The following is a 133,848-nucleotide window of genomic DNA, read 5'->3' as shown; positions in this document are numbered from 1 at the left end:
AGCCCAGACTCATCCAGAGCGCCATCTAACCTGCGTGCTGCAGGTGTCCTGTGGAAAATAAATCTGTGACCACATAATTAAAGGCTCAACCGTAATTCATATGCATGAGGACATTGAAGGGCAGTTGTGCAGCCAGCCTTGGTGCTGCCATTTCTCAGTGTTGAGAAATGTGTGCTCCGATATAACAGATAGCAGCAGCGATCTGTTGTCCTCAGTGAGGAGCAGAGCCAGTGAGACGTGAGACGCACTGTTGGGTGGCACTTGGGGTAGCAGCACAGGAGCAGGAGGACTTGGGAAGAAAACTTGGGAGAAGACTCTTGTTCGGGCACTCTAGAAATTTGTGGTCTCAGAAACACAAGCTGATATGGCTGTCCTCCCTGTTCCCTTTCTCCCCTCCAAGCTTTCCCACTTTGGGCTTCCCTTCTTCAGTCTTGTCAGAGAGCCCTGGGCTCGAGGCATGGACATTGCCCCCTCCCAGGTCCACCTCACCTGGCCTTGCCTGTCTCTTCCCCAACGCACCCATGGGCCCGGTCTCCTGCCCAGACAGTACCAGTCCAGCACAGCTATGTGTCCTTGACCAGTCAGTCCCAGCCTTCCCACCACATGCTGTCGCCCTCCACCCAAGCTGCTCCCCGTCACCAGTCCAAGCCTTCCTGGGCGGTCGGTTGGTGACAACTCCCCTCCATCCCCAGGGAATGTCACCCCCACTCCACAGGCAAATGGTCGGAGTGCTTCTATCCGCCCTGCCCACCTGTCCTCTGCTCTTCCTGTGAGAAATAAGTTCTGGTCCGAATGAAATAGGCTCAGGCAGAATCCTCTGTGAAGCACATTTTTATTCACGTTCTTGCAAGAGTGGGTGACCTAGCTAGTAGGCACACTTTCAGTTCTTGAAACACAACTTTTTATTTCCTAATCCCGGCCGAATTTTTCCCTCCCCTGTTTCCCATTGGTTAGGTACTCCAGAGTTCACAGTCTGTCTGAGGTGCCTAAAATTCTTCCTGGATGTCTTGCCTCTGTTTACTTCTCTTTATGCTACACCTAAAGGGATTATCTAACAGTTTATTTCTTTCCTTTTTGGTAAAAAATTGCTCAGTGTCATTAGCCCTGGTTAAATGTTTGACTACCCTTCTAGACACTAATCCAGTATGAATCAGTTTGTCCTTTTGTCTGTGTGATAAGAGATGTTCTACAAGCCTTTGCTGGAGCCCCTTTGTCTTAGTCATTCCCTTATCATGTCACCTCTGATGGAAACAGCTTTTCTCCTCTGCAAAAGCAATACCCGCCTTTCTTACATTCCCATTCCCCATCTCTAATCACCGTGCCTCTACTCTTCCTATTCCCCCTGTCACTGCGCCGGCCAGCCCTGCTTTCTGCTCCCCCCTTTTCCCTCCGCAGCCAGCCCAAGTCACTCCAGCAGCTCCCGGCCAATAGCCCCTTGCCCAACCAGCCCTGGCATCTCCCTGCAGCTCTCAGTCTCATCTGCCTCCCAGTCACATTTGCTTTTCCCCAGATTTTGGTCCTTTCCCTTTGAGTTTCATTCCTTCTCTGTTCAAATCAGGGGCTTTCCTCCACTGGGCTTCCCAGAAGCCAAAAGAGAGGTGACTGGGAGCACAGGGCAGAGGGAAGCACAGAGGGATTCAGCCCAGTGTATGATGCAGAGCAGCAGGGTGCTGCCCTGGAAGGGAAAGCCCTCCTGGTTTCCTTCAGCCCTGCTCCTCTGTGGGGAAGCCCGTATGCCGTCACAGCAGCCTCAGAAGCTGGGTTGGGCAGGTTAGCAGAGGCTGAGGTCTTTGTAGCTGTGAAGCTGTGACAAATCTTCCTCCCATGTTTAACAAAACCGTGTAATTTGTCCATGCCGGTGGGGGAGAGCAGCGGTGTTTCATGGAGCAGGCAAAACACAGCCTCCATGACAGAAAAACTGACGTCCCGCCCAAGGCCAAGCCCTTGCCTGAAAGCCCAGAAGATCCACAGCTTTCATCCCCTGGGCCATCTATATACTTCTTCCAGCCCGGGAAACCTAGGGTGGGCCAACATTTTCAAAAAGAACTAAATAAAAGTGCCCGACTCAAGCTGAGACAATCACTTTCTATGGAAAATTTCTTCTCCCGTGGTGAAACTTTGACAAAGTTATAAGCAAGTGAAAACAGGGTCTTAAAAGGGGAAGTGCTGGCAACCTTAATAATAGAAGCTGCTCCTGGCCACACCTGTAATTAAGGGCCTTTATTGCTTTTTTCCATACACCTCGCCTTTTTTATCCTTGTGGTACTCCCAGCTTCTGTCAGTTTGCAACTGACTCTCCTTATTACACCCACGCTGGCTTTCTTTGGTAAAAAAAAGAAGACCTAATGGAAAAAAAAACAAACAGGAATATGCAGGTGAATCCTCAGAGCTCTGTCAGGCCAGGGCAGACATAGCAGAGGACCACAGGACAGGGACAAGGTTCCTTGGGAGGAGCTAGACTCAAGGTTGAATCAGCAGGATCTCGCTTGTAACTTGGCCCTCCTTGGCTGCATGCTGAGTGCAACCTGGGCACCAAGGCATCTGAGTGCCTAGGTGATGGTGGAAGAACCTGGCCCAGCAGCCTGGGCAAGATGCAGGGAGGCACCACCTCTGCCTTGACAAGTCTTGTGGATTCCTCCTCACCTTGAAAGCAGCACGTCTCCCTCAAAGAAACTCCAATCCTCGTATTTTTTGGAGAAAAGGAGCTGAACTGGTCACTGTCTCTGTTTGGGCTTTTGCCCCATGGCCATGACCTGTGGCAGAGCCATCAGCTGGGACAGCCCCATCCCAGTTTCCTGGACGGGTGGGATCAGGCTGCTCTGCTCCCCCCTCCCTTTCTGCATGGCACCGGGGTTGGCTTTTGGCAGCAGTGTGAACTTCTTAAAACCTCCAGTGAGAGGAGGTGCAGCCCAAGGAGAAGAGAAACAAGCCTGGGGCTCAGAGGCGCAGCCCTCTCTCTGTCTTAGGAACAGCGGGAGCAAAGCAACGGAGAATGGAGAAGCCACATTTGCCCCTGTAGGAAGATTTGCAGGTCAGACCGAATGAAGTATAGGACTGGTCAGGCAATGCAGCTGTGAAATGAGTTGTGTTTGGGAGGCTAATGGAAGAAGAAGCTGGATACAGTACAGATCAGAGGAGGTCTCCTGTGACTGGAGAAAGGCAAATACTGCATTCTTCTTCAAAAAAGGCTAAAAGGTCGATCCTGGCAACTACAGGCTGGTCAGATTCCTTTGGGCCCTGGAGTGTGTCCTCTTGGAACACACTTCTGAGCGTGTGAAAGAGAAGAAGGTGACTTGCGACTGTCAGTGTGGATTTACCAAGGGTAAATCATGCCTGAATAACCTGATTGCCACCTTTGATAAAATGACTGTATTTGTGGGTGAGGGGAGAGTAGGGGAAGTTGTTTATCTGAAATTGGACTCTGATCTGCAAGGTCCCTTCCAACCTAGACAGTTCTATGATTCTATGATTCTAAATTCGGCCAGGCTTTCAACACCGTCTCCCACAATGTTCTGATATCCAAGTAAAGGTGTTGTGGTCTCAGTAGTTGGACAAGCAGATGGGTAAATAACTGGTCGGGCTCGGGGAGCAGTTGTTAATGGGTTGTACTCTACCTAGAAGCTGGTACCAAGCAGGGTGCCTCAGGGGGCTGTGCTGGGACTTGTCCTGTTTAGCATGGTTATTGGTGACCTGGAGGAGGTGATGAGATACACTTCCACCAAGCTTGCCAGTGACACCTAGTTGGAGGGGGAACAAGTCAACATGCCTAAGGGCAGGGCTGCCATCAGAGGGCCATAAGCAGACTGGAGGGTTGGGTCTGCAGGAACACTGCAAGTTCACCCAAGGGCAAATGCACAGCCCTACAGCCATGAAGGAAGAGGCCCTGGCCACAATACGGGCTGGGAACCTGCCAGATGGAGAACAGCTCTGGGGGAAAGGACCTGGGAGTCTTGGTAAAAGTCAGAGACAAGATCTTCACAGTGGTGCATGGTGGGAGGATGAGAGACAAAGAGTTTAAGTTGAAACAAGAGAGGTCCAGTTTGAATGCAAGGAAGATCTTTCTGTCCCCAAAGACAGTCAAGCGTGGGAAAAGGTTGCCCAGAGAGTCTGTGCAGTCTCCATCCTTAGAGGTTTACAAGACCAGATAAAGCTCTGAGCGACCTCATTTGACCTCTTTACTGACCCTGCTTTGAGCAGGAGGCAGGACAAGAGCTGTCCTGAGGCCTCTCAACCTGAATTATCCTACGATCCTATGATGCGCAGTGCCCCATTTGTGTACGGCGTGTGTATGGCGTGTGTTTGGTGTGTGCCAGGTACGTATGTGCCACACAAGTGTGTCCGTGGCAAGGGTGAGCTGCAAGCCTGTGGTACGAGTCCCACGTGAAGGGTGCAGCTGAAGGAGGATGAGGTGTCACACCTCGGGCGGTGGGTGAGGAGCACACCGTGGCAGGGGAGCAGCTGGGGCAGTAGCCCTGAACTCCTGTGACAAGCGTGCCGGTTTCACACGTACCGGTGAGCTCGCCGAGCATTACACGCGTGCCAGGCGGGCTTGCAGGGAGCTTGCAATGTAAGCGTGCGGTGGGAGCATGTGTGCGTGCGTGCCAGGGGAGTGAACATGTGGCCATAGCAGCGAAATGCGTGCGCAGTGTGCCGATACTGCGCGCGTGGAGCGGGGGGAGAGCGGCGTTTGTGTGGGCTTGTTATTCACAGCAGCGCAAACCGGTGGTAGCTAAAAAGCCTCCCATGTACAAGCATCTCCCATGCGGACTCGGGGGGTGGGGGGACTCAACGTAGCGCAGGCGGTTATGAAACCAGCTTGCCCAGTCAGGATAATTCACGTACTGCTGTGGGAGGGACGGGAGAGATAAACAACGCGCAGGGAGACGGGAGGGCAGGGAGAATGGCTTAAAATGCAGCTTCCCGGCATGCCCTGGTGGATTAGTTCAGCATCTCAGCCCAGCTCCTCTTTAATTCTTATGCAAGGGGTTTCTCTGGAAGGGACAGCCTGTCCTCGGCAGCTGAACACCAGGCGCAGGGCACCGATTAACAAAAGGCCATCTCACCACCCGTCCCACGCAGCGAAGGGCGAGAGGCAGCTGGGGACTTGTTCTCTGCAAGAACTGAGGTTGTGGATTTTCATTTCTGCTTTGCATCATGCTGTTGCTCACCAGGGACCTCTGGATGTGCTCGTCTGAGCCTGCCGTGGCCTCCTGTTCACTTCTGTGTGTGACTGGAAAGCGCTGATTTGTACCTGTAAGGCCAAATATAGGCTATTTTGGGGGAAGCACTGTGGTCTGACAGTTCCCAGTTCCTACACCTGGATGTCTGGAGGCCGAGGGTGTCCGAGTTGGGAATATGCACTGCACTTGGAGTTGTAGGCAGTGGTAAGAAGGTGATGGGCGTTATGTACATACCTAGAGAGGTGCAACATCCTGGCCACGGCTCCACTGCAGCTGTGGATGCAGGACAGGCAGAGCGCTATTCTGGGAACCACTCCTGGTTCATTTATCACTCACAAAGTCCCCAGCTGTGCAGAGAGGTGACAGGTTAAACCCTCAGTAGCAGGTTAAATTCCTCCTCGTGCTACTGACTGCTTTGTGGTGTTGGGCGAGTCGCTTTGCCTTGCTGTCAGCCACTTCTGTCCCCCTTCCCTTTCTTTGTGGCCAAGAACAGGAGCTGCCCTTTCTCTTGTGACTGCAGGAGCAAGCACAACAGGGCCATTGAGGACCTGAGGGCTCTGGAGGCTTCTCCGTGGACAAATTATCAAATAATTACAGTAGCTCAGAAAATCCCATGTTTTTCACAAATTGCTCTTGCATTTTAACAGCTGACAGTGCGTTCCAAGCTCATGAGACCATCTGACTGCTGCATGAGAGATGTGTCTCAAACAGAGCAGCTGGGAGCATGCAGCTTCATCCAGCCAGTACAACTCCACCAACGCACCTTGCACCTCCTCTGCAGCAACCGCTGCCAGCTGCTCTCACCCTGACTTCCCTCCTCCGCTGACCTCAGACTGCTCTGTCCCACTGGTCCCTACCATCTCACTGAGCACTGCTGGCTCCTTGACCATTCCAGGGCTCCCAATTACTTAACCCTGGCACCCTGGGTGCAGCCAGTCACCCTGTGCCTGCAGCTCTCCTCTCCAGAGCTGGTTTTTGTCACAGCTCTTCCCCGCTTCCCCCACAGCCTCATGCAGCACTGGATGGGTCACATAAGTTTCTCTATTCAAGGCAGCCTGGTTGCTAATGAGCACAAAACTGTCCTGGAGAGCAAAAGGCACATGGTGTAACCCAGCAGCCCGGAGCTAAATGATGGCTCCACTTTGCTTACATTTAATCAGCTACTTCTGTGTCGTACCAAGTGTTCTGCTATAGGTCTGCATCACCTGTCATGTGCTCGCACCCACTCTCCAACTGATTCATTATTTTATCCCTGAGAGAAGCACGTGCAGGCTGCAGGTCATGTTATATATATCTTCAAAGTCTTCTCTGGAGTTCCTGCGTCAGCTCATCCTCTTCTGTTCCATACCCCAGGAATGGTGCGCAGGCCTGTGTCGGGTCCCCGGCAGACAGGCAGAGTCTGTTGCTGGGTGAGCATCTAATCACCTGTCAGGAGCAATTTCAAGCTCCTTATCCTCAGGCCGCACGTCTTCTGTAGCGAGGCTTTGTATTGTACAGGCCTTCAGCCCACGCTTCCAGTGACTGTAGTGCTGGGACATTCAAACAACTCTATCAATGCACTAGAGCCAGGCACCCAAATATTACCAGGTCCCAGGTTTCAAGACGTGCTATTTCAAATCTAGGGCCAGCACCAAAATAATCCTGCTAACTTCAGAGGCCAAAAAAAACTTTTAAAGCTCAAATATCCAGTGCTTCACAGACTATTTCAGGATGGCGTTTGTGTCCATCCCGAACTTCTTTTGAGGGCAGTGAAATCGCATCATTCTGCTTAGCAACACGCGTTTGCTCTTTCCACGCTGACCTGACGTTGGCAGCCAGTCTCTTGGGGTCTCCTGGGGAGCAGAGACATTGCCTCCACTAGATGCTTCCTTCTGGAGGGGATGTGGTCGAAGGTAAACAAATACACTAATGGCCCACTGACAGCCCTGCTGGTATTGCTTTCCCCAGGAACCGGAAGAAGCCCAGGAGCCGAGACTCTGTACAGTTTGCAAGGCAGGCTGTCATTATCTATTGTCCTGAGGGGGTATGAAAGGCTGGTTGTCAGAAGACCTTTCAGGGCATTGCAAACCCTCTATCTGAGAGGCCTCACGCTGGCGAGGACAGGTTTGAGCAGGGCATTTCTCCACGTCCATGCATTTTCACTGCCCCCCGATGCCATGGGAGCATGCTGGCCAGCCACCTGTGGCGGCGAACAGGCAGCAGCACCCTGCTACAGCCGTTAAGTTGTGTGTATCACATCAAGGGACCGAATAATAAGAAAAAGGGAGCGAATCTCACACGCTGAGCACGTGCAACCAGGCAGGGACGTGAGGCAGCAGCAGGGCAGGCAGGCAGCAAAGCGGTAACTAGAAGGACCTGACTCCAAACCCAGATTGTCTCTGCCTAACTTCCCAGGGCTGGAGCGGCTTTGCAGGCTTCTCCCCAAGAAGAAATCAAAGCGCTAGCAGATAACTGAACTGCTCCCAGAGCCAGTGGCCTCCCTGTGAAAGCCCCATCCTGGCTGTCAGGGGGGGCTGACCTTTACTGCAGCGTATGGGTGCAGCGTTGGCGGTGGATGCTGCTCCTCTCGGACCCTGCCTTCCCTCAGGATCAAACACTTCTACCCCCAACCCCCAGCTCTGACCCAGGGCACTGCCCGGGGAGCCAGCCCCAAGCCAGCCCCGCGGTGCCACGCCAGCGCCGGGCCAGCCCGGAGGGCCGGGACCTGTGGGCACGCCGGGATTTACAGGGATGCCGGGACCCGCGGGGATGCCGGAACCCGCAGGGATGCCGGGACCCGCGGGGATGCCAGCCTTGCTTTCATCTCTAGATGGTGCTCTGAGGCCGGGCAACGGCCGGGCTGCTGCTGTTCGTGCCGCGCCACTCGGCGCCCCTGCGCTGCGTCCTGCCGGCGGGAGCACACCCGGGTTGGGGAGGGCAAGACTCCCACCCTGCTGACCACGGCAGGAGGAGAAGCCAGTGTAACCCCTCCAAAAATCTGCCACCGTCTTATCTCCTTCTGCTGTGGCATCCTCCGGCCGTGGGATACCGTGCCACAGGCAACTACATGGACAGACTGCCTCCCCTGCCTCTCCTGCCTCCCCATCCCTCTGCTGTCCCCCTTTACCTGCCCCAGCGGGGCCGCCACGGCTGGCCCTACGCTGCCCCACGCTTGCAGCATCCCAGTAGGCTGCCTTCCCTCCTCTCCCCCTCCTGTGCAGCCGGCAATAGTCCGTCCCGGCTTTGCGGATTTAGCACAGGGCCGATGCCTCCGGGGTTTTCCAATAGTGCCACTCCATTAGGGCCCAGCTCTGCTCTTACCACCGGCAATGGCAAAAGTCCCATTGACTTCACAGGGGCAAGTGCAAGCCCTTAATGGCCTGGGAAGGTAAGGCTTTTTTTTTTTTTCTGTTGTTTTTTGTTTGTTTGTGGTTTTTTTTTCTGTGACATTTAAAACCATGGTCACTCCGGATTGCCTGTCCAAAAGCTGGGAGAGACCTCAGGCCCTCCTGCAAAGGCAAGGAAAGGCTGTTAAAGCTCAAAGCGAGCAGAGGGGGCATTTTGCCACGCAGAGGTCACAAGGTGCAGCTGCTGGGGTAGCGCCGTGTGCCCTGCTCTGCTCCTGGGCAAAACCTGGTTGAAACCGAGCTGGTTGAAAAGGAACGCATTTGTTCAGCAGCACGGACATTTTCAACACCATTTCCTGATCACAGAAATCCAAACCCATTTTCTCCCCATTTGAGATTATTGCTGTGTTTCTTGAAAATATTTTTAGTCGCAGTGTGTATCAAAATGTTTTGCTGAGCAAGTTATGGGTGAGTTGAAAGGTGCCAATAATGGTTTCTTTCCAAAAGAGTTATCCAAAAGTGTCACAAAAATAAAACATGAACCAAGTTTCTCAAGTGTCATTTAAAACAACAGCAACATTCATCTGAAAGTTGGCAAGACTGACAGCGGCATAGTTACTTGTCATGGGGTGGAGGATCTGAACCAGTGCCTGGATCTTATTCACAGGGAAAAAGTCCTTCCTCTCCCCATTATCTTTCTGGTATTTGAATAGCTTTCAATAACAAGCCAAGGAAATCATTTAGAATTAAGACAGGAGAGAAATATAGGTTGTGGGCAGATAAACAAAGCAGCAGTGTCTTCCTCCTGAAAAGCAAGCTGCCAGCCCTTCGGGATTAGTGGCAGGTCTTGGGGAAGCAGTCCCTCCATCAGATCCTGGACGAGGGAGGGAGTCTGGGGACGTCATGCCCTGCTGTGCAATAGAGATGTCTTCTCTGGAGAGCACAAGACAACAAAGTGTCACCTACCTGAAAGGCGATGCTACACATATTGTATGCTACAGCCAAAATAAAAGGTGTGTTTACAGTTGTGAGTGGCTTGAAGAGCTGATTTGCAGACTCCTTAAAAATGGCCAGTCTTCTTTATAGCAAACAGCCTTCTGAGGTGGATTCTCATGGTGGCCTTTCTTGGGCTGCGTAAAGGAGTCTCCAGCCTACAGCTGGAGAGGCGCTTGTTGAGATGGATGCTGCTGTCGCATGGCACTTTGTGTGTACATCCTTGGGCGTTTATGGAATGAAATTGTGGTATAGGACGGGTTATGCCCCCATGAGTGGCATACGCGTGTAAGTACGTGCAGTGTGTACTTGGGCACAAGTATCCTGTGATTCGACTGTGCAGGAACAGAAGTACCCATGCAGAAGGATGTACATACCACTGTGTATCAGCAAAGCCTGTGGGCGTGTGTGCAGCTTGCAGAGCCAGAAGAGCACTTTTTACTGTGAGGAGTGACCTCACCGTGCCGTCAGATGGGCTACGTGTGCCCAGGGAACGTGCCGTTTGGCCAACACAAACACAGCTGCGGGAGGTGCAACTGACGGGCAGAGGTTTACCCATCCCCTCTGTTCTGCTGCTCTCCGGCTGTTCCTCGCCATCCCTCTGCCCCCTCCCCTCAGCCCCCTTTTCTCCCTTGGCTCCTCCTAGGCTGTCTCCCCTCTCTAACAATGTGACAGTGTTGCCAGCTTTCTCCCAATTCTATTGCGAACAGCAGGCATTTAGCTGGGTTTTCCTCAACGCCTCAGCGTCTTTTCCACCACGGTGCCAAACACGACATGAAAAGGACCAGCAGGTTCAAAAGTACGGAGCGGGCTGGGATCCCAGCATGGCTGCGTGATGCTTGTTCCTCAGCATTATTGCAACCTTTTCCCATTTTTTCCCCCAAGAGTCACATCGTCTCAAGCGAGGGGTGGCAGTGCTGGTCTGTGTGCTGCCTCCACTGCCCTGCCTGTCCATCCCCGTGGCCCTTGTGCAGCTCAGCTGTCCTATCCTTGCTGGGGCTCCCTGGGCCCTTGCTCCTTGGAGATGAGCCTCCCAAGAGCTAACAGGCTGTGGGCACTTCATCCCCACCATGCGCTGCCATCTGCCCCTGAAGGATGCTGTACCTCAGGGGGAAAGTGACCAGACATGGGGGTTCCCCCCCTCCTGGAGGCCACCACCTCAGTCTGTGTCCTGGATGCCCCGTGTCCTCTCACACAGAGTTGTTCTCTCTCGGTCCATTAGGTTGTTTCCACTGCCATGGCCAGTGGCAGGCACCCAGCTCTGAAAGCTGTATTAAAAGCCAGGTCAATACCAGGCCCTGCTTATTCCCTCTGGGGAAAATAAATAAATAATAAAAGGAGGGAGGGAAGGACTTTGTTAATTAGCAATAGGGAGGAGAGGTGGGACAGGGACCCACATGGAAAAATGAGGCTACGTATCAAGCCGTACATGGGAAAAGGCAGGATCCACAAGCTGCTGTTCCCACTCTGTGCACAACGGCAGGAGAGGGAGGCATCAGGAATGAAGCCTTTCCTTCACCCTCACTTCTCCTGGTGCTCGGTTGTCACCTGTTTGCTCTTCACTCATCCTCCCGCCAGCTCTTATTCCCTTCTTGGCGAGGCTTCCCAAAGGTGTCAGCTCACTGCTTGGGTGCAGAGCAAACCCGTGCAGGGCAGCTGTGTCCCCCGCAGAACCTGCGCACCAGGACGAGAAATGGCCATGTCTAGGTCTAGACCCATCTTGTTAGCCTACTCAGCTCTTTCTCCAGTGCACTCCCATATTACCTCACTTTCTCTTCTTCTTTTTCCCTTCCTCCTCCTCCTCCTCCTCCAGCCTGCCTCCTGTGCCTGCTCCTTCCTCTCACTCCTGCTATTTCCTTTCTTCCCATTCTGCTTTTTCCCCCCGTCCTCTTGCTTCTTGAATGAATTCCAAATTGGTGTCTAGATGCTATTTTTCTGCTTTGTGCATCAGAGATTGGGTGGGACATCATTTCTTCGGTCATTCCCCCCATAGCACAACTGTTGGTGCCCAGAGCAGCTTCCTGAGCTACCGATTTGTCTTTCTGTCCTCATATCATCTACAGTTTCGAAGGAGTGATTCTGCTGCTCCTAAAGGAAAAGGCTCGCTAGGTTTTCGCATCTTTTGTGAAATGACAGCAAAGTGATGTTACAGGTCTAGCTCTGGTTGATGCCTTCCCTCATTTCCTCTAGTTCTTACTTGCCTCTAGCAAAACCAGAGGGCTTGGGTTCTTGTTTTTTGGGTTTGGGGGTTTTTTGAGCATTACATCTGCAGCAGCATCTCGCACGTCTCTGCCTCTTCATCAAGCATATCTATAACCCTTCCCGGGGCAAAACTCTCTCTATCTCCAAAGCAGGCAGGATTGTTTGACCTATCCTACTGCTAATTTTAGTGCAAATGCTTCCCTCCATACATACATTTTGTATGATCTTCTCCCCAGGGAAATTCTCTGAGCCTCTTATTGTAGGTCTTTACCAGCGAGGCCCAGAACAAGGGAGCCTTTGTGGTGGAACTTCCAGGCATCAATGCCATCCAAACAGCAAACACCAGCACTAATAACTCTCATCAGTCTCTATAGGGGGCTGCAGCCCTGGGGTCTCTCCTTTGCTTCCAAACCTCCCCCTGGGATATTAGACTTTATTAAAAATAAATAGTTACAAATTCAGTTTTACAGCTGATGGCAGCAGGGAGAACAGAGGAGGTGAAAGGAGCAAGTCGAGGGTCTGCTGTCCAGTCAGGTCATTTGTCTGTCATCCCGGCCACACTGTGCCAGGGAACAGTCTGAGTGTGCAAGCACAGGGCCCTGCCTCCTCTGCCAGGCATCTCAGGAGAGGAGCAGGATGTGTTTTCCAAGAGGACTGGGAGAACTGGGTCTGAGTCCATGGAGCCGAGCTGCTTCTGGAGGTGACAGATGCCAAAAGCCAAGGAGAGTGCAGAGTAGACACGTAGAGCGTCCTTATCTCCTAGCTTGGCATTTAGAGTGGAAGAATATGGATTTCAGTTCTCGTTCTGTTTTATATACAAAGAAAGAGTCATGTGCAACAAGCAAGAAACATGCAAGTAAACCGCTCCCTTGAGATCCTTCCCCACTCCCTCCAAGAGTCCTTAACTCTCCCGTCCATCCTCATATCAGTGCTTAGGTATCACTCCTCTCCTAGTGTTGGTCATGACTCTTCACAGCCACGGGGCCTACCCACGCCAAGAGGGAACAGAAAGTTTGTTGTTGCCTCAGCAGCAGAAACACTTGCTGTGGGTCCTGGTCTGTCCCTTGAGGGCACGGACTCCTGTCTCCTCTCCAGAGATGAGAAACCAGGCATGCTGCTCTCCTGTCTCTGGGCAGGAAAGGGATCCTGGCACAAGCTGCACACACTGGAAGAGTAGTGTATCCTCGCTCCTCTCCCAGGCAATATGACTTCACGGGAAAGAGAATATATCAGAGCAGCTCCAGGCCTTGATGTACTCAGGGACTGAGAGGCAGTCACGGGAGGCATTTTTTGGTGGGCAAGGGACTTATCCAGCTATGTACGGGTGCAGAACGGAGGAGGAGACGGTAGATGACGGGTGTTAAACGGGGAGGCTGGAGGAGTTAGATGGCCGACTCCCTGCGGTATGAGATTGTATCTAGGGGCAGAGTTGCCTGGAGCCGCTCGAGGTCCAGGTGGCTTCCAAAATCCATCATCTGGATGACTCCTCCCTCTTCTTTAGTGTTGCCCCCTAACACCACGCCCACTTCATCATCATCTTCATCTTCATCTTGACTGACAAGAGCCAGCTCGTTCTCATAGCAGAAGGCACTGGGAGGTGGGGGAGAAGGTAGGATAGTCATCTTGCTTTCTTGCAGCTCCCGGGCTGAGCAGCAAGGTGTGCCGGCTACCTCATAGGTCTTGTGAAAACGCGAATAATCCACTTTATAGTGATTCTTCTCCTCAAACACAACTGGTTCAAAACGGTGACCCCAAAGGATTTCACTAGCGAGGTAAGAACTTCGTGCCTGTGTGGTCATGGCTGTAGCTTCCACCATGCCCTCTAGGATAACAACAATCTCAAAGTTCTCCGTCTCCAGCTCCTCCTTGCCAATCCCATAAAGTGGGCTCTCCTCATCGATCTCATGAACAATAATAATGGGTGAGACCAAAAATATACGGTCAAGGCCCACATCATAGCCCACATTGAGGTCCCGCTGGTCCAGGGGGAGGTATTCCCCTTCCTCTGTCATATAGGGTTTGATGAGCTGGGCTCGGACATGGGCCTCCACAATGTGGCTCCTCCTCAGGTTGCCCACCCGCCACATGAGGCACAGTTTGCCATCCCGCACAGAGATGACCGCATGGTGACTGAAGAGGAGGGTCTGGGCCCGCTTCTTGGGCCTTGCCATCTTGGCCATGATGGTGCCAATCATGAAGGAGTCAATAACGCAGCCCACGATGGACTGGACTACAACTGCCATGATAGCCAGCGGGCACTCCTCAGTCACGCAGCGGAAGCCGTACCCAATGGTTGTTTGTGTCTCCACTGAGAAAAGAAAAGCCCCTAGGAAGCTGTTCACATGCATGATGCAGGGCTTGAGAAGGGAGGGACCACCTCCCACCGCCGGTGCATTGAGGTCACCATGGAAGAAAGCGATGCACCAGAAAAGGAAGCCAAAAAAGAGCCAGGAGACCAGGAAGGCGGCGGAGAAGATCATAAGCATGTACCGCCAGCGTGTGTCCACACAGGTGGTGAAGATGTCTGCCATGTAGCGCTGAGACTTGTTGCTGAGGTTGGCAAAGTAGACATTGCACTGGCCGTTCTTCTTCACAAAGCGGTTGCGGTGCTTCCGCCGGGGGGCATGTCCCTTCCCGTTCCGGCTGTGCCCGTTCACGCTGCCCAGCGAGGAAACCTTGTGCCCATCCTCTTCGGTTGAGACGATGCTGTACCTGGAAGAAAAGAAACATGCATTTCCAGGAAAATATGCATGAAGAATAACAGCAACCACCACGAGAAGCGAGGGCAGGAGACACGTAGGTGGTTCACAGGGCTACGATACCAAGCGCATATTTCTCTGGTTATTGCACTGTGGTGCCACCCTGACCAAATAGGTGGAGCTCGGCTGCAATATTTGCCGAGTCTTGCTGCCATGAGGTTGTATCTAGCAAAGTCCTGACAGGCCAGCAAAGCAGGAGAAGCTTGTAGCGTTGTGCTTCCTTCCAGCCTTTGTGGTGAAGAGGGACTCAAGGCTTCAAAACCTGGGACAGCTGGTCAGCCTGGGAGCAAGCACCCATGGTCTGGCCACATTTTGGTACTGACATTATATAAGGCCATGAGTTTCTATTTTCTCCTCCACTCTCCTCACTGATTTCATGGTGCGTCGGTGACAGTGTTTATACACTTCCTGCGCTCAGGACAATTCTGTTGCCACAGCAACGTGCGTAGCTCCCAGCATCCCACATCGGAAGCCAAAGGTGTAATTTGGAGATCAACAGCCAAAGTACTGGCAGATTTCCCTGGGAGAAGCTCCCCACACACTTTCTGGGAGACGTTTGCCCCTCCAGCTCCCCTCCCTCGCAGGTGGCACCACTGCTGCCCCTTATGTGTGCTGCTGGGTCTACGTTTGCAGATACCCCTTAAAGATGTGGCAGATCCTCTGACCACAAAGGAAATCAAGGGAGTGCACTGACCCACCAAGACCACTCTGCCCTCGTGACTCCTGAGCCCTGGCTTCCCAGGACCTGTCAGGCTGGCAGTGCCTCCCTCCCACCCCATGGAGTTGACAAGTCAGCTGGAGCCCTCCAGCATGGGCTCCATGACCATCCTCTTCCTCTCGTGGGAAGAGGCTGGAATTGGGACTCCTGGGGACTCCTGGGGACAGGGGGCTTCTGCAGCACTGCTTGCACCTATAATTGTGGGTCCGGAACCACACAGAGCTTTGCTTCTCTGTAGCACTCCACCTCTGAGCACTGCCCCCATGTATGGCGTGTCTCGCCTTGGAGAAGGAACGAGGAGCCATACCTTGGAGCAGGAAAGTCCCTGGCAGATAATTTGAGAAGAATACACCAAAAGGCAGGCTGAAGGTAGGGCCTGAGGGGACAGATGAGGAGGACCAGGCCACCCTGGGCAGCAGCAGTCCTTGAGAAGGGGGTTACTCACCGGTTGACTCGGACGCTGCCCATGGCTCGCTGTATCATCGGGTGTCAGGGGGCGGCGGGAGCTGGGAGGGCACGGGATCTCATGCAGCAGAACTCACATGGGACCAGGTGGCTCTGGGTTTCACCTCTGGCAAGCTGGGACCTGCGCTGCCATCGTGATTGCTCCTGGGCATGCGCCTTGCGGAAAAGGACAAAGCAAAACCCAGTCAGAGCCTTCCCTGACAGCACCCATCCCAGTCCTAGGGCGGAGGGGGACACAGGGCTCCCAGCCTTTTGCTCAGGAGGGGTCTGGAGGTGTCCAAGGGGCACTGTGCCGCAGCCTGGCTCCAGCAGGTGAGGAGCTGATGGATGCAGACCAGGTTGCAGGGCCCGCAGCCCCCGCTCTCCATGGCATCTACCAAGGGGAGCGGTGCAGGGCTGGCCGGTCACTGCTCCTCAGATCAAGGGCACAACGACTGAGCAGCTTGCAGGGCCCTTGCCCTGAGCCATTATATTAATATCATAGCTTACAGTAGGACGAGAGCTCAGACAGGCTAAATACCTCACGCACAAGGACTAATGGAGCACAGACATGCACGGCAGCCCCCAGGGATCCCCATCAGCCCAGCCTGACCCACAGGGGATTTATCTCCAGGGAGGGGCAAATCATCCCCCCCCTCCCTGTTTCAAAGAGGAGAAGAAAAGCGATGGTTAGAGCCGAAAGGGAGAACCGATGGAAAGGAAGGGCTTAGGGGTAGCCAAGGAGAAGCCGGTTAGAGCCAACAGACCTTGCGACGTGCCCTGTGTACAGCATCCAAGGAGCGGCTCAGCAGCAGAGCCCTGGGAAGGATGTCCAGCAGATGTCACGTCCCAACTTGGTCCTCCCTGAACTGAAGAACGGGGAAACTGAAGACTCAAGAGCCGACCTATCCCGCCTGCCCAGAACTGCTGGGAAGTGAAATGCAGTGAGGGGGTAATGACTCACAGATTAGGAAGGGCTTTGTAGACCCATGCTAATCCTGCACTGTAACCTTTGGATTACAGCAGCCAGTGCAGAGCGCCGGACGCAGATACAGCCAGCTAGTTCACTTCCTCCCAGCCTCACCGGCAAGCAGCCAGTGGTGGCCATATCTGGGACAAATCCAAGGATTTCTGGGTCAAATCCAAGGTTTAGAGCTGCTTGCAAGTGATCATGCACAGACAGGAGAGAAGAACAGCAAGAGATGTTGTCAGGGGCAGAAAAGCTGGTGAGAACCACCCTTGTCTCATCATCAGTGTTGCAGAACGGGGCTTCCTGTGGCTAAGGGTGACCACCAGCTTTCCCCAGTTAGGAGCACAGACTAGAAAGCAGCAAGTAAGGATCTCCAGGCATCACCTCTGCTTTGCAAGCACTGTCGTCATCATGTCTGGCATGAAGATTAACCAGCAGTCTCTCCTCCAGAGGCCAAGGATACTGAGGCATTTTAAGCCCTATGGCAACACAAACGTCGTTGTACAGACTAAGGATATTATGGGACTGGGAGAAGACAGCAACCTTGTAGTCCACAACTCACCATATAGAGGTAAAAGTGAACAGTTGCCCGAAAATTCCCATCAGCAAAAAGCACTTTGGCACTGAACTCTGCCAGCACCCACTCCCTCACCTCCCCTACAGCATTCAAGTCTTTAAAGAGGGTCAATTTGGCCAGGTACAGGAAATTTTGTTGTGCAGTTAGGTAAACCTACAGAGAAACTGGGGTCGGTAACCTAAATTCATTCAAATTGTTGAGGGATGATCACTTGATGAGGAAAGGTCACTTCATGCCCATAGGTGGTCCCGGTAGGATAAAGCTAAGACTTATCTTCAGAGATTACATGGTGAGTTTGGATTGCAGGGTCCCACAGGTCTTTAGGAGGTGGCAAAGGTGGGCAAATTAGGTATAACCCTCTATGCCGGCTCCAGCCAGGAAAGGAAGGGCCTCCTCTGCAACCTGCCTTCCTTAGCCAGCCTGGGTAGGCCAAGCTCATCCTGAGCCAGCACTGACACTGGTGCTGGACGAAAGGCACTGCCCCAGCTCACGTATGGATGCTTCACAACTTCCTAAAGGTTTCTGACCACCACCTCCCTCCCTTTCCCCAGCTGCAGGAGTGGGCATACGACTTCTGGAGACTTCAGATTTTTGGCCCAGGTGGTGGCCGCCTGCAAAAGAAGAGGAAGGAGGACCTAAGGAGCTTCTGCCCACTGAAATTATGTGCAGCAGCACCCAGATCTCTGCTCCTAACCTTCCCCACCTCACCAAGAAGGGGCAAAGGAAGCAGATGAAATGCAAGTACTGCAAGGGCTGTGTTCATCTCTAGCCGGCACAGCTAAGGGGAGGGATGGACACAGTGAGCTGCAACTTGCGCTGCTGTGCTTCCTCCTGGCTCCCACATGGGAGCTCAAGTCAGCCGGAGCTGTGGCATGGCCTCTTGTGCAGAACCCACCATGGATGGATCTTGCAGCTCAGAGCCTGGGAAACGTTTGCTCCTGGCTCCGCAGTGCCAGACCAGAGCGTCAGCAGCTAAAACTACATCTCTACCTGCAATTTGTACTTGATCACAAGAAAAGTATTTCCATGAGGAATAAAGGCTACAAATTTGAACGTACACATTTGAGCACATGAGAACAAATGGTTTTAGTATAGCCTTTAGTGGGAGACCTGTGGTCTTGGTCCATACATGCATCTGTAGGACCCACACAGAATTGAGTTCATAGCTCTTTTTCTGCTTCAACTTCAGAAATTTTGCCAGTAGATTCGAGGACCTCAGCAACAAAATGCAACGACTCCACTCCCAAGGTAAGCTGTCTGATGGACCAATTTGCACCCGTTATTATCTTGTGGAGGTTCTGCAAGGCGAAGTCTATGTTGTGCTTCACTGCCCCCAGGTCAGTTGTTTGGCCTGCTTTCAGGTTTTCATTCTCCACCTTGGAGCTTTCCAGCTCTCCCTGGAGAATAGAGATCTCCTGCTTCAGCTTCTCCACGTTGCTTTCTGCCTCCAGAGCCCGCTGGGTCATTAGCTGGAGACTCCACTTAGTCTGCTGGACAAAGGATTGTAGCTCTCGGGCTTCCCTCTCGTCTTTGGCCAGCTGCCTCTCCAGCCTCTGCACCATGCACACCTGGCTCTCCAAGGAGCTCTTCATGTTGCTGACCACCCTCCTGAGCATGGTGTTCTCCTCCTTGAGCATGTCGTAGGTCATCTGTGGGGAAGCGAACTCTCTGTCCCCGATGGCCTCCTCATGCAGCATGGGGGGCTCTGCTCCCCTGGTGCGCTCTGAGTTCCCCAGGTAAGGGTCACTGGCATGGGCCCATGGGGCACAGGCATCCACCCCCAAGTGCTTGCCCACACTATATTGGAAAGAGTCGTAGGCGCCGCACGGTGCCATACTGGCAGTTCGGAGAACACATGACCTTTGATGGACAGGAAGGTGATAGGTCCATCTGTGGTCCTCACCTTCGGACAAGCTGCCAGGCATTTCTGTGCCTTTGTAAAATGGTTTCTGAAACTCCTGAGCTTCCTCCTCAAGCTCCAGTGCATGTTTGGGCAACCTCTTGGCATATGTCCTATTTTTCAATCCTTTGTCTTTTAACATGTAAGAGTGCCTGGGATTTAGGGAAAACGGGATGGATTCTCCCAGATCCTCACCCTGACTGTCACCTGAGCTGTCAGAGCTCTTGCACCGGAGTGGAGGACGTGTGGAGTGGCAAAAGTAGCTGAATTCATCATCCTTGTCATCATCATCATCTTCCAAGCCTTGAGATTCTGGGCAGGCCCTTTCCATTGTCCCAGAGCTGCCAAGCAGACATGACATTTTTCAGGATGCTTTGGGCTGCAGCAAGCAGGAGGATCCAAATTATCCCAGGTCACGCAGGCAGGTGACACTAACAAGGAGTGTGCCAACTGCTGCAGCCTCAGCAACACTGGTAGGGGAAGAGGCAGTTACCGAATTCCCTCCATTTAAAATCACCAGGTTGTTCGGGAGGGACTGGAGAGGAGCACTAGGTGTCTCTGTGTCTTTGCTATGGGGAGAACAGGAATCCCCAAGGGCTGTGATGTCATCGTGTGACTTCACTGCCTGTTGTGAGGTCATGACCGGGGGCAGAGGAACCGATCAACTGCAAAAATGCCTTTTTGGCAGCAGGAGGATAAGCTTCTTCGTGGCTGCAGAGCTGACCCCAGCTCGGGGATGCTGCCAGTGGGCAGAGAGGAGCTCATGAAGCCACCTGAGACCTCCAGCATGCACGGGGGACAGGGACCGGCCGTCCCCAGTCAGGCAGCATGGCATAGAGGGGACAACCCTGCTCCACAGGCTACTGAGACAACTCCAGCAGCAAGATCAAGCTGCTGGCATTTTGGTGCCATGGCTCACCCTGGGCAGAGGCAGGAGACATCACCAGCGCTTTGGCCAGAGTCATTGCCCCAAGGCAGCCGGCCGGCAAGGGGTCCACGCCGTGGTGCTGCCGATCTGATTCATCCCCTGCTGCCAGCTGGCGCAGGGAAGCGTTAGTAATACCAGGCGCCACAAGCTTGGAGCGGCACGAGCCAGGAGACGAACGAAAATAAACCCACTTACCACTTCCACCCCAACACACCCCCACAGCGCGCGGTGCCGCCATGGGAAAGACAGACAGGCAGGTGAAAAGCCCTGGGCTGGGGACTGCCATCGCATTCGGCTGGCATTCACATTGGGCCCCCAGAGATGCCTCACCAGGAGGTGATGTAGCCACCATCTCTCCTCAGCAGCTGGTGGCCCAGGGCCACCACTGACATCCCTGCCTGCAAAATGGATGCCACCAGCTTGGCAAGGCCAGGGGCCATACTAGGAGCCCGAACCCTATGCAAACATGGTTCAAACAGTATGAAACAGTCTCATTGCTCCTTGGAAACCTGAAACACTAATGGGATGAAGGGGGAAGGGTCAGAGATGCCTCCAGCAAAAGGGGATGACATTCATGTCCCGAACAGGCACTTGCCTGTCCCATCAACAAGGGGGAGGAAAGGCTGGCCAAGGACAGAAATGTGAATCCCTAATCCCAAGGACCTTTCTTGGAGCTTGCTCTGCCTCTTAGAACCCACATGTGGAGAGGAAAACCAGGGGGTCAGTGGCAACTCCTGGGGGGTGGGATGAAACCCCACCAGTGGGTGCAGCATGGGACACCCTGGGAGATACTAGGCAGGAGGCTGCGGTCTGGAGAGATGCCTCTCCACCCCTCTGCTGCCCTGTCCCCATCTTACATGAACACCCACGTATTTCATGGCCTGAGGAAGCCCCCCAGCACTTCGGGAAGCCTCTGCAGCATGGGCATCGCAGCTGCTGTCTTGCAGCATTGAAGCTGTCAGCCAGGTGGGTCTCCAGGGGCCGACAGCCACCTCCAGCCCTTCAGCCTGGGCTGCCCTTCCCTCCTTCCCAAACACTTTCCCCCTCCTGCGCCCTGGATTGAGCGATGCTGAGGACATCAGCGCCATGCTGCAGTCATCTCCGCCATCCCAGGTGACACCGCTCTCCAGCGGCACAAGCCATTGCACCAGCCCACGCTGCCACCCCGGCGCTGCTCTGACCCTGAGCAGACATGTGGGGCCAGGCTGCTGCCATCGCTTTCCGAGGGACCTGCAGGATAATAATAACATCAGGGCGCGTGGTGCTGATGCCATGCCTCCATCGCTCCATCCCAGTACGCGGTGCAGTGCCTCGCACATCCCAGGCTTTCTCCAGCCCCTGCCAGAGCGGATCATATTTGACAATCCTTCCTTAAATTTGCAGTGGAAGAGTCTCATGAAACAGAACAGAAAAGTCCACGCCGAAGCACTCCCCCACTTCTCTTTTTATAACAACCATATCTGGTGCTCTGGGATGTACACCGTGAACGACGACGATGGAAAAATCCCAGGGTATTTTTACACTCTTAGTCTTTGCTTTATCTGGAGTCGTCTGGCAAATGCTTCCCTCCTGTCTGTGGTCAATACCACAGCCGCTGGTTGTGCCACGCTTCGTGCCTTTATTCGTCTTACCGAAGGGGTAGCACCCTCTGGTTTTGAGGTCGGCATCTGCAGACCCATCCTGACAACTCGGGCATGGTGACATGACGGACATCTTCTCGCCCAGTGGGGGGTCAGGGCGGAAACACCCGCAGCAGAGAGGGGACCCCTGTGGCTTTTTGCAGAGCCCCGCAGACCCACGGCATTCGGTTTGTCCTCTCCGTCCTCTTTGTCGCTCCATCTCGTATATCCTCTTCCTCACAAATAATCCCGGGGCTCAGAGGGCGGCTCAGTGCCGTGGGGTTGCCCCACTGTGAGAGGCAGCGGCCAAGCTCTCGCTCCTGCGTGGCGGCAGGGCTGGGTGCTAGGCGCTGTACGAACACGCGCCATGGCACAAGTCACCGCGCGGGAGAGTTTTACCATATTAAAAAGGCAAGTGACATATGGAAGGTGAGGGGAGGAAGCTGTAATCAACTCTATACCATTTTTATATACACACTTCTGCTTTTTCGTTCAATAATTATAAATAGATCGAGTAAGTGCCAACAGTCCCCATCTGCCCCGCAAGGCACGATCCGCTGACCAGTTTCTCTCTCCAAAAGAGGATTTTATCAACGTGCCTCTGCCCCGTTTATATTTTGGGGTGGAGTGAGAGCGGGGGGATTTTTTTCTCCCCCTGTGAAGCCCTGGAGCCTGAGGATGGGTAATATGAAAACAAAACAAAATGATTTGAAGTTAAACCATCTCAGTGTGTGACTCAGAGCTATTCATAGCTCCCTGAAGCCAGCTGCAGCAACGGAGCCAGAAGGATTCTGCCCGTATTATTATTCCAATTACCATCTGAATTAAAAGTTTGAGCAGTGATCAGCCCACATACTGACGGGAGGGGGAGAGAAGAAAGCAAGAGAGAAGGAGAGAAAGAGAGAGAAGGAGAAAACACAGATAAAAATGGGATCCACACAAAGGTCTCCGGGATGACAAAGTCGGGAAGAGGCACGGAAAGGTGACAGCATCACCTCCTGCCTGCTCCCACACCGCCCCGGCGATCCCTGCTCCGGCTGCACCAGCTGGGCAACGGCGCTGCCAGAGGGGCCACCCGCTCCTCGGGATCCCGGCTGGGAGCAGGGGGACCCCACAGCAGGACTGGTGGCACTGGCACGGGCAGTCACCCGCTCTCCTCTGACCGAAATGGGGCTGGGGGGACAAGAGGCAGGGGCTGGGGGGTGGCCAAGCAGGAGGGTAAGGAGAGTATGCTGGTGGGGCAGGGGCTGGGGAAAAGTGCCCACTTTTTCTTGCCGAGTGAGGTAGGTGGGTGTTATTATTTGTGGATGGCATCGCAGGGAAAATTAAATGCTCAGAAGGCCCCTGGCCTTCCCTGGTTGGTGTTCTTGGACGAACAGGAGCTGGGCTTTTGCGGCAGCCAGGGCGCAGACCGTGTCCCATCTGCTCACGAGGAAGTGCTGGGGCTGACGTCCGCCCCGGCAGCCGTCCTGCCAAAACCATGGACTAGACCCTGAAGGGTCGGTGCAAAACCCGCAAGAGCTGAAAAAACAAAGGCGCTGGGGTATTCCCGAGGTCCCCAGTTCCTGGGTGGCTGTGGTGTGCTCAGGTCACCTCCTCCAGCTTCCCAGCACGACTGCACCAGTGAAAAGGGCATCTCCCCTGACTCCCCCACCCCAGGAGGTCCCTTCGCTGAGCATCCTGCCCTGCAGGACCCTTGCCAAAAGGCTGTCCCCAGCAGTGTCGCTGCACCTCGGCATCTCTCCAGCGCAGAGCCCCTCCTGAGCCCGTGCCGGCCTGGCCAGGAGGACTGCCCACGAATGGTCTCTAGATGGCTTTTGGCTAGTCAGGGACAAGGATCGTTATCGGTGCTCAGGAAAAGGGGGGTAAGAGTGGCCAACGTCACCTGCCTGCTGCCATTGCACTCCTGACAGGGCAGGGACTGTCTTGCCGGTGCCTCTGCAAAACTCCCGGCAAGGCAGGCGCCTGCGAATGGGTTCTGAACGATGGTAACAACAGCAACAACAGCAAAGGGCGAGCAATAGCCGGGGCAAAGCCTGCTCTGCACCGAGCCCCCCACCGAGAGAGGCTGCAGCCGCTGCTCCGCACCTGGCTGCCGCAGGAGGGCTGAGCTCCCAGCCTGGCCCGGCTGCTCAGCGCTAACCCATCAGTCATAGGGGAAAAAAAATAAGTTACCCCCCAAATCCCTTGTCACCGCTCTAACAAGGAGGCCAGCGGAGCCACCAGCCTCCCGAAGTGGTCTCAGCTTCTCCCCTTTCAGTCCTGCCCGCTGGGCTTCAGAGACAGAGCTGAGGGAGCACCCCAGGTGAGCCGCAAAACTGCGCTCCCGCAGGGAGAGGATCCACTGTTCCCCTACAAGCCTGCTGGCCGCAGCTTGCTCAGACCAGTTTAACAAAAGCGCCCAAAAGACATCAAGCCCAAGTGCTGCCGGACGCCCGCGGTACGGCGGACAGTCCCCCCCAACTCCTGCCTGCCCCCCGGCTCCCCGACGCGGTGGGGGGTCAGGCTCGGGCACAAAGCGGGACAGGGCAGCCGCGTTCGAAGGCTGCTCCGCCTGCGATATTCCCCCCGCCATCGCTACGGGTTCCTGCCGCATCCCTGCTCCCCCGAGCTGCGATGCTGGCTCCCATGGGTGCCCTGCCTGCTCACCTGCCTCTCGCCTGCCGGCACTCGGTGCTGCCCACAGCTTCTGCCTGGTCACCTCCACCCAGACAGGAGTCTCTTGGTTGGGAAAGGGGCAAGGACGGGAGAGGAGAGGACTTCTGGGGCAGCTGGGTCCAGTCCCGTGGCAGGCACCGCCTCTTCGTAATGCCATCGAGCTTTTCGGAGGGATGAAGCGCCTGCCTGTCCAGCCTCTGGGATCCCCCGTGCCCTTCAGCCCCCGCGCTCACCGTGCTGCTGGCGGGGACAATCTATACAGCTCTCATCGGGCCATAGGGCTGCTTTACCCTCCTCTATAGTGGAGTCACTTTTGATGTCCTCTTTCTAGAAGTCTCTTTTCAGCCGGCCCCTCTGCGCAGGCTGCTGGCAAATGCTGTGGCCTGGCACAGACAGGGAGCAGGCGAGAGGAGAGGGGAGGGCAAAGACGAAGGCAGGGGAAGGGGGAACAGGCAGCGGAGAGGCAGACCGGACGAGGCCGGCAGCTCATTGCATCAGTGCTGGCACCGCTCGCTGGGGAGGGAGGAAGGGAAGGAGGTAGAGGAGGGATGCAGGAGAGGTGTCGGGGTCTTTCCTCCAAGGCTTTCGCAGGGGACAGATTGGGGGACGCTGCCTCCCTCGTTTTCACACAGCACAAGGCTCCCTCTGAAGTGTTTCAGGAGAAATGTTGCCATAGAAATAAAACAGCCGTCCAGATTGTGAGGGGCAGGCCTGCCACCGTGGTGGCAGGGGCTGGTGCAGGCACAGGCAGGGTGGTGGCAGGAGTCCCCGGCCGGTGGCATGGGGCAGTGCCAGGCTGGAGGATACCTTGTCCCCCATCCTCTGCTCCCTCACCTCTGGTGAGAGCAGCAGTGGTGCTAACGTGCCAGTGTGGCCGGTGCCAGCCCCAGGTGGCATCTCCTCCCTAAATTCACCAGTGGGTCAATGCTGAAGCCACCCCTGCAGGCAGGCTGCCTGCCACCAGGCTCCCCAGAGGATGGGCATGGAGGTGCATAGGTCTCGGGGGCTCTTGGGACAGGGCTGCCCTGCAGACGGCTCTCATCGGGCGTCTACCCAGGCCACGGCATCACCTTTACTGCTGGAGAACAAGCTTGAGAGGTCCAAAGCCGAGAACCAGCTCTAAGGCGGCCCCTGCTCTTCCTGAGCCTCCACTACCAGATCAGCGTCTCTCCTGAGAAGGGGCTTCAAGACCAACGACCCCCAGTCAAGCCACTTTGTCTGAGGAGGGAAACCAGTGCCAGTGCCTCTGGGGACTCCACACGAGGCCCCTCCAGCACCGTTGAGGAAGACGAATGTTTCCCGACATGGTTTCGCAGCGCTGCAAGGGGAGCGCAGGCGGATTCACTTGGTCCTCACCATTCACAGAAAAGCGAGCGCCAGCGGGAGGCTGGGGAGCCGCGCGTGTGTGAGTAAGGGATCGATCGCTAAGACGCCAGCATCCATCTATTGATCCCCGGCTGCGCTGTCGGGTTGAGCCAGCCCAGCGCAATAACGAGACAGGACAGTGGGAACTTGCTGAGGGCAGATTGCCATTAACTGCTCCGCTCTGCGTCTGCACTGATGTCAGTGCACGGCGGGCGCAGGTATCCATCACCATGTCTTCCTCCCCCTTGTTTGGCACCCTCCCACCAGGGATACCACCCCAAGAAAACGGCTGCTCCCATGGTGGTGGCCGGTCGCCGAGCTCAGGGTGGCCAAGCAGCCGGAGGGGCCAGTGGGGACCTGTCCTGTGGGCTAATTCCCCAGCCACGTCCTTGCTTCCCAGCCTTCCTTGCAAACCATGGTAGGGGCCTGTGAGGGGCAAGGACTACTGCCAACCCCCTGCCAGCAGCACACATCATGCACTTGGTTTTGGCACCCAAGGAGGGGGAGAGATGGAGGAGGAGAAAGGTGGAGGAGAGGGAGCCCCACTTCTCTCTGGAATAGCCCTCTCCAGCTCATCCCCTCCATGGCCATCCTCACCATTCCTCCTCTTCCCTGCCACCCCCTGTCCCCACCAGGCTCACGTTTTCCTCCTAAGGCACATATTCCCCCTGAAGTTATTATTATTGTCAGTGGCTACAAACAGGGGTGGCCACATGCCGGGCTGACTCAGGCATCTGTGGGCGCCACTTCCGATGGCGAATGGAGAGGGGGCACGACCCCATGTCTTTGGCGAGACATGCTCCCTGTGCACCCCCCCATCCCCTCCCAAGCACTGGGTGACCCCGAGCCCCAGGTCCCTCTCCACACCTCCCACCTCCTGTGGATGCCTCCTCCTGAGAAGCCAAGGAGGGCAAGGAGTGGGGGTTGGGGGTAGTCTTGGAGCCATGTCACCTCTACCACGCGTCCCCCGCATGTGCTGTCACCGTCTGCCCTTCGCAGCACACACCCCGGCAGGCACGAAGGGAAGAAGGGCAGAAGGGAGAGGTCCCGGACCCGCCATTCACTTCGCCATGGGTGGATCCGGGGATGGGAGGTGGGGATGGGAGACTCCAGGCTCTTGGCAGAGGTACTTGGTTGTCTCCAGGCAATTTGTCCATGAGGGAAGGTATTGAGGACTGAAGGTGGCACCAGGGATATCCAAGGTGACCTGCCTGCACCATGCAAACCTGCCCGCCCGCTCCTGTCCTGACAAGGATGTCAGCCTTGCCAACTGGGAGCAAAGGCAGAGTTTCTCTGTCATTTTGCTCATGGCTTCCTCCTGAGCTCCTTCACCCAAACCCAGTATCCAGAAGACACTTTGCACCAGGCCTGTCTGGGGGATGTTGGACCACCACCAGCAGAATCAGCCATGCTGGGGCTAGAAGAGCTGGAAGGCGAGGGAGAGGGAGGGATAGGTCTGGAGCCCAAAAAGCTCCAAAGGCAGTGGGAGAGCCAATGTGGCCACTTCAGCCCTGGTTGCACCCAAGCGCTTGGAGAACAGGTGCCCAGCTCCATTCTTCTCCGGGCTGCCTTAGGGAACCGGCCGGGACCATCGCCCGCACAGAGCAGGAGAAACAAACAGCGAGAGAGATCCAGCCCTGGGCGAGAAGGTGTTCAGGGAACATGGGGAGCCGAAAAAATGAAGACGTTACCTGCAAAGCGACCGATGTCGAGGCGGCAAGGGGAGGGGAGGGAAGTTGGGGAGGTTTGCAGGCAGGTACCCACCCCGGCCCCTCGGCCCGCGGCCACCCCGGCAGCCGTGTGTGCATACGCCGTGCACACAGGCAACTTTATTATTCACTGGCACGCTCACATGAAGCCACGCATCTCTCCCTGAGTTATATTTATAGCTGCTCCTCAGAGCGAGCGCAGATGAAACAATACATTATTTTCCTAAGGGAAAAAAAAAAAAAAACAAAAAAATCCCAACAAACCAACCCTTTCCCGGTCTCATGCCGGTGAGGGGAGCAGCGCACCCCGGCACCGCCTCTTACCCGGGTCCTGCCGAGGGCTGCCGCCTGCTCCAGCCGTGCCGAGCCAACATCAGAGGACGGGGAAAGCGGCCGGTTTCTCCATCTCACCATGAAACGTCTCAGCCGGACCGGAGGAATTGGGGACGTCTGTCTGCAGCCCTTGCTTGCCTCTGGCTTGGTTTATTTCCCACCCCCCCTGCAATGAGGAGCTACTTCTCCGCTGCGACCTGCTCCTCTCCTAACTCTGCCCTGCCCACGCCAGCGCTCTCCTCCTGCCTCTGCCTCTCCTCAGCATGTTTTGCTCCCGGGAGTGTCCATCCCACGGAGATCTGATGTGCCTTGGCGGCTCGGCGATGGGTTCAGGTCTCCCCTCGCTGCCTGTCTCCCTTGTCCCCTGGCGTTGCTCACCCGCGCCCCTTGCTAACACCCTGCTCTGGTCCCCAAATCCTCCCTTCTCCCTTCCACTCTTCCTCCCTTTGCGCTCCGCTCCCTTTCCCTGGCTGCCTCTCCCCCTCGCTGATTGCTATGCAATCTGTAGCTGAGAAGTCAGTAACTCCGTGGTAGGATCCAACAGCTTTCCGCTACTTTAGCCCATCCTCGCGTGTGAGCTCAGAGCCGCGGAGGCACCGCTGCGGAGCTGCCATGGGGGAGACCAGAGCGCAACCATCGGCAGTGGGAAGGGGACGGCGGGGACGCCAGGTGCCCCCGGGGAGGCGAATCCTCCCGCCGGGCTGGCGCAAGGGGTTGAAATATCCACTCTCAGGGTGGGTTTTTTTTTCCCACCTGGATTTGGGGTGCTGGGCTGACACCTCGCCCTGAGGAAGGACCCGGCTCTCCCGGCTGGTGCAGATAGTTTGCTGCGGGGCATCACCTCCCCGCATCCACGGCCCGGCCTCCCCACCCTGCAGTGCTGGGGCTGGCTTGCTGGGATAAGTGACGCTGGGGACAGGAGCACAGGCAAGGAGGGACCAGCCCTTGGGGCTCCAGGATGGTGCAGAGACACCCCACCGGCAAATCCAACCTGGAAACCTCCCCTGGGTCTCCGTAGCTGGCAGCATCTCAGGGGCTTTGAGGAGGTCACTTCTTGGTGGCAAGGGGAGGGGACCCCATGGTAGCGAAGCTGCCTCTTCTGTGCAGGAGGGAAGCTGGAGGCTGAAGACAGCCCTGACCCCACAGGCAGCGGCCTTAGGCACAAGCTCCAGGGACAGCCCTGCATCAGGCCAGCGGGGTCCATGGGCACAGTTTCCATCTCAGTGTCTCCTCTGCCGTCTCCAACATTAAGGCCTCTGCTGGAAAGTCAAAAAAGATCAAAAAGCCAGTTTTTGAGTGCCCTCTGGGTCCCAATCCTGCAACAATCGTGACCCTCTGTCCCCAGATCATCCCAAGATCTGCTGGCACATGGAGGCCCCCTGGCACAACGCGCTGCAGGGACCGCCGTCCCCTGCCAGCACCAGTGAGCACCGCCACGGCGAGGGCAGCCCGTTCTCACCCGGCAAAGCCACCCCAGGGGGAGCAGAGGGGATTTTTAGCGGCTCTCCATGCAGATGAGCGGCTGAAAACGGGGAGCACGGCAGCCTCCTGCACTGGCCAGCTCGCCCTGGCCCAACCACAGCTGCTCCCCACCGCTTGAACCGGGGCTCCCAGGGAGCCATGATGCCCAGATGGAGCAGGACCAGCCTGCTCCCTCCATCCCCTCTGCAGCCCTCTCTGCGGGGACTTGTTCAGGTTCAGGGAGGGAATTGCTTTCGCAAAAGACCCATCTCCAGGGCCCATGGATCTGCATCCCAAGAGCTGCTGCCTGGGTGCTGCATGGGTGCCCACCAGGGAGGGTACCGGCCCTCTGGCACCACAACATCCCTGTGCAAAGGGATGACGATGCTGCTGAAACATCTTGCTCTTTCCCTGGGCAGGCAAAGACGTCAGGCACCCGCACACCCCTGCAGCCCCCTTGGCTTCAGGCTGGGTTTCGCCCTCTCTGCCTTTCGCTCCTCATCGCTGGCTCCCCCCGCGACCTCGCCGTGTTTCCCTCCACCTGGGCAGCAAGAGGATAAATAGCTCTACCTTGTGCATGGCGCGGCACCCTGGCATGGCCCAGATGCAGCCGGCACAGCCGGTGTCATCAGGAGATACTTGGGGATGTTACATCAAGGATACCACCAGCCCCTCGCTGTCCTTGTGCCCCTGGGGTGCCATGCCCCAGCCGCCCCCCAGGCTCGCCGGCCCCGGGAGCAGGGTGGCTCACACTCGCCACCCCCGCCCGTCTCCACCGGCACCGTCTTTAATAAGAAGCGTGGAATATTTTAGCACCTATGGAAAAGCCACCACAGACGGTGGTGGCAGCCGTTGCCAGGGAGACGCTCCCAAAAATAGCCCCACTCCGCCAACCTTTCCCGATGCTGCTGTGGGGATGGGGGAGGCAGAGGGACGGAGGGATGGAAGGGTGGGGGTATGGATGGAGGGATGGAGGAAAGGAGGAAAAGAGGGGTGGAGGGATGGATGGAGAATGTTTGGAGGGATGGATGGAGAGGTAGAGGGGTGGATGGAAGGATAGATGGATGGAAGGATGGATAGAGGGATGGAAGGGTGGATGGAGGGATGGATGGAGAGGGGTGAAGGATGGAGGGGGAAGCAGGAGCTCCTGGAGAGGTGAGCAAGCACTGCTTGACGCTTCTCCCGTCAGGGAAAATCACAGAATGGCAGGGGTTGGAAGGGACCTCTGGAGATCATCTAGTCTAACCCCCCTGCCAGAGCAGGGTCACCTAGAGCAGGTTGCACAGGAACGCGTCCAGGTAGATTTTGAATGTCTCCAGAGACGGAGACTCCACCACCTCTCTGGGCAGCCTGTTCCAGTGCTCTGCCACCCTCAAAGTAAAGAAGTTCCTCCTCATGTTTAGATGGAACTTCCTATGAAGACAAGTGCAACCTCCCTGCCAGCAGCCCCTGTGTGGGCACATATGGTCCCGCTTTCCTGCAACACCAGCTAAGCCAGCACGAGCCCTCAAGCCCTCTCTGCCCTGGGCACGTCTGACTTTGAGGGTTTAAACAGACAATTGGGTTTTAGACTCCTTAGCACCTGCCAGGCTCCTTCTGCCATCCTCCTCCGACTGTCCCATCTCTGTCCCCAGTGCTCCAGGACTGCCCTGACCGAGCTGTTCCGGTCACGGAGGCAGAGATGGTGAGAGACGGAGGTGGCCCACAGTGCTCAACCCCACCATGTTCCTCAGACCCTCTGGGAATGCTGAATCACTTCCCTCTCCAGGCCTGCTCTGGGATGAATCCTGGGGTCTGCCCACCCTCTGGATGTGTCCTGAGCCACAGCCTGCGGCAGACATGGAGGGGGACTCCCAGCCAACAACCTCCGGGGGCGAAAGCACAGAAACCTTCCTGGTGGCAGGAAAGTAATGCTTCAGTGAGAAGGAAATCCCCTTCTCCCATCTTTTCACGCCATTATGCAGGACAGGCAGAGGTGGGGAAGGGCCCTCAGCAGAGCTGCTGCCACTGCCTGGCCCAGGGGCTCTGCAGGAGAAGGAGCCTCCCAGACCAGCGAAGGCAGAGAGGGAAACCCAAAAATAGAACTAAAGACAGAAAAAAAAAAAAAAAAGAAAAAAGAAAAAGAAACCAAACAACCCCAAATTCCTGGTTTTAATGCCAAATCCCAGCTCGCTCGCCTCCCTGTCACCCTGGCGACATTCCTTGCGGTCGCCATGGAAACGGGAGGCATGGAGAGAGCATCACCGTGTGGGGCGGTGGCAGCGCCCGGCATGATTTTGGGAGGCAGGGAGACACCCGGTGCAAGGCACTTCATGTTGTGGCAAGGAGGGAAGGTTTATTTTCACTTGCTCCCACTTTGTGTGCCAGTTTTTCCTTCTCTAAGTGTCCAGGCGCCCCTCACCCTCCCGGTAGCCTTCCCACAGGCCTCCCGCATGCCGCACAGGGGTGCTCCCTGCATGAGGAGACCCCAGCCCCACTGCCACATCACGGCTGGATGAACTCAGCTGGGCTGCTTCCACGAAGTCCCTCTGATGGTCACCTCACATGGCGGTTCCTGGCATCACAGCAGGAGATAACACCGTGGCTTGGGGCTGATCAGCTCTTCTTGGGAAGGGGCAAGATGAAAAGAATAAACTTTTGCCAGCCACGACAGTCCTATCCTTCCTCAGGAAGCTTCATCCCCTGGGTGGGACAAGAAGCTGTGAAAAGAAGCGGAGGGACTGGAGGATGATGAAGGCTCTCAGACATTAAGTCCCAGGGGTTTGGAAGGGGATCCGTCAGCATAGAGGACCCTAGAAGAAGAACCTAGGAAGAAATTCTTTACTGTGAGGGTGGTGAGGCACTGGAACAGGTTGCCCAGAGAGGCTGCGGATGCCCCATCCCTGGAAGTGTTCAAGGCCAGGCTGGATGGGCCTTTGAGCAGCCTGGTCTAGTGGGAGGTGTCCCTGCCCATGGCAGGGGGGTTGGAACTAGATGATCTTTAAGGTCCCTTCCAACCCAAACCATTCCATGATTCTATGAAATATGTTCCTCCAAAATCTCCCATCCCGGCTCCATGGCTCAAACCTCTCTCTGCCCACCTGCAAAAGGACCTGGGATGCCAGGGACCCGCTGGGCCACCAGCTCTGGGGCTTGGACTTCACCAGCACCTACATGGCCTTGCAGAGCCCTGCTGAAACCGCAGGCAGCTCTGCTCTGACGGCTGGAAATCCAATTTCAGCCGGTCCCTATCCTGTCGCTCCTTTGCCGACGCTCTCCTTTGGTCTCACCTGCTCTTCTCCCACCACACCGACCTCTGCCTCCGTGCCCTGGCTGGGGAGGCCGGCAGGGTCCTCCCCCAGTTTTAGGGGTGTTTTCCAACCCAGCCTGGGAATGCGGCTGGAAAAGCCTGGTGTGGCAGGTGCTGGAGCAGCAGAGAGGGAAAACACGGCAGCCAGCCTAATGGGCAGAGAGGAAATGTATGCAAATGTATTCAGAAAGGAAGCCGGTGATGCTAATAGACTTGTTAGTCCTCTCCGTAAGCACCAGGAATAATATTTTTACGCTTTAATCATTAAGGATTTTACTCCAAGCGAGCCCACCAGGACGTGCCGATGGGAGGGAGCCACAGAGGAGATGGCCGCGGGTGATGGCTGGGGACAGGGAGGGTGGCAGCCAGAGCTGGCCCCGGGGCAAGAGCAGGCAGGGTCGCACAACCCTTCGGTAACCAAATTAGACCCACGGCCAGATGCGATTTGTGTGGGGATGAGGTGACAAATTAAAACATCCATTTGGTTGTATTAAACCAGCTTTACGTTAGCGATTAGATAATGAATACCTAATGGTCCTGTCTGGATGTGGAGGTCCCCTCGCGCTGCCCCGACACCTCCCTGCGTAACAGCAGCTGCAAGGACAAGGTTTGTCCCAACCAGGCTGGTCACCTGCGGCTGCCTCTGAATATATTAAAACTTTATTATCAATCGCTACTAAGCCAATTTCTGTTAAATCTATAAAAATGGCAGTACCTATGTTCTTCTTTCACACAGCACATGTATTACGCTGTTTAAAATCCACTTGCAGGAATCCAGGAGTAATATTTTCAGCAAAATTTATTTCAAACCAGCCCTTGGGAAGATCTTTTTTTTTTCCTCCAGGGCTGGGCTCTGGGATCCCCATCGCTCCATACAGGACACCTGAAGGTGGGGGTGGCTGGTGGGGGGCACGGGAGGGAGGGGATCCGGGTGGGATGTGACATACACCAGCAGCGGCCCGATAATTCAGATCTCTCCCCGCTTCTTCTTTTGCTCCAGGAGACGAGGTGAAGCACCAAGGAGAAGGCGCTGGAGGCAGGACGGGGCTGGGAAGGGCAGAGGGCAGGAGGCTGCCGGCTGGGAGCAGGACAGAGGTTAATGCACCCGCTGGGAATGTCCCTGGAAAGCCCGGCCCTCACCGGAGGCTGCGTCCCCAAGGCCAGAGGATGGGGATCCCTTTCTCTCTGCCTTTTCCCCTTAAACGACACTTCCGCGTGTAACTCGAGACAAGTTAGGGAAGAAAAAAAGAGGAAGGGAAAAAAAAAAAAAAGGGAAAAATAGCGCAGTTATTCCCGCCTCCGCCGCCTCCTCCTCCTCCCTCTCCTCCCTGGCCAGCCAGGAGCCACGTCACCGTCACCCAGCGCTGGCTTCGGGGCTGCTCAGCAGGCTCGGCCGGGGGCTCTCCAAGGGACAAACCCCAACTTTCTGCCTGGAGCAGGGAGAGGAAGGCCCTGGGCAGGGGGAAGAGAGAAAATCCACCTTGAGGGGAAAAGTAAGCAAGGGAGACGTCCAGCTTGGGCGCCTGGCAGCGGAAAGGCGCTCGTGGCCAGAAGAGAGAGGAGCCTGAACTTTTCTCCGCCAGAAGAGAGGGCTCCGTACTGAGGGAAAAAGGAAAGTTGAGCCGGAGGAGAGCGTTTGCTCGGCTGAAGCTTGGGGGGAAAAAGCCTCCCTGCCTTCGCCCACCCCGCCTGCAGAAAGTGCTCCACTCCCTTCACCTCGGAGGAGCCCCCCCCGGCGCCATGAACATCTTCCGCATCCTGGGGGACATCTCCCACTTGCTGGCCATCATCATCCTCCTGGTGAAGATCCACAAGTCCAAGTCCTGCGCCGGTGAGTGCTCCCATGCCCCGAGGAAGGAGGGGGATCCTTCTTGGAGGGCGGCTCAGTGAGGGGTGTGAGGAGAACGGGTACCAAAAAGGCTAGCGATAGCCCATGCAAGCTGGCAGCCCTCCCTGGTGGACTCTTTGAGGGAAGTCAACCCTCTCTGGGAGGTGTCCCTGCCAGAAGGAGAAGGCTGCATTGGAAGGATGTGATGTGGCAAGGCGCAGGGCCTCAGGCAGGTGTTAGTGTCTGGGTGGTGAAGCGAAGGGGAGGGCAGAAAGGCAGGAAGGAGGTCGAAAATGAGTACGAAAAGTTGTGGCGGCACCAAAACAGATGACCTCAAGAGAAAGCTGCTTTAGGTCAGAGGACCTACCTGCGGGCAGGCGGGTACCAGAGGCTGCCCCATCCCTGGGCAAGGAAGTCAGGGCAGCAGCTTCCCGCAGGAGGATTTTGCTCGGAGTTCATGGTTCCCTCCTCAGGAGACTTTGGGGCTGGGCTGCAGCACTGCGGCCATCATCACAGGTAGAGAAATGGGGAGGGTCTCTCTCTCTCTCTCCCCGCCAGCGGTGATTAAGCTCCACCAGCATCCCTGGGCTGGTCCCTGATCCCGCAGCTCTTCCCTGGTGCGGCAGATGTCACATCACACAACCCCCCGGCGAGGTGGGCAGGCGAAGAGGGCGAGGGAGGGAAGAGAAAGGCATTTTGATGACAGTAAGGACTGAGTTGGACAAAGCAGTGAACGTGCCCGGTCCCTGTGACCCAAGGCAGGGCTCAGGGGCATCAGCAGGATCCTGCCCTGTCACTTGGGAGGCTCCAGCCAGTCCTGGGATAGATCTAGAGCTACCACAGCACCTCCATGCCAGACCAGGCTCGCAAAGCGACACGCATCTATACAACCCCTTCCAAAAAGTTATAAGGGGAAACCACCATTAAGGGTCCTTCCTCTCATCCGCCTTACCTTCCTTTCTTCTCCCTACCATGCAGGTATCTCTGGGAAGAGTCAGATTCTTTTCGCCCTCGTCTTCACAACCCGCTATCTGGACCTGTTCACCACCTTCATCTCTGCCTATAACACCGTGATGAAGGTAAGGAGGGCGCAGTGCAAAAGCAGAGGTTCCCCTCACCTCACCACAGGTTGTCAGGGAAGCGAGCGTGCACGGTCAATAAGGTTTTCAGACAGAGGGAAGAAGGGGCAATTCCATCTTCTTCACTTGTCACCAATGCTACAGGGGGTTATACACAGGATAAAGATGCTTCCTTTGGTGTCACTGGCCCTCCATTGACCAAAAAACCCACCACCACAGTCAGTGAGTGAGCTGAGCCTGACACATTTAGTACCACCAAAACCAGAACGAGAGATCATGAATCAAGCCTGGGTGCCCTTGCACAGCAGGAGCATTAAGAGACGGCTGCCACCAAGCCAACCCCTTCACACAGAGCCCTAGAGGGCTCAAGCAAGTGTGATCCTCATGGTGGGGCCATCTTTAGTTGACCGCTGGAGTATCTCCAGCAGAAGGCAATCCAGAAGCCAGCGCAGAAAAAGTGATTACCACTATCTCGCCCTGGCACAGCCCTACTAGAACCGGGTCAAAAGATCTTGACTTTGGCAAAGCCATCCTCTCTTCAAGCACAGAAGGTGTAATCACAGATAAGGTCTTGCCGTTTCCCTTCCCTCCCCCAGGTCATTTTTTTGATATGTGCCTACGTCACCGTGTACATGATCTACGTGAAATTCCGGAAAACCTTTGACAGCGAGAATGACTCCTTTCGCCTCGAGTTCCTGCTGGTCCCCGTCACAGGGCTGTCGTTTCTGGAGAACCACAGCTTCACCCCCTTGGAGGTAAGGAAAACCTGAGGCAGGAAAGGGGAGGGGAAGCAGCTGCCTGACACCAGGCAGCAGAGTTCGCAGCACATCGAATAGCTGAGATTTTTAACAGCAAAAGCTGGCACGAAAGGCAAGGTTGGCAGGCCTTGAAGACCCTACCATCTATAGGGCAGCTCAGTGCTGTGTCCTCTCAGTCCCAGCAGAGCAGGCTCATTTTCTCCAACTCCAGCAGCACTATCCACCCCCCACTCTCGCATATCAATGCTCCGCAAAATTAAAGCTTTGGCTCTTAACGCGTATAAATCAGCACCAAGACTCTCCACTGCCTTCGTTTCGCATCTCACAGATACTCTGGACCTTCTCCATCTACCTGGAGTCCGTGGCTATCCTTCCTCAGCTTTTCATGATCAGCAAGACGGGGGAAGCGGAGACCATCACGACCCACTACCTTTTCTTCCTGGGCCTCTACCGCGCCCTCTACATTGCCAACTGGGTCTGGCGCTACTACACCGAGAACTTCTACGACCAGATCGCTGTAGTTTCCGGGGTGGTACAAACCATCTTCTACTGCGACTTCTTCTATCTCTACGTTACCAAAGGTAGGTAAAGGGGTTGGTATAAATCCGAATCGTTCATTCGGCACTCATCCAACGTACGGTGGAGCTGCAGCTTGCCTTGTGTTAATCCTTAACATGACTTTATTCTTTGCTGTATCTGCGATGCACACTGTCCACCTAAAACCCAGTTTAAAAAAAGGTATCTCTGGAACGCAAGTGGGCATCTCTGCTCACAAGGCTCTAGATGTGCAAGTGAAACAAAGCAGAAGTTAAACCAGAGCTAAGCCTGGCCTAACCCCACCTCGCAAACTTAACAATTGAGGTATATTCAATTCTACATACATTTTGAAAGATTATGAATCACGCAAAAAAATTCTGAGGGGGGGGGAAATAGCTGTAGGCAGACAATGCACCTGAGAAGCAACATATGGAAAGATTATTAAGCCTACTTTTTCTTTTGATGGAAAAGACGTAACGTTCCCAAGAACTGATTCCATAGGAAGACAGGCATCTGCGCGGACAAGACATCCCTTTCTGTTCCCCAAAATCAGATGCTCCTTCCACTTCAGGGCCGTGCTTTTGGTAAACAGCTGTGAACCAGAGCCAACAAGTGCATCAAGGGCATAAAATCTGGTAGAACTTGCTACGGTTTGATGATGATCTAAAACAGTTTTCTGTCGGGAGGATGGAATTTGGTGAAATCTAGCTGAGGGAACAGATATTTTCTTCCTCCTTCACATTCCCAAAGCAGTCTGCCGAAAGCAGGAGCGACGGCCCGGCATTTGATGTTTCAAGGGCTGGATCTCTGGTAGCTCCATGCAATATACCTGCTGATAGAGAGGTGACAGGAGCACTGAGCGGGTGGCTGGCCTGGGCAGATTAAGATTTCCTTCTGTCATTAAAACATTTTTGGAGCCAGAAAAGTACTTTGTAAAACGGCCATCAAGGTGCTCCACGTCAATTGCTTTTTTTTTTTTTTTTTTTTAAACTAATTCCCATTTTAGCTTCACTCAATTCATGCATCCCGTGTCCTTCTCTATTTTGTGAGAAATCCGTACCCTTTGTGTTTGCGGATGGTGGAACAAAAAGGGGGGAAAAAAAAAACAACTGCTGGCTTTCAGTCTCACATTGCTAGTGATAAAACTGCAAAATTTAGACGATACAGGAGGCAGAAGAAAAAACGTTTGTCCCTGGGACATCACAGCAGGAAGAGAATTGCCTTTTTTTTTTTTCTTTTGCACAAATGTTCTGAAAAGGTGACCGAAGATATGCAAATGCTTTGCAGTCATTTATGAAAACCAGCAATATTATAGCAGGTCGCATCTCTCTCACGCTCTCGCAAAAAAAAAAAAACCCCATCTTTTCAAAATATTTCTAACACAGAAGAGCTCAGACAAAAGGGCAGCCATGCTGAAAAAAAAAAAGCAAAAAAAAAAGCGAAGAGGTGTTATATAAAGAAATGTATTTAATAACACTTCAGAGCCTACACCGGAGCATCGCAAAGGGATTTTTATAGAATGCAACTTCTCTTTATCTTGTTTTCAAAACTAGACGAGCTCCTTTCTCTTTAACACAAGGACCTGAAAGACATTCCGCGGAAGCTTTCAGCTCCCAAAAGCTTGCATTTCACAGAAGGGCTGAGGTTGGGAGTAACTGGGGGGGGACAAAATCATCTAATCCTGCTCCCAGCAGGGTCACCTAGAGCAGGTTGTTCGAGGTCCTGTCCAGTCAGGTTTCGAGTATCTCCAGGATGGAGGCACCACAGCCTCGCTGAGCAACCTGGGCTGGTGTCCGACCACCCTCAGTAAAAAATTGTGATTTTTGTTTTTTTCTTATTTATTTCCCATTGCCCCTTGCCCCGTCACTGGGCACCACTGAGCAGAGTCTGGCTCTGCCTCCTTTACCCCCCACATCGGGCATTTATACACACGGAGAAGATCCCCCCCAGCCTTCTCCAGGCTGAGCAGTCTCAGATCTCAGCCTGTGCTCTTACATCAGATGTCCCAGTTCCTTCATCATCCTCATGGTCTTTCTGGGATTGCTCCAGTATGTCCCCATCTCTTGGAGTGGGGAGCCCAGAGCTGGACCCATCACTCCAGCTGTGGCCTCACCAGGGCCAAGAAGAGAGGAAGGACCACCTCCCTCCCAGCTCAGGAGGCTGTTTGCATTCTTTGCCACAAGGGCACAGTGGTGGCTCATGGTCAACTCCGTGTCCACCAGCACACCCAGGGCCTTTTCTGCCAAGCCGCTTCCCAGCTGGGCAGCCCCCAGCACATACTGGTACATGGCAGCACTCCGCTCCAGGAGCAGGACGTAGCATTTCCCTTTGCTGACTTTCATGAGGTCCCTGTCAAGCCCTTTTCTCTGGCCTGTCACGGTCCCTCTGACCCCATCTGGTGTTATCAGCCACTCCCCTTTGTTGCGCATCATCAGCAAATCACTGAGGGCATGTTCTGCCCTTTCCTCAGACACCAAACAAAGACCTTGAGCAGTACTGGCCCCAGTTCCCACCTCGAGGGTAAACATCATAGAATAGCATCATAGAATCTTCATGGTTGGAAAGGACCTTTGAGATCACCAACTACAACCACACACACACAAAAAACCACCTACAATCTCAGCCACTAGAGCATACCCTGAAGTGCCACATCTAGACGTTTCTTAAACACCTCTAGGGATGGTGACTCAACCACCTCCCTGGGCAGGCTGTTCCAGTGCCTGACCACTCTTTCAGTAAAGTAATTCTTCCTAATATCTAATCTAAACCTCCCCTGTCGCAACTTCAGACCATTTCCTCTGGTCCTGTCATTATTCACTTGGGAGAAGAGGTCAACACCCCCCTCTCTCCAACCTCCTTTCAGGTAGTTGTAGAGGGCAATGAGGTCTCCCCTCAGCCTCCTCTTCTCCAAGCTAAACATGCCCAGCTCCCTCAGCCTCTCCTCATATGCCCTGGTCTCCAGAGCCCTCCCCAGCCTGGTAGCTCTCCTCTGGACACGCTCCAGTGCTTCAATGTCCCTCTTGTACAGAGGGGCCCAGAACTGAACACAGCACTCAAGGTGGGGCCTCACCAGTGCCAAGTACAGAGGGACGATCACTTCCCTACTGCTGCTGGTCACGCTCTTCCTGATACAAGCCAGAATGCTGTTGGCCTTCTTGGCCACCTGGGCACACTGCTGGCTCATGTTAAGCTGGGCGTCCACCAGCACCCCCAGGTCCTTTTCTGCTGGGCAGCTTTCCAGCCACTCTTCCCCAAGCCTGTAGCGTTGCTTTGGGTTGTTGTGACCGAAATGCAGGACCCGGCACTTGGCCTTATTAAATCTCATACAGCTGGCCTTGGCCCATCGATCCAGCCTGTCCAGGTCCCTCTGTAGAGCCTTCCTACCCTCAAGCAGATCAACACTCCCACCTACTTTGGTGTCATCTGCAAACTTACTGAGGGTGCACTCAATCCCCTCATCCAGATCATTGATAAAGATATTAAACAAAACTGGCCCCAAAACTGAGCCCTGAGGGACACCACTGGTGACTGGCCCCCAAGAGGATTTCACCCCATTAATCGCAACTCTCTGGGCATGGCCATCCAGTTTTTAACCCAGCGAAGAGTACACTTGTCTATGCCACAATTCGCCAGCTTCTCCAGGAGAATGCTATGGGGGACGGTGTCAAAGGCCTTACCAAAGTCCAGACAGACAACGTCCACAGCCTTACCCCGCATGCAGAAGGTGGGTCACGTGGTCATAGAAAGAGATCAGGTTGGTTAAGCAGGACCTCCCTTTCCTAAACCCACGCTGGCTGGCCCTGATCCCTTGGCTGCCCTGCGCTTGCCGTGAGAGCTCACTCAAGATGATCCTCTCCATGATCTTTCCTGGTATCGAGGTCAGGCTGACAGGCCTGTAGTTCCCCGGATCCTCCTTCCAACCCTTCTTGTAGATGGGCGTCACATTAGCCACCCTCCAGTCATCTGGTACCTCCCCTGTTGACCAAGATCGTTGATAAATGATGGAGGGAGGCTTGGTGAGCTCTCCCAGCAGCTCCCTGAGTACTCTTGGGTGAATCCCATCCGGCCCCATAGACTTACGTGCGTCTAGGTGCAGAAGCAGATCATTGACTACTTCCTCCTGGATTATGAGTGGGTTGTTCTGCTTTCCATCCTTATCTTCCAGCTCAGGAGGCTGAACACCCTGGGGATAGCTGGTCTGACTATTGAAGACAGAGGCAAAGAAGGCATTCAGTATCTCAGCCTCCTCTTCGTCCTTGGTTGCAACTTGCCCCCCCGCATCCAGTAAGGGATGGAGATTCTCCCTGGCTCTCTTTTTGTTGATGTATTTATAAAAGCTTTTTTTGTTGTCCTTAATGTTAGTGGCCAAGTTGAGCTCCAGCTGGGCTTTTGCCTTCCTAATTTTCTCTCTGTATAACCTAACGAGACCTCTGTACTCCTCCTGAGTTGCCTGTCCCTTCTTCCAAAGGTAGTAAACCCACCTTTTATTCTTAAGTCCCATCAGAAGTTCCTTATTCATCCAGACTGGCCATTTTCCCCGCCCTTTAGACTTGCGACACTTGGGGACAGCCTGCTCCTGGGCCTTTAAGATTTCCTTCTTGAAGAGCATCCAGCCTTCCTGGACCCCTTTGCCTTCCGGACTATCTCCCAAGGGACTCTCTCAACCAGTGTTCTGAACAAGCCAAAGTCCGCCCTCCGGAAGTCCAAGGCGGAGGTTTTGCTAACCCCTCTCCTTACATTACTATGAATTGAAAACTTGACCATTTCGTGACCACTAAACCCAAGACGACCTTCGACCACCACATCTCCCACTACTCCTTCACTGTTTGTGAACCACCAGTACCAGGCCACCAGCTGGACTCCACACCGCTGACCACCACACAGACAGGGCACACACTTCTCCATCCACCTCATCTAAACCTGTGGGCCCCTGGCATATCCAAGAGGCCTCCCATCCCAGCTTCCAGATCAGATAAGGTGGGCCAGTGGTCACAGACCTCTCATTGAGGTCACGTTCTTTATTAAAAGATGCGGAGGTGTGGGGGTGTGTGTAAAGCACTGGAGGGTCCACACATTAGAAAGAGTAACCACCAAAGAGAAAACAAGAACCTTTTCCTTCAGCGTAAAGGCGAATAAATAGATTTTGGGCATTTCTCCCCTTCAAAGCCAATTTTGTAGTGGTTGCCTCCCATCAATGATCACATAAATTCTTCCCTTTTCTCTGGGTTACCTGAAGCCAGCACGGCTCTATTCCTACTAGCCTACAGTCGCACATAGAGGATGCCCAAGGTGACCCATTGGGCTGCCAGATTTGCAAATGGCAATGAAATTACGGCTATCTATCTAGCTCCCTGAATAGCAAGTTCAGAAAAATATTTGTTGAAACAATGGCACAGTTTAAATTCCCCCTAAGTTCCTTCATTACCTTCTCTTTCTCTTTGCACAGTCCTAAAAGGAAAGAAGCTAAGTCTTCCCATGCCTGTTTGAAGACATTTCCACAGACAACGCAAGAAATTCTGAAGATGAAGCTCTTAAGATCACAGCTTTCCTTTCCTGGCCCTTTTTGACCAACGGATGGCTCAGACGAGTTTCATTCCTGTGCCAGGAAGACAGTGAGGCCCGGGAAGCTGGTGCGCCTTTCATCTGTACAAGACCTTCCCTCTTTTTATTTTTTTTTTTTTGTTTCTTCTTACTTGAATTTGGTGCTAGTAAGTAGTGCTGGCCAATACTGAAGTAGTGCAAAATATTTTCTCCCAGCTCTTCCCAGCATCTACCTCCAAAACACACCTCCTCCACCTTGACCCTAAGATAGCACAAGGAGTGTAAGGGAAACTGTCACTACCTTTAGTCCTTCGGTCCTTTAACGAGTGCCGGTGGTTAAGGGAACATGGGACTATTAAGTCTGGTAACACACACAAAGGCCACTGACCCATTTCACACACGGCCACATCTGGCACAGCAGACGCTACAAATTATTACTTTAACTCTGTATAAACTAATATCCTCCTGAAAGTTAACTCTGCCTGACTCCCATTCTATTCAAGTCCCATAACACTTGGGAAAAATACATTCCCTTCCAATGACATGAATCTTCCAATTCCACAGGTATTCAAACATCCTTCCCCCCCTACTTTCAGTGACAGCAGTTCCTCCTACTCTACAAAGGGGATAATTTCAATTAAAATTCAGTGGGTTGCCAACAGGTGTTTCCAACTCCTTGAATTTGACTTTTTTTTTTTTTTAAGAACTGGGAAGAACGGGGGCAAAGACGGTTTTACACTCCAAAAATAAAGACAAAGTTCATAATTTATTGACAACAGTGTTTTTATTTATACCTACAAAAGAAAACAAGATGGTATCAAAAGGACAATTTACAAACTAAGAATAGTAACATAGCTTTTAGTATCCTGTGTCTGAACACCACAGATCTATGAATCTCTCAATTCAAGTCTTCGTTAATACAACAGGAATGTGTTCAGAGACCAGCAGGCGTGTGAAACAAGCCACTGATCCCACACAAAGCCACTAACCCTTCCATCGTTCAGAGAAGTCCAAACTGCTTCGGGAAGTGGGAGGGGAGGAGACACCCAACTCATTCGACACCTCCCACAAACTTTTACAGATTGAAAACAACGTGAACAATACTAGATGCTAATGCTTGTATCAACAAGGGCCCTCCGGCTGGTACATGGAACAGAGCGCAGCGAGCACCAGGTGGGACAGGGGCAGCACATGCCACGGTGCATTTAGGCGTTCAACAGCCTGGTTAACACTCCGAACTGAACCGAGACCCTGGACTTCAGCTGACCTCCACGGCAATAAAGCACTGAAAGACCTGGCACAGATGTTTACGCGTGCACAAGTCCTCCCCAAAAGAAGTGAAAAGCTATAGCAGACTATAAGGCAGCTTTGGCGGCCCAGAGACCCTTTTTAAAGTCAGTCAGTGAGATGTCCTACTCCTACACCCTTTAAACACATTTCTGCATTGAACTCGCAATTTAAAAAAAAAAAAAAAAAGAAAAAAAAAAAGAAAAAAGCTCTGCATTTGCTTGCGAGGGAGGCCAAAGACAAATCAGAAGTGCCTGGATAAACGAAATGTTTCTGGCTTTCACTTAACACAAGCAAAGGAACTTCCTGCCCAAGCACTGGAATTAGAAGATGGGACAAGAGAACCAAAGTTCTGGAACATCTCTCCCTTCTCCCTCTGTGTCAGCAACCTACCTGTGTACTGCACACAAAAAAATGCGCATCCATGCCTCAAAATTTTACTCTGGGAAGAAATCAAATTAAAAAAGAAATCACTTCTGTATAAGCAAGCTTTTCCTGGGCTATAAGAAGTTCCACTCTGCTACAAGAGAAGCGGGCTGCCTTGTTCATCCATACGCGAGAACGCCAACAGAAAAAAAAACCCAAAACCCTGCACTCTCATAACGCAAAGATTATGCCTCAGAAACCAGATGTATCCATTGTCATATTATGAAACCAAGAGCAGCCAACTCCTGTTATCATCTACTGTCTCTGAACCGTCTGGTATTAGAAATAACAAGTCAACAACATGCTTTACTAAAGAGAAAACCCCCCTCACACCCACCTTAGCCTGTAAAATAAACAAGTTTTATTTACGTATTTACTAAAAATTTCACTCTTCTCTAACATTTTCTAAAATGCTACCTACCTGCGAGAGCTCAGCTCAAAGGGACCAATGGAGCAGGGAAATGCACTCAAAAGCCAGGAAAAGCAAGTCAGAGCAAGGTACAAAAGAAATAAAGCTTCAGAATCAAGATGCACTAACCAGCTCACCGCTTACCTCATGAAAAGGAGATTCCAGGCAATCTCCTCCTCCACCCCTCCTCCCCTTGCCCTCCCCCCAGCCCACCCTATTCACACCTCTTAAATTTTAGTGTGGAAAACTCTGTCACATTTTATTCAGCGTAGCGGCCTTCAGAACCTTCCCCATGGCAAAAGGTAGCTTGTAGGTGAAGGACAGACAAACGAGATACGCTGCTCATCATCTAGGTTCTGTTTAGTTTCTGGGCTCTCAAATAAGACTTCTCTCAATAAATTCAACAATAGGAATTTGAAAGCAGAAACTAATTTAAGGATACTCCACGCTTTTGCGATGCTGCAATTTAACAATCGTAGGGAAAGAACTTACTTGGCTAAACGTTACAGCAGCGGTACCTACAGCAACTATCTGGTTTTCAGGTATCGAATCCAAGGCAGGTTTGATTTCTGATCCTGGGGCTTTAATCCCAGCTTCCCTACTGCAGGCTGCTACAGGTACCAGAAGATGGAGCAGCTGCTTCCAGAGCTGCAGAAAACATCAACACTTTACCTGGGGCATTACTCTGAACACCGCCCAGCTCAGACAAATGACCAGAGTTTTCCTATAGAATGTCACCTATGATAGATTACAAGCAGTAATAGTGAGCTATTTAAAAAAAATAATAATAATTAAGATTAGGAGAAGTGAGCATTGCTCCCTTGCATTTATCATTTTAAATGAAGTGCTTTTTGGCTCCCCAAAGTTTCCCACCTCTCTTGATACTTCCTGAAATTAAGTTAACATGTTACAGAATAGAAACTTCCTCCCCTCAAAAGCGAATTTTCACACAAACCTTAGACACCAAGATGATCGAGCTGGGACCTATCTGCCTTATACCCATTTCTTTTAGAGAAAATAAAATTTCCGATTTCCTCAACATGCAAGACAAAAAAAATAATAAGTTTTCCAGTCAACTATATATATCTCTTAAAAAAAAAAAAAAAGAAAAAAAGAGGACAGGGTCAGTAATGTGGACTGGGGGTCATTTTTGCTGGGCTCAAGGGATTCGAATGGTGAATTCTAAGTCTAACCTGCATGAGAGAGACATCACAATGGGAAAGAAGAGAAAGAAAAGGTTCCTTTAAATGCAAGAGGTCTACACTGGTCACCAGCGGGTGAATGGTCTCATTTGCGTGAGGGGGGAGGGGGCGGGGGAGGGGGCGGATACTGGTAGGTGGCAGTCTGTCCCATATAGCCCATCACGTTAGTGGCAGGGGGCTGCGGAAACTGTTGTGACATGAGCGGCTGTGGCTGCTGGCCCGAGCGCCCCACCATCCCTGCATACTGCTGTTGGGTAGTGCTCTGTGAGGTTCTCCCAGCGGTGGCAGCTGTGGTGCTGGCACCATAGCCACTAGCACTGTACTCTGCAGTGCCATAGCCACTCGTGCCATAGGCAGCTGCTCCATAGCTCCCTTGAGTGTAACCATACTGGCTCTGTGCTGCCCCAAAAGCAGAATTTGGGCTCCCGTAGGCACTGCCATAGGTCTTGTTGGCTCCGTTGGCATAACTGTCACCACGCTCACGGTCTCTGAAGCCACCCGAGTCTCTCCGGCCCTCTTTCACTCCCCGGAGCCTCCTGTCACACTCTTCCTGGTACATCAGGTTAGGGTTGTTTACTGAACTGCTCGTTCGGTAACGAGAACGACCTCCTGGCGATGAATATATTAAGATTTAGTACCGTGAACAAGCCTTAAACAATGAACTCTGGTACAATTATGCCACCCTTTCTCCCCCTTCTACATCCACTATTTTGCCCACAAGGAGCAAGTTCTCTTGACTAACTTCCCTGCATAGCTCTGCATGCATCTCTTCATTTTGTTCAAGGTGTAAATACAAAGTTCAAAAGGGGTTCTTAATGCATGTATTTGGAGTCTAAAGAAACTGAAGAAATTCAGGACCAACTTGGAAATGTAACGAAACTTACTATTCCTTCAGGGAATGAGAGAAAAAATAGTTTCAAGCCCCTGAAGGTAAAGTCAGTGTATCCCCTTCAGTGATTTCAATTTTGCATGTGTATGCACACACACCCTGTTACCTGTGCTCAGGTAGGAACTGCAAGGAATTCATTAATTTAAGCAAAATTAGCTCTGTGAGGACTTTATCAGGAGAAAAAAAAAAATTAATAGCTAAGGTAAAACAGTCAACTCCTCTTTTTCGGACAGGAATACTACAGCTACATAATGTACTGATATCTCAGCTATGAAACAGCTTTATTACCAGTCTACTGTTTGCTATCTTACTACTTCCTGCCCTCTTCCCTCCCTCAAAGTAGGGAACCTATTTCCTGTGTAGCCCTTTTCCCATGTGCCTTTACCTCCACCACCACCTCCTCCTCCTCTGTGGTCCACAAGCTGCATCAGCTTTGGATTGATGGCTTGATTGGCTTCTTCCAACACTTTGATAAGCTCCCTGGCTTGTTTCAGGTTTCCTGGTGTGAAGAAGGTGTAGGCAGTACCTTTGTTGGTACTACGTGCGGTACGGCCAATACGGTGGACATAATCTTCAGAGCTGTTCGGATAGTCGTAGTTTATCACAAATTTAACATCTTCCACATCTTGTGAAGTGCCCAGGTGCGAAGCACAGTGAAGGGGTGGGGTTGAGGAAAGGGGAGAAGAAGAGAGGACGTGCCAACGAAAGGTGGGGAGCACGAATGCAGGTGACAGTAATAAGAAAAAAAAATACAAAGTTAGTAATTGCACGGAATAAATACAAGACAGACTCATCCCAAAAGAGTAGAAGACTCACATTAAAGATTATCAGGAACAAAGATCGCTGTCCTGAAAAGCTGGTAATTTTAAAGCAGTTTTGCCCTGCACTCAAATTCACCCTCCCCGGAATGATTTCTCTGTCTTTATGTGTCAAAGACACTGATGTTTGTGAATGAGCTAACTGAATTTCATCTTTTTTTAAAAAAACAAAACCAAAAACAAAAAACCACCACAAACTGGGAAGTGAAAATGTTGTTATCAGACAGAGCAAACTAGGGTGGAGGAAGGGCAGAACTGCCACAGTAAAGCTTTTACTCTGTTGGGAGAAGTCTAACAAATAGTAACGGTAATGAGATCACTTACCTTCCACTTGGTAACATGAAATAAAAGGCAATCTTAAAAATATTTACTTTTACAGTCCTAATAAAATAGAGCAAACTACTTTCCCTAGCCTAAAGCTTAATATACTCCAGTTACATTAGTATTATTCAGCCAACTTATTAAAAATTACTCAGACCTAGAATATCTTAACTCAGCTTCGTAGTTATCACCAGAATGCATTGCACTAACATTTCACCATGCTGTTCCGTCCAGTTCTGTCAAGCTTTTGTAATTTGGACAATCCTGAAATCCATTAACAATTCCCCACTTCCAGTGTCAGATGGAAATGATCAAAATTGCTTTGTATACAAAATAATATTAAAACTTAGGATATCAGAACTGCATGCCTTACAGGAACTCAAGACTTCATAAACTTATGGGACAGAAACTAAAGTAAATGTTAGTGTAATACTTCAGTGAAAGCACCTCAAGTACCAAAAGCACCTATTTGCTACAGTATACAGTATTTTAAAAAAGCATGGTATTACAATAAGTACCCTAACAGCTCATAAAAAAAATTAAAAATCTGCATTTTAAGAAGAATATTCTGAAAATATCCCAAATAAAACACAGATTTTTGTGATTTCCTTTCCTCTTTTTTTTTTTTTTTTTGTTTTAAAGAGAGAAACATTCTCTGTTTGTTACCAGACCGATGCACACTCCCTCCTCCTGTGGGAAACCGCTGCAGCCGATCCCGTCTCTTTGCCTTTTATTTTTGGCGGCCTCCTTTCGAAAACTCCGCCCTCTGACACGGGACCACTGGAGCGCGGGGAGCATGCATCAAGGGTCCATGGCAGCGAGAAGTCCCCACACACGCTCGCTCTGTGAACTGGCTTAGATGCTTCTCTGTAGCCCCATTTGGTTGTGAAGCGCCGGAGAACCTGGGTTCAGGTAAAAGTTTCAGGTCCTCCAACGCTTTTTGTCCCCTATTCGGGGTTCTTAGGGGCAATTGTCAAAAAAATGAAGATACAAAAATTACATCCAAAGGGTCAGACTGCATCTATTGCCCAGACTGCATCAATTTCAAGGGGGTTGTAGGAAAAATAAAAACAAGAGGGATGTAGTGACAAGAGGGGGACTTTATGTCTGTTTCTTATTACAGCAAAGGGGGGGGCTCCTCAGTCTTTGCTGACTCCAAAGTCCTGAATCACACCAAAAAAAGGGAGTGAGAAGGCAGGTTTCACAGGGGGCTGCGCGAGTCTCCAGCTAGGGTCCTTGATGCAACAGGTTTTTTTTAAAAAGGGGAAAGTGAAGTAAAGAGAGGAGTACGTATGACAGATTGCATCTTCACAGCCAGGGTGTAACTAGTCTGTCAAGCTGCAGGCTACGTGATCCTCAGTCAGTCCCGTTTTGCGCATCCATCAGTAGCAAAGCGACTTGGAATTACCACAGAGGATACAAGGACGTGCTTTCCCAGCAGAAAGCACAGGGAATTGTAGCTACCGATGTAGGCGGAACTGACTTCACTGGGGAGGAGCGGGAAGAATGGGAAGGCAGGAAGAGGAAAATGCAAGGGTGTTTTCCAGACTAGAAAGTGGTCCTGGTAGAGCACACAAGCTTGCTGAAGAGAGACCAGAGCAAGTACAAGACTCTGCTTCTCCAGTCTAGCATGCTCCAAAGCGTTTGCGCACACTCGCAATCTTCCTGCGCTTTTAGAAGATAACGTAGCAGGATCAAGAACTGAAACTGTAATTCATTTTTGACAGCTACCTGGGAAACATTCCCTTTGTGAGACCATCAGAATGGCACAGTCTCCGATTATTAATCGGGAGAGATACAAACTAGCAAACATGCTAGTCTAGAGAGCTGTTGAGACCATCAATGTAGATGTGCCCCCACCCCTGCACTGAGAATGATCTGCAGCTGATATCAAAGCTTCTGTTAAAGAAAACAAAACAAAACAAATTCAATGTTTTTAGTTTAATAGACTGAACAAAAAAATAAAGTAAAAAAAAAATTAAAAATCAGTGCAGAGAGAGGACCTCACTCCAGGGAATTATCACAAAGAAGTCATTATGGGACTCAGAACTTACCTGGAAGAAGCTTTTTTGAAACCAATGTTCCATTAGGAAGAGGGAAAGCCCTGGTGACTCAGCCAAAAGGCGCGCGCCCCTGTTTTATGTTATTTAGGTAGAAGCCTTCACTTGCCAGGATCTTGGAGGAAGTCGTCCAGAAGTTTGCCAGTTAAGTGACTTATTTTAAGAAGCAGCAAACTCAGGGCCCCAAAATAAGCAGAGATGTTGTTCAGTAACAAGAAACAGACTCTGGTACCTTTCCCCCTTAGCTCAGGTGAAGTGGAGGACGGGAAGTGGGGAGACTGTTTTCTGAAGTGTTATCCAATTGAGTAGTTTTCGGGGGGGAGTGTTTTTTTGAGGGGGGTGAGGTTGTTTTAAATGTCTAGGCAAGATGCACAAAGAAGCTACCAGCACATAGCAAGCCTGTTTAAAAAATGCTGCTAGAGAAAGCAGCTCTCTTTCATACAAACTAGTTTCAGGCCTCAGTCCCTTCTCCCAACAGGCCCAAGTTCTAACTGCACAGGTCCAGACATGACCCTAGAGGGCAGAGACTGAAGTCCATATAATCACCTCTCTGAGGAAGTGTTGGACATTTTTTGAGGGGGGGAGGGGAAGGAGGGGTGAAGGTTGTGTGAACAAAGGCTGCCAAGTCTAGTAATGGTCTGCCTGTATTAAAGTGACCATGTGATGCACAGCACAGCCACCCTTTCAGCATACGAAAAGAGCTCAGACAACTGAGATTTTTTAACAGCTGGAGATTTTTCTGAGCTTCTTTGTAGTGACTTGCAATCATTTTGTCTAAATTTTACTACAATGAGACATGGACCCCCAAGTAGTTTGTCCTCTACCAAACTCAGGGAGGGTGCAATATTCAACGTTCTTTATTAAACTCAGAGCACTTCAGAAGTCATCCTCCTCTTCTAGAGTGGACAGATGTGTAAGAACTGTGCTCAGCACAAAGTGTTTCACTATACAAATACGCTTATTAAAAAAGGGGGCACAACTGATGCATCCAGACAGATCATTTTCATACCGCTAGAATAGAGCTGTGCAATTTTGATTCAATTACACATTTGGGTAACATGATGTTAAAGGCCATATATAATCTCAGTGGTCCTGCCTAGAAGGAACACAGAGGAGGGAAGGTTACATGTCAAGACCAAAGATCCGGAGCAGTGCTTTCTCAGATGCGAATACATCTGTGGGGTAAACATGCGTGTACACTGGGGTTGGTATGTTCGAATCTGTGGTGTGTCATACGGGGAGAATATTAGCTATTCGCTGTTGAAATGCTCTCCCACAGCTTCCTACTTGAACTTTATCTGACACGCTCTGAACTGAGAGCAATCCATCCCTATCACCCAGCAACAAAAGCTGGATTTGGGGGAAGAAGTGAGTGTGGTGGAAGGGTTGGGTTGCATAATTGGACGTCTCTTCTCCCTCTTGGCGATCGATTGGTCATGCCTAGGCCTTGCTGCAGACCAAAGCCTGTTCATTAGGAGCAGGAAGAGACTTTGAATATGAAAGAAAAAAAAAAGATTAATGTTAAAAAACGTATTTCACATGTGGGGGAAAATCACGCTTTGAATTTTTTTTTTTTTTAAAAGAAAACATATTTCAGTCCAAAGAAGAAAAATATGCAGCAGTAGGCAAGAGTGGTCTATGTGTACAAACCTAGCCCACGAGATGCAACGTCGGTAGCAATGAGGATAGGAGCCTTTCCAGAACGAAACTCTGTAAAACAAAGCATGCTATGAAGTAAGATTTTTCAAAAAGATAAAGTTACCTGAACTTGATTTACACTAAATGCTCATTTTCCAGAATCTAGGTAAGAGGGGTCAGTCAATTTCAGAAACCCCAGCAAGTCAGGATATAACGTGTCAAGTATTTTTCAAATTCCAGCTCTTTGGTTTAAGCAATTTTCCCCACTGTGTTCTTGTCATCCCGTCCCCCCCCCAAAAAAAAAAAAAAAACAAAGCCAAGGCACATACAAGCACTGAAATTAACAGTGCAAAGGCAGTTCTTTTGAAATGTATCTATCAGGCAGAGAGAGAAAAAGAAAAAAAAAAAAGACAACTGGACAAAAGCACGTTTTGGTAAATTACATACAGCAGCCCGAGTTAGTCTCCCCTCAGCAATGGACTCACCATTAAGCACCCAATCTCTTTCTGGCTGACTCTTGTCTCCATGGATACACATAGCTGGCCAACTGCCAAACAGAGATGCACATTAGTATAGACAGAAAGTACACATATTAAAGGCAACAGGAAGCTTTATTGGCATTTCAGTAAAAAGGAAAAAAAAAAAAAAAAAGACTTGAGAAATATTTTATTTCCTGTCCTCCTATGACCTGAATTTACCTAGCATGTATACTGGTTTGTTTCTTGCATGTTAAACCCACTACCTACATCAACAACCATCTAAGCCAAATCACATTTGCTATATTGACACAATCCCAATCAGCAGATCAGTACTCCGATACACTAAAAGCTGCCAAGCTTACAAATATTCTCTCTCTCCTGCACTAATGCTTTGATGGACTGAAACCTTCTGGGAAACTAAGACTGAATTCAGCCAAGAAACAAATGGATGAGTTGTTCCCAACAACAGCATCATGAACATTTAAACCTTACTGCTTCTGATTACAATTTCTGTTTCCCACTAGAAACAAGGGGAGGGAGGGAGAAGCTAATCACCCATCTCTGCGCATCCTTCGAGTGAGATCATCACATCTCCTCTTTGTCTCCACAAAGATGATAGTCTTGTTCTCCTTCTCTGCCATGATTTCTTCCATCAGTTGTATCAGTCTAAAATAGACACAAGAGCCAAGATGTATATCCACATATACAAGAATATAGGAGCATTTACATTAAGAACATACACAATATGCCTCCCCATAAATAAGTCACTGTCACTCACAAAGAATTCATCTATGTGTTGTACGACAGTATGGCTAGAATATATGCAATAGACTAGTTAATTACAGGACTTATTTTGTACTATTCAAGGGTTAAATAATACGGCAAGTAACTTCACATATTTGGCTTTCAAAGCAATGTAGATTTTTTAAGCACAACAAAAAAATGAAATGGTAGGAAAATCAACTTACTTGTGGTCTTTCTCGCTTTCCATGCATACATCCACTATCTGCAGGATATTGTGGTTGGCACTCAGCTCTAAGTTTCCCACATTGATCTGAACATAGTCCTGCAGGAAGTCCTCGGCAAGCTGGCGCACTTCTTTTGGCCAGGTGGCACTCCACATCAGAGTCTGTCTGTCAGGCTAAGAAAAAAGGAAAACAGATTTATTTGAGGCACAGGACTTTGAATAGGAAACCGAAGGAGGCTGTCCTTTTAAGAGGTTCACGCACCCTTATCTGGTCCACAATTTTACGAATTTGGGGTTCAAATCCCATGTCCAACATCCTGTCTGCTTCATCCAGCACCAGGTACGTACACCGTCGAAGGTTGGTTTTTCCTGCCTCGAGGAAGTCAATCAAGCGACCTGGTGTAGCAATGCAGATCTCCACACCTTCAAAACAGAATGAGGAAAAAGAGTAAGGCTCTTCATTTGAATGTCAATTGGTATTTTTAGTCAGAATGAATCACCTTCTAGAGCAAAATTGTTAAAAAAAAAAAAAGCACCACCCTCATTCGTACCCAAGATTGAGTCACTTCAGTAGAAGCCCTAGTTTCAATATTTTTTTTCCATTCTGAAATTACTGTTACAGTGCCATTAGAATAATAAATGCAGTATAGAATCTAAAAGCTTACTGTGAGAAAACACCAGCAAAGACCTGTCCAAAAATCAGAAGTAAAATAAGCTTCTACTCAAGCCTGACCCACCTACATCCAGAATTATGCAGTCCAAAGAGCTCTGCAGAAAAGTAAAAGCAAACTCCAGCTAAACTCCCCATGTTAAGCAAACATTAAGTGCTCCTCTTGCTATACAGGTCAAATTACTTCCACTTACACCGTTTTTTTCAAATACGTACCAATAGTGACAGACAACCATCCTGCCCATATTTACTAGCGTAAAAACAGAATTCAAGTATTCATAAACTAGTATCAGTTATGATGCTTTATACATTCCTTAAAAAGAGGAATTGGTTTCCACCGATTCACAAACCTTACCGATTCACAAATCTTACAGACAAGTCCTTCAGTGTCACTGAAATGTCCACAGAAGCAAAGTTTAGGTAAGCAGTAAGGTGAAAGAGAGCAAAACCCCAACAGCTTTCTTGATACTGCACTAATAGATGCAGACTATTTCATGGCAACCCTGACCTTTTTGTCTGTATCAACCTGGACTCCTCAGAGCTGTCAAAGCTGGGCATTCTTTTACTTTCTATAAAGCTCATGCAAGAATTAGATTTCTAATGGAGCCATTAGTCTGCGAGGAAGACTGAAGAAACTGCAATTTCTGTTGTCAAGAATGTACTCCTCCATAGTAAATTCACTAAATATACTGAAAAAAAAAAATCACAATTGAGAAGAAAAAACCCACATTTTCTGGACTTTAGCTATTTAACAATCTTTGCTGCAGAAAATACTAAGCAATCATCCAAAGACAGTAACACCTGAAAGGACTGAAAGCACTGAACCCGCTCACATGCTCTAACCAAATGGTTTTCTTCCTAAGCCAGAGAAAACCTGTTTTACAGCACTCCAGAAAGGTGTGAAAAAACCCACCAAGCTCATCCTCCCAAGGTCTCTTCATGTAACCTTTGACTCTTCCATTGAAGATGCTACTTTTGAATTGGAATGCACTACCATTTTCTTGAAGACAGCTATCCCACAGCCTTCTACCATGCATACCTTTATTCCGTTACCGCAGTTTTCAATAATGACTCTGCAAACTGCAGTGCTAAGTAAAATTTTCAGGTTTCTTGAGTTGATTTGTGTGTGTGTGTATATATACATATATATATATATATGTGTGTGTGTATATATATATATATATATAAAAAAAAGCTTACCTTGAAAATACTTCTTTCATCTTTTCACATAATTCTATTACATTTTTTTAATCTAGTAAAGATGAAAGCCATCAGCACATTCCCGCATTCGAAATTGTACATAACTAGCCCTTGACACGAAAGTTAGGTCACCTGAGCACTACCGTGTTACAGTGCTTGCTGTAGAACCAGGGTTCCTCATCATTCCCCACTCCAGCTCCTTGCTATGTACAGAAAGGCAGTTACAGAACATTATGGGGTTCATGAACAGAAATAGAGCTTAGTGCTTAAGAACAATAAAAAAAAAAACACAAGAAAACCCACTGCATAAAGAAGTTTCTATACATTCAGAAATCCAGTTTGATTATTTGAACATGCCTGTGGAGAAAACTTGCGATCTAGCTTACGAAAAATCCTTCAATACGCTTGCTACTACTGCATTTCCTCAAAATAACCTCTTCTCAAACTGCCAACAGCAATTTTAAAATTACCTCTTTCTAGATCTCTGATCTGGGGACCTTTGGGTGCTCCTCCATATATGCAGGTACTCTTCAGTCTTGAACATTTGCCATAATCATCAGCCACCTGCTGCACTTGCTGGGCCAACTCTCTCGTAGGTGCTAGAACCAGACACTGCAAAAGGAATCGATTCAGGATAGCCAAGCTGCATGTACATCCCTAACTTAAGGGCTCCACATGGATACCATAAGCAAAGCTGGACCATCTGCTCTTTATTAGCTAAAACATTTAAGTATCTTTAGACTATGTCAGCAATTGCACAGCATTTTGACTAATGAGTGGGATGTTCACATTGTGATAGTAAACATTTCTCTACTTACTATTCAGATATACCAATTAAATAAAGTACACATCTCATTAACAACTCCATGCCGCACACACAAAAAGCAACAGAACTGACAAGCACTTACAATTGGGCCATCTCCTCTCTCCAAATATGGCTGGTGGTTGATGTGAACAATTGCAGGCAACAAGTACTAAAAGAGAAGAACTTCAAGTCAAGACAGAGGACTTCAATATTCAGTGCCAATGATCATCTGCCGTGACAACTGGACCACGACAAAAGCCCCCTTAGCCTAACATCCCTTCAAGAAGCCAAAACCTCATGTGAAAGACAGCGAGAAACCTTGGCTATATAGTGATCAGGATTATGCAAAATCAGATACTTGTTATCCAACAGAACATAAGATTTTCAGAGCTGCTGACGAGCCATACCTGCTTTGACATGAGCACAAAACACAGTTGCTCAGCACCTCTGAAAGAAAGGCTCATTTAAATTTGGAATCCAAGTTAGTGGAATTCAGCAATCTTGTCTCTAACCAATGCTTCTCATAAAGGATAAAATTCCTTCTTAACCACTGCAGATAAAATTAATCTATACCTTGAAGACTCAACCTTTACTTATTCTTTACTTTAACTTGCACAGTTAATAAAACAAATATGCTAAAGAGCACATGCTGGTTTTTAAACCACAGTGTAAGCACAGACCAAAGAGAAGCGACTAAGCAACCAAAAAGAAAGGTATGCCTGTGAATACAAAATACATGCCTATGAATAAGATAGGCTAGTTGAGACTTAAGTCTCAGCCATGATGCAATAAAGCATGCTTTAAAAACATGTAATCATCTCACTTTATGTTTGCAGTACTGACAAGCCCCAAAATTACTAACACGTAGCCAAGGGTAATTTCTGCAAAGCAACGAGGAAAAGTAACCAAATAAATAAAAGGGAAGAATACATACTGCTAGTGTCTTCCCAGAGCCGGTCTGTGCAATGCCCACCATATCACGACCACTGAGGGCTAGTGGAAAGCCTTGGCACTGAATTGGAGTGGGTTCTGTGAAGTTCTGGTCCATCAAGGCATCCATCACATACTCTAACAATTTAAGAAAAGAAAAAATTTCTTAAAGGATAACTGAGGCTTCAGAAGACCTTTTAGAAAACAGAACAGGCCTAAACAGTTATTGAGTAATCCTCATTATCTTCAATAATGGCAGAATACTTACGCGGAAAGCTACACTGGTGGAAGGCAAACACAGGCTTGGGGCAGCCCTCCATTCCTCGAATTGTTATCTCTTTCTTTCTTCGCAACTCTTCAACTTCATACTATTTATGTGGCAAAAAATAAAATAATGCAAAGAAAAACGTCAAATGTCAGTACGGACTTAAACTGCGCGCTTCTAACTATTAACTCCTCACCTCTACATAAGAGCTTCGTTAGAGAACTAAAATGAAACAGAGATCTAATAAGGACTGCTTTCTTAAGGATTTTATCTCGAAATTGAGCTATCACATAGCTTCTGCAATATTCAGAGGTATGAGCTCTCTTCTATAGTCTAGAAGGACTAATATCACTCTCTTCTTCCAACCAGCCCTTTTTAATGAAAAGTGTACCAATATAGTATTTTTAAGAATTTCACTCTTCTTCCAGAGGCCAGAAATGATCAACAGCTTCAAAAGTGATTAGAAACGGAGAATCAGATAAGAAACGTGTTTTATGTGGCAGTGCTAAGAACTAAACAAAATAAATGGGCCCTAATGCACTATGAACAAGCAGAAGGCAGGGCTGTCTCCCTCCTTCAATTAACGCATTCCAGAAGTGGTTAAATACAGAGCTCTTGCTGGACAACTTGCAACTCAGAAATGTTGCTTGGAATCTTTTCAGAACCAGATTTTTTTTTCTGCATGGAAGAAGCCCAGGCAATGTCATAATGATACCCAAAGACCTCACAATTTTTTTTAATAATGGAACTTCCTAAAATATTTCTGAAATGTGTAGATATAAGCTTAATTTTAGGATTAGAAAAAGTGTTTTATTTTTGTCTAGGTTATCTTGCAAATCCAACTGCACTTTGCGACATGCTTCCACAATTCATGACCTTATTCTAACGCTCATTAAAAATCAACAGGAAAACACACAACACCAAACATGCACTTTATCTAAAGCAATAAATGTAATAATTATGGGAACCTCTTGAGCTTGAATGAAAAGGTAAAAAAAAAAGAAAAACTCCTGGGAAAAACGTGAAAATCCTTGTGGTTGGTTAAGGCAAAGACAGCCACAGCAGTTATCGCTAACTGTGGTTCAGTAGTTCCAAGCTGTTGTCTCTTTAAAACGCCAGTGCCTCCTTCAACTCCTTTATGCCTTATAAATAGCTTATGAATATTTCACATGAAGATTTGTAAGTCTATGTAATTGGATAAGAACGTTTTGTTTGTTTGTTTCCTCGTGTTAAGAATGAAATTTCTTAGTTTCTAAATATAAAAAGACATTAAAGAGGGAAAAAATACTTTGGACTCAAGAGGGGTAGGAAGGGGAGATTACTCTATCTACAGAGCAAATACAAAGTGTTCTGCCCAGTTTTGAGCCCCCAATATAAGGAGGACACTGTTTTAACAGGGCATGTCCAATTATGGGGGGAAAGCTAGAGGCTGGAGCACAGGCGGTACAAAGAAAGACTGGGAGCACTAGATTTGTTTAGCTTGGAAAAGAGAAGACTAACAGGGGAATTTAACTGCTACCTTCAACTTCACAATGGGTTGTTAAAGAGAACATGTTGCAAATAATTATTAGGAGGGGAAAAATACCATGAGAAACATTAAGCCCTGGGAGAGACCCCCAGAGAGGATATAAACTCTCTCCACCACTGGGATATTCAAACTCAAAAGGACACGGCACTAAGCAACCTCCTCTGGTTTTGTAGTTAGCCCCGCTCTGAGCAGAGGATTAGACCACATGGCCTCCTTCAGCCTGAATTATTATTACCATAAAATATTCTTTCAAATGCTTCTCTCATAAAAATAGCCTTTCAAATGTTTCTCTCATATTTCTGCCACTTAGTTCGTTATTTTAGGTTCTTTCAGGGCCTCCCCAGTACTGCAACTGTCAAGCCCTGTACGTTTTATCTGCACTGATGAACAGCTAGACCAGACAAGCATTATGATGAAGAATTACAAATGACCAAATGTAAAATATCTCATATAGAAACAGCTAAGAGCGGAAGCACCACCTTTGCTAATGTTAAATACCAAAGGCAAACAGAACCGGTATCCCGTAGGGTACACACATACCAAACAAGCTTAATGAAAATACAGTTCTGTTGCACTGTCCCAGACTTCCTAGGACGAGTCTTTCCACTTGTGACATTTTCTGTTGTAGACAAAATGGAACAGACAGGGTCCAAACACTTACCGGAGTAAGCCTGGCCACTTCCGGATGTTCCACGTAAAAATTCTTCTCAAACTTGGGCAGTTCATTTAAATCCCATTTTTTCTTACGTAAACGTTCCCCCGGATTACCGAATTTCTTTGGAGGAAGAGGACCTCCACGACTTGCTCCAAACCTGGGAACGTCAACATTCGTTACGAACAAGAGTATTTAATTGCTCTGTAATCTGCAGGTTTCTTAAGCATTTTCCACTCTTTTTTTTTCTCCCCAAGTTCACATGAACACAACATTCTAGAAAAAGTCACTCCTCCTCTCCATCCCCCAATCACTATGATGGCGTACAACTTCTTGAGATAACATAAACCTGTTCTAAGTCAGTTCTAAACCCAACACCATCTTAAAGTTTCCTTCTAGTACAACCATTTTTAAGTCACTGCCTTAAAGCCCCTCTCTCCAGGTTTCTACCTCAAGGTTCCCTCCCTCAGGACAAAGCTGCAGGTATACCTATAGCGCTTATCTGTTCTTGAAACATACAGTACACTTAAAACACGTTAGATGAAAGGGAGAAGAAAAATCTCTAACTTTTAAGTTCCTTCTATCTCTCTCAAGGTTAGTTTTACACAAAAATAGCTACTTCACTGTCTCCCCCTCTATGTCTTCTCTCTTATCAAGCGGTATGCCTCGAATGAAAAACAGAAGAACAGAAAGTAAGCAAGTCCAGCCAAGCCTGCAAGTCCATCTGTAATTCTGGAATCAAAGAAATAAAAAAAAACTAGAAAAATCTTTTTAAACCAGAGTCTACCCAGGGGAAAGTACCTGGGAAAAATCACATCTCCTCTCTTAAACGCTTTTGAAGAAAACTCAAGAGAGTAAGAAGCTGATGTTTATTCTGCTAAAAAAATTCCTAACTAGCAGAACTACTAAGAAGTTACTCTTCTTTCTCTTGTAAGTTTTCTTCACCCAGTTAATTTAATACACTTGAGAACGTTAAGAACTAACTGTAATGACCAACTGATGCATTAGACACCACACGAGCTTCTAGCAATGATCTGTAAGAGTAACTGAAAACTGAGTGGCATAAAATGATTATTTACTGTAAGTATTATAAATTACATATTTTAAAATGCCACAAAAGAAGTCATAGCTCTTTCATTAGTATCATACAAACACAGCAGAGGGTACTTTTCCAAATGCCATCAGGTCAAATTTTGTCCTAATTCAGATTTTGGTCAATAAAGCTACAGCTTTTTGCAAGGCACGAACTCATGAGAAATGCTCGTTTAAAACAAGACTTTTATTTAGACAGAAAATCCAAAGCGTCTGCACCTTACCCAGGCAGTCCACTAGTAAATAAAAAACTGTTAATGCAACAAACCAAAAGCAACAAAAATCCCAACGCAACCTCCTTAGACTAGTAACTGGGGCAGAGAGTTGCTAAAAAATAAAGATCTGAAATAAATTTCTCAGTTCTCTTCAGTACAAGACTATCTGTTCAGTCACTAACTACTTCTGTTCTTTAAATCACTTTCCAATGGAAACTACAAATTACAGTGATTAAGAGACCAAAAATACAGAACTCAAAATCAACACATTAACAGGAAGAAGGGGTTATACTGTTGGAAAAGCTAAGTATAGTAGATATAATTTAACTTAAAACCTGCTAAATAAGTTTTAAAATGTTTGCTTTCTTGCAACGGTTTCATTAAGTCTTTTCCCTCTGCTATAAATACCCCTTATTTTCTCACCAGTATGTCCATCAGATCCCCCAGATGACCTGCATAATTATCAATTTTTGTCATATGAAAAGACTGTGAAACACACCTCCAAAAAATTTATTTTAGCACTAAATTTTCTTTCATGATGAAGTAAAAAAAAAGTAGTACAGATTTTCATTTACAGGAACATTCACCTTTATTGACTATGTCTGCTACTGATCATGCTAATTTGAGGTCAAAACAACAACTATTTCTGTATCCGAGTAGTTCCAACAAACCCCATAGTCTTGCTGAAGCAGCCAGAGGTTCAAAGGGTCAATGAGTTTCCTTATGAAAGGAAACATACAGAAGAACTGATTGCAAGACTGGAGACTGAAACAGCTCAGTACTGTGAATATTTGCTCCCCAGCTATCCAAAGAGAAGAGTCAATACATAATACATCTTACATCGAAGTCTCGCAGTTTAAGTTCTCCATTCACATACACAACATAGCTCTATGCTGTTCTGAAGGAAGCGAGCCCTACAGCAGTCCTTAACACTGCCTCTGCTGAAGTTTATCTGCTAAACTGGCAGTAACTCACACTTTACATTGCGATTACAAGTAAAACGAGTTTCCAATTCCAGTTAAACAGATTTAAACCCAAGATTATACCACTGATTTGCCAACAGTTCTTTTTTCAAGTGTAAATTCAGACTGACCCAAAACATTCCTCTCCAACACTACTGGTGCCATCATTTCTGCGATAGAACCACATGAATTTGTTAAATTCCAGAGCAAAAAAGTACAACTTTGCGTTATAAGTCACCTATAACTCATTCCTGACAGGAGGAAAACAGAAAGCCTGTATTTGTTTAGCTTATGAAAGAATCAGCACCAAGAAGGTGATAAGCTTTCAAATGGCACTTAACCAGCATCCTGAGTGGTCCAAAATTTTACAGAGGTTGTTTGTGAAGTATGATGGGTGTCAGTGGTTGCAAATATTTTCACACCTTAAATAGACATGTGTAACAAACTGAATCCTGATGCATTAAAGCTTCCAGGACAATATGCCAAGAAAACGATTTTCCATGCAAATGTCCAAAAACTTCACAAAGAAGCATGTAGGCTCTCCTTTTACTTATGTAAAACCCCTGATCTAAGAGAGAAGCATCCGTCTACAACCAAAGTTTTTACACAAAATGAAATTACACAAATTCTAAGGCATGTCAAGTGTCATGACAATGCTTTGCACAGTGTTCTTTTCAGTAACTATAAATCTGCATACTCAAACTCACTCACTAAACTCCAAAAACAGCTGGGGTCTGAACTATCTCAGGCTTGCCAAAGCATTTACTCCAATATCCTTGTGTTAAACTGAGCTGGAAATCTCATAGTGAAAAAACACCAGAACCCTCCTGCCTGTCAAAAAAATGAAAGTATCTTTTAATTTCAGAGTGTGAAGTGTGTGTGTAAGATAAAGCAAGGATACAACTATCTCCCTCCACAGCTGACCAGAAGCTAAATATTAAGATGCGTTGCAACACATAAACAAAATATTCCTAAATCTCCCGGGGGAGGACAGAAAACAAGGAGAAAAGGAAGGGGGGAGAGAAGATTCCTTAACTGAGATCTAGTCTACCATATTAAGAAGAACAGGATCCCACATGATATGTTTCTTGTTAATCCTTGAGAGTAGAGGCCTAACTACTTGTGATCTAAAGTACAGAAAATGCCACTCTCCTAAATTAGTTCTAACTTTCTATTTAAAAAGGCCTGGGATGAACATCTTATTACTTTCAACCCTTGAAAATATCCAAGTCTCAAACTAGTTATATACTATAATGCCATTGTATTTATTGCTGCCATCCTCGGAAGAAAAAAAAGAAAAAAAAAAATCAAACCCGCAAAAACCTTTTCCAAGCCAACCTTCCTTGAAATAGCAGAATGAAGAGTATCAAGCCCTAGGCCTCTGCAGTGCCACACAGACAACTCCTGTTTGACTGCTACGTAAGCTTGGTCATGGTCATTAAGTGTGATCCAGGGCCATGTTTACCGAGATCACCCTCCCGAGTATGCAAGTCCCCTGCACGGCAGCAGTTTTCAATCTCATTTCCTCTCACGATAAGCCTGGGAGTGCAACTGAGAAAGATCTTTCACCAACTGCCATCTTTCTAAGGAAGTCCAGAAGGAGCAATGACAACCAGAAGGGCAGACGGTCCAACCACCCTTACCAGGACCAAGACCTTCGTGGCTTGCGGGGAGGGGACGATGCGGGGGAAGTAGGGTCAAGGATATGAGGGATAGCAGAAAATAAATTAAGGGCAGAGGAGAAACTGCAAGCAAGACACACACGGTTACATATGAACGACGGAAAAGCTAAGTAAAATAAAATAAACAAACCACAACCCTTTGCTTTCAGAACCGTACTAATAAAGACTCCAGCTCCCCCCCCCACCCTACCCCCCCAACGAGAATTTTTGGGGAAAAGATCTCCCCCCAACCACAAGCTGAACGCGCCCCCCTTGTCCCCACTCCCCTCCCCGACCTTCCTCCCACCAACGCGGGGGACACGGCTCCCTCCACCGCCCCCCATGCCGTGTCGACCCACCGCCACCCGCGCGCCCCCTCCGCCCGGCCCGGCCTGCCCTTCCCCCCCCACCCTTACCCGCCGCGGTCTCGGTCGCGGCCCCGGTCCCCGAAGCCCCTCATCGCCCCCGGAGGGGTGGGAGAAAGGCAACGGAACGCCGGCCGTGGGGACGGCGAGGGACTGGGGGTACGGGGAGAGGGTCCAGCCAGGGGCGGCTGTGTCTCGGAGGAATCGCTTTGCGCCACCTCGCTTCTTTGGTGGGATACAAAAGGAGAAGAAGTGGTCAGTGGGTCAGAGACCCGCTGGACGTCGGCGGACGGAACGGCGGGGCTCTCGGTCGGCTCCAGGGCCCGTGAAGTGTGGAGACACCAGCGTCTTCTTCCTCCGGGCTCCCGGCACAAAATGGCTGCCGCCACCCCAACCCGCTTCAGTTACGTTACGGGCGGTCCGGCGCTGCGCAAATTGCGGCCCTCGAAAATACCTACTCCTATTCTCGCAAGCCAACTACGCCCCGAACTCGCTTAGCGAAACAGTGCTCCGCGCGGCAGGCAGGGTACGAAAGGTACGTAGCGTCCTTTACTTGAGCCAGCCCTCCGCGCGAGGAAGAGAGGGAGGAGAGTAACGCTCTCTCTATTCCTCAAAGTCTGCTACGCACGGAGTCAACCCCTTAACGCGTTCTAGACGGTAGGGAAAACCCAGGCCGAGGCGTACGTTACGTAAGTACACGGCGTACGCAAGCTGCGTAATGCAGGCCGGCGTAGGGCCGGAAGAGCCCATGTGTTTGGCGTAAAATTCTTCCGCGGGTTGTGCAGGCAGGCTTGGAGGAGGGTTAGAGGATTTACGTTGATTCTGTCGCGTAGCCAGGTTTAGAGAATACGGCCTTTCGTCTACTCGCCCGCGGGCCCCGTGGCGGTTGGCAACGGCGTTGAGGAGACAATAACGGCAGCCGCGGCGGTCCGCCCCGGCGGGGGACGAAGTGGCCCCCGGGTCTTCCCGGCGGCGGGTTGGGGTCTTTCCTTGCGGTTTTTTTATGGGGTTTTTTTGTAAGTTTTTTTTTTTTCCCTGGCAGATTAGTAGGGGGACGTCGGCGCAGCGCTGGGGCAGGTGCGGGAGTGACAGCAGCCATGATGCTTGCCTTTGCCTGAGCGCCAGGAGAAAATGGCATCGGCGGCCCCCCTGGTCACACACCACTCTCGGCGGCGACAGGAGGTTCAGGGCAACCTCTCCAGAAAGTAAACTGGTAAACTAAGTCACCGGGTGCTTTCTGGTCTGTCAGATGGTCAAAAATCAGATTGCCAGAAGAGAAAGTCTCGACTTTCAGACCCTTGAAACAAATAACCAGGATGGAGACACAAATCGTTTTCCATTTTAGTTTTACTTGCTGGATGGATGGCATATGTGAGAAAGCAAAAAGCAATCTGGGTGCTTAAAATGGTGGAAGAAATTTGGGCCTGTCTGAGTGGGTGGGAGTCAGGTGACAGCGGTACTTGTGGTACCAGTGGCTGGTGTGGTAACAACTGGCACATGCGAAAAATGAGATACTACCTGAAATAACAGTGGCTGATCCATTACTGCTGCCTCAGATCAGCCAACCTTCATTGCCTTTGTCTCTCTAGGGTTCTCTCCACCATAAAAAAAAGTGCTTTACCTCAGGAAAAGCAGCAGAGGTCTGTTAAGAAACAACTCAAGGAAGGCATCTAGAGCTCTGTCACAAGGCTACGGAGGATGAATTTATGGTCATCGCTGCCCTTCATGTTATCTTCATGTTATCTTATATGCATTAGTTAATAGAAACAAAAAAAAAAATCTTAGGTGGTGCAGACAAGCCCTCTAACCGGACACCAAAGTTAGACCCATTCTAATTAGCATTTTTATACAAGAGGACAAAGTAAGGCCTTCCCTTAAAGCATCTAATATATAAATGGTTGAGTTCATTTTAAAACAAGCAATTCCATGAGCATTGGAGGTGAGGCAAACTGAATTGGTACCTCAATCCCCCATTTCACTCTTTACTCACGGCTTCTTCGTTTGCCCCCTGTTAGAAACATCCCTGGCTAGTTTGGAGCGCTGGCTCCCAATATTTAATAACAAAATAAATAATTATTATTTAATAATAATCTTTAGTATTCTTACTTATATTAGTGGACTGACAAGGCAGTTATATAAAGCTTGTTTCTTTACAGAGCTAGACAAAAGGTTTTGAAGTGTTTTGGTTGCTCCAAGTTTATTTCGCTCATGACAGATCAGTGATAGAATATTGAGAGCAAGCTTTGATTCAAAGCACCCAAACATAAGCAGAGTGCTGTTCTAATTCATAGTCTTTATTTTTAACTTTATTAAGAACAGTTTTAAAATATTCTCTCCTGAAAGTAGAAAACGCTAAATAAAAATACAAAAATTATCTAGTCAAGATAAAAATGCCTAAAAATATATTTTTAAAGTAACTTGCTCCTCTACGGTACATGAGAGTCCACCGAGTTCTTGGGCTGCTACTGCCTTTTCCATCTATTTATGTCAATTTTATAACTGAGTTTATTCCAATTCTGTTCCATTTCACACTATTAAATTCCACCGCATAGACACTCTCTTTGAAAGAAACTAAAAAAAGAGTATATTAATCTCATGTGAAAGGACAGCTTTGATTTTCAGAAAATATAGGAAAAGGATTCTTTGAACAATTCACATGCTTATTTCTTAAATCTTGGTCTGCTGAAAGTTTAGTTGAAAAATGAAGATCCCGAATGAACCAAATTCTATTAAGATCAATAAAACCGAACTGTACAGAGTTCATCGCAGTGTTCTCCCAGAATATCTCAAAAAGTTCCCAAAAGATAGAAATGCAGCCAGGCAGTCGGTGACCTTGCACAAATCTTCTGAACTGCCCAGGTGTTTTTGAGCTGTGCATTTACATTGGTTTTCTGCCTATTCTTTGGCATCCCCAATCCCTCCAGTGGTTATTGCAAATGTGGCTTCGTTTTCAGGCATCTCAGGGCTGGGGGGAAAAAAACCAACACAGAAACAAGGAACTTGTGGTTTTCCCCATGTTAAATGCAGTTGTGAAACAGTCCCCAAAACGTTCTAAGTGTAAGCAACCTGGAATACTTCCACGTCTTTATACTTATATGCAAACCGTAGAACATGATCAACATTCTCAAGATCAGAAAATGTGAAATCCACCTCTTGGAAGATAACAAACACAAGGGAGGGGAATGGAGAAGGTGCAGGAGAAGGAGAGATTCTGTGTGTGCAAACTCTCATTTCAGTTTCTTAGTTCCTGACCAGAAACACTGGTCTCTCCATGCAGTTCCACCAGTACGATTTTTAATGACTTGCGTCTACCACAGCTTACCTGGTAAAGTGATACTAATTGTGTCAGCAAAATTTAGTAATTTAACAGCTCTGGAATTTGCCTGCCAAGGGACCACCAGTCTTAACAAACCATTTTATAGTCTTTAAGAGATGAGCATCTAGTAGGATTTATGACAAAAGATCATGTAATTTAATGGATGCGATATGAAAGATAACTTTAAGTCTGTTAATTAGCTTGTCCTTTCAGATTTTCTCTCAATTTACCATCCAGAAACGTAGTTAGTTTGGAACCAATACTCAGCTGTCAAGCTATTAAGTTTCAGTACCATGAACTTTATCACGGTTGCTTGTAACGCAGCTTCCTTCCTGTGAAGGAAAGGTGATTTACCTGTCGTATATCTTTGCAATACGCAGCTCCCCTCTCCCTTTCCTCAGACTAATCCTGGTAGTCGAAGCATGAGCAAGGATGTGGCCCCCAATGGGCTTTTTTGGGTCCGCCTGAAAGCTAAATTAGCAAGAAAACTGTGATGATTCACTGTGCAAATTCCATGAGCTAATACTGTGATTAACTGTCAGACGAGGCACATTGAACTCAGTAATGAATAATAAATAGGTAAATATATCAAAAAAGGACTTTAACACACTTGCCTCAAGATAGGATGTTCAGATGTTCAAATGTTCAATGCCTGCATAATTTTCCACTCATTAAATTCAAGAGGCTCAAGAAATACATACCTTAAACTTCATATATAAGCTGCTCCAAAAGAAAATGGGGTGATTTTTCAATACTTTTTATGGCTTGTTCTTTGTTCAAGTCACAGTGAAAGGAGCCATCACACCAGGCAGTAGATAAACATTAAAAAAACTCATTACAAAAGTGAGAGAAACCTATAGGTGTCATCCATGAATGATTCATCATACTGGAGGGACCAACGACCAATCTGGACCTGCATTTTGGTGCCTCTTGCTCCATACAATCTCATCTCTGTTAAATACGTAATATAAAAGAGAAGACATTTTTTAAAAAAGAGACAGAAAAAATATCTTACGTCATAGTTGCTCCTGGATCAGCAGTCATCTGGTTGGTCACAAACACGGCCACATTATATTCTGCAACAGAAAACAATGCAAAGAAGGTGGACTATATCCAGTAAGAATTCCAAAATATTCTCCCACCCATGACAAAAACAAGGGTGCTGCTGAAGCACTTCAAATTTCAAGTGAAAGAGAAGCAAATATTCTTTATGTCTGATGGCTGGAGTTAATTGGGAGACAGCCTAAATTTGCTCCTGTGTGACTTCAGCTGTAATACTTACGCCAAAAATTATCACTTTTCAGAATTCCACAGAACAAGTCCTCCTCAGTTCCCATCTTCCCTGTTGGCTCCCTGCCCTCAGCCCCCTTGTCACTTTGCCTTTTCTTTTTTTTAAATTTACTGTATGAAAAAAAACATTTACTCATTCCTCATCAACATTTCTGAGACATTCCAAGGAGGAGGAACCCTATTCATCCTGTCATCATCCCTCAGAGCATTGCAAAGTAGTGGCAATGGGCACAGCTTTTTTTCTCTCTCTCTGCCTTCATCCTTTTTTCTATCCTTCACATTTCTCCTGTACTTAGACTGTCGAAATTTGGGGAAGACAATTTTTCTTACTGGATATTTGTCCAGTTCTACAACCTATTCTCTCATTTAGGTCTTCTCTTATCAGTATTTCTAAGGAAACTCTAAATGTTGAATAGTTCCACAGACTCCTTAGTCTGTCATCTTGAAATTTTATATATATATATATATAAAAAATTATTATTTTTTTTGGTAACTGACAGAGGTGTAAAGTGAGGAAAGAGTCCTGGGCCAATGCCTGATTGACAATACACTTAGACTACTAGGTGGTCGTGCTACCAACAGCTACTGTTCCAGTAACTCCAGTCCATGTTTTCCAAATTTTGCAATGTTTCCCTTACCTTCTGATATTTTTTGGAGCCTTGACAGCATCTGAGCTAGTTTCTGTTGTCGTTCAGCCAACTCTCCACGACCACTGAAATCCACACGGAAAAGTGCCATTATGGAGTCAATGATCTGCATTGTAATTATGCTAGATAAGTAAGTATTGTGAAAGAAAATAGGAAAACATATTCTGAAAGCAGTAAGCATACAAAAAAAATTAGTCTTGTACCAATAGCTTGAAGATACCAGCTTCCTCATGGAACTTGGCTGCTACATAGTCAAGCAATTCCATCTGATGCTCACCTGGTGGGAAGTACAGTTGCCAAGTGAAATTAGGACCAGAAAGAGCTCTGAAGGAACAAAAGCCTGAATTTTAAAATTCCCTTTAAATGTCTGCACTGTATATTTTCAGTGCCAGGAGTTTTAAATCCAGTGCCCAATAACTTCTTCTGTGGGTTCCAGTTTCCACTTGCCCAGCTAACAAAACTTCTTTGTGAAAAGCTTCACAACAAAACTATGCATGAAGACAACTTCATTGATTGGAAAAGCAGTATCAACATTTGAATATAGTGTTGAATTAAATGACACACAGAAATTGAATTAATCATATTACTCATGTTCATATTGTATTCTCAAAATTCCCATTTAAAACTTCCTTGAAGTTTTAATGCAATGTCTCATTACAGAGTGTTGGAGATGTCCCTATCAAGTTCCATTCACAAGATCATAGGGAATTTCTCAACAGCATTAGCTTACATTCAGGCAATTGTAGTTACATTAACTGGTGCTTCATTTGCTAAGGTGCTACACTGACACTCATCATATACACGGCAGAGTTCACTTAATGTAGCAAACTGCAAAATTTTATTGTTCATGTAGCGCAATGAGCTGGAATACTTAGACTGAACAAGCCTGCTCCGTGTACAACACCAGAAACAGAAAATGGAAGCAAGCTTACAGCTTCTTTTGTTAGCAGCAAACATTCTTTATGAGCCTCCGTGGGAAATCTCAGTTAATAAACTGAGAACTATTAAAATGGAAGCCTTAGAGAAAAAACACAGATATCACGCCAGTTGCAACAGTGGTCTTACTGGTATATGCACGTGCGTACAGCACGTTGTCAAGTACTGCATCGTGGTCAACATTGAAGCGATCAGCAATGTCACGAAGACGGTCTGGTCGGCTGATGTTAGTCAAAGTTAAGGATTTCTCTCTGTACAAACCATGCTCTGAAAATAATAAAACTGCATTCCAAAAATAAAACTGTGGGGAAAGAAAGAAGAGTATTTATTTTGATCCTAGAGAAGACTGACTTTTTCTCTTCACACTGTCCTACATACCCTAAAGATAGTTTGGGGCTCATGATGATAAATGTTTCATGTTTAGGGTTTGAGGTGAGGGGAGCTGACATATGGATATGTGTGCTTTAGGAATTTAGCCGTGAGCAAAACCTATTTATACACATCTACCACAGATAAGAAGTGTCAAAAATAGTGTTTAGTACTTAGATGAATTTCTCTTGAAGTAAACAGAAAAGCTTCTATCACCTGTAGAAGGCATATTATATCTCAAAAAAAAAAACCACGCCAAAAAAACGAAAAAACAACAATTACTGTAAAATCTGTATCCTAACTGTAATTTTTCCAGGTTGGATTCCATCAAATGAGAGAGAAAAAAGTCACTGCCTTCTGGGCCATTGCACACTGTGCTCTCCAGGCTTTCTGTGTCAGTCATAAATACTTTACATGTACGAAGCCGTCTGGAGCCTCCTACTTGCTTCTAACAAAATTAACTGTCTTTCCAGTTCGTTGTACCTGTAGCTTTTAACAGTACAAAAGATACAAAGTGTTTTCAGTATCAATGAAGATAATCTTTCCACCTGTGTAGCCATTTGGTCCAGGAAGCTGAGCTGTCACTGCAATGAATCATAGAAAATCAAAATCAAAAAGCAGGAAAAATATTTTCTTGCTCCCTCTATTATTATTTTTTAATAAAATATCACAAAGAACCACTAGTTTGAATCAATGTGGAAATCAGGAGTATCTCAAGTCTTGCTGCCATCTTAAGAAGAAACCCAAGCCACTTTTCTTGATTTAAGATCAGATGAGATTTAATTAATGGTCTCAAAATTGTGTTTTACTCAGTACCATTACTAAATCTGTGTATTTTATATTGAAAATAGCTAAGAATATTATTAATAAGTTCTTATGCACAAAGCATCCTTTTAATCCTCTGCCCAAATTAATGGTATTCATTTAGTAGGGTTTTTTTTTCCAGCTGTAACTCACATGATCACAAATTCTTTGGATATGAATTTTTTCTGATATGCGAATAGTTACTGATTGTGAGTTTAGTCTCTTTGGAGTGGATAAGCTAAAATACTCAATTCAGTTGTAATCATTCATGCAAAAGGGTATGACTGCTAACTGTTAGGCTGTACTAAACAGAAGAGGCCTTATTTTTCCAGAAGGTGCCATAATTCCCTTTATAATATAGGGTTTATTTAAGGGAACATTTGCCGATCCAGTGTCTGATACCTATATTCCAGCAGCATTAATAGTTACATTAGTTGGTATTTACTACTATTTACACATTAAGAGAATATCGCTGGCAAATCAGAGTCCGGCTATATTTGGCACTGCCCGAATACGGTGACTGCCAAAGTTTTTGTTTACCCAGTTACTGTCAGCCAGTAGTATCCTTTCAGTGCCCTTTCAGAATGTCATATTCAGCAGAACCTCTTGAAACCAGGAAATTAAAAGAGTTGCTGAGAAGAATCTTGCCTTTGCCCTTGTCCCCTTGTAACCCATATTTGTGCTCTGCTTTTCTAAGTTGGTCTGTTTCACTGGTTTCTCTAAGACAGTCTATTATCTTCTCTCTCCTTATGGCAAAACTTGTATTGATGTGAGCAGTATTATTAAAATGTAATCATTTATATATGAGTTCTCAAGCACAATTAATGGAGGTAAGAATCACCAAGGTCTGTTTCACTGTGTTTCTAGAGATAAAAGATTCTGACTAGCCTTGATGTGTTTAATTTCGATACAGTTCGATACAGTAAAGAATGGATTTACTGAGAAGAAACATCTCTCTCTTTTAAGGTATTACACCTACCACAAAGGGTGTGAGATAGCTGTGTTTTGCCTGTCCGGAACTCTGTTAAATAAAGAAAAAGAAAACAAATGGTCAGGGTTTCTTTTTCTGAGTTTGCCAGATTCAGGAGTTACTGCAGGTTGAAACACTTTTACTTAACAAAATTCATCTCTATCTCTACCTTTTTAAATCATTTAACCCCAACTTATAAATCATATTCTGTGCAGTAGAAATGTGTTACATGAAAAGTAAAATCATGCTTGATTGCTAAGGTCATTTATTCTTTTCTGTGTAGAAGTTAAAACCATATGGCACCTGCGCAAAAGTGTTGGGGAGGGGGGAAATGGTTGATTTCACTCACCTGGCCCAGTTTCACTTTCAGTAAAATGATCAAGGAGAAGCTTATGAGTTTACTAATCTCATTATATCAAATCATGTTAGTCTCCAGTTTGTCTTTTCTAAAGGGAAGAGTGTTGTTTTATGAACTCTTACTGTTCTTGAAGTGTTAACCACTAACTGATCAAATTTACTATAATAGTAACTTAATTGTAGTTTCAAAATCTTACATGAAATGCAATATATCCTAAGTATGCATGAATAAAATATCATTTGTGCCAGTTTTGTTACTGGAAAGGAGCAGAGGTTGCATCAGGGAAATCTTTCCTATATGACATGTTAGTAATAGTATTACTAATGCTGTGTTGTATTGAATCAGCATGCCCCAAGTTTAATGATTACTCAGATCAAACTTAGTCTGCAAGCAAATTAAGAGGAAAATTGGGAAAACACTAAGAGAAGTGGATTCTTTCTTCTTACGCTCATGCAGGCACTCATCTTTATGGCTACAATATGATAAGTTTGATAGAAGTAATCCAGCTTGATTTAAAATCTAAACTAAGCTGCAGTTTGTTCAGTAATACTCATTTAATGTGGTTTTCTCACCTCCAAAGGCCTCAGTGATTGCCATGCTTTCAATCCCACCACCCAGAAGTTTACTGGAGAAAGGGAGAGGATTATGAGATAGTTAAACCCGCACAATCACAAGAGGAAAGTAAAAAAGAGAAATTTTTGCTATGTCAAGAAAAGTTATTTTTGCCCTAAAGCCCCTCACTTGATGCATTAAGTGTAGGGCACTAAATGATCACTGATTCATAAAGAATTAACTCTGTCTCAACCTTTCTTTCTGTGTGTGAGAGAAAGATCTATACAAACTATTACTGGAAAGAAAGAAGAGAGAAAATACCTTTGAAAAGATAACATTTCATAAAAATATCTCAAGGGAGAGATTTATTTGACCTGAGACCTGCAGCTTGTTTTGACTACATGAAAAAATGATGATAAGTTCAGGATTTCTGGATGCAAACTCTGTTTATTTACAAAGACTGCAGAAAACCAGCTGGTTTTGTTGCTTACTGATGCAGACATCTTTGAGCCAGCACTAGCTCCAAATGCAAGGTAACTTAGGTGTCCTAGCTGAATATTTGTACCTTTATATTTTTGTCTCTCATTAAAGACAGTAAATATGATTATTGGAACAATTTGGACTAAGGAAGGATTTAAGTAGAGATAAGCTTACTCAAATTCCTGGCTGCCAGTAGTAATATGAAATACCATCTTACGTTTTTCACTGTACTCAAAGGCGGTGAGGAAGCCTGGTTCCTAAAGAAGACCAAAGAGAACACGAGAGGTTTATTTTAGCTTTAAGCTGAAGGTAAAGTGCAATATCCCACCTAAACATCTTCTCTCCACCCTAGCCTCATTTACGCAGGTTGGGTATGAAAAGCACCACAGCATTTGTCAGTTGTTGTAAAGCATTATCCCTTTAAAGTAATGAGCAGAATAATTATCAAAGTTTTCTTGATGATGTGGTGAAAAAATCTGTTAAGAGAAATGTTGCACAGCATTTTGGAGAGGCCAGCATAAATTCAAACTATCAGGAAAGCGATTGCCTTACAATGAGCTTGTTTGCTGCTTCTTTAATCTTGTCCACTTTGGCTTCTGAAAGCCCTTTTACATTGCACAGTGCCCGTCTTGTGGTCATCTGGATTCCCTTGATAGTGCAGATCCCAACTGACTTCAGTTTTTTAATATCTGCTACGTTCTGTGAAGAAAGTTCCCTTCTGTGAGCACTAATCACAGTTAACTACAAGGCAAAGTAAACCTTTGAAACACATTTTTTTATACATTCATATGCATGTGTATTTTCACCAAGAAACAGATTCACAGTAAACTTTTCATTATGTAGTTTATGACATCAACCACAGAAAATTTTGAGTAACATTTGTGTGAGGGATCATGGTGCAGAGACCAGATCCTGGTACTTTTGAGAGAAAGGTGTCTTGGGTCCAGTTGTATTTAGTTGTCCCTGTTTAATGTCAGTCTTTCTAGATCCAAGCTGGTAGTAAGGCAACAGTAGGGATTATTTCAGATAGTATGGACACGAACTTAGTAAACGCTATAGCCCTCAAACTGTCCTTGGTCCCTTCGCACAGATCATCTGTAAACCTGATAATCTGATCATGGATAATTGGGAGCTGACTCGCATGGATGGTCAGAAGCTGACTCTAACTGCTGTGCTGTTTCTGCATGTTGAAAGTATATCCAGTTTAAAACAAACGTGTCCCCCAGATCTAACCGACACTTTGGGCTGGAATGAGTTTTCATAAATTGGGTACAGCGTGACTTCAGTCAGTGCCCTGCTGACACATTTTGCCTCCTCTCACCTCTTTTTATGATTCTGACATCACTGGAAACTTAAAGGCAAGCAACAGATTACTCACAAGAAAACATACTATGTAAAAGGTCTGGGGTACTTTGATTTACCATTTCCAGCCAAGATTTTTCTTTGGAAAAAAAGTATGAACTGAATCTATTTATCTAGAGCATGTGGGTGCATAGGATGTAAACGGAGCAGGGCTATGTTAGAAATTAGTCATGTTCATTTGGAAGCTTATTTCTCATCCTGTGATGTGTTTTTTGATTATTACATTCATAGAGATGGATGAGGTAAGATCAGTCACGAATAAAAATGACTCTTCCACCTAAAAGAATGTCATAACCAGAAATATAAAAAGGATTGAGCTGTTTTATTGTTTTTTTTTTTTCTATTAAGACAACAGACTACTGCTGCAAGGATTATTTTTTTTTCTAGACCAAAACCTTAAATGCATTACCCTGCTTCTGCATTTCTTCAGTAGCTTTGTCTTTCTGGTCACATCAAACTTAAGACTGTTCTGCATTACAAGTCTCTGTGTGGTAGACCTGTCTTGTTCTCTCCCACCCAGATAGACCTTTCACCAACATCTTGTACCAACCAAGGTCCTCGGTTGTGCTCCTTGGACTGTGGTTCAATACTACAGAGTGTTGAGCAGTGCTCCTGGCTTAACCTTCTGACACGCCTGTCCCCTTGCACCAGGACCTTGCACCTTGTCCTGATCCTCTACCTTACAGTGCAGCCCTGTCCCAGTTGTGTGCCTCTGAGGTGGAAACGGGAGCAGATGAAGAACTTACAAATAAAAAAAACTAAACCACATTTTTAATTGTGATGATTTTTTGGACTCATTGGCTCACAAATCCAGTTCACAGGGTGGCTAGAAAAGCGGATGTGCCAGAAGGGATAGCATGCTCTAGGAGCAGGAACACTCAGCAAAGGCTGCAGGGTCACAGCACCTTAATTCCTATCAAACACTTCTGAACATCAAACCACAGCCTAGGTTGTGCTAATCGGATTCTCATTGTGGCCACAGACAGATCTAGTAAGTATTTCTCCCTCTCTCCTCCTAGGAAAAAAATTCTAAACCTACAAAAACTATTTCTTTAAGCCAATGAATTTAACAGATATGGGTTACCATATGTTCACACAAAGATTTTAACTGGCACAGCTGAGAACAAAAACTTCCCCTGGGGTGCGGGAATAACCACTTGGAAAGAAAAAAAAAAAAAAAAGAAAAGGAGCAGGAAACTCTTATTAAGCCGGAAAGACAGCCTAAGTCATTATTCTTTATTTTCAAGATCTTTCATACCTTAGAATCATTCTCTGCATACCATGCCTCATTTAATATTGACAGGGTAGGACCTTCCAGCTCGTGCGGTCAGCCTCTTTGGTCAACTTGACACATTTTTAACACAAGAATTTGTGTATTTTTCCTATGTTGCCCCATGGTTACAGCTCCCAACCTCATGATCCTTCTTCAAAACTCTCTCTAAAACTGTCAATGAATCGCCAATAAAAAAAGTTGACAACAATTACACTGTTGACATGCTGAGCCCAGTAATTACACTGCTGACTAATGCTGTCTCGTGTCTGTCCTCCCTGTCTGTATCCATTTGTAGTCATTTATCTGAGAGTGAAATTTTACATTTATCATGCAAACTCAACTTTTTATTCTGCTTCTATAACACTCAACGTAATAGGGTTCTGATCCATGAGCCAGTCACCTGGATAAACATATAATAATAGTAATTCAAATAAATAGGTGGTGTTTATGTAATAATGATGATGATGGTGATAACTATTATAGGAATTCATATTTGATGAAGAAAACTAACCACTTTTTTCTCTAGCTAATAATATTTTCCTCACTCCCACTCTACCCCCTTCACCAGCACGCTCAAAATAGTAGAGCAACAATTGTCACAGTGTAATTTCACAGGCACCAAAAATGCAGGAGTAATTACAAAGATTGGCAGGAACAGGAAGTAATCTATCACACAGTTTTCAAATAAATTAGCAAGTAGTTGGTTTTTCAAGAGTGCTGGGTGCTAAATGCTTTGAATATCTTGCCACTTTATTTAGGAATCTGATGGGAATGAGATTTTCTGAAAACCTGTCTTACCACCAAAGGAAAAAATTGTCTTCACATGAATGACTTAGAATTTATTGCAAGGAGGAATTTCAGTTATTTGTATCAATGTGTGTATACGGTTTTGGAAATAACTTTACAATAGCTTTACATAGACGATTCTATGCAGTAAAGTCATTGCTAATACTTACAATTCCGTGCTTCTGTAGCAGGTCAATGTCCTGAAAAAAGGATTCCTAAAAAAATAGCAAAAAGAAAAAAGGTTTTCCTTTTTCTTGTAACTACATCTATCTCACTATGCGTCTGTTTCAAATTTGTAAACATTTAAATGATTTTCCATAATAATACATATCTTGTTGGACTACCCAAATAAGCAAAGCCACCATGAGCCAAGAAGGACTACACATTTCCTATCACCTTCTTTATACAGTGTATCTTCACAGGAAAGCAATCTTCTGCTCGGCTAATAAAACTTGTATTATGATCATCATCCTGATTTTTTCCATCACAGTTTCTCAGCTTTTCAGACTGATGACCATTCCTTGGAAGCATAAAATTAACTGATAGCCCCCTTGCATTTAATATAGAAGTGCAAAATATAAAGAAATAATGATAATCCCATTAAAAAACGTGCCTAACTTTTGAAAAGTTAATAAAGAGTGTTTGAAGAGCAAGGCTGTGCAGGGACTAGGAGAATGAGATTTTCTTGGTATTAGACTGGAACAAAATTTTAAATGCTTCGAACTCCCTAATGGTCTTTGGGAACTTCCTGTCTCTTTGTGGATTTCATAACACTATCAAAATACCTTCAAACAACATTTGCCACACATATTTTTCAATCAACTGTAAATTTACCTCATCATCCTGGTATCCTGGTTCTTCTTGGACTACTTGATCCTCCATGGCCTTCATCATGAAATAGCAGGCAATAAAGTATTGATTACTACTGGGAAATGCAAACAAAGATATTATTTGGGTGCCAATAAATGAATAAATGACTATAAAAGGACTTTTAAAAAGTACCTGAACGACAGAACCTTCTCAGTGTGCCATCACATACAGATTTGAACTCGGATTCTGCTTCCAACTCTTTGTTACCAGACAAGAAAATCTACTGCGTTACTCTCAGATGAACCAGTTTGGTTTGAAAGGATTTATCAGGTATTAGGAAAAGAGATCTCATTCCCTTGTGAGAATCTTGGGTAAGAGATGAGTTTTTAATTATTTACCATTACTGGAATTTATTCTGGTAAGAAAGTTAGAGGCAGCCTACACTTTCATAGCAAAAGTCAGCAGAGTTGCAGACAGAATGGGTAATGGAAAGGCTAAGCAACATCTCAGCTTCCCCATCTTTAGGTGACAGAAAGCCCACAAAACAGTGCTATTGAGAAGGCTACAACTCTGCAGTCATGTATCTTGAGACTATAAAGCTGCATTTGTTTTCAAGTTCTTGCTGGAGTTCAGAATACCTAATTAATACTGAAGACATGGAAGTAATGCGTTTAAGTAGTATGCTTGCATGAAGAGAATAAAAGAAGGGTAATAAAAATCTGAGGCTTTTATTATGCAAAAGCATACACAGAGAGCTTATTTCATCATTTTTCATGGTTAACTTGCCCCGTCTGTACTCCACCACAGCTTCACTGCCCTCTTTATGTGACTTCCTATAAGCAACGCCTAAAGCCAGAGGAGGCACTTATTGATAGCATGGTCAAATAGAAAGCAAAATATTATCCCCTTAAATTTTACAACAAAATTAATACAAAGTAGTTCTTTAGAAATACGGTCTTTTAACCTGCTGTATCATTTTTGTGGTTTTGCAAATGGATATGTTGCTGCTGTTTTGTGAGACGTATATATGTTTGCTTGCTCATCCTTGTTAATAAAATCATGAAAGCTAAGACAGGTTTATCATGAAACTACAAGATAGGTTACACCTAACAGAGGATGGGATAATTTAGACTAAATATCTGCAAATAGTTTTTTTCAGCTTCTAAATGGATACTTAAGGTCTGCCTAATTTGCTTGCAAGAATCTTGTGTACAGAGGCTGGGAGAACTAAGAAAGAAAATACAGTTTTAGAATTATCTTATTTGGTTTTGGAGTGAAAATACGATGGAGTCATTTCTGGTAGTATTTAATGGAAATAGTGCTATAAAATCAGTTGTTTCTGAGACTGTCAGGATATATTTAGTTTCTGTGTCAGAACCCCGACAATTATGGAATGAGAAATCATGCCTAATACCAATCATAAAAATAATTACAGTAAAACATTAATTAAAAAATACTTGAAGATATTTTTAAAACCTCTTAGCTTTGAATACTGAAGGAAAAAAAAAACAAGTAATGCAAAAAGGCATTACAATTGTATTACAGTCCCCTTCTCCATTAAAAATATCCTCCTGAAATGCACATAACCCTGCGCTCCAAGCACAGCTGAACAGATCATGGGATCGTTCTCCTACTCCCCACCCTTAGGCAACTGGCATCTCACAGCAGAAAAACGAGGCAGACCCAGACCTGTGCCTTCCTGTGGGCTAGGAGGGGAAAGGAAGAAATTATACCACACCCTACTAAAAGCCTGAGGGATGAACAAAATCCTCCTGTTCAGTGGAGGGTCCTCCTGTTGCTGCTGTGTCGGCGCACCAAGGATCCAGAGGATTTCAGCTGCCGCCACCTGGGGTGAAGCAGAGAAAAGGGTCAAAGTGTGAAACAACACAGCAAATCCATGAAGAAACAAGGGTCTTTGTGAGGAAACACAAACATTTGTGCCACCTCGGGTGCCCCGACCCTCCCATTCCCGCCCTGGGAGCTCTTCGTTGGGACAGGTGAGGAAGACCTGCATGCTGCCCTCAAGGGACACAGGCTGTCAGTGTGACAGGGACCTGGACCCAGGTGCAGCCTTGGGTTTAGCAGACTGGTTTTAAGCTGACAGAAACATGGCACCCGCCTTGGCTGGTACAGCCTTTGGGCCCCATGTTAGGGGCAGGAGCCACCTGGCCTGGCCTGGCCTGAGGGGCACCACGGTGAAATTCCACATCTATTGACTCAGAGGAAAATAAATGATTAACCGTATATCGACAGACGTATTTATTTGGCTTTTCCTTGCCAGCTGCCTTTTCAGGGGATGTAAATTTCTGCCTCCAAAGGGCGAGGCACCACAGAATTACACACACACACCGTGGAGCACCAAAATTCCCCGTGAAAATTACAACGATAATTAAAACGTAGCTCATCCCCGGGCACCTCCGCGGCTGCGAGTGGTTACGGTACCCCAAGTGCGCAGGGACCGGAGCTCCCTACACCAACCCAGCCTGCGCTCACTACCCGCCCGCCCCCGCCTGCTCCTCCTGAGGGAAGGGGCCCGGCCCGTTTCCCGCCGCCCCGCCAAAGCGAGGCTGCCCGCGCGCGTGTCCTCCCGCTCGCGCTGCCGGCCGGCCGCCGCCAGGGCGGCGCGCGGGCCCCTGGCAGGAATGGGGCCTGCCCCGTTCCTCACACCCAGACACCCCCCCGCCACCACCCCGCGCCGAATTGTCGTCTTCGGTGACTTCGAACATGTATCAACTTCTGTATTTGCCATCTCTAAGGAACAGCGTATCGCCCGTATCTTACAGCTGGCAAAGACAGGCCTGGTTATAAGATTTGGAGGGGGTTCAGCTCAGCACAGCTCAGCTTTGTTAGTGGGGTGCCACACGCGCGTCTTCCTCAGCAAGGCACCCGGCGCTTTTGGATCTGGTGGATAAAACCTGTCCAAGAGCATCGGTTTCCAAAAGCTGGAAGAGAAGTGACTTGCCTGAAGTCACAGGCCAAGAAAATGAGGCTGAGTCATACACATGACTGCATCTGCCATTTTAAAAGGATGGAAAAGGTGCTTCTTAGGATACAAAGGTTTCTACAAGTCTCCAGTCTTCTTGGAGACAGTGTTTGGGAAGCAGTCACCCATTTTAGCTCACCTCTGGCCGGACAGTCGGTCCGAGACTGCAGGTAAAGGAGCCGTGGGTGCGCTCCTGAGAGCAGAAGGGGTCGCTGGCTGCCGCTCCAGGTCACTGGGTGGGGGGGTTCAGGAGGCAGAAGGGATGGGAGCAGCATCTCAGCCTGTTTCAAGGTGCTTGTGAAAACTTCACCACCCCTCCGCCCGTGGGAGGTTAATGGCGCACATGGGTGTCATCAGTGCTAGCCAAGTTGGGAAACCAACCAACAAAACCCACAGCCCCTAACCATCATCAGGATGTGCTTGCAGGGTCCCCATTCAAGATATCAAGCGATTTATGTAAATACCAGAAGTCAAATTCTGGATTCCCAAGGCTTTGTCGATACAGAGGAGCTGTCTGGCACTGCTTTTGAAAACTGCATTATTCCGCAAGAGCTATTCCAGAAGAGCACTTAGGCAGACAGCCCTTTAAAGACAAATTCCTTCACAAAGTATGCTTTTATTCCAGAAGAGAATGCACATGCAGGGAGTGATCCTTCTGGTGCTGCTGAACCGTTCTGCAGCAGCTAATGCTTCTGTAAATAACCTTTCCTCCATTATCCTTCTAGTTTGTAAAATAGTTCTCAGAGGGGTCAATGAATGCACAGAATCTGAAGATCATTTCCCAGCCCAAAGTGCTGCTTTGGGCGATAAATTACATTCTACGTCTTCAAAATGTTGTGTGATCATTAACTGCTCATTCAGCTTCCAGATGGTGTTGTGTAATAAACCCACATATCCCATCACGTTACACACCAGCCAAGTGAGTTGAGGCATCCCAGAGTCTGCTCCCTCGCTCTTACAGGTTTTGCTGCTCACCAGTGCACCTCCAGCTGTGGGTGAGGCGCTGCCAATGAGATACCCTGCTGTGATCTGCATTTCCTCTCCCCTGAGATTTTATACCAGTTTGGACAAGTCAAGACCCAAGTCAAACCGTTACCATAAAAATACTAAGTGTCCAGCTGACTTTTTCATCCTCACAAACCATTTTAATCCATACTGGCAGTATGGAAATCATGTGGGGTTTTTTTGGTTGGCTGGTTTTGATTCAGATTTATGTGAATCAAATGGACTACAGTCAAATATGTAAGTTAATGCCTTCTCTGAACTTTCAAGTTGTCAGTTTGCCTGTTCTTAACCAGGACCGAATAATCTGATATTTGGCCTTCCAGAATATAACCCATGAACATTCAGCCTGGGATATGAGTGTACATTTATGTCTGAATTGTTTTGGAAGAACTGTGCCTTCTGGTTTCCATAGGAATGCATTTCACTTACAGTTGGTCTCAGACTAAAACTGTGACACACCTGAAATCTTCTCAGAATTGCAGAATGCTTCTGGGCAAAGATGCTGGGCATTATGCTCTCCCTTATCTAAATGGCTTCGCATTTCCCCTATTTGTATTCATTCTGGTGCTCACTGAAACAGTAAAAAAGAGAAGATGGGATCAGTCAGCTGGGGAAGGGGAGCAGAGACAGAGAAAGACTGCCTGAGCAAGGTGTTGGGGTCAGTTTTGCCATTTGTGGACTCACACCATTCCTGTAGACAGAGGGACTCCTCTGGGACTGAATGTAATACAGCAGGTAGAATTTGCCTTGTGTCAGCTGTTCACATTGCTGCATGACACAGGCAAAGTGAGAGAAGCAACAGGAGTTACTGCTTTAGGAGGAAGCTGAGGCAGAAAACTTGATTTAACTGCAATAATTCATCAGAATGGGAGTTAAAACAAGAAAATTGCTCACGGATGCACCTGCCATGCTGTAGAACACAGGACTCTGTGTGTATTCTTCACACCAAAGAAATTCTGGCTCCTAATACAAACAAGCTGGAAGTACTGCAAATATTGTCGTAACTGTTGTGGCCAAAAGAGTCAATGCCTCTCTAACTTATTCACACATCAGTATTGAAAATTAATCTGAAAAAGACACAAAGCAAAGCCGCTTTATCCACAGAGCATAGGAGAGCAGAGTTTTCAGTGTTACAGCTAAAAAAAGCATAATTCATGGAATGTTTTTTCCCCTCCTCTACTACATTCCAGCTCACAGAAGCTGAGTGCTTCTGTTGTCAAGTACATTGAATAATGACTTTGAGTACACTGCTCTCTTTTATACTCAGGACAGCATTTTCATTGGCATGCTTCAGAAAGAAGAATATACTTAAAGTGCAGCTAACAGAAATTTTTGAATTTCCAGGTGACAGCGGAATTCACTGGTCACATCAAAGAACGGCATTTTACAAGAAAAACATTTTTTAAATTCACACTTGGAAGAGGTTCAGCACTGGTATTCGAGACATTTCTTCACTTAAAAAACCCCAAACTTTGAGGAGCCTCTACTTGAAAGACTAATCATTTTCACAGTGTTTCCACATACCTTATGGATTTGGAAAAGTTAAGGCTTTCTAGCTCAGCCTCTCGGTTAGTAACAGCTTTTCTTTTCAACCAGCCATGCTGCAGAACTGAACATGCTCTTCTTTTGGCCAGTTTTCTACTCCTGGCTTTGCCTGCTGCTTCTGCAAGTGAGTTTGTGTGTAAACCACAGAAAAAAACAATCTTGCTCCATTTGTATTCCGTATGTTTGCCAGGCTAGTGGCCAGAAGAGATCACAAGCAGTTTGTTTTTCAAACCCCAAAACTTGGATAGGCATCGGCTGCATCATCACACAGTTATTTTTAGCTTAGAATAATATTGAAAGCTCTCAGGAGTTGTAATTATCTTTAAAATACTGTGTTCCCTTGATTTTGCTACACATAGAGCCTTAGTTTTCAGTAATGGTCTGGCTAATAATTTTCTTCAATATTGCGCCTTTAAACTTCAGAGATTCATTAACTTGATTATTCTTGTTTTATCCTTTCTTCCCTTTTCCTTGGATTATCATGGTTTCTTTACCAGCCTTACTGTAAGCGCGTCTATTTCTTAAACATTTCTTCTGTTTGTCCCTCTGTACAAGAGGGACATTGAAGCGCTGGAGCATGTCCAGAGGAGAGCTACCAGGCTGGCGAGGGGTCTGGAGACCAGGGCATATGAGGAGAGGCTGAGGGAGCTGGGCATGTTTAGCTTGGAGAAGAGGAGGCTGAGGGGAGACCTCATTGCCCTCTACAACTACCTGAAAGGAGGTTGGAGAGAGGGGGGTGTTGGCCTCTTCTCCCAAGTGAATAATGACAGGACCAGAGGAAATGGTCTGAAGCTGCGGCAGGGGAGGTTTAGATTAGATATTAGGAAGAATTACTTTACTGAAAGAGTAGGTCAGGTCACTGGAACAGCCTGCCCAGGAAGGTGGCTGAGTCACCACCCCTAGAGGTGTTTAAGAAACGTGTAGATTTGGCACTTCAGGGCATGCTCTAGTGGCAGAGATTGTAGGCGTTTTTTCATGTGTGTATGGTTGTACTCGATGATCTCAAAGGTCCTTTCCAACCATGAAGATTCTATAATTCTATGATTCTGTCTGAATAAAGCTTTTAATCTCTCCTCCTGGTGCTTTTTTTGTGTCATTTTGGTAATCATAAGTGACATACAAGTGTCTCTGAAACTCAGTGCAGGTGCACAGCTCCCACTCAGTTCAATATATCCCAGTACTTCCTACTGCAGTCTTTCTTCCTGTTTTGTCTGTCCCTACTGTTATTTTCCCACTGGATTATTAAGGCAGCACTTCCTGCTTTAATATCTAGGCAATCCAAGACAGAGGAATAGGTCAGAGTTTCTGAGACCAAATTTTATACGTGTCACGGTTTAACCCCAGCTAGCAACTAGGAACACGCAGTCACTCGCTGACTCCCTCCACGGTGGGATGGGGAGAGAATCAGAAGTGAGAAAACTCGTGGGTTGAGATAAAGACAGTTTAATAAGTAAAGCAAAAGCCGCGCACACAAGCAAAGCAAAACAAGGAATTTCATTCACCGCTTCCCCTCGATAGGCAAGTGTTGAGCCATCTCCAGGAAGGCAGGGAGGACTCCATCACATGTAGCGGTTACTTGGGAAGACAAATGCCATCACTCCAAACGTCCCCCCCTTCCTTCTTCTTCCGCCAGCTTTATATACTGAGCATATTGTCACCTGGTATGGAATATCCCTTTGGGCAGTTGGGGTCAGCTGTCCTGGCTGTGTCCCCTCCTGACATCTTGTGCCCGCCCCAGCTTGCTCGCTGCTGGATCGGTGTGAGGAGCAGAAAAGGCCTTGAGAGCTTAGCAACAACCAAAACCACCAGTGCGCTGTCAACGCTATTTCCCATCCCAAATCCAAAACACAGCACTGTACCAGCTGCTACCAAGGAAGTTAACTCTATCCTAACTGAAACCATAACAACCTGTGACCTCTGTTCTTAGGACGATGAGTATAAGACAAGTAGGAAATCACATGACACTCAAATCTCTGATTTCAAAATAGTATTCAATATTGAACTGCAGCCATGAGATGTTCCTGACTGACCAGCTGCTGTTCCCCACCCCCCAGCTATCACAGTGCTAATGCAGCAAAAGCAAATTGGAGATAAGAAGTTGATGAGAATAACAACCATCTTTCATCCCAGGCATTTCTGAGGAATGACTGAGTGGCCTTGAAGGAATTCTCTCTAAAGTAAAAGCGTCTGCAAATCAGCTCAGGAGTCTGAACTATCTGGGTGGAGGAGTTTTCTGTGTGTTCGTTCAGGAGGAATTCACGTATATTTGATAGGAAAAAAAAGGCAGGGAAGGAAATTCCAGGCACAGCTAGAATAAGTATGTAGTATATAGTTTGTGACCAACACTGTATTAAAGTTCCTGAAGAGCAACTGCTAAAGGAGGCCTGCTGAGAAGCACACAATGCTGCGGACTTCATAAGTGTCATCATTATAAGACTAGAAATATATACAAAGCACAAAGGTTTGGAAGCTGTATTTGTCAATAGCTCAACACAATAGAAGCTGTTTCAGCTCTCTTACAGAGCTTCTGGAGAAAGGAGTAAAGTCACCCATTCTTCTCAGGAAGACAAAAGGTTTTAGCGGGGGCCAGGGAAGGGACCTTACTGGCTTAGGGACAGGATCTGTAGAGAAAAACTGACGAAAAAAAGCAACACTAAGAAGTGCAAAGCAATCCCACTTCCACATTCCCTTTACACGAGCAACTGCCCTTAAGAATCTTTTCTCTATTGCAGGGCATGTGTGGATGCCAACAAGATCAGCCGTGTCAGCGGGAGAGAAAAAAATTCACTCACTCTATCACGTCATCTTCTGTCCTTCTCCGAACACTGCATCACCTCCCTAGGATGAGGCGCTATTTTTAGTCTTCTAGTTTGAAGCATATGTTGAAACTGCTTCCAAACACTTTGCTTCTTATCCTTTTCAAGCTTTGCATCTTGGGTGTGGAGGTCTGAAATATTAGATTCTAGCAGTCCGTCTTCCCCTTCGCCTCGTCAGGGAATCCAATACCTAAGGAAGTATTTGCACTAATTAAGTACGCATGACAGGATACACACATAAGCTGCTTTGATGGGTTCCAGCTGTCTAGGATTGACAAATATACACGCATATATGTACACACACTCTCCTGCTTCTTGTATGGGGAGCACATATTATAGCACAGCAAAGGCCTTCAGAACAACAAGCCTGCAAAGTCTTAGTAAAATAAATAATATTTTAGCTTTTCTTCTCCGTTCTATACCTGGGAAAAGTCACTGTTTTATATTTTACCTGTTTGGACTTGGAAGACTTTCCTTGTTTGGTGAGGTTGGTACTTGCTAGAAGCTTGTCCATGTTTCAGTTCCTTCAAGAAAAATGAAAGGCAGAAAAACTTTGAGTAATTTACCATGTTGGTAGGGTTTATGCCTTATTTCTCATGTATTCTCTTTAAAAGTCTAGCCCACCCACAAGCGAAACATAGCCGTTTCTAGGGCAAAATACAGCAGCCACTAGTGCCAGCAGCACCACATTGCAGTCACGGGAAAAAGGGTAAAAACGACCTCTCCTGCTGAAATGTCAGGAGACATTTCAGGGTCACAGAAGGCAATTATAGGCTTGCAAAATAGCTATGACACCAGGGTAATGTCCTTATCTAGTGAAAAGTAACTGATGGAAATATTCCATAAAATGCCTAACCAAGTCAGCTGGCTCTCACAGAAGCAAGTTTGGAAGATTTCTTCTCTCAAGATTTATCAACTCCATGAATTGCTTTAACAAAATAAATGCAGCACAGCACACTCACGCACGTTTCAATGTGCAGAACTGGATAGAAAAATGGCACTAACATCACATGGTTACTGTTATTTCTCTAAGCCAGTTTTATAAGCAGTGTCTCCCAAATACCCACTCCTGGCATAATTGCTCCATGAAATGTGTTTCTCTCTGGCCACTCCACAGTGACAAAGCAGCACTGGTAAGGGGGCTTTTTCTAACAGCCTGTAATGGCAAGAGCCTGGCTGGGGTGAGAGAAATTGGTATGCTGGCCGTATGGCAGTATCACTTGGGTGGTATTTAAAAATAAGCAAAGACAGGGGTTCCAAAGAATAGAAGTCATCTGTAGGCTGGCAGGATTGCTCTAACAGCGTATATGAAAAGAGAAAATACACCAAACTCCATTTAGCTTGGTCAAGTGAAACAGAAATTGTTGCTTCCACTTGTTGACAGACATGTGACAGCACAGACTTTCATTACAAAAACATGTAGGAATCAGCAAGATGCAAGCTGAGTAAATTGTGTGTTATGCCGAGAAGTAAAATTCCTCTGCAATACAAGTAAATATAAAAGAAAATGCTTGAAATACTTAATTTCAGATTTTAAGGAGAATAACTTGATCTTCTGCCAGCTTGTTTTCCAGGACTTTAGGTTTTAACAGTACAGGCAGACCTTATGGCTAATGAGCTATTTCTTTCCCCCTCTACAATGTACAATACAGGTAAAAGCCATAAAGTGTAAAACAATACACACATCATTCTTTACTTTGATTTAAGAGAAATAGAATTCAATTTATTTCCAAAGCATTTGCAGAGAAATAAATCATCATTACCGACTTTGACTGTTTTCACTGGCCTCTGTGTCAGGTTCCGTGTTCCCAGACTTGTATTCAATGCAGCTTCTGTGTACATTTACCACTACCATTCCTTCCACCGTTCATACGTTTTTCCTTTCTGCTTTGTCCAAATATCCTTCACTTGCTTTTTTCCTTCTGCCTTACTTTCTTCACTCTCTGTGCCTGAAACTTTTCCCTTCTTTGTGTGACAAATAACCATCTTTTCCTTTCTCTTAAAACACTAAAGAAACAACGTCTAATAAAGAACAATGAATTTCTATTAGACGTTTCAAAGTAATTTGCTACTCTGCATCCCAGTACGGTGGTAATGCTCTTGCGTTATTCTCTCATCCAGGTCATTCAGGTCCCAAGATTTCAAACCAGGAATTCAATCAGAGGTTCAGAATTAAACAGTCAAAGCTTAAGTGCCAGGCACCTGCAGTTCCCATTGACTGCAAAATAAACACCTATAATGGAGCATTTTGGAAGATGTCACTACCTGTCTACATGACTAAATATCAATTTAGGACATTTGTTTTGGAAACAGCAATCCCCATTTTTTACTGACCTGATTATCTGTATTTGCAGCCTGTTGGCTCAGACTGGCTCACCTGTCTCAATTTGGCTCAGACTGGCTCACCTGTCTCGATTTCGATTACAAGTTTTCCCGTGTTCTACACAAAGCTCGACATACTGACACGATCCCTGATGACAGGTTATCACTACCGGTTGTTTAATCTTGGAACTGAAGTAATGGATTACTTCAGCAGTAAATGAATGAATGAATTGTGGGAACAGCCTGTCTGCTGACCCATGAAAACAATTTAGCTTTCTTTCAGACTGACAAGATTTAAATCTTCAGAGACTCAGATTTTCATCTGCTTTTATTTCCAAAATGAATCACATTACATAGATGTGCGAGCTGGGAACTAGTTTCTAAATATTACACCCTTTCCCTCCCAGAAACGTTAAAAATACAAAATTCTTCACAATAGTTAAGCACTTGGTGCATAAGTCAAAGTTAATTATCATTTTTCTGTGCCACATTCTTCACTTCTTTTTTAAGGGAAATGCCTGCTGTATCTTGGCTGGAGAGTACAATACAGACAGCGAGTGTTGACTGTGGAATGATGTCCTGCAATGAGCGAGAATCCATAAACAACAAGGGGAGTGTAGAAGATGCTTGTGGGACACGTGATTGAAATTAGCAAGATCAGACTTAGAAAATGAGAGGACCACTGATGACTTCGAGGAATTCTTTCTGAATGGTTTAGGAAAAACTCCTTTTTCATGTCATCTGACAAATTGTTCAAAAAATCCCAAACTTAACAAACTTGTCAGTAATAGGAACAAGACAAAGAGGTCAGCAATGAATACTTCAAATGAAAGCCATAGTTTCTGTGACACATCCACTTGCTGGCCGCACGTCTTTGTGAACATATTTTTATCTCACATCCTTGTGCAGAGTGCTTACCAGTCTTCTTCAGACTGCTTGTCATTTTGAAGGAATCTGGGGAAGGGAGGCAGAGTGAAAAACACAGTTCGTAAGTTTTGAATCCAAGACATAGAACCAAGTTTATGCAGAGAGAGCACCCTCCATAAGGCTCATTTCGCTTGGGCACTCAATGCAAATTCAAAATCTGTATTTTCAGCGTTCTTTTTTCCCTTGTGAACCAATAAAGATCCTGCTTTACTGCTGTTGAACACACTGACGCCATCCAGCTACTTATATGACAACTGCTGAGCCATCAAGACCACCTTCTACCTGGTCCTAGTATGTCTCATATTTGCACCCCTTGCTACCCCAGGGAGCAATGCAAAATTAAGGCAGGAAAACAAAACAAAACAACTGGATTTCTCATTTACTGCACTATAGTCCCTGGCCTTCACAGGTCTCATAGGGATGGGTTCTAAATGTCCTGCATGCCCCTGAACAGCTTTTACCCCCAGCTAGTTCAGGCCATGGGTGAGCAGTCATCTCCATACCCCAAAAGCCCAGAAAGCTACCTCATCTGCATATGAGCTTGCAGCGGATACCCAGGACTTTTTTAGCCACGCAGTCCATTCTCATGCCACTGGAGACACCACATCATCTAAAGCCCACATTATTTCCAACTTTTGCCTTTGGTAAAAAGGTCATCCACAGGCATACATTTCTAACACAAAGAATCAGTATAGAGTACGACCAGTAGATTAAGGCATCCTGGGGAGAAAAATGACTACCTGATTCAGATATGACACTCCTATTTAGATTAGCAGGGACTAGGGAGAACTGCTTACACCAGTATTCTTCCAACTATTCCTTTGGTGACAGCAAATTTTCATCTTGAATTTTTCCAGTTCCAACTGGGAATAGTCCCAGCTAGTGTAGCTTCCTGGGGTTGGTAGCGTGCCTAAGTGGAGGGAAAGAAGGAATGGTGAAAGAACACAGAAAAGAAAAGAATACTTGGCTGGCACTTTTCTCCCATCTTCGTAGTGTGCTATACACACTAAGCTTCACATTTTCTTGTGATGCAGTGTCACTTGTTTGTACAGACAAAGCACAGTTGATGCCACACTAAAATAAGCTTAGAAGAGGATTTAGAATGCAGGCCCTGTTTGTCCTCACATACAAACAACACAGCAGCTCAGCCCAAAGGCTGAACGTCTTGTCTCCAGCAGCTGCCAGCTGTGGACCCTTACAACAGAGCATAAGGAACCAACCAATACCAAGTGATCCTTTCCCTGGTATAGCCTCCTTGCATCCGCTAATCGAGAGTCTACAGACTGAAGGTTTAATACTTCATCATTTCCTGGAAAGGACATCTTAAGTGACCCACAGAAACAGATGGCTGTGAAAGCAGGAGACAAAGAGAAGAATGAAAAGACAGACATGGAAAACAAGCAAGGAGTAGCCAGGTAATAGGAACAGAATGAAGTAGAGCTTAACGGAAGCTTTCACTGCTGTGTGGATGGCACGTGTCCTCTGAACCTTCAGTCTCCCGGTCACCGAGGACAAACTCCATCAGGAAGCAATGGATTCTATCCAGAGCATGTGAGTGGCAGAACGGCCTGTATATTTGCTTAAACTCTTTAAGGTGAACAGTGTGGCAAGAATGATTGGAAAACCTTTTCAGAGGCCTGGGAACTTTGTATACAACATCATGGACTCAAATCCACTTTTCCTGCTTCTTAGAGCACAGGATATGTGTTTTACACATTAGAACATGTAAGAAACGCCCAAGTAAATAAATGTAAATGTGTGGAATGTATATGTGTGAATTCAGGGAAGGAGGGCAGAAACAGAGTTTGAAAGACAAGGGATAATTCAATTTGCAGCCTACGGCTCGTGCAAGCGGCATTTCCTGACAGGAACAGAGCACTCTCACCTATCATCCATTGTGAAATGGCATTGCAAAGCTGTGTCTTGGACTCATCAGGACTCATCAGTACCGAAACATGATCTTGGGAGACCGGAACAGAATCAGGTACACGAGGCTTGACTCAGCAGTGAAGAGAAAAAAAATGGGGTTTAAGGACAGAAAAATGACACCCCTATATACTGTTTAGTTAAGACATCACAGACACACTGTTCTTCTGAATAACAAAGTCTACATTTCTGCCAAAGGAATGGCTGCAGCTTTGAAAAGCCAGTAATTAAGAAGTGCACTACTTGGCAAAAAAAAAAGGATGAAAACATTTCTACTTCCCTCTTTCTTTAAAGAAGGTCGTGTTATCAAAAGTGAACAATCAGACAGCGTAGATATTTAGAACTTTCAGAAGACAATAAAAACTTGCGTTAAAAATGGCAGAAAATGAAGAACCCAGGAATAAGAAAGTAATGAAAAGGGAGAAGGCAGAGGTGAATTAGGTATTCCTTGGGTGAAAGATAGAGGGCAGACGTGAGTGACTAGAAAACAAAACCATGCTTTTCCCCTGTTTTATTATTTTGCTTACGTTATTAAGAGCTTTCCTATCCAGAGGACAAAGGCATGAACTTTCCTGGCTACCACCTGGTGATTCAATGCAGGGACACCACCCATGACACCTCAGTATCCTCAAAAGTTACACTACAACTCGTGGTTGGATGTTAGGATTCCTGCAAGAATTGGATATTAGGATTCCTGCACAGCACTCTGAAAATATCTGTTTATAGGAAAAGTATTAATTTCAGATTACTCCTGTGAGGATGGATTTCTCCACCTCATTTCACTGTCCTTGTGTTTTCTTTGTGTAGCTATAAGCACTTTAATGAGGGCCTCCTGGTGGTGAACTTGAGACAGTAAAGCAGGAGGAAAGCATAATTCTTTGCAATGCGGTGAAACAGCTATTCTTCTGTCTCTTGAGCTGGCTATAATGAAAAGAAGAAACAAACAGAGAAAAAGAGGTGTTTGCTTTGCCAATAAAATGTAGGTGTGATATTCTATTATCTAGGATACTAAAAGAAGGGACATAGTTAACTGCAGAGCACTGAGGCGACAGGAATTCTCTCACTGCTGAAGAAACTAATCAGGCATGGAATTAATTGCAATATGCCAAAAAAAAAATTATTTTATAAGTTTTAAACTCAGTCTCATTTAGCCCACCAGTCAATGTAGCAAGTTTCAAGCAGCTATAATTACAATTAATATTCTCTTTGACATCAGCATAAGCCTAGAGTAAGTCTACTGAATTCACCAGTCAGTGGTGTTTCCCTATAATTATTGATATAACAGAGAACAATGATAATCCCTCAGTATATATGAAAAAAGACAAGAGAAACACTATGGAGTTAAAAGCGGCTCTGAGCCCATCTAAGCTATAGATTCTGTATCACTTGTGAACTGAAAAAACTGAAGAAGATGCTCCAAATTAGGCTACCAAGAACAGCTTGGGTCTATTCCAAAATTTCCACATTGTCATGTGCTACAGCCCTATCTTCGTCCTGTCACTCTCGCAGCCTTCCACCAGCGTTCCCAAAGATGTCTTCATAAAAAGATATGCAGTTTCCTTATGTGATGACTGCAATATGCAGGTTCCTCACTGTTTAATGAGCTTTTGCAGATCCTAAGTGATATCTCTAGCTATTGTACTAGGGGAGAGAGTGAGCGCTAGGTGTTCGCTTCCCCGCAGAGTGGCAGGCACAGAAGGATGCACAGTGCCACACTACAATGCTTTTAACATCGCTTAAAATCATAACGTCAAACTACCCGCTGGCAGGAGAACAATGGAATACATTGAGAGGCAATGCTAGAAACAGCAATGGTCGGCTCTTGTCTCAGTATCTACCTGATGTAAGTGGAGAAATAACCCCCAAAAGCTGCTGCCAGAATAGCCTGGAAGGTTGGTGCAGTGAGGAAATTCAACAGCATTTTTTGAGGAAATGGAGTCTGGCAAGAAAGGAAATTTAATAAAACCATGCAAAGCAAGAAAGATTCCTGAAGCAAATCACACCGAAAATCAGACAACTGAACCTCTTTCTCTCGCTCTCAAACTTCTGGCGAAGCTTTCTGAGCTCTCATTCAGAAGCCCTAGCGGCTGTGAAACTACTCACATACGTATTAGCATCTGTACACACAGCAATCAGGCACACAGAAGCATGCATTCACCTCGCACACCAAGGTGGTGGGATGGACTGCTTGGCTTTTTCTGAGACTCCACCTCAGAGAAAGAGGCTGTCAAGAGATTCTCTCTGCCAGAGAATCACCATGAGACAAATGAGATAAATGAGACAGTTTAGTTTTACAATAATTATACTCTGTTGCTACAATACTCATCCTGCTTAGGGCAAGACGAATTCAAGCGCACAACTGTGCTGAAACATACAGGTTTCTTCTAGGAAGGTAAACATCACTGCCCCTGTGTTACTGGCACGGCACGTCCTCACCAGAGCTTCTTAACATGTATTTTTCCCTGCTCAATAACAAACCCCTGAAGTATTTTTAAAGGAAACATATGCGCCTTTGTCTTTCAACATCTCAGGGATATGCTTCTCTCATCTGCAGCTCTTCTTGTCTGAGTGTTGGTTTGGAAACTCAGAATTTTTCAGTGCATTTAACAACTGAAAAAAAAGGAACCGAGTGTTAAGAGCTCAGTTCCTCGCTGTCCTGTATGGTCATCAACTCTTATAAGCACCTAGGTTAGCTACAGTTTTTTTCAGTTCAAAATTGTAATTCTGCATTCTCCCAGCTTTTCTTCCAAGGTTCTTGCCCTCATTTCACTCGGGCCTGTTGTCTTTTCATCTTTCTTATCCAATATATGCACACACACATATGGATGTTAAATGCCAATAGGAGCCACAACTATTTTACAAAGCCCTTGTTCAGAACCCCAAGTTTTTGTTCCACTTTTAAGGGTGTTGTGTCATCCCGCCCCTTCTGTAATCCCTTCTCTTATAAGAAAATCACTAATTTCCAGTGCACAGACTCTAGTACACGGGGTCAGAAGGCAAATGTTTTTATAGCACGCGTACTGCAAGAATCAGATATTGCTTAACTGGGCTACCAGAGGATCCTGCGGCACCAGAGATTTTTCTTGTCTATAGTCACTGGGTTGGCACTGTGATATTTTCCAATTCTTATTCCAAGTGAGCAATTTTCTCGTTGCCTTCAGGCAAGGTGCCAATTAAGGACTCTGAGAATGAAAGTCTGTTAAAGAAAACTTTTTTGTGGAGTATTAATACTTGTACAAATTAAAAGGTTGGTGATTCTCTTATTTTCTCCTCGCCTTACTGGCACTTCTGTTTCTCTGCCCTCCCTTTTTTTTCACCCTTTTCTTTATTGTTCCCCTTTAACTAAAGTCAGCCTCCTAATATCTCATTATTCTAAAATTTTCAGGAAAGCCTCACAAAGCCCTCAACAGAAGCATTTCTAACAATGAAGCAAGTAATTTCAGATCACTAAATTCTAACAGATTGGAGGATTACTTTAAAATTTAGAAAAGGAGTGGTATTTTGCCTCTGCGTTGTGAAAAATACTGGGTGATATGTGCTACGTACCCCCGCCGTTCATTCAAAATATTATCCAGACCAGGTACCGAAGCCATCTCCTATGGAACACAACCCAGCGAGTACCGCAGTAAAACTAGTTTTATCCCACCACGTGCTGAGGAGGGAGGACTTTGTAACACGCAGAGAAGATCGGAGCACTGGGACGGAGGCCAGCTTATGGAAGAACGGCCTTCTCTTCTCTCTCCATCTTCTAACCCACCGTTCCCTCTACTCCTGCGGTCCAGGACCCCAGGCCGCCTCCGCTTCTCCTCCCCACCTTCCCAAGCAAGGAGGGATTCTCTGCCTCATGGCCCTTCGCTGTTTATCTGCAAAAACAATTAAAAAGGCTCTTCCAACCAATTCAACCATTTAGGGCGGAAAAAAAATAAATAATCGCAAGTCTGATCCGGCCCGACCGCGGGAAGAGCCCCATCTCCACAGGGCCAGCCCCTCCGCGTTCCCCCCGCTCCACCGCGGCCAGCGGGGCGGCTCGGGGGACGGAGCGGGCCCCGGGGCCGTCAGCCGAGGCCTCCCTCACCCCGGAGCATCCCTGAGGGCCCGTCCCGGCCGGCAGCCCCGTCCCGCCGCCCCGGCCTGAGGGGAGGAGCAGCGCCGAGCCCCGCCGTCGCCATGGCAACGCGGAGGCCGCAAACCGCTGCCGGGACAGGCGGCGGCGGAGGCCTGCCCCCCCCAACCATCCCCCGCCATTTAACGCTCTCTGGAGGGGGTGTGTGAGGAGAACGGGTCTGGTTTTAAGTGGAAACCGGGTAACGTCAGTGGAAGTGCCGGAAAACGGGCCGCCGGAGGAAGCCCCGTCCCCGCCGACGCGGTCGCTGCTTCTGGCCTACGGCCCCGGACCGGCCGCGTCCCCGTGCCCCCCCGCCTTGCTCGGCCGTCGGGAGGGCCCGGCCGGCAGCGCGCCATGCCGCTCTTCGGCAGCACCTTCAGCCCGAAGAAGACCCCCCCTAGGAAATGCGCCTCTCTCTCCAACCTGCATCTGGTGAGTGCCCCGCGATTGCGGTGGGAAGGGTTGGTGGGCAAGCAGGGGTGGGCCTGTGTATGCCCGAGCGCCATAGCCCTTAGAAGAGCTCCCTTCCTCCCTTCCTCCTGTGCCTCTTTCCTCACTGGTGGCCAGACACGAATCCCCACAGCATTCTCCTGGAGAAGCTGGCTGCCCATGGCTTGGGTGGGCATATGCTTCACTGGGTGAAAATCAGGCTGGATGGCCAGGCCCAGAGGGTTGTGGCGCATGGGGTTAAATCCATTTGGCGGCTGGTCACAAGTGATATTCCCCACGGCTCAGTATTGGGGCTGGTTCTGTTTAATATCTTTATCAACAACCTGGATGAGGGGATGGAGTGCACCCTCAGTAAGTTTGCACCAATTTGGGAGGGAGTGTTGTGTCTGCTTGAGGGTAGGACGGCTCTACAGAGGGATCTGGACAGGCTGGATCGATGGGCCGAGGCCAATGGTATGAGGTTCAACAAGGCCAAGTGCCGAGTCCTGCACTTGTGTCACAACAACCCCATGCAGCGCTACAGGCTTGAGGAAGAGTAGCTAGAGAGCTGCCTGGGGGAAAAGGACCTGGGGGTGTTCGTCAGTTGCCAGCTGAATATGAGCCAGCAGTGTGCCCAGGTGGCCAAGAAGGCCAACAGCATCCAGGCCTGTATCAGGAATAGCATGGCCAGCAGGACAAGGGAAGGGATTGTCCCCCTGTACTCAGCACTGGTGAGGCCACACCTGGAATGCTATGTTCAGTTTTGGGCTCCTCACTAGAAGAAAGACATTGAGGTGCTGGAGTGTGTCCAGAGAAGGGCAACAAAGCTGGTGAGGGGTCTGGAAAACAAGTCCTGTGAGGAGCGGCTGAGGGAACTGGTGTGGTTCAGCCTGGAGAAAAGGAGGCTGAGGGGAGACCTTATCGCTCTCTACAACTACCTGAAAGGAGGCTGTAGCAAAGTGGGGGTCGGTCTCCCAAGTAACAAGTGATAGGACAAGAGTAAATGGCCTCAAGTTGTACCAGGGGAGGTTTAGATTGGATATTAGGAAAAATTTCTTCACGGAAAGGGTTGTCAAGCATTGTAACAGGCTGCCCAGGGAAGTGGTTGAATCACCATCCCTGGAGGTATTTAAAAGACGGGTAGACGTGGTGCTGAGACACATGGTTTAGTGGTAGTTTTGGCAATGTTAGGTTAATGGATGGACTCGATGGTCTTAAAGGTCCCTTCCGTAGACGATTCCATGGTTCTATGAAGGTAAAAATGGAATAGCTCAGGGAAGGATCATCATCACCCCACCCACAGGCAAGAACTGTTTCACCTAAAACTTCTCACCAATGGTCTCTCAGCCTGGGGAGATGAGTATATGTTAGGGTGGGAGAAAATGCAGGCATGGTAATGAGAGGAACTGGTCCTCTATTGCAGCAGTTCATGGCTAAAATTAGGGTTTCAGGCTCCAGGGCCAGTTGGACCAGCAGCTTCCCTTGGAATGCCAGTCAGCAAGAAATGGGAAAGCAGGGGCTGGCTTTGGATTTCTGTCCAGCGCTGAGTGTGATCTCCTCCCTGCAGCTGGATAGATCGACCCGTGAGATTGAGCTGGGCCTGGAGTACGGCATCCCCACCATGAACCTCGCTGGCCAGAGCCTGAAGTTTGAAAACGGCCAGTGGGTGGCAGGTAGAGTGCAGCTCAGCTTGCTTTGATCTGAAGTAGTCACGGTTGGCTGACAGTCCCTATTATGACCTCTTTCCTTTCTTTCCTTCCAGAATCAGGAAGCTTCACGGGGGATCGCAGGGAAATGCAGCGCTTGCGGAAACGAAACCAGCAGCTAGAGGAAGAAAACAACCTCCTTCGGCTGAAAGTGGACATTCTGCTGGACATGGTGAGTCTTTGCCCAACTGCCACCTGCCCGTGGCAGCGGGAATGCCCAAGCAAAGGGTGCTGGGACCGCCAGAGGAGCCCCTTGTCGCTGCATCCCGCTCTTTCCGCTTTACCCTGCTATGCAAGACAAGTGTAACAGCAACGTGACTGTGGGAGTAAAGTCTAAGCTCCTCTGCGAGAAGAGGGGAAGGTTCCCCCCTGCAGCAGAGCTGGGCGTTTGTGAACGCTGTGGCTGATTAGAGAGGAGCCCCTGCAAGTGCCCTGTCTCCTCTTTCCCTTTCTGCCTGGGGTACGGCATTTTTCTTGCCCCTCTGGCCTCTGCCCTAACTCTGAAACCGAGTTACAGTCACCCTCTCTGGTCACAGAAGATTAAAGCTTCCATCTGCTCTGACAAGAAGTGGAACATCTATTCTATGCGTAAACCTATGGATGAGAGAATTCCCAAGCCCTAAGTAAACCGAAATTCAACCTTACCGAGAGATCACAGGTTTCGTGCTTAAAACCTGGAGACACTTTCAGTCTCAGTCTGTCAAATGGTTTAGCCTTTATGTCAGTCCAAACAAACACTTACTTATTCCTTCATCATTTTCCTTCCTTATGCTCTTCCTGTGTTTTAAAACTGGCTTTTGTGGCTGGAGCCCTTAGCAGAAGCCTCAGCCACTCTCCAGGTTTTCCAGGCGAGCTCAGGGAAGTGCGAAATCTCGGCTTCCCCCTCGCTCAAACAGGAACCAATTCCCTCAGGCCATAAATCTCGGCAACCTCCCTGGAAAGGTTGCGCTGTGAAATTCATAAAGCTTCTGAGGCACAAATGTCACGACACAAGGTGCTTCTCCAGAAGGAGAGCCATCCCTGATCCCTTTTGGGGGCTTTCCTGACCTGCCAGGTGCTCCCGAGGTGTGCGACAGGCTGCGAGGCCAGAGGTCCGGCGTTGGCCCCGCAGCTGTGGCACAGGGGGGAAGCTTTGACATGGTCCCCCACAACATCCTTCTCTCTAAGTTGGAGAGATACGGATTTGATGGGTGGACTGTTCGGTGGATAAGGAACTGGCTGGATGGTCACAACATCCAGATGGAAAAGGGTGACAAGTGGTGTCCCTGAGGGATCCGATCCGTATTGGGACCGGTGCTGTTCAATATCTTCATCAATGATTTAGACAGTGGGATCAAGTGCACCCTCAGCAAGTTTGTCGATGACACCAGGCTGAGTGGTGCGGTTGATGTGCCAGAGGGACGGGATGTCATCCAGAGGGACCTGGATGAGCTAGAGAGGTGGGCCTGAGCAAACCTTATGAAGTTCAACAAGGCCAAGTGCAAGGTCCTACACTTGGGTCGGGACAATCCTCGTTATCAATACAGGCTGGGGGATGATGTGGTAGAGAGCAGCCCTGTGGAAAAGGACTTGGGGGTACTGGTGGATGAAAAGCTGGACATGAGCCAACAATGTGTACTTGCAGCCCAGAAGGCCAATGGCATCCTGGGTGACATCAAAAGAAGCGTGGCCAGCAGATCCAGAGAGGTGATGCTCCCCCTCTGCTCTGCTCTCGTGAGACCCCACCTGGAGTACTATGTCCAGCTCTGGAACCCTCACACAAGAAGGACATGGACCTGTTGGAGCGGGTCCAGAGGAGGGCCATGAAGATGATCTGAGGGCTGGAGCATCTCTCCTGTGAAGACAGGCTAAGAGAGTTGTGTCTGTTCAGCCTGGAGAAGAGAAGGCTCCGGGGAGACCTTATAGCGGCCTCTCAGTACCTGAAGGGGGCCTACAAGAAAGCTGGGGAGGGGCTGTTTGCAAGGGCAGGTAGCGATAGGACGAGGAGCAATGGTTTTAAACTAGAGCAGGGTAGGTTTAGATTAGACATTAGGAAGAAGTTCTTACAATGAGGGTGGTGAGACGCTGGAGCAGGATGCCCAAAGAGGTGGTGGAGGCCCCATTCCTGGAGACATTCAAGGCCAGGCTTGATGAGGCTCTGGGCAATCTGATCTAGTTAAAGATGTCCCTGCTTACTGCAGGGGGGGTTGGACTAGGTGACCTTTAAAGGTCCCTTCCAACCCAACACATCCTATGATTCTAAGCTGACTCTTGTCATCGCTCGCGGTTGTGTTGCAGCTCTCCGAGACCACGGCCGAGTCCCACCTGATGGAGAAGGAGCTGGAGGAACTGAAGAGCCACAGCCGGAGGAGGAAGTGAAGAAGAAGTGGTGGCCGGAGGACGGGGAAGGCGAGGAGGCCGGCTGGGAGCCCCCTCGCCCTCTTGGTGCTGCGCATAGGTACTTCGTTCCACGGCACCGCCAGGAGCGAGGTGCCTCTGCTGTCGTGTGGTGCTGCAGGTTGGATGCCCCAGCGAGGCACGCCGCCACGCTGCTCGTTAACGCTGCCGCCACGCTGCTCATTAATGCTCGCCTTCGTTCTCTTGACGTCGACGCCTTTCCTCACCCCAGCCCGGCAGCCGGTACCCCTTTTCCTAAGGTGGCCTGACAGCAGGCGGTGGGGAAGCTCCATCTGCGGGGCGGGGGGTAGTCGCCTCCCTGCCTGCTCTGCTCCAAAGCGCAGGGAGACCCCCGACCCCCACGAATCCCTCCCCTCGGGTGAGCGCGGCGGCTCGTACGAGCTTCCCTGCTCGCCTTTGGCCAGCAGCGTGGCGGGGGTGCTTCTTCTCAAGGGTTTTGCATACTTTACATTAAAAAAATCTTACATTTTAAACCAGATTCTACGGGTGTTTGTTATGTAAAGGGTCGTCCTGCGAGACGAGGGGGGAACGGGGCGGGGAACAGGGTCCTCCCAGCGGAGGGTGGCGGCCGGCGGTCCTCCCGGCCGCTAGGGGGCGCTGCCTGCCCCCGAGCCCGGGTGGCTGGAGCACCGCCCCGCTTCCGGCGGCGCTCCGCCCGCCCTTCCGCTTCCGCTGGCTCGCCGCCCCCTCCGTCCCTGTCAGGTGGTGATGGCGGCCGCTGCGTCCCTGTCTCCCGAGGAGCTGCTGCCCAAGGGCGGCGCGGGCAAGGCCGAGGAGCTGGAGGACGAGCTGGAGGAGGAGGAGGATGACGAGGAGGTAGCGGGGCGGCGGGAAGGGCCGGGGGAGGCGGGCCGGGAGGGGTGACCCCGGCGGGGCCGCAGGGGCGGGCCGGGCCTGACGCGCTGCGATGCCGCCCGCAGCTGGACGAGACGCTGGCGGAGCGGCTGTGGGGGCTGACGGAGATGTTCCCCGAGAGCGTCCGCTCGGCGGCCGGAGCCACCTTCGACCTGTCTCTGACGGTAGCGCAGAAGATGTACCGGTGAGGGAGCGGCGGGGCCGGGCCGGGTCGGGCGGGAGTCCCGCGGCAGCGGGGCCCTGTGGGGGCGTGGCGGCTCCGCCGGCTTCCGCTGCGGCTTTGGCCGACGGTAGCGCGGCGAGGGGCGGCGGGGCCGCCGTCTTTGTTCCTCGGCGTGTTCCTCCCCCTAATTCCGAAGGTGGCGGCTCGGGGTTGGAACTGGGGGGAGGCTTTTGTGTGAGGCACGGAGAGGAAACGCGGGAGAAGCCCCGTGCCTTTAAGAAGCAGCTAAGGAACCGTTCCTTATTCCTAATGCGATTTCTCCTCCCTAGATTCTCCAGGGCAGCTCTGTGGATTGGGACCACCTCCTTCATGATTCTGGTTCTTCCTGTTGTCTTCGAAACTGAAAAACTGCAGATGGAGCAACAGCAGCAGCTGCAGCAGCGACAGGTGAGGCGGGAACCCCCCAGCCCTCTCCCACCGCCCTTCAGAGCCGGCTCGGGGTACCTGCACCTACTCCCAGTTACCGGCTGCTGAGGGAGCTTACGGAGCAAAGTGCAATTTGTTATACGTTGTGGCCCCATTCATCCCACTGGATGTTCCAATGGGATGATCCTGCTGATTCCCAGTAACAGGCTGGCAGCAAACTCTGGCAAACACAACCTGGCTTTCACTGGGCTGAAATCCGCAGCGAGGGCTGCACACAGGCCTCTCGCAGCAATGTCAGCACCCGCCCCGTTTGCATTTGGTGTGGTTGAGCATTAAATTTGGTTGCCACAGCAGGGGAGCAACCGATGTTACAAAATGCTGCCAGTACCTTTGGTGGCCTGCCGAGTAGCGAGGGCAGGGCAGGGCAGGGCAGCGCGGGGCAGCTGCCCCGTGTCCTTGCAGCCCCACAACTGACCATTTTCCTTCCAGATCCTCCTCGGACCCAACACGGGGCTCTCGGGGGGAATGCCAGGGGCCCTGCCTCCGCTCTCTGGAAAGATCTAATTTGCAGGAGCTGCGCTGGATTCATATCATGTGGGAAGACCTTGAGATGATGATATATTGAACTATTGATTTGTTGGGTCAGGGCATTTTTTTTTTTTCCCTGTTTGTTTGTTTTTATTTTTGGTTCTCCTTTGGGACACTGACCTGTTCATAACAAGGTGAGGGGAAAGCCTCCCTCTCTGGACCTGATGATGGCTCCTGTCTGCATCCTCCCCCCTGTAGAAGTTGTGAGTTTTTCCTTTTATTCAATCAGTACACCATAACCAGTTAAAGACTTGAACTGGGGGAGTTCCAGCCTCCTTGCTCCTCCACAAAACCACCCCGGGCACAGGTCAGGCTTCAAAAGGCAACAGTCAAACAAAACCCAGTCCTTTCCTGGCTGGCTGGGAGCTGAAGGACACCGGCGACAGGAGGAGGACTGACTTTCCCAGCAGGCAAAGGAAAGGAAGGAGGGGTGCGGGTAGCTGTACCCCATGGAAAAACACGCTCGGGAAAGAGGTGCCTGTGGAAGTACCTTCACTGCGACTTAGTGTGTGTATGGGGGTGTGTGTGTGGGCGCACGCGAGAACGGAGGGAGCAGCAGGCCAGGTTTGAGACGATCACATCCGCGCTGATCCTCTGCCTCATAAAGTAGAGCTTCAGATACCGGCTGCGTATTTTTTTGTATCGAAATATTAAATAAATCCAACCTGAGCAGCGTGGTTTTAATAGACGTCCTTCAGGGAGGCTCGGTCCTTTCAGACCTGTCGGTGGCCTTGCGGGTAGAGACCCTGCCCTTTCATGTGTGGCCGCGGGGGAAGGGAGGGACAGGGCTTCGGCTTCGTTAGGGGGCTGAGCGCTCTGCAGCCCTTAAGGGAGCTCTCAGGGAGGGGATTCTACCTCAGCACCCGTGACCGACTTTGGAGGCTATTAACTCTGAGAAAGGCTGCAGTTTTATAACCAAAGAAAAAAAAAATTTATTTTTCCTTTACATACTTTGTTACAGAACAATTCAGCTGAACATACAGAAGTGATAGGACATTTATATGGAAATTTTTTTTTTTTTTCCATTTTTAATATTTGGTTAAACAAAATACATCTCTGTAAACAAACCCAAAGACAAGGCTCTAACGAAACCAAACAAGCAAGAAAACAAAACACGGGCTCCCCACCGCTCCCCAGCAGTGGGACTGGACTCGCCCACCCTCAGGCCCAGCAGCCTTGCCTCCCCCCAGGGTGTGATCGTACACTTTCCCTTTACCTGAGCAGCTGGATCACACTGTTCCCTCCCTCCCTCCCCGCCCCCCCACGGGAAAGGTGCTGACATACAAGGAGAAGAAAGTAGCCCCAAAGTATTTTAAAACATCTTTGCATATTGTGCACTGATCCATTGGCTTGCAGTTTCCATGCAAACAGGGTTGTTTTTTTTTTTCCTCCAAAGTGCGACTTTAATCAGCATAGAAAAACGTTGCTGTTGAGATTTATTCCCCTCTGCTCCCCCTCTTGAAGAAATGGCTTCAAGTCACGAAAAGAACGCCGGCAGGCTGCGCGTCCTGCCTGTAAAGTGTTTAAAAACTCTGCCAGCTGGTATTGGTCATTGGAATGTGTTACGAAATAGGACTTTTTATAGAAACCTCGGGTCTTTAAAACATAAGAGCCGTTTGCCCTTGACTGCGGGAGACTGTGCTCAAAAGACTGCAAAACAGTGATTGCCAGATGTCCGGGGGTCGGTGAACATCATCGTCCCCTCGTCACATGGCCTCTGTTCTCCGTTAGGAAGGTGTGAGTTTGGTGGTCTCTCAGCTTCAAACACCCGCTGATACTTCGTGGAGCTCTCGAGAGGAAAATAACTGAGAACAGGTAGTTATGACCCCACTCCTTTCGCAAGCTCCAACACCAGTAACGAGACTTTCCTGCATGATGGAGTAGGATCCTCCAAGCGCCGTCACGTCCCAGAGATTGCTGTTTAACTGAGACATCCCGTGCATAAAGGAGAGAAGCAAACGGAAGATCAGCCAGGAAGAGCTAAACGCAACAGTCTGTTCCCAATTCAGCATTTCCTCCTCCTGCTGTGGAAGGCATGACTGAGCTACAGCTCGCCCAGGTGACTGGGAAGCAGCTAGTGGAGATTCCCCTTAGTGTCTCCATGTCTAGTCACTCTTCCCCACGGAGGGAGAGGAGGAAAAAGAGATTTGTCCATTAATGGAATGTTTGTTGGCCAACACTACAAGAGAAGTTGGTTCAACTACCAGGCCAGGGTCTCTCTAACACCTGAAGGCTCTGGTGGACCCTCTGCATCTCCCACATTACCAGCTAATAACTATAAAAAGGGCAAAACCTGACTATTATAAAGGCTTCCCTCCTCAGATGATTTTTGCTTTGTAACTTTACCTCCTTCTGGGACATTTCACGTGACATTCACAACTGTGGGCTTGACTTCTGGAAAGAGGAAAATAAAAGGGAATGAATTCCTCTCAAAACCCCTGCAGTTTTATTCCTCTCTCCAAGCAGCCCCTAAACTACTGGGTGACCATGCAGAAAACCAAAACAGATTTTAAAAAAGGAAAACAAAAAAAAAATCAACGTAGCACAAAGAAACTCAAGCAGACTACAACCTCTCTCCACTCCAGAAACTCGATGCTCCTCAATTAGCCTATGCTCGCTGTTTCCACGTTGCCTTCGCCAGCCACATGCTGCTGAACAACCGCTCACCACATACATAAACCCCTGGAGACACTGGGGAAGAATCCTCTAGCTACCCGAAGAATTTTTCTTGAAAGATGACACTGTTTTTATTATTGTTCTCTCATTCCTGGCACAAACCACCCCTCAAGAAGCAGAGGGTCGTGCCAAGCACCGTACCATTCCTAGTGTTTGAGAGCGTCCTGAGAGACCCTTAGGAATTGCAAACATCTTCGTGACAACTTGTTTTGGAGGGAGAGACTTGCAAAGAGGCAGCAGTGTGCTTGGCCCCTGCTCCTTCCTGACAAGCTCCCGAGGGAGCAATGTCCCATGACACGCGGCTTTGAACCACGCGGGGAGAGGGAGGCCAGAGGCTTCCAAACACCCTGGCCCCAAAAGCCCAGTTTTAAAGAGCGCAACGCCTTCTAGCTAGCTGAAGGGCACGCAGCTCATCCATCTTTGCAATTAAAGTGATTGGCTTCCAGTTTCCTCCACTCTGCCCTCAATTCTTCCCCGCGCCCAATGTCCTATGCCATTGCCCTATTGCACCAAGGAAGGAAGAGAAGAGCCTAACAAAGGAAGTTTCAGACGAGAAGAGTCGGGGCACCCATTATCCAGGTTTCAGGACGTCAGGAGTTCAGTAAAAGGGGAAGAGCTGTAGTGGGAGGACAGAGTCAGTCCGGGTCACACATCAGCTCTCCAGCTCTGATGTGCTTCCACCTCTTCTGGCACCACCAGCAGGAGTTCACAGTTCTTTCCTCTCAGCTGGTGTTTCAAAAATTTCCTATCATAAAGGGAAACAGAAGTAAGTGCTACTCGATGTAGAACTCTGTCGTTTTCTACAACAAGTAAATGCAACTAACTACGCAAACATTACAAGAAATGGGAGGAACTCCACACACGCTGTCTTAAGTTATTTTCTAACAATAAAAAACCCTGCAAACATTAAACTTGCCCCACTAGATTCAACACACCTCTACACAGCAAGTTATTGCAGATTCAGATAGACACAACCTTAACCTCAGCAAAGATATGTCTATATAGATGTCACTTTCCAATTTTCCAAGGTGACAAAAATAGAACTAAAACCAAGCCCAGTTTCTTCACATCTCAGTGATCAAGAATCCCACCGCATTTAAAAAAAAATGCCAACAAATCTGGAATACTCATTCCAGATGATGAGATACTCTCAATACAGGTCATAGCAGCAGCATACCACCTGGTCATCTGACACGGTTCTGCAGCCCCTTTCTGCCCATAAGCTTTATCTAATGCCAAACTTGGCTTTTCTCTAATAACTGTGATAGTTAAATCAACGTTTTCTCTGATATCTTTTGGCCCAGATTTCCAAAATTTCCTATATAGGAAGCCTTTATTTATTGCTGAAGAACAGCACACCCAGGATAAACTCCACCAGAAGCTCTGCGCAGCAGTTCCAGAACTGCGTTACTTTACCCCAGAAGTTCACAAAAGGCTGACATTTCCTTTCCCAAGACTTTAATGGCACAGTTGGCTCTGCAAATACTGCTCGTGTGCAATCCCTACCTCAGAACAAGGCTAGCTGAGGCAGCAAAGCTGCTAGTAGGCTTTAGAACAGGATGGAATGGGAGCTGAACAGCAACTAAGAGCAGGTGAGACTTCACAGTCCAATTACACCAACCACCTAGTGTTAAGACTTAGGCGGGGAGTCAAGCCAGAAGCGCAGCGTATGCTTATGTAGGCAAGTGATTTCCCAGCAAGCAGCTTTCACTGCTCTCAGGGATAAGGCTGCACTTCTCGTCTGGGAAGCCTTTTGTTAGTAAAATACACACAGATCGCTAGTAAAGAGGCAAAGGAATGCTGATACTCTCACATTTGAGAGACCAAGGAACAGCACATCTCGTTGCAGGTGTCACTCACTAATACCAGACTCGGCCTCTACCTTCATCACTAGCGACAGACCCAGCCATGTAAGAGACGAAGTCGGGCTCTCGAGCTCGCAGAGATAACCAATGCCAAAAGCACTTCATGCAAACAGGGTATAAGTTTTAGTGGAGGCACAAGAACCTTATTCCTCTCCAACTATTGAAGTTCAACCATAAATGTTTCAGTTGCTAACTGCTTAAGGACAGATTCCTCACCTCCAACAGGGAAGGATTTGAGGAGGAAGAGGATACAAAACAATCCTACCTGAGCTCACTTTCACCTCCAATCCACTCGGGCACCTTGAGTTTGGAGTCGAGGTTGTAGTAGGTGCCTCCCACCTCCCGGACGCAGATCCAGTGCTGTCGCTTGAGGGGGAGCTTCAAGGGGCCCCAGCAAAGGCTGGAGGGCAGATTCATGATGAAGCCCATCACGTTAGACAGGGCAATGACATTAACATCCCTGAAAGAGTGCAGAAAACAAGATGGCAATAAGATTATAGTCTGTAGTTTAACTTCATCTCTTTCCTGTTTTTACAAACAGCAGCCATCTCCACAATTACGCAACTTCTCAGTACCTGCGCTTGTCCCACCAAACCGCCTCATAGCCTTTGGTCTGAAGCGCTGCCATGATCACGTTCACATCATAGTTTCCGTTTCCCAACATGCTCTTCTTGTGGGGCGTCACCATGGTGTTGGGAGACAGCCTGCAAACACAACAGGAGACTGCTCCAGCAGGCGTTTGCTGAACCTATATTCCACAACTGGAAGGGGCTAGTTGCTGTATAACTTGAAGCCCATTTTCAGGGGTTTTATGTTTAAACACAAACTACTCTGTTCCCCCTTATCACTCAGAGGGGCCGAGAGGGCTAAATAATGCATTAAGAATAACTTTGATGAACAAAGCCTCCCAGGATCATAGCTTTGCTGTGAAAGAGACCACAAAGCAGGATACCTTTCCCCACCACCACCTCCTTGAACCGGTACTTCTGAAGGAAGGATGCTTCAATTATTTTTCCCCTCAATTCATGACTGGAGTAAAAGCCAGTCTGCCATTTAGAACAGCAGCTCTCACATTTTCAAGAGTTCAACAGTCAACGTCAGTCTTTAAAATTGGCTGAGATAACAAGAGGCAGGAAGGGTTGGCTGCAAAAAATGGTTGTTCTCCCTCACCCCCTCACTGGTAAATGAAAGAAGTATTTAGACACAAAGCTGTGAAGATATTTGGGTTTGGGAGCTTTCTAAAACACTGCCATTGCTAAAAGATAAAAAAAAAAAACAACCCTCTGTTGTTGTAGGAAACTAAACAGCTAACCTTGTTGCAAACAAATATCTTCAGCTTTAATCCATAAGCTTGCCTAGACATCACTTGCATCACTATAGCATCTAAAAATCCAGAATCACACTCCATCATGCTACACGCAAAAATATAAGACAGCCTTTAACAAATGCAGGTAATGGATGCAAGGCATAAAACATGCACACTCATAAAAAAAAGTTAGTAACTTTTATTGTTTTATGGGGTTTTTTCCCCAAAAAATTTTTGTAAGGAGGGGAAACAATGAGGTGGTGAATTATTATGAAGGTGACAGATGGCCTTCAACAGCTGGAAGGACAAGCACAGGGGGAAACGGGGAGCAGAGAACAGCAAGGTCATGCAACACCAAACCAAAGAAAGTCAAGCCTGAGATCAGTTCCTTTTTGTTGAGTTGCTCTTTTGATTGGTAAGGACTCCATCAGGTCTGCTGGCAAAAGGTTCGGGTATTTCACACCATCCAAATAACCACATTTCACCTGCCTCTCCCTCATGTCAACTCTGTTCCCCCAAACTCCTGATGTTCTTGCATGTTTTTTTGCTCAGGATTTAGCTCAGTGCAAGTTCTGCAAGCATATTTCATCCACTGAAAATCCCTCAGCCCTTCTGCATTCCTTCCCTGACAACATAAGGCATTTCGCAAGAAGAAAGCGGCAGATTGAGTAGGGAGTTTCAGACCAACCAAGGCTAGAGAGGCTACAGACAGGTAGCTTTTTGCATCAGCTGTGGGTTTTCTTGCAGTGGAGCAGACTGCAGCAGAACAACCTGGGAAGTGATTTAATTACAGAAGGGAGAAGAGTCTGAAACAATGTGGTAATGTGAAAAGCTATTAATACCCGCCACCGGGCATTTCCAAGCGGGGCAGTGACATTTTCACAGAATCACAGCTTCCAGTCTCCAAAGCTCTGCTGTATTTTGCTAATCACAGAGATTTAGCTTGTCACAGCTCTTCAGCACCTCCATAAAGCAAGATCACTTGGCTACAAATAATTCCTCGAGATCATTGCTTCAACGTATTAACTCTCATTAGTGACAGTGAGCTAGGAAAGCCTTCCAATTAGCAGAGCCCTTTGGGTTGCACAAGCACCCTCTTGTGGCACCGTTTTCCAGAGACAGGCTTGTTTGCGAGCTGAAAGAACACATTTATCTTTGTTCCTTCCAGCAACTTTCAGCGCCCCAGAAATGAGACGAAGAGATCAGCAGAGGTGACACACTCAGAGAACTGGTACCCGTGAGCAAACTTTCACCAAGAATCACCTCAAGGTCTCTACTCACACACACCTAAATAGGGTTCACAATCACCAGATGAAGGATTCTGACTGGACAAGGAATTAAGTTGCCTCCCCAAAGTTGTTTTGAGTTTTTTTTGGTTTTTTGTTTTGTTTTTTTATCTAGACACTAAGCTGAGGAAGACTGACAAAGTTGGACAGAAGTCCAGGTAATAATCCCCCTGAGCTTTCTAAGTCAGAAAATTCCATCAGCATGTTGTCTTAACGAAACGGGCTCACAAGATTCCTTTATGCAGTAGTTGTCTTTCCTAATCAGGTCTCAATCCACAGACTCCAGTGAAGCGAAGAGATTTTGTTTGTACCTCCATGCAACATTTGGAACATGCCATCTTACTTCCTGCAACAAAAGCCAGAGGTACATAAAAAAAAATACATTTCTTGTATTAGAGGAAAGAGGAGAGGAAGAACTACAAAATCAAGAAGTGAGGTTGGGCCATGTTTTGCCATACGCTTGAGATGACAATCATCAGACTACACTGGCCTAATGCAATGGGATGCAGCAAAAGGTAAACTAGTGATTAAACAATGTGGTTCAATCATTCTTCAAGGGATGTGGTAAAAGCTACAGAAAGCTTAGGCTTATTTGTGATTTCGTTACCTTGTCAACACCGGGTTTAAAAAAGAAACAAAAATGACACCTCATGACATTTTTGTAGCTTATTGAAAATGTTCATCAGTCATTTTATCAGTCATCAACACAGAAGATGACTAGACACAGGAAAGACATACAGAAAAGTGATATACAAAGGGCAACTAAATCCACACTTAAAGGCAAGTCTAAGAGCTAGACATGAGTAGTAACACAACAGAGATGCAAAGGTAGCGGCAATTCTTATGCATAACTTATAGCTCATCCATTTCCGAGAGGAATTTCCACACTACTGTGGGGCTGAATCAATCTGTGTATCTTGATCTAAATATTAGGATGGAACAATACCAGGCTGGAGTCAAAGATAAATTCTAAATTCTCCCTTCTAGGACAAGAGTTCCAACAAGATTAACATCCCAGCTCTTTCTGAGAGGTTTCATGCTGCACACTAATTCTCTCTCACCAAACCCAATGAAAGCCAACTAATTAGATCATCACAGTCCTTCTACCACATGAACTGCCTTTGTTTGCTTCAGGCGAATAACAACCCATCTGTGATTAAGATTCTGACAATTGCTGCTGTGGAACAAAACAATAGTGTCTTTACACTGGACAAAGAGTGCCTTGAACCTGCCATGATCAGATCCCCTTCACCAACAGAAATTTTATTTACAACACTATCGTAAATAGCATTTACATCTGATATTTGCTGTTGTCCATCACCACATTTCTTTTGCCAGAGACAAGCATGCGGTTGACGAGTCAAGCATCAGTTCCATAAATCTGCCCATTTTCAGGACAGCAGCAACAGGCACGTAGCTCCCTGCTCATCAGCATAGGGTACCGCAACTGCCTTGTCCAACAATACCTGCGTGACCGCTGTCATGAAGCACCATTTCCTACCCACCACAAACACAAGATGCCATCAACTGCTGGTAACGGGTATTCAAGCGTAACCTATGCGATGAGTACAACGTCCACAGACTAAGTATCAGAGGAGACCCCCTTTCCTGTTTGATTACTTAGCTTCACCAATGGAAGGTCATCACAATTTCCAAAGGCATGCTCAGGAGAATTTCCACAAAGCATTGAAACAGCATAAAGTAAACATTTAGCAAAACATGAGCTACTGTACAGGCCACATTAATAATTTACATTTATCCCAGTAGAACTCAAAACCACTTTTATTAATTATCTGAAGATGTCAGGAAACATTTAGCAATGCCACATAAAATGGGGATCTGGCTACTGAAATTAATTCCAGTTTGACAGATTACACGGTCTCACTACACAGAAAAAACCCATAATGAACTTCACTTAACCACCTGAATAAGGAGTCACTCCTAATTTCCAAAAGAGCGTTGTGGTACTAAATCAGTAAGTTTTTATGATGATCCATTTGTTATTCCTGCTGCCTTCACTCTCCCAAGCCAATCCCAAAATCCATTATTAACATCAAGATAACAAAGCAACACAAGGCAGGGGCAAAAATATGCAAGACAGGAAGAAGATGCATTAAGGTGGGTGGGGGAGAAGACAGCAGTCCAACTACATGACAGCATCTGCAATAAAGCCCTTGGACCCAAAACTGCCAGCCAGAATAGTTTAAGAATTAGAAAGAGAGAATTTCTGCACGAAGAGATGAAAAATAAGTGGGGAGGGTGGGGTTAAAAAAGAAGCTAGTCAGTTCAAAGCACTGGCATACTCTGAACGCCTCCTTTGCTCTATTTTTCCCCCAAAATGAGATCTGAAAATTCCTCCGAGCAACAGAGGATAAGGGGAAGCTAACACCAGTGTAGAGAGGATCCTACCTCTGAAAAATCTCCTGCAGGGTTTCCCTAGTGAAGGCGTTGCTGTCCTGGAAGACATTGTTGAGAGCATGGAGGGCACACAGCTCCCTACGCTGCTTCTCATGGTAAATATGCAGTGGTGGTGGCTGGGGTGGCTCTGGTGATTCCGACTTGGTCTTGTCACCTTTCCATGGCACGCAACTCATTTTCTCGCAGGGTGAATGGAGAGTAGGTGGTGAGAAAAGAAGGAGGCTGAAGTTTCGTCCTCCACAGTCACAACAGCAGCTCACTGCCCCTTTCTTTCGTAGGCTAGCGCTGCTTCCAGCTCACAGACCCTCCTCTTGTGCTTCAGTTTGTTCAGTAATTGCCTCTGATGGCTGGTTTTAAAAACCACATAAAGATCTGCAACATATTTTTCCTTCCTCCTCCCATACCCCATAAAATGTCATACTTCCCTCCCCCCCACAGAAAAAAAAAAGTCAAAAGATAGGAATCCCCTTAGTCTCAAGGTACCAGCTGGACTTTTTCACATCGCTCCTTTTCTTCCATCTCCTTTGGTCTATAGTGCCACTAACAAGGTACCCAGAGCAGGTTAACAAAGAGAGGCCCACCCCAAAAGTGCCAAAGTGGAGAAGGCAAAGCCAGCTTCTGGTGCTGCCTATGGAAGCACAGGGTGGCTAAGGACTTATCAGCTGCATTCCTCCATTCCTTCGGGAATGACTGAATCCAGGCAAGAAGATGCCAAAAGCTGGGGAAAGGAAACCGCTTCTTGCTAGGCCACAAAAGAAACAAACCAGCAGGTCCAGGCTCCGGGGAAGGCAATTCCTCACGAGTCACCCTGCACTCCGACAAAGGGAAGTCTCCGTTAGCGTTGAGAAGAGGCAGCACAAAGCCCGGGGAGGGGAGGGGGGGGGCGAGGGGAGAGGGAGGCAGGCAGCAGGCGGGCCCAGCCCCAAGGCCTGCCTCGCACCTTCCCACCCCGGCCCTCCCCACATCGAACCCCCCCACCACCACCCACCGGGGGCGGCGGCCGCTTCCCACAGCCAAGGCCCAGCCCCACACACACCCCCCAACACTGAGGGGAGGCCTAAACCATCCGCCCCCCGCCCCAACCGCTGCCTAGCGGCCTCCCCACCCCTCGGGGCTCGCCGCTGGGCCGAGGCGCTCGCCCTTCCCCTCAGGAGGAACGCGAGGACAAGCCTCCGGGAGCCGCCAGGCCGGGCCCCGCCACCGCCGCCTCACCCGCTTCTCGGCCCCTGCCGCCCCACACCGGCCGCCGACAGCGCATGCGCGCCAGGCCCGCTCAGCCCCGCTTTTACACACACCCCCCCCGCCCATTCCCCCCACCTCCTCCGCCCCGTGACCCCCGCCGCGCGCGTGCCCCGCGGCCCGCCCCGCACGCGCCGACGTCGGGAGCGCGCCCGCCCCCTGACGTCAGAGGGCGGGGCGGCCCGAGGGGAGTGAAGCCGGGGGGGGGGGAACGGCGGGGCCGGTGTCCGGCTGCGAACCACCGGCGGCCCTTCGGTTCGCCCCACCCCCAAAAGGGCCCGGGAAGCAGCGAGAGCCAGTGGCCGGAGAGCGGGGCTGGCTGGGTTCGTTCCCGGCCCCCGCGGTTAATTCGCCGCGTAACCCGAGGCGAGTTAATTTCCCTGAGCTGCAATTTCCCCTTCCCGTCTCGTCTCGCTTAATTAGCGAGAGCGCCGAACCTCGCGCCGCGATAAATAACGCCAGGGCGACTGAAGTGGTTTCCCCGACGGGTGAATAAACATAAACCTAAACCCTCCCCGGCTTCGCTGCGCCCCGACCTGCGCCTGGTGGCGGCGGAGGAGGAACAGGACGGGCGGCTTCCCCGCCGGCCGGCCCGCAAAACCCCTCGGCGGGCGAGGTTTTCCCCGTTCCTCGGCCCCTCAGGGTCCGAACGCCGCGGGCTCGCACGGCCGTGCGGCGAAGGGGTTTTTTTTGTCAGGATCCCGGAGCCTGAGGGGGGCGGCGGCGGGTCCCTCTGCCGACCCCCCACCGGCCCCGGTAGCTGGCGGCTTCACGAGCGAGGCGTGAGCGCTGACGGGGCCCCCGACGCCCGTTACCTCAGCGGAGCGGCCGGCCGGGACAGCCGAATCCGCCGCTTGAAGGGGCACTCGGCGCGCTCCCTCCCCGTCCCATTGGCTCACACAACTGCCCGTGAAAAATCTCCTCTTTCTCATTGGCTAGCTCCAGATAGTACCCACCCACCAGGGCGGGCCCAGTCCATCCGTGGCAGCAGCTTAGTCCCACCCAGTCGCTAGAGTCTTCTCATTCGATTGGTCTGTAGGACTGTTTGTCAGGAGGGATAGCTCTCAGATTGGGTAGAGAGCACCGGACGCGTCGGGCGGGTTCTGTTGTGTGTGTATATATAGAAAACAAGTCGAGCTGGCAGTGCTTCTCCCATTGGCTTCGCGCGCTTGGTGGGGGCGTGGCCCTTCCTTCATGAATAATAATGACCCCGCCCGCCGTCGTCATGGCGACAGGCTAATCGCCCCCTTCCTCCGCCGTTGATTGGCTAGCGTCTCCTTGGCGGGCCGGGGGCGGGGCCGCCGCACCTCCCGGGGCGGAGGGGCGGGCGCGGGGAGGGAGGAGGGCCGGGGTAGGGAAGATGGCGGCGGCGGAGCGGAGCCGATCCCCGATGGGGGGCTCCCCGGTACCGGCCTGTATGTTCGCCCCGGAGCCGGGTTCCCCGGGCGGGGGGCCTCGCGTAGCGGCGGCCGCCTGTCCCCTCCGCGCCGCCTTCGACGCCGAGGACGGCGAGGCGCTCAACGGCGAGCCCGAGATCGACCTCACCAGTAAGGTAGGCCCGGCGAGGGGGGGGGGGGCGCGGCGAGCGCCATCATCACCCCTCTGGGCCCTGCGCTGCCCTCTCCCCGGCGGCCGCCTTGCCGGCTGGGCTGCCCCCTGGCCCGGCCGGAGAGGGGCCAGCCCGAGAGCCAGGGCCGGCCCAGCTCCCCTCGCCTCAGGAGGGCGAGGGGCCGGGGGGCCGCCGGAGTGGGTGTGTGCGGTGTCCCCTACCACTCAGCAAGCGCAGGGTTTAAAGCCGGCAGCTGGTTTAACGTCTCAGCAACGTTTCTCCTCGGCGCCGGGTCTCTCTAGTTATCTCTGCTGCCAGTCGCGGTACTTCCCGGGGCTTCCTTCACGATCTTAAAAGCAGGTCACAGCTCGTAACTTTCAGGCCCAGGGACCCGGCGACGGGGCTGCCTTGCGCTCGCAGACCGGGTTACGACGACACAAGAAAAGGTTTGTTCACTGTACGCAGTTCCTTTCTAGGATCCGAGTGACAAAACCGTGTGGTGGTCTTATTTCTGTCAAGCTGTTCTTGCTCACATCTTGCAGGAAGGTACATGGTAGTAATACGTGTATGCCAGAGCCCAACACAGGCTACATTAGCTGCCTTTCCACGCTGCCTTCTGTTTCCTCCCAGTTGGCTGGTGTCTTTAACCGTATACTTTTTGCTGCCAAGGGTTTGATGTATTGTGATGCCACCTCCCGCTCTAAAGTCTCCTGACAACTTGGTTCGTTCTGCTTGCGATTATATGATCCAGAAGTCAGCGTAGCTGGTGTTTCCTTCTGTTTTTCTGCCGTCCCCCCTCTTCATACTTGCAGCTGGAGTTGTTCCAAAGTCCTGAATTTTTCTTGCCTTCTGTGGAGGAATGGAGAGAGAGGAATTGTGGTGTGTGAATGTGGAAATGTTTGGTTTTGAGGGAAAGACCAGATATTTTACAATGTAGTACTGTATTAAAACAAATGTTATGAAGATGTCTCATAAAGAAGTAGAGAACAGAAATCAGACCTGCAGTATGTACTGAGCCACCTGTTCGTGCCTTAATGAGCTGGACAAGATTTTGATACAGGATGCCAATATCAGTCTGTGCTTTGTCTTGGACGTGGCTGATGTGGAAGAGGGCCCAGGAGGACGCCAAGGGCTGCGTCACTGATTCTTGACAGCCAGGAACCTGACCAAAACTCTGACGAAGAGCGAGAAATGCTTTTCTCCCACAACCTCCATTGTGTTGTCAGCCTGTCTTCCATTCCTAGAAATCTGCAGGCACTATGGAGGTGACAGGTAAGAAATTTTTTGACCTTTATTATGAGTTACTTTTCCATATGGCAGTGTACACCTGCAGTCTTTTCCTTAGACGTTTCATTCATCCCCATCTTGGATGAAAGCTAAGACTATGCCCTGTGCCCCATCTCTCCAAGTTAGTCTCCCGCTATGTCCTCAAAACAACAGTCCCATATGGTGAGAATGCAGTAGCTAACCTGCCTCCCTGCCCCGATTCCCCCACCTCTTCTGTCTTCCCAGTTGAATTGTTGCCCTCCAATTCCTGCTTAAAATGGTGATTCCCACTGTGGTCAGTTTGCTAGCTGCTACTTCTGTCCTGGTTTGACCCACTCCCTTGCTGTGTTACATACTTTTCTCCTAGTCCTCCCCCAGTGCGTTCGTTGTAAAGTGTGCTCCTTTTAGAGAGGAACACTTTGTGATTTGGTTATCAAGTGCACCTTGTCAGCTGGTCAAGCAAATACTTCCATTCATCGTCACAAATTCATTTTCATGTCGATCTTAATGGGTGATTGTTTTCCCTTCAGTACCAACACACTGCATTAGTAATCGTATTCCAGGTCAAAACCATATCACACAAGGCTATTAGTGAAGCTGATACTTATTAGATTTACATTGACAACAGGACATTAATAGCACTTGAACTATGTACGTCCACACGAAATAGAAAGCAAAATATGACATTACAGAAGGTGCCTTTCCTCTCACTTCCCAATGGCTGATGGCAGCCTTCCAGCCTTGCAAAACGTCAGGCTGTGTTATTCCAATATAGAGCAGCACTACATACCACATAGTATTTAGTTTCCCCTTAATCTTTATAGTTTGTCCGCCTCATGGATATGGGATGCTTCTTTTGTAAGGACTGCCTGTAGTAGTGCTGACAATCTTAACAGTGTCTTGATATTGCTGTTAATTAATTAATATTATGGCCTCTTCCTTGCTGTCGGGCAGTGCAGAATGGCACAGTCCAACTTATCCCCCTGGAGTAAACTCAGAAAGCTGTAGCTATTATCCACCTCTAGTGTATGTTAATCCCAAAACTGATCTGAGGAAAGGTGGGGAAAGCCACCTCTCCCCAGAGATTGTGAAGGGACTTTAGAGATGTCATCTCAGAGGTGTGAGATATATTTCTTTCTGCTGTCATGAGAATAAAACAATAATTGGTGGTTACTTTTTTTGCCCTATAGGAAATCTGAGGTTGATAGACCCACATGGCTCCTACTGTTAACTGCTCAATGCCTGGCAAAGTGGAAAGAACAAAAGTGAAAATTTTTGACTTTGTGAAAACCTCTGGAAAACAAGAATACGTAGTGCAAGCATGGAGGGGATTGCTCAAAGATGAAAAGCAAAAAAAGCTGAGGGGCCAAGATGGAGGGCCTCTCTCCAACCAAGGAGATGGCAAAGAACAGGCACCTTCTGTCCAGGAAGATAGCTAAAGAGATCTTCAGAACAGCTAGTAAAGTCTTGCAGTGACCTAGGAAACTGCAGAACTGGCTGGGGGCTGCAGAAGCAGCTGTTAGAAATTCTGAACCGTGTTGGAGGTGTGATCCATGAAAGCTGCTATTTGTTCTACACATCGTTCTCTTGATGTCCTGCTATGTCACATCAGCTGTAAGCTTCATCGGCCCCATTGTAGGCTTTGGTGGCAGCCTACCACTGGAACACCCTTCAGCAGCAACTTTGCACGGCAGTGAAAGCAGCAGGGTGGGGGAACAGTGTTTTGAGCTGATGTGTGTGGGTACCGTGCTGTTTGAGCCCCTAGCCCTCCTGCCTGGCACCATGAAGAAAGGCTACAGTGAGCTGCTCAGCTGAAACGTCCCCTGGTACTTTAGACAACGCCCTGCCCGCTCACACTGCTGAAGCATTTGAACTCGTAGAAAAATGAAGCTGGTGATGAGACTTGAAGAAACTGAAGTTATTGTGCCTCTACGCTGATGGCCCCTGTTATTGATCTTTATGTGTATGACAGCCTGTTTAATAGATCTTCCCAAGTCCCTGACCTGTGTTGGTGCACTACCCTGAACAGTGAGCCTCTCTGCTGGGCTTCTAGGAATTCCTGAAAGCGCTTGCTGGGCAAAACAGGCCCTACACATCAACACACAGCTTTCCACTCCTGCCCTGATCAAGCCTCTGAACAGTTGCTGATTTGCCTCTCGATACATTTACATCCAGTGGTCTCCTTTAAGAAGAAAACAAAACCAAAACAACTAATAAAGGCAAAACTCAGTCCTTTATAGTATGAAATAGAAAGACTATGTGGCCTTCTAGATCACAATGCTTCGCTACCCTTTGCAGACCATGCCATGTAGTTAAAAGGCTTAGGTAGGGCATGTGTCTAAAGAGGCACGTGAAGGTGATTGTCTCTCTTGTAGCTGTCTGGCCCTTGCAAGCACATATGTGCTCTGTGTGACCCTTAACGTTTGAAGAAAGCGTTGCTTTGGCTGCCGAAAACCTTCTAACCAGCACTTGCGGCCTGTGCTTCAGTTTTCCAGATGCATGCACCGCTATGGTTTTGAAAGCTGCTTAAGCGTTATTTGTGGGGTTTTGGGTTCCCTTACACCCTAGATTTCTAATAAACGTCTTCATGAACTAGGTGGTAGTAGTAGTAGGTGGTAAAAGGTAGTTCCTCCTCAAATACACATTGCGTTAGCGGTGCTAGCAAGTCAGGCTGTGTTGGTAGAGAGTGTTGGGCAGGCTTGAAGATGTAATTAATCATTGTGAACTGCTGTAAACCATATGTTGTAGGCAAATCCAGCGCAGATTTCGGACTGGCCTTAGTGCATAGTGAAGTACATCTTTCTGGGCATGACTTTGGAATGTGTATGTGAGGACAGCTAGTGGAAGTATGGATTTCATTGGGTGTTGTAGTGTGGCACAGGCGTGCCTACCCATAGGGCTATCGGTAGGTGATAACCTTTACAACTCTTACTAAAAGTACTTTTTTAACAGTAACGCATATCTCAATTGCAACAGTTATTAAGCCACTGTACCAGGATGCTCCACCACCAACAGACTTGTAACCAGCCTCTCTGGAGGCAGCCAGAGAGCAGGTAGCCAATTGGTCTTGAATGGGTGATGAAGGTCTCCTTGATCTGCCACTGCCACACCACCATTGCGGACACTCTGTACGGGTGTCCTCAGCTGTACTGTATGAGTGACACAGGTTTTTGCCAAAAATGATGCTACACCTTTCTGTTCTAAGAAAAATCCTTTCTGAAGCATTGTCGTCTTGTCCTCATTTTCCTATTTGTTTCCGAATGCAGCTCTTCACTGGTGAAATGTCCAAATATGCTCGTACAAACTGCTTTGTATGTCTGCCTGTCAGTGTTGTAGTGTAAAGTACCTAAAGTTTTGTTAGAAGTTTGAAACTAATGCATATTCGTGTTGTCTCCTTCCCCTCTGCCCTCTCAGAAAACAAAAGGGGAGATCAAGTATGAAAGGCTTTTGAGACGCCCTAGGTTTTGGTGTCTAGGTGTGCTCTGCAGTGAGATCTGGCTGGCTTCCTCTGGCTGTCCTGTCATGCTTTGTGGGACCAGCAGCACTCTGTGGAGTCCCCAGCTAAGGAATTTCTTTGAAGGAAATAGCTCCTCCCCTTTCTGGTTTCCTTGCATGGAAACATGTATTACACAGAAGGAGAAGTGGGATGTTCACTTAAATGTGGCTTTTAAACATTGGTTACTTCAAAATGGGGTGCTTGGTATTCTTACTTGCTTTGAAGTATATCTTGCAACATAAATGAACTCTGAGCTCAGACAAATAACCTTGTGCAGTGTCACAAGGAAGTAGCCGTCAGCGAAGCTTGTTAAAAAAAAAACAAAAACAAACAAACAAAAAAAAAAACCCAAACAAAAACCAAACAAACCACCAGAAAGCGGTCCTTGAAAAACAGCCTCCTCTTTCAATAAATAACACTGATTGATTGTCCTTACAACTGAAGCTGCTTGTGAAATTGTTTGCTTGATATCTGCAAATTGGGTATTTAATCTTTTTTCCAGCTGGTGATGGTGAGTCCAACTTCAGAGCAGTATGACAGTTTGCTCCGGCAGATGTCAGAGAGAATTGATGAGGGATGTGGGGAGACCATCTATGTCATTGGTCAAGGATCAGGTGAGTATAGCTTCCTGAGGAAAACAACAAAGAACATTATAAGAAAAACCTAGTTCATCTAACTGGGCTGCTGCTGAAGGTAGTACTTACTTCTCCAGAATAACTTGGAAACCTTCGTAAAGTATAGTAGAACATGTGGGACAGATTCTTTTATTTTATTCCTGCCAGCAGCTGTCTTATGTAGTGGAGCTAACCATATTTTTTGTATAAAATCATACAAGTTCTTTTTGTAAATAAGGCATAAGTTGTCTGAGCACACCAGGAAAAGACAAAGGATCTGAAATTACAATAGCAGCTCTACTACAGATGTCCTCGATATTTGATTGAGGTCTTGGTCTGTCTGGTTTTGTTCACTTCTCCATTGTAAATAGCAATATTTTTACCTGACACGAATGTATTGGAGATGCCTAAAATAGCCAAAATATATGCTGCTTTCTTCGTTAGTGTGTGTCTGTACTATGGAGAGACAGGTTTTCCTTTTCTCAGCATGAGGCCTTTATTGTCACATTAACTCGGGTGTGACTGCAGTCATTTGCCTTTGCAGATTTTAGCAGTTAGCTTGGATTACGTTTTTGTTCTTTTTCACGATGTGAATGTTTGCATCTGATGCTGGTAAAATAATATTGAATGTGGTCTTGCTTTGAAACTAAAATTTCTTTTCTGAATGCAAAATATATCTATGGCTATCTTAAGGCTAAAGGCTTGTTTCAAGCATGGTATATATCTGCTGGATATCAAGTTGTTATGATCAGACATTCTACCAGTTACTATGTTTGAGGAAGAATACAAAACCTTGGTCATCGATGCCACGGTTGGCTGAAATAATGGAGGGAAGAAGTTATGTTACCATAGAACTATGTGCTTTTTGGGTTTTCTTGCTGTGTTGCGAAGCAGCCAACACAGAAGAGAAGCCAGGATTAGGTGGCCATTGGTCATGCAGCCAGGATCACAGGGATAATGCTGTCGTGTCCAAGCGAGCTTCCCACATGTAGTCCGAATCCTTGGTGTTTGGGATAACCACATCTGCAGCGGAGATCTAGCTAGTCGGGCTAGTAACTGCTTTCTCTTCTAGGATACCTTGTAAGGGTGTTAACTGGTGGTTGTTTCAATTATGTACTTAGAAGTGGACGTTTGTTTCTTAAAATAAGACCTAAAACTTCTGACTTCATTTTGGGTTGCTGCATGGTGAAGGAAGATGGGGATCTCTTCTGTAAATTTGAAACAATAGCCAACAGAAAAAAATCTTGATATCCCTGCCACCGTCCCTCCTTCTCATTCACTTTGAGCGTCTGTGATTTTGATCATCATGGATACCCAACTCAGATGGTTGAGAAGCGAGTGAAGACTCCAGGAAGCTCACTACTTCATCAGTAGTGACCCCTCTCTTCCTCCCTTGGCTCTTACCCTCTCCTGTCCCCTACTTCTCATTCCCTGACTCTGTCCCAAGACCCCAACCGTGATGCTTTTTCTTTTCCCCATCGTCTCAACAGCTTCTCAACCAGCTTATGAGCTAGGTTGTAAATCACCCAGCAGCTCTCCTTGTTGGAGAGCTGTGCAGCAGTTAAAATGCTGATTAGTTCGTGCAAACTGCAGTTACTGCTTACCACCTGGTGAGTCAGCTGTATATGTGAATGCACACACAGCAATAGCTTCGGTCATCCAGGTGCTATGTGGCTCTCCACCTTTGTGTGTTGTTTTTTTACCCACAGAGGAGATTCTGGCCTGAAAGCCATGCAGCTTCTCAGTACCTGCATTAAGAGAGCAGCTGAGAGCTGCGGTGGCCTTTAAACTGTCTAGATACTTGCCACCGACTTGGTCTGACTGTCAGCTCTTTGCTAGGGTGGGCTGTTCAGAGGCCGCAGTGCCTCCTGGGTTTTTTCTAGCCTTGTGTACGGTCAACGTTTCTTTCAATTGCCAGGAGGAAGGCAGTGAGACATGCCAAAAACATTGTTTTAACTGGAGTATGTGGGGGCTAAAGAAATTGCTGTGCAGGCCAGACTTGCAGAAAATGTACGCTTGGGATGTGGTTTTATAAAATAAGCTGATTGTTTAAATTGGTCCCACATTCACTGGTTAATTGTGGTGATATTTCAGTCAGCTTTCCTTTTGTTAATGCTTTTCCCTTTCTTGCAATGCGAGAGGAGATGTTTTATCTGACTGAAGGAAATTGCACGCAAAGTACCTTCAGCGTGTGAAGTAAGGGAATTAGACAGAAATGTGTCTTTCTTGCCAATCCCTAAGTATTTTCTCATAGAAACTGTGAAGAAAACTCCTTTAGATGAAAGATGGTGCTTTTCTAGTATCTTTTAAGACTTAGAGTGAAGACCATCCTTTTTTATTGTGGGCAAAGGGTGCTTACTCTGTTCACATGGCTGGCATCTTCAGTCCACATATAAATCCCCACTGGTGTGAAATTCCCAGGCAGAATGACATTGCTGCTGGCTGTTGCAAGGCGGTGCTCACTGACTGCCCTTTGTCTCCTCAACGTCATACTAGATGGGACTGAATATGGTCTGAGCGAGGCAGACATGGAGGCATCCTATGCCACGTTGAAGAGCATGGCAGAGCAGATCGAGGCCGATGTGATCCTCCTGCGGGAGCACCAGGAGGCAGGGGGCAAGGTGCGCGACTACCTCGTTCGGAAACGTGTGGGTGACAACGACTTCCTGGAGGTCAGGTGAGGAGCCGGGTGGAGACAGGGTTAGTCAGCAGCCCAGCTGCATTTTTACCGTGTGAGCAGTCCACGATGCTGAGCCAGCAACGCTGATTCAAGTTTGGGTGTTGTAGCTACCCAACAGAGGGAAATGAGTTTGACCACTCCTTGCTAATGAAATCGCCTCTTTGTTGTTGCCGTCTCTTTTGTTAACAAACTGTTTGTGAAGATTTGCCTGTTTAGCTGAGGGCTGTTGTGCTCTGGATGACAGCTTCACAGTTTGGGGATCTTTTGTGGGCTAGAATCCCAGTAGGGAGTCACATGTGCGTGTGTGTCTGTACATATGTGCATATACGCACGCTGCTGGAATACAATACTTTTGACTAAGGGTTCAATTCTATTCCAAGACTGTGATGATCCAAGTCACCTTTTAGTGGACACCTAATACCTTGTGTAACATGACTTGAGAGTCTGCCCAGACCTGGATGGAATGGATTTCCACCAACATTTGCCAACAGCCATAATACCCACCTTTATCAGAGACAAGGAAGGAGATTGCTGTAGGAGAGGGTTTTCCTCTAAAGCATTTCGTTGTTGTTTGAGCTTTTCATTTTCTGGGAACAGCAATTTAAATTTCTCTGCTCTCCCTAGTGCCTGGTGCTACTGCAACATGACAAACACGAAAAAGGCAGAGGTATTCTAGACCAAGTTGGGATTTGGACTTTCTTTTGAATTGCCACGTGTATGTGTTGGACAGCATCAAGCAGTGTCAAGTTCAGCTGTCTGTGTTCAGGGCACCAGTGGAATATTTCCACAGTCTCCACATCCCAGTCCCCAGAGTCTGGAACCTTCGCTGTTAACTAACAACTGTGAAAGAATCTTTGCTCTACTTGTGAAGGTCTAACATTCTTGAATCTCTCTTTGAGGGTTAGGCAGAAAAAGCTATTTTTTTGCAGGAGCAGTGGTGTTTGGTGGTTTGTTTGTTTTATTACTTGTTTGTTTCTTCATGTGTCAGATTTTACCAGGTTCCTTTTTCCTTTCCCTTCCAGGGTAGCAGTGGTTGGCAATGTGGATGCAGGCAAGAGCACGTTGCTAGGTGTCTTGACACATGGTGAACTAGACAATGGCCGAGGCTTTGCTCGGCAAAAGCTCTTCCGCCATAAGCATGAGATTGAGTCAGGCCGCACCAGCAGTGTGGGCAATGACATTCTGGGCTTCGACAGTGAGGGCAACGTGGTGAACAAGCCCGACAGCCACGGTGGCAGCTTGGAATGGACAAAGATCTGTGAGAAATCCACCAAGGTCATTACTTTCATTGACCTGGCTGGTCACGAAAAGTACCTGAAAACCACCGTCTTCGGCATGACTGGCCATTTACCTGACTTCTGCATGCTTATGGTAGGTAGCAAGAAAGATGTACGGTACCAGCAGGAGCGGGCTGTTCACAGCTTTAACAGCCTTAACTTCTTTCCTATTGCAAAGTGCCCGTGGGGCGGTGGAGGAGGCAGCATCTCACAAAGGTGGAGAACAGCACCCACTGTGGATATCTAGCCAGGGCTCTGAGGCAAGCGCCCCAGGACTGTGAGTCTCAGATGGGCCTAAGGTATATGGTTCTTGAAAACTGAAAGATTCTAAACTTCAGAACACCTTGCTAAAATTGAGGAGCAGTGAGTCCTTAGCCGTTGTCCAACAGCATTTGAAATGAGCTGTGTTTGCTCATACAGGGCAACCTAATCACAGCCTATTGCATGTCTGACACAAGACCTTCTCCTAGCTCACTGCAGGGGGAACGTTTACATCACTGTTTCGTGTATCCCTGGTGTAGGTTGGCAGTAATGCTGGGATTGTTGGAATGACCAAGGAGCACTTGGGCCTGGCGCTTGCACTTAATGTTCCTGTCTTCGTTGTGGTGACCAAGATTGACATGTGCCCTGCCAACATCCTGCAAGGTGAGTCCTATAAGCTCTCTCCAGGGCTGTTTCTTACCTCTGTATGTGCTGTTGTCCTCAGCTTGGGTTGAAGAATTACTGCTGGAGGAAAGCTGCCTTACCTGGTTTTGACTGCATCTGAAACACCTTCCAGAAATCTGTCTTTTTCCCTTGCCCATTTTGTAGGCAGTTCACTCGTAGTCACCATTTCAAAATTACCCGAGTTGGGGGACTCAGCTGGGCAACCCAAAAGTGTTTGCTACAGGATTCTGCTTAACCGAGCAATAAGGGGAGAAATTTACGGTTGGGGTTGTGGCTTTACGTTCTCTCTGGGTATTTAAACCTGGAGGGAAAGTCTGGAAGCTCTCTTGAAAGCTGCTTTCCTTCTTGCCCACGGTTTGAGTGTGATCTTAAGCTGTGATCAAACTTGTTCTCTGGCAGCTGTTAGGTGAAGGGGTAGCTGCTTGTTACATCCTGCTCACCTGGGCACTTCTCAGATACGCTGGCATAACTACAGCAGCTCCTTCTCTGAACAACCAACCAACACTTGATAAATCATGGTTCAAAGCAGCTGCATATGTGGGCTGTGGTAGCAGGACTGGACTGGACACAAGTGGGGATGGCAATGAGCAGCAGGGACTAGTGACTTTTTTGCTCAGCAGCAGTTAAAGCAGCCCCTCTACCCCCAGCAGTGGCCCTTTAACTTGACATTTTTTCAGGCCATGACCAACTCGCACCTTTAAAATTCTCTTGATGCATCTCCCACACCTTCAGGAACACGCTGTGGTTAGTTGGAACAATGATTTTTTTGATAATCAGTCCTGAGAATCAGGAAAGTGAATGCTCCCATCACTGTCTGTGGTTAGTTCATTATTGTGAAAATCCTAAATATGTTTCAGGTAAACGGACACATCTGATCAAAAGATAAGTTAAATATCTAAAATATCTGAAAGATAATTTAAATATTCAATAAAGATGTTTGGCAAATAAATGTAAGGCCTGACCATGAGATAATAACTGGGAAGGAAGGAGAAAGTGTGGCTCGGGGTGAGGAGAGAAGAGCTGCTCTTGGGAGAAGCCACTCCTGTGTCATGTTCTGTTTAAATTAAACAGACACAAGATTTGGCTCAATTGTATCTGTGAAGAGCAGATGGCATGATTAGATGTTTGTGTTTCTGTATCCAAAACATTACTTTCCCATAGGCAATCATTTGTTCACAAAAACCCATCTAATTGTTTGACAATTGTAGGATATAAATGATTTGCTCTTTTAAGCCCTTACTAGCCTTTTTTTCCCCCCCTTGCTTACTGTAAGCCACTTTGCAGGAGGCTGATGCTAGTGCATCAGGTAATGCCCTTGCTGGCTGATAGATATGCAGCTTAGAAAATAAATTTAAAAGAGGCAAAGAGATCAAAGTTGGAAGCCATGAGATTTTCCCCAAAATACTTATTTCTGGATCTTGTGCACCTACACTGTCCTAGTCTGCGATGGCGATCTTTACCTCTTTGATGCTTCTCTAACCTTCTAGGGTAGGTTGGTTGCCAGGCAAAGTGTGGTGAGGTTTGTTTGGTCAAAATTGATTTCTAATTCACGTATTCTCAAATATGTCACTTCCTGAGTGCCGCTGGTTTTCATTGAATTCAATATGAAAAATCCTTTATAGTACTAGGAAATACATTGTAACCGCTTATACCTACTTAACAGACACCTATAAAATGTCTACTTCCCAGCATTGCACTTGCAGATGCAAATATATATGTCTGTTCATGTATGGTGTCGCTTGGCAGCAAGCTAACTGGCATGAAATGGAAGATGGAATGGCTCCTAAGTCCTTCCTGGGCTCCAGCAAACTCATAGTCTTACTCACGCACCTTTAGCCATCTTCTCCTGTCTTATTTGTGGCAAAAGCACCAGTCTCTCTTTGGGGAGAGACCCCACAAAAGCGATTTGTAAAGACGGGAGATGCTGCCCTAACAATATTCATTTCACCCTTTAAGAAACCCTGAAGCTGTTACAGCGACTGCTGAAGTCCCCAGGGTGCAGGAAGATTCCCGTGCTGGTTCAGAGCAAGGATGATGTCATTGTAACAGCCTCCAACTTCAGCTCAGAGAGGTAACGGGAGTAGAGGAGAGTTGTTTCTCTTTCGATCCTATTTGGAGACCGGGTGAGAAGATTCAGAAAGAGAATCCCATTGTCTAGATGTGTGAAGGTTGCATCTGCCATGTGGTGTGTTGATTCCATAAGAATGTGTTGATTCTGAGATTGACCTGCTTGTGTTCCCCTCTCTGAGACAGAAATGAGAGGCTGCTTCTGGGCAGTCTGCAGAAGATGGCAGGGTATTCGGCTTCCTTCAGTCCTGGAACCTTACACCTATTCCTGAAAGTCATTAGAAGGCAGAGGCAATGTTGCAGGTTTTCAGACATGGGGTGTTGTGCATCTGACTGCTTGCCAGGCTCTCCCTTCCTAGCACTGTGTATTGAATTCAGTCCCAAGATTTTGGATGTCTCCGTACACGTGGAATTCCAGGCAGGGAGGTGAACTAACTCCACTTTCATCAATTTTTCTTTACAGGATGTGCCCAATTTTCCAGATTTCAAATGTCACTGGGGAGAACCTAGATTTGCTGAAGATGTTTCTTAATCTCTTGTCTCCACGGACCAGTTACAGGGAAGAAGAGCCAGCAGAATTCCAGATAGATGATACTTACTCTGTCCCGGTAAGGGGCCTGGTATTTGAAGAATTTTCTGCTCCCTCTTTCAGGTGGAAGAAGACATCTTCCCTAGAGAGGGGAGTTCTAGGACTCTTCTGATAGTGTGGCTGAGTGACCCCAATTACTGTTTTTTCTTTTTTGGCATAGGGTGTAGGAACAGTTGTGTCTGGGACGACACTGAGAGGCCTAATCAAGCTAAATGACACCCTGCTGCTGGGGCCAGATCCCCTTGGCAACTTCCTACCTATTGCTGTCAAGTCCATCCACCGCAAGAGAATGCCCGTCAAAGAAGTGCGGGGAGGCCAGACCGCCTCCTTTGCTTTGAAAAAGGTGAGATGATCTGCTCTAGACCCCAAGAACAGGAACCATCCTCCTAATTTTAGAGTGCTCTTGGAGTTCAGCTGCGATGAGACTGCTTCTGCAAATCTCAGCTGCCACATTTCACAGCGCATTAAAAATCCCATAGAACCTCTGTGGGTCCTACGTCCCAGTTGTTCCACCTGACAGCAGCGGGACCCAAAGTAATGAAGAATAGTGTTGGAGATGTGTAACAAAGCAGAGGCATTGCAAGAAAAGTTTTCTCTTGTGCTCCAACTGCATTAGTGGCCTAGGCAGGGTATTTACACTATTCCTCTCAATTTATAGGATCAGCTGCATGATTTGAGGTTTAAAAATCAGCAAAATTTGATGTGATTCCTCTCGTGGAAGGTTTCTGTCAATAGAAGCTGCACTGATTTTAAGGAGATCTAGTTTAAGCTATACCAAACTTCATGTGTTCAGTCTTATCATTTTGTGTTAACAGAGTCATGCTTTTGGAGAGATCATCTGCTTGAGTAATGTGCAACCAGGATGCATTTTTTGCTTTTAAAGGATCAGTGAGTTAAAACTTCTCTGACAGTGTCCAACATTCCCAGCACTCTAACTAAAGCTTCCTCAGAAACTTCAGCTGAATTTGATTTTTGCAACCTTTGCATAACATCATTACATACTGCTAAACAGCTCTGGCTTTGCCTTTTGGTGAGCACGAGTTAGTATCTGTGAAATCCCGTAGGATCCTTCTGGATGTAGTCAGCCAGAGAAGCAAATTTCTTCCCTGGAGAATCATGCTACGGGTTTTTTGTGTCTTTGCTTTTCAGATCAAGCGTTCTTCCATCCGAAAAGGCATGGTAATGGTGTCACCCCGCCTGAATCCACAAGCATCGTGGGAGTTTGAAGCAGAGATTCTGGTGCTCCACCATCCCACCACCATCAGCCCACGATATCAGGCCATGGGTATGTGTCTCAGCATTGTCTCATCTTTGTTTCCCAGTGGTAATAGTTTGTATCAGCTCTAGCCTGAGATCGTTTTTCTCCTGATGGCTCTGTCAGACTAAATGTAAGACATAGTTCCTGGTTTGATCTTTGCCAGCAATGCATCGGGGAGAAGGGAGGGAGCTGACAGAGGAGAGTGGTGAAGGCTGTAAGTAAAAAGGAGATGCGTGACTCCAAGTGTACTTGGAGCTTGCCTGAGCCAGATCTCCATGGTGCAAAGCTTCTTCAGCTTCAAATGCTGACTGAGAGACTCATTTAGGTGCTGCCCTCTAGCCTGGCTGCTTGGCCTGTAAGATTGTATTGAGGATGCTTCAACAAAGTCTCCGTTCGAAGGCAAGTGTTCTAGCTTATATGTGTTTTCTTTTTGAGGACAGAAAAAAGACCCATATAGTCTTTGGTACATAGTGGATTTTTACCTTCCAAACTCAACGCTATTAGCTGTAGGGTAGCGAGAGCTGCCTGAGATGTCTGTCTGAAGCTTATTCCACTAATGGCACTGGCTGTTGAAAGCCTTTGTGCATTACATTCACAGTGCATTGTGGCAGCATCCGTCAGACGGCCACGATTCTCAGCATGGACAAGGACTGCCTGCGGACGGGGGACAAAGCCACAGTGCACTTTCGCTTCATCAAAACCCCGGAATATTTGCATATAGACCAGCGTCTGGTCTTCCGTGAAGGCCGTACCAAAGCTGTGGGTACCATCACTAAGGTAAAGGCTGAAGAGTCCGACTTTTTTTTTGCCCATTAGCTACTTCTGGCACTGAGAAGCCAGCAGGAGAATCCAGATAGCTCTGGAAAATTGAGGAAGAGGCCGTCCTTTGATCACAAACGTCTGCCCTGACAGGGGTTGCAGATGACTGATGTGCTTTGTCGTGTGGTGGGTTTTAACTGGTGTGAATGAGGGAATGCGAAGCAGGGGGTGAGCCAGGTGCCTCTGGTTCTTACGGCTTGGTCTCTTTCTCACAGCTTGTAGCTGGTCCCTTTGAGTCATATTGGGGAGGGCTGAGTGTCACCTCAGCTGAGTGGCCCTTTCCACCCTGTAAGGGTTCTTGAGGGCAGCTCAGGGGCCTAGATTTCTTTGAACAGCTGCTGCTGCCTCCTTTTCCCGATGGCTATTGGTATCAATTCTCTCAAAGCTTTTTCTTAAAAAGCAGCATTGAACCTTGCCATATCGGCCTAGCTATTTTAATGCTGATTTTGGCCTCTCCGTTTGTAATTTGCAGTTACTCCAGACCACCAATAACTCGCCAATGAATTCCAAGCCACAGCAGATCAAGATGCAGTCAACCAAGAAGGGAGCTGTTACGAAACGAGAGGATGGTGTTCCCCCAGCTGGGACGGCAGCTGGAGGCCCACCAGCTGGGGACGAGGCCCCCTCAACAGCTGCAGCACCACTGACACCTACTGCCCTGCAACCATTGGTAAGTGAGGAAAATATCACATCTGTCCTAGCTGTTTGCATCCTGGTTCGTCATCTGTTAGAGGAAGGGCACTCTAAAGCACAAGCATTATCCCCTCATACCCTTGAACTCACCTTGGGACTCGGTGTGCAACAGAAACAAATAGAAATATAAGTAGTCTCACAGCAGAAATCGGAATTCTCTGATGACTTGATGACTCCTCATGACTGACCTTTCAGCAGCTAGCAGCTTAGGGTCCTAGGACAGTTCAGGTTGGACTTCAGGAAGTGTCTAGTCAAACCTTCTGCTCTAAATAGGATTAGCACAGGTTAGACCAGGTTGCTCAGGGTTTTATCCAGTCGTGTCTTGAAAAGCTCCAAGGAGGAAGACTGAACAACCTCCCTTGGCAACCTGTTTCACTACTTGACTGTCTCCGTATTCCCAGTAGCTGAACTAATGAAGCATCTAACAACCAGTCACAGAATGGGTCTCTGCTGTTTGAATGAGAAGTAGAACATCCCTACGCTAGAGAATTTACAGCTTAAGTAGTAGTATCAGACACAGGTCGTCTGCCCTGTCAAGGAGAGAGGATGGAGATATCCAAGGAGGAGGAAAGGCTTATCTTTTTCGAGAGAAATTTATCCAGGTTGTTTTGTTGGTTAGGAGTTCTCAGCTCAGCTTGTCTGAGGATACCTAGCCTCTCTAGTCTGAAAGGAATGGAAACTCAATTCTTACTGCAGGCTTTGTGAGCTATTTATCAGCTTTATTCCATGGGTCTTCTTGCAGCATACTTAACTAGTAAGTGAAAGGTTCAGGAACTGACTCTGTCAAGAGACCTGGTCAGTGTTCCCCCTCTCAGTTTTAGTGGTCTTAGTTGTCCTTGGTCAAATCTCGCCCTCTTGAGCCAGGCTGGCTGCTGAAGGAGGGCCCTCTCCAGGGGTTCTCTCCCTCTGCACATGCCTGTGACTTCTTACAGATCCCCCATCTCTTCCTTGCCTTGTTGTAGCGTTGCTGTGGTTGTAAGTAGTTCTCTCAGCTTGCTCTTTGTTTTGTCCCTCCCCCTGAGTGTCTGTGTTGCTTTTGTTCTTGCTTACCTCTGCCTCTCTCTCCTTGCTCCTTCCCCTCAGCCTGCGCTGGATGAGGAGCCCCACATCCGTGAGGGCAATAAGGTATTTGCCTGCTTTAAAAGAACATTTGGCTTGCTGGCCTGAGGTTGGGAACAGAGTCAGGTTAGCAAGAGAGCCCTGGTTGGGGGGCGGGGGGCTCTGATTCCATTCTGCTCAAAGCCAAGGGAGTCTGAGGCTTCGATTCCCCAGATGCCAAGCTCCATGGTACCTGCTGACTCTCACAGGAGTGAAGTGTTCAGAAAATTGGGAAACCAGGTCTTCCCCCGCTTGAAAGGCCGAACTTCATGGTGTATCTGTCTCTCCTCCTTCCTTCGTGGTGCGTCTGTCTGCCTTATCTCCTTCCTGCAGTGGTAGGAAGCTGATCAGTCGCCACTGCCCTCTTGCTGTCTGGACGTGTGTGTAATCCATCTGAAACCCTGCTGTGTCGATATTCTGATTCAGAGATTGCTGCACACTAAAATGTATCTTTTTGTTTTTCAGTCAAAAGTTGGAGGAGGAGGCCGGCGACGTGGGGGTCAGCGCCATAAAGTGAAGTCTCAGGGAGCCTGTGTGACTCCTGCCAGTGGCTGCTGAATTTCTTACTCCTCCTCCCTCTGAGGAATTCCTCCCCTTCCCTTCATTTCTTATCCAAAAGATCCAGAGCAGCTTAAACCAAAACCCATCCCAGCTGATTGGCTGCAGAAGAATCGTCCCTCCTCCCTGAAGGAAGTTTTGGAGAGGAGCATAATTTATAAGCTAATGAAGGTGATAAGACACACAGAACTGAGTAACTGACACCTTCCTCCTCCCCCTGTCAACACATTTTTGTACATCATGGGCTTAGTTTTTATTCTTATTAGTTTTTATTATATTTTGTGTGCATGAAGATGAGAGGAGAGTCTGGATAGAACTGCGAAGAGCCAGTTAGCTGCCTCCCTCCTCCCTCACCCCATTCTGTCCACAGGACTTGCTGCTCTCCTCCTATTTGCTGTCTCAGATCCAGGGGTTATCAAACACCTGAAATTTCAGACTTGCAAAGGTTAAAACACGTTGCTTAGGATGGCTCCAAGAGGGCATTGTTTCCTCACCACTGTGGCCCTGGGACAAATATGTTTCTGGATTCCCTCCATCTTAAACTATTTCTAAGTGGGTTTAATTTAAAGTTGTAGTGACTGAAGTTTGAAGGTCATTATTTGGAGATCTAAGAAGGAAGCAGATTGAAAAGCAGTTCTGGATGTTAAGTTGAGGAATCCTATACTAAATATCCTTCTCAAATACGTTGATAGCACTTAAGATTTAAATTCGAGACAGAATTAAATGGGCAGTCATTTGCCTATCCTGTTCCCCTTCCCATCGTGCTGTTTTTCCTATTGTTTGTTCAGTGCACGTTGGAGCAAATCTGACCTGCCTCTTGTGGCTGCGGCAGCTCAATTGACAGTATTAAGAATATAGTGCAGGAACACTCGGTCCATCCCTTGAGCCAGAGAAAGCCTTCTCGCCTCCATGGACAGAGATCACAGGTGGGAATATACCTTTGGAACGGAGACACCAGGAAAACATGACCTTCCTTTGATTTTATTTACTCCAAGATTTGCCCAGTCTTTTCTGGAACTCACTGGCCAAACTTTGCCATGGCAGAGGTATAATTTATCTTCTCCCCTCTTGGCCGAAGAGGATTAATGATGAATTGGTACCAAATTTATAGAAGTGCTTTCAGGTTTGAAAGTACATGGTAATTTTTCTGACTTTCACTTACTATTTTTTTTTAAGATTGTATTTTTTTGTTTTAATGACAAATTCTAGCTTCTGCAGGAAGGCCCTGCCAGGACGGTCTACGAATTAACTTTATTGTTATCATGTGTTTTTTTTTTTAACCCTGGGTTGCACAAGTGATCAATTCCCTGCTTATTTTCATCTCTCTTCTTCTAACCCTGCCTCTTCGCTTCGCTCCCGTGAGGACAGGAGTTCTCCTCTGCCGGTTTGTGGTGAGCTGTGGGAGCGTGGTAGCATTTTGAGGGAGGAAGTGGCATCCTCAGCAAATCGTTGCTCTCCCCAGCAGGTGCGGTCAGCCGCGGTTTCTTTGAGGGCTTCCTCCTCCAATGAAGGACTTTTCTTTTAATTAGAGGGAGACTGAAAGGTTTCTGTCCCTTCTTAGCGGGTTGTTCCTGTTTCTCACTCTGTGGCACTTGTGTGGAGTTCATTCCAGTTCACCTTGTGATGCGAGGTAGGCTTTCAAGCGGGCTTGGGGGGTGGGGTGGGGGGGGAAGAGCGCATCTCCCGATGCCAGCACCAGCACTCCAAGAGCATTAAGCGGCCTGGGAGAGGTGAGGAATGTGGTTTGGAGATGAGGATACTTTGCCTTAGAGACTGCAGTGCCCTGAGTTGTGGGTGGAAGCGGGGAGGTCAGACGGTCCTTTCCAAGCTATGTGCCTAAATACCAGCACTCCCCTGGTGAGGGAGGAACTATAGGCGGCTACAACACTAATAGCACCCGCATTGTGAGGGGGTGTGAAGTGTGGCTAAGCAGGGCACGGGGGCCTCGTTCATTTGTCTTCTGGCCCTGTAGCAGCATCAAACTGCATCTGATTTCACTGCCCTCTGCTCCCGAGGGGAGCAGGGAGCTCCAGGCGGTTTTCTTTTTTCTCCATTCCTTGTGCTCCAAATGAAGGAGACTGCCAAGACTGGAAGAGGGTTTACTTCAGTTTGTGCAAAGGAGGTGGTGTGAGCTCTCTTTTGTGACCAGCATTCAAAGATCACTCAGGCTGGTGTGATCTATAAAATAAATTTTAAAAAAGTTTGTTCCAAGTTAAAGTATGTCTTGTTGCTTTTTTTTTGTCCTGACGGAAGACCAGCAGCTGCTGCTTTAATGCTGAAAGCCAGACCAAGCGGGTTTGCCTGGCACCGCTGCTCCTTTGCTGGCTACGAGAGGAGGCTGCGTTTGTAGTGGTGGCAGGGGAGGGCACACTGTGCCGCAGGAGAGCTGCTGCTGAGCCCCGACAGCTTTTCCGCTGCTAAGGTTTAGTGCTTCTCAGTGGCAGAGTGGTGAAATGAGAACGCTTGCATGGGTTGAGCTGTGCTGGGGAGATGCGTATGCATGTGTGTGAAGAGCTGCTATGGCAAATCACTTAGGTCCAACTTCAGGGGCGACACGGTGCTAGAGGATGCAGTTTGAACACAGCCCTGCCACTGCCTGCGTAAGCTTGTGCTTCCCCGGGCCCTCGCAGCCATTTGCACCTCACCTGTTTCTGTAAATACAGCGGGACGCTCCAGGGGTTGGAACGGGCCTTTTCCTGCCTCCTCGGTGGATCTCGGAGGTTCGTGAAGGCTTTTCGTGCCCTGCACGCCCCTTTCCTAACACAGGTAAGTGTTGGGCTGGGAGCTGGTCGTAGACTGAGCAAAAGCCCACCAGCCCCTCCACTACCGACACTGCGAGGAGTGGAGATGCTACTGGAGGTGTGCTCACCCCTCTGCTCATGGCTACACTTGAACCTTTGGTCCTGAGCACCTCACACCCCATCTGTTGTCCATATCATTTTTTCTGTCTGCCACCCTCCCCATTTTTCTGTGTCCCTCCCCAAGATGGGACACTGATAATGTGCCCAGCGTCCCTCTCTCCCCAGGCAAAACCCGTGAGGGCAGATCTAGGGCCAGCAGAGAACAAGCCTTTCCCTAGGGTGGCCTTCTGCAAGGGGCTCTTCAACGCAAGCCTGCCTCCAGCCCATCCTGATGAAGCTGATGCCAGTATGACCCTCCCGAAGCTCAAGCCAGTCCCGTTTCCCTTTTTGTAGCCTTTTTTTATTCTCTAGGTTAACTTCCTCAGACCAAGGACAATTAAATATTTCCTTTCTACTTGCTCCTTAG

General features: G+C 47.9%; 9 protein-coding genes across 22 annotated transcripts; 4 read left to right on the top strand and 5 right to left on the bottom strand.

Annotated features, from left to right (window-relative positions):
* Positions 1-12,120: 12,120 nt before the first annotated feature.
* Positions 12,121-28,256, bottom strand: KCNJ4 (potassium inwardly rectifying channel subfamily J member 4). Of its 3 annotated transcripts, none has more exons than XM_074579060.1 (3): positions 27,673-28,256; positions 15,624-15,799; positions 12,121-14,413 (listed from the first exon to the last, which is right to left on the bottom strand). In XM_074579060.1, the coding sequence occupies exons 2-3, from the start codon at positions 15,659-15,661 to the stop codon at positions 13,084-13,086; spliced, it is 1,368 nt and encodes a 455-aa protein (XP_074435161.1). In that variant the 5' UTR covers positions 15,662-15,799; positions 27,673-28,256; the 3' UTR covers positions 12,121-13,083. The 3 variants fall into 3 exon arrangements, with proteins under 3 accessions (XP_074435161.1, XP_074435175.1, XP_074435169.1); XM_074579074.1 differs by lacking the exon at positions 27,673-28,256 and adding an exon at positions 24,266-24,921; XM_074579068.1 differs by lacking the exon at positions 27,673-28,256 and adding an exon at positions 16,390-16,500.
* On the bottom strand, positions 18,241-19,494 carry LOC141740416 (endosome-associated-trafficking regulator 1-like). The gene has a single exon (XM_074579088.1). It carries the CDS (start codon positions 19,428-19,430, stop codon positions 18,330-18,332), a length of 1,101 nt encoding a protein of 366 aa, XP_074435189.1. The 5' UTR covers positions 19,431-19,494; the 3' UTR covers positions 18,241-18,329.
* A 5,399-nt stretch (positions 28,257-33,655) lies between the features above and the next one.
* Positions 33,656-42,935, top strand: KDELR3 (KDEL endoplasmic reticulum protein retention receptor 3). The gene is made up of 5 exons (XM_074578974.1): positions 33,656-34,262; positions 35,238-35,338; positions 35,935-36,093; positions 36,425-36,677; positions 42,080-42,935. The coding sequence occupies exons 1-5, from the start codon at positions 34,172-34,174 to the stop codon at positions 42,118-42,120; spliced, it is 645 nt and encodes a 214-aa protein (XP_074435075.1). The 5' UTR covers positions 33,656-34,171; the 3' UTR covers positions 42,121-42,935.
* A 1-nt stretch (position 42,936) lies between these two features.
* On the bottom strand, positions 42,937-63,565 carry DDX17 (DEAD-box helicase 17). The gene is made up of 13 exons (XM_074578908.1): positions 63,067-63,565; positions 58,730-58,880; positions 56,544-56,643; positions 56,280-56,413; positions 55,449-55,514; positions 55,011-55,152; positions 52,933-53,093; positions 52,672-52,844; positions 52,259-52,369; positions 51,710-51,771; positions 51,237-51,296; positions 46,773-47,012; positions 42,937-46,107 (listed from the first exon to the last, which is right to left on the bottom strand). The coding sequence occupies exons 1-13, from the start codon at positions 63,108-63,110 to the stop codon at positions 45,584-45,586; spliced, it is 1,968 nt and encodes a 655-aa protein (XP_074435009.1). The 5' UTR covers positions 63,111-63,565; the 3' UTR covers positions 42,937-45,583.
* Positions 63,566-63,658: 93 nt separating this feature from the next.
* DMC1 (DNA meiotic recombinase 1) lies at positions 63,659-94,707 on the bottom strand. 6 transcript variants are annotated; one of them, XM_074578961.1, is made up of 20 exons: positions 94,568-94,707; positions 94,039-94,355; positions 88,558-88,593; positions 85,769-85,841; positions 85,294-85,507; positions 81,416-81,527; positions 78,707-78,814; positions 76,993-77,043; positions 76,329-76,373; positions 73,290-73,436; positions 72,912-72,994; positions 72,278-72,330; positions 71,357-71,398; positions 70,085-70,157; positions 69,334-69,425; positions 68,472-68,545; positions 68,260-68,374; positions 67,347-67,407; positions 66,686-66,802; positions 63,659-65,980 (listed from the first exon to the last, which is right to left on the bottom strand). In XM_074578961.1, the coding sequence occupies exons 6-20, from the start codon at positions 81,464-81,466 to the stop codon at positions 65,911-65,913; spliced, it is 1,182 nt and encodes a 393-aa protein (XP_074435062.1). In that variant the 5' UTR covers positions 81,467-81,527; positions 85,294-85,507; positions 85,769-85,841; positions 88,558-88,593; positions 94,039-94,355; positions 94,568-94,707; the 3' UTR covers positions 63,659-65,910. The 6 variants fall into 6 exon arrangements, with proteins under 6 accessions (XP_074435062.1, XP_074435031.1, XP_074435014.1 ...); XM_074578930.1 differs by lacking the exon at positions 81,416-81,527 and having other exon boundaries at positions 76,993-77,083; XM_074578913.1 differs by lacking the exon at positions 81,416-81,527 and having other exon boundaries at positions 76,993-77,080.
* Positions 94,434-99,602, top strand: CBY1 (chibby 1, beta catenin antagonist). The gene is made up of 4 exons (XM_074579045.1): positions 94,434-95,029; positions 96,594-96,699; positions 96,789-96,904; positions 99,010-99,602. The coding sequence occupies exons 1-4, from the start codon at positions 94,952-94,954 to the stop codon at positions 99,088-99,090; spliced, it is 381 nt and encodes a 126-aa protein (XP_074435146.1). The 5' UTR covers positions 94,434-94,951; the 3' UTR covers positions 99,091-99,602.
* Positions 99,603-99,779: 177 nt separating this feature from the next.
* Positions 99,780-101,838, top strand: TOMM22 (translocase of outer mitochondrial membrane 22). The gene is made up of 4 exons (XM_074579033.1): positions 99,780-99,945; positions 100,050-100,168; positions 100,477-100,594; positions 101,063-101,838. Exons 1-4 carry the CDS (start codon positions 99,838-99,840, stop codon positions 101,135-101,137), a joined length of 420 nt encoding a protein of 139 aa, XP_074435134.1. The 5' UTR covers positions 99,780-99,837; the 3' UTR covers positions 101,138-101,838.
* A 360-nt stretch (positions 101,839-102,198) lies between these two features.
* Positions 102,199-112,870, bottom strand: JOSD1 (Josephin domain containing 1). 5 transcript variants are annotated; one of them, XM_074578986.1, is made up of 5 exons: positions 111,925-112,018; positions 110,704-111,520; positions 106,278-106,406; positions 105,968-106,162; positions 102,199-104,582 (listed from the first exon to the last, which is right to left on the bottom strand). In XM_074578986.1, exons 2-5 carry the CDS (start codon positions 110,886-110,888, stop codon positions 104,483-104,485), a joined length of 609 nt encoding a protein of 202 aa, XP_074435087.1. In that variant the 5' UTR covers positions 110,889-111,520; positions 111,925-112,018; the 3' UTR covers positions 102,199-104,482. The 5 variants fall into 5 exon arrangements, with proteins under 5 accessions (XP_074435087.1, XP_074435111.1, XP_074435095.1 ...); XM_074579010.1 differs by lacking the exon at positions 111,925-112,018 and adding an exon at positions 112,767-112,870 and having other exon boundaries at positions 103,666-104,582; XM_074578994.1 differs by lacking the exon at positions 111,925-112,018 and adding an exon at positions 112,488-112,835 and having other exon boundaries at positions 103,666-104,582.
* A 424-nt stretch (positions 112,871-113,294) lies between these two features.
* GTPBP1 (GTP binding protein 1) lies at positions 113,295-132,798 on the top strand. Of its 3 annotated transcripts, XM_074578897.1 has the most exons (14): positions 113,888-114,772; positions 115,957-117,122; positions 118,765-118,876; positions 121,373-121,553; positions 122,579-122,927; positions 123,355-123,478; positions 125,456-125,570; positions 126,030-126,174; positions 126,316-126,498; positions 127,305-127,440; positions 128,012-128,190; positions 128,705-128,902; positions 130,009-130,050; positions 130,489-132,798. In XM_074578897.1, exons 2-14 carry the CDS (start codon positions 117,099-117,101, stop codon positions 130,579-130,581), a joined length of 1,881 nt encoding a protein of 626 aa, XP_074434998.1. In that variant the 5' UTR covers positions 113,888-114,772; positions 115,957-117,098; the 3' UTR covers positions 130,582-132,798. The 3 variants fall into 3 exon arrangements, with proteins under 3 accessions (XP_074434979.1, XP_074434989.1, XP_074434998.1); XM_074578878.1 differs by lacking the exons at positions 113,888-114,772; positions 115,957-117,122 and adding an exon at positions 113,295-113,503; XM_074578888.1 differs by lacking the exons at positions 113,888-114,772; positions 115,957-117,122; positions 130,009-130,050 and adding an exon at positions 113,295-113,503.
* The last annotated feature ends 1,050 nt before the right edge of the window (positions 132,799-133,848 follow it).

This window comes from Larus michahellis, chromosome 1 (assembly GCF_964199755.1).
Source record: "Larus michahellis chromosome 1, bLarMic1.1, whole genome shotgun sequence".
Taxonomy (NCBI): Eukaryota; Metazoa; Chordata; class Aves; order Charadriiformes; family Laridae; genus Larus; species Larus michahellis.
This window is presented reverse-complemented; position numbering and strand designations above follow the sequence as displayed.

Bases quoted from the DNA above. Each gene is read 5' to 3' on its own strand.
- GTPBP1 (XM_074578878.1), top strand. From the start codon at position 113,312: ATGGCGGCGGCGGAGCGGAGCCGATCCCCGATGGGGGGCTCCCCGGTA. The intron at 122,928-123,354 runs GTAGGTAGCAAG...TCCCTGGTGTAG, and splicing joins CTGACTTCTGCATGCTTATG to GTTGGCAGTAATGCTGGGAT. The intron at 125,571-126,029 runs GTAACGGGAGTA...TTTTCTTTACAG, and splicing joins TCCAACTTCAGCTCAGAGAG to GATGTGCCCAATTTTCCAGA.
- DMC1 (XM_074578961.1), bottom strand. From the start codon at position 81,466: ATGCCCAGCATCTTTGCCCAGAAGCATTCTGCAATTCTGAGAAGATTT. The intron at 72,995-73,289 runs GTAAGGCAATCG...GGTCTTCTTTAG, and splicing joins AAGCAGCAAACAAGCTCATT to GAACCAGGCTTCCTCACCGC. The intron at 66,803-67,346 runs GTAAGATATTTT...TTGCTAATTTAG, and splicing joins GATCCAGGAGCAACTATGAC to CTTTCAGGCGGACCCAAAAA.
- KCNJ4 (XM_074579060.1), bottom strand. From the start codon at position 15,661: ATGATACAGCGAGCCATGGGCAGCGTCCGAGTCAACCG. The intron at 14,414-15,623 runs GTGAGTAACCCC...CTTTTCTTCCAG, and splicing joins GGCAGCGTCCGAGTCAACCG to GTACAGCATCGTCTCAACCG.
- DDX17 (XM_074578908.1), bottom strand. From the start codon at position 63,110: ATGAGGGGCTTCGGGGACCGGGGCCGCGACCGAGACCGCGGCGG. The intron at 52,370-52,671 runs GTAAGTTGATTT...TGTCTATTTTAG, and splicing joins GAAAGCGAGAAAGACCACAA to ACTGATACAACTGATGGAAG. The intron at 47,013-51,236 runs GTTTGTACACAT...GCACTTCACAAG, and splicing joins CGTTGCATCTCGTGGGCTAG to ATGTGGAAGATGTTAAATTT.
- JOSD1 (XM_074579010.1), bottom strand. From the start codon at position 110,888: ATGAGTTGCGTGCCATGGAAAGGTGACAAGACCAAGTCGGAATCACCA. The intron at 106,407-110,703 runs GTAGGATCCTCT...TTGTGTTTGCAG, and splicing joins CTGCAGGAGATTTTTCAGAG to GCTGTCTCCCAACACCATGG. The intron at 104,583-105,967 runs GTAGGATTGTTT...CCTTTATGATAG, and splicing joins GGAGGTGAAAGTGAGCTCAG to GAAATTTTTGAAACACCAGC.
- LOC141740416 (XM_074579088.1), bottom strand. From the start codon at position 19,430: ATGTCATGTCTGCTTGGCAGCTCTGGGACAATGGAAAGGGCCTGCCCA.
- TOMM22 (XM_074579033.1), top strand. From the start codon at position 99,838: ATGGCGGCCGCTGCGTCCCTGTCTCCCGAGGAGCTGCTGCCCAAGGGC. The intron at 100,169-100,476 runs GTGAGGGAGCGG...TCTCCTCCCTAG, and splicing joins GTAGCGCAGAAGATGTACCG to ATTCTCCAGGGCAGCTCTGT. The intron at 100,595-101,062 runs GTGAGGCGGGAA...TTTTCCTTCCAG, and splicing joins AGCAGCTGCAGCAGCGACAG to ATCCTCCTCGGACCCAACAC.
- CBY1 (XM_074579045.1), top strand. From the start codon at position 94,952: ATGCCGCTCTTCGGCAGCACCTTCAGCCCGAAGAAGACCCCCCCTAGG. The intron at 95,030-96,593 runs GTGAGTGCCCCG...TCCTCCCTGCAG, and splicing joins CTCTCTCCAACCTGCATCTG to CTGGATAGATCGACCCGTGA. The intron at 96,700-96,788 runs GTAGAGTGCAGC...CTTTCCTTCCAG, and splicing joins AAACGGCCAGTGGGTGGCAG to AATCAGGAAGCTTCACGGGG.
- KDELR3 (XM_074578974.1), top strand. From the start codon at position 34,172: ATGAACATCTTCCGCATCCTGGGGGACATCTCCCACTTGCTGGCCATC. The intron at 35,339-35,934 runs GTAAGGAGGGCG...TCCCTCCCCCAG, and splicing joins CCTATAACACCGTGATGAAG to GTCATTTTTTTGATATGTGC. The intron at 36,678-42,079 runs GTAGGTAAAGGG...CTCTTTGCACAG, and splicing joins CTATCTCTACGTTACCAAAG to TCCTAAAAGGAAAGAAGCTA.